Below are 110,174 nucleotides of genomic sequence, written 5' to 3' on the forward strand. Positions count from 1 at the left end.
TTGTTTTTATATTCACTTTATCTAAAGGGGTAAAAATCAATGCCCTATACCAAATAACATATTTTTGAATAAATAATTATTTTTAGCATCTCTATAAATGTTCTATTAGAAGTATTTGAAATTAATAGCACATCATAAAAATTGAGAAGGCCACTGAATTCATTTTGGAATTGCTTAGATTCAGATTATATGTATATTTTAATTTGCAAATTAACAGCATACACCTTAAACAGTTTGCAGATACCTATACACTGTGAAGAGGAAATTGTTTTACAATGAGCTGTAGCCTAATGTGGCAACATGCTTTATTTTTATTTGTTACTTTTTCTTCTTAAAGAAAGAAATCTTAAGAGTCACCTTCAGAAGGCACTTTGACAGCTTGAGATTTCAAAGATCATGTACTGAAAATCATTAACAGACAGATTTCTTTCTATTTTTAAGTTAAAATTAATTATAACTAATGGGTATAGATATGTACAGGTAGCAGAATGTAGATCAGCCTATTCTCACTTGAAAAGCAAAATTAAAAGACTTACCCGAGGCTTTAAAAGCATAAACTGCAATCAAACAAGCTGTTTTCTTTAAATTAAAGCATAAATTTCTGGCCCAAAATATGACAATAGTAAAACTGCCTTTTACTTTGATGGAATTTTTCCTTTGATTGCAAGAAAGTTAAGTATTCTTTCAACTTTCAAATAATTTTGTGTTAGCTCTAGCTATTATATACTTGATGTATACTAGCAAAACATTTTAGAAGAATTTTTTGTTGAAAGAATTCAAAGTTCTCTTCATTATTTCTATTAAACAGAAATAAGTGTTTTAATACTCCAAACAATTTAAGCATCTTTTTTTTTTTAAACTATATTTCAGTTAGCTGATGTGTAGACTAAATTGGAAAAAAATTGTAGTAGACAAGTAATAAAACAAGGTACCCAAACTAATATATTCAGATATGCATGATTCATCTTTAAACTTTACGATATGTGACTTCCCTAAATATATTGAGGTCTTAGCTTTTCTTTAGCTCTGTCTATGTTGCTGCCATGTGAAAAGAGAGATGACATCCACTGGAGCAAAATGACTCCAAGAGAGGTCTCAATAACATCACTTCCATCATTCAAAGAGCTCATTTCTCAGACTGGAACTTAAAAAGAAGCGAAACAACAGAATGACGTGTATATACTTTTGACAGCAGAAATTTTGTTGTCTTTGATAGCTAATCTAGAGAAATTTCATCTATGTCTCTCATTTCAAGAGAGTGTATAAAATTGTCTTACTCACACACATACTCCTGAATAATGTGAATCTATCTATAGGTGGGACCTATCTATCTGTATTTTGTTTGTTTTGTTCCAATGAAGGATAAAAACAAGTTGTAATATCTTGCATTTTCAGAAAAGATAATACTTGTTTTCCCATCAACTCTATTCAAGAGTGTGGGATGTATACTAATTATATTTTTTCTGCATGCCAATAATTTTTTTTGTTTTTCCATATACAAAGTAAAAATTTTTCCAGAGAATGTACTATATTTCAGAGATTAGTCAATTTTTTATAAAATATGAATATGAGAAAGCCACAATTTAAAAAAGTACAAAACAACATGTGTTGGATTTCAACTGTGAAATAATTCTACTGAAATCAGTGGTGATGCACCATGAAGTTAGGATTAAGACATATTTTTTAGATTAGAAAGGCCTACTGTGTTTCTGTGGGCTTTTCTCTCATCCACAGGCAGATCACTAGATCATAGAAGGAGATCAGATTGGTTAAGCAGACATAGTTAAGAAAACAACCCCTCAAAAAATCAAGGAGATGCACTATGTTTTTGGCAACATTAAATTCCTAAGGACTACTCTCAAACAATAAATTCACAAAATGTACACACCTCATTAGATTCCATACAGATTGCAAAGCTAGCTATAATGTAAAAACAGGCAGCCAGTCAGTCTCAATATTATTACAGGAAGGCTTGGTTAAATTAATAGCTTCTCATTGATTAAAAAATCTTGCATTTTACATGTTCTTAAGTTGATTCCCACCATTACCTTTCTATAACAGAATACGAGTCTTTGGAGAAATGTGGTTATATTGAACTATTGTACTGAAGTACAAAGGTAGGCAAAATAAGCTGTTTACATTAGCCTATCATTGTTTCCTGCCATAAAGTTTTGTTCACCTGATAGAAAAAGACAGTACCATCAAGGTGTCCTAAGAATTTGCTGTTTATTAGATTTTTTTGTTAATATTCTTAACTTGCTAAGAATACAGTTAGTTTAGAATAATCACTGAGCATGACTCTACAAAATCCTTTTATGAATGCAAGGGAGAAATCTTTATGTCCATGCATCATTTGCCTTCGCATCCAGTGCTCATCTTTTGCCCATTCTTAATTACTGTACTAAATCTGGCTAAAAACAACAGCAGAATTTCTGATCCACCAAAATGCTTTTGAAAACTTCCTACGGACCTAGGGCTCAGGAGTCTGATTGCACAAGAGCATTTTTGTAATAATCACGTTATGAAGTCTTCATCAAAAGCTGTTCTGACACCTCCTATATAGAAATATTCAAATGTATTTCACTGACATAAAATGTTGAAAGACTTCTCAATGCCACAAGATCACCTAATCTGAATTGTTGTACAAGCCCACAGCATTTTAATTTTTTCTTAAACTTATGTTGTTATGATTATTTCTCCTTGTTCCTTTGCATTTGTGCAAACACAATCTGCACAATTCAACATCTGTGATGACATTGGAACTGATATAATCTACATGGACTTGTGCAAGGCCTTTGACACAGTCCCCCACCACATCCTTATCTCTAAATTGGAGAGATACAGATTTGAGGACTATTCATTGGATAAGGAACTGGTTGGAAGGCTGTAGACAGAGGGTTGTGGTGAATGGCACTGTGTCCAGGTAGAGGCCAGTGACGACCTGAGGGGGTCGACCCCAGGGGTCTGTGTTGGGACTGGTGCTCTTCAACATCTTTATCAATGACATTGATGATGGGCCTGAGTGCACCCTCAGCAAGTTTGCTGATGACACCAAGCTGAATGGTGCAGTTGACAAGTTAGAAGGAAGGGATGCCATCCAGAGGGACCTCAACAAACTCAAAAGTTGGGCCCGTGTGAACTTCATGAAGTTCAACATAGCAAAGTGTAAGGTTTTGCACTTGGATTGGAGTAATCCTGTATACATATACAGACTGAGAGAAGAATTTCTTGAGAGTAGCACTGGAGAAGGACCTCAGCGTCCTTGTGGATGAAAAACTGATCATGAGCCAGTGGTGTGCTCTTGCAGCTCAGAAGGCCAATAGTATCCTAGGCTACATCGGAAGAGGGGTGGCCAGCAGGGAGATGGAGGTGATTGTCCCTCTCTACTCTACCCTTGTGAGGCCCCATCTGGAGTACTGCATCCAGATCTGGGGATTTCCCAATAAAGAAAAGTTGTGGAGCTGTTGGAGAGGGTCCAGAGCAGGGCCGCAAAGATTATTAGAAGGCTGGAGCACTTCCTCTACAAAGACAGGCTGAGAATGCTGGGCTTGTTCAGCTTGGAGATGAGCCCTTGCAGCCTTCCAGTATTTAAAAGGGGATTATAAAAATGAGGGGAATCAACTTTTTACTCAGGTAGACAGCAATAGGACAAGGGAGAATGGTTTAAAGCTCACGGAAGGATGATTTAGACTGAATGTCAGGAGGAAGTTCTATACATAGAGAGAGTGATGAGGTGCTGTAACAGGCTGCCCAGAGAGGTTGTGGGTGCTCTGTCCCTGGAGGTGTTCAAGACTACCTGGGCAACCTGGTCTAGTACCAGATCTGGAGGTTGGTGGCTCTGCCTGTGGCAGGGGGTTTGGAACTTGATGATCCTTGGGGTCCCTTCTGACCCAAGTCATTCTATGATTCTATGAACTGCTATGGCTCAAGTACTCACCATTCAAACAGCAGAGAGATCAGATCTCCAAATACATCATTATGCTGAGATCTGCATTTCAAGATAAATTTTTCTCCCTTGTTTTAGTGCAATGCATTTGCCACCTCTCCTATGAAGAAAGGCTGAGGGAACTGGGCTTGTTTATCTTGGAGAAGGCTTTGAGGAGATCTCATTGTGACCTTCGAGTACTTGAAGGGAGCGTATAAACAAGGGGAAATGACTGTTTACATTGGTTAATAGTGATAGGACAAGAGGGAATGGTTTTAAACTGAGACACGGAAGATTTAGGTTGGATGTTAGCTGGAAGTTTTTCATAGGGAGTGTGGTGACACATTGGTATAGGTTGCCCAAGGAGGTTGTGGATGCCTCATCCCTGAAGGCATTCAAGGCCAGTGTGGATGTGGCTCTGGGCAGCCTGGTCTAGTTGTTGGCGACCCTGCATACAGCAGGGGGGTTGAAACTAGATGATCATTATGGTCCTTTTCAACCCAGGCCATTCTACGATTCTATGATCTTCTATTTTCTCAGTTGTAGCCATGACTCAATCAGTATGTTTGGAAGATGCTTTAACTGCTATGGTATGGTTTAGGTTTGGGATCAGGAATGGATTCTCAGGTTTATGCAACTAGTCCTTGAAAGCATAAACATCACCATTATCTAGACTGACCTGATCTTTTGCCAGTGGAGCCTTGACCATAACAAATTCCAGTAGATGAATTTCTCATTGGACGAAGAAGAATCTTTATGTTAATTGATTTCACTTTATTATCATACAACTGTTCTTTTGATACATCGTAATTTTGGAGAAGTCTTCAGGGAAACTCTAGAGCCGCTATATTATTTCCCTCTGTTGACCACAGTGGTGAGTCGATAGTGTGGAAATTAGATTACAGAGGTCAAGTTGCATGTCCTCTTTTGGTTATTCCCCTCATTGGCTGTGTGCTTGCAGACAACTCTCCTTTCCTTCCTTTGTTTTTAATTCATCAGGGCCCCTGCAGTGAAATGAAAAGACGTTTCTTGTTCTCAATGAATTCTGTGGAAGTACCAAAGGGAAAGAGTAAGTATCTATATTTGGAATAAATACAAACTATTATTAGACAGATTTTTTGGAAGTAGTTGTAATTTATCTGCTATCAGGAGCAATAGAAAACCATATGGATGATAGAAAACATAACCAGGGCAAGGTCCTTCCTGTGTCTGTTAACAACTAATATGCACCAGGAGGGCAGTGCCATATGTTTGCATGTACGTTACCCCAGGGGGTAGTGACATATGTTCACACGTATGTCACCCCTCTGTCCTGCTGTCATAAGGCTGTTTCCCAAGAGGCATTCTTCCTTGAAAAACAGAAACAAAACCTCCAAATCTATATTTTCTTTGTTAAGATACTCTAATTCCAGCACTGTGTTTCCAAGCAATTGGAACAACTTCCTCAAAACAGCAAAGGTTTCTGTAGCCCTCTTTCAAAGCAGTGAGTGAAAAAGAAGAAAAATACAGCCTCTCTGCTAGAACATCACACCTGCTAGAACAGTCATTCCCTCTGACATATTAGAACTGCCAGAAATCTTCAGGATAGTAAAGACCTGCTCCTCCCAAAGTATATCATAGACTCTTCAGTTTATTATGGACTGGAAGCATTTTCATATCACATAACAAGCACTTCTTGGTAGGATTAAAAAGTTTGACTATAAGGGAGTGCTAAAGTGAGAGAATCAAAAAGTGTTGTTCATGATAATTTATCCTGTATTTTTGTGGGTTAGAAATGAACAGTACTATTAGATTATCTTGACCATTCCCCTGTCAGTGCAAAATTATTTCTTGCAATGCAATTTTTAGTGTTTTGTTCATTCCATTTAGTACTAATCCAAGCAGATAGCCTTTCTGTTGTATCTCTTGGGAGGCCATTTATCCCTCAATCCATTTATTCCACTATTAGGTAGATTTTCTGAAATTTGCAGTGTATTTTTCTTTGCTTAATTTCCTTCCTCTCTTTAATTATCCCTTTTGGTGCAAATGTGGCTCATCTTTATAAATTTGTATTCTCTCAGAGGTCACCAAGTCTAGTGCAGAGAATGCAAACTACAGTGTGAAATTTTCTTCTGGGAAAGGGTAACCTATGGGACATATTGGGTGGTCTCATATAACTTGTGACTACTGAGTGTTCTGGATGCTTTTGTGATTATGTAGCTGTTTAACTAAGGTTTATTTGGTCTAAGTCTGTTACATTATTTAGACTTGAATGCTACTAACAATTCCAAGGGCTTTCTATGAAAATTTTAATGGGAGCATACAAAGCTGTTTCCCATTTTCATGAGGGAGACTTCTGAGTGGGAGAAATGGTGAGTCTCAGATGAAAACAAGGTTGTGATCTCTTTTGCTGATCTGTGTACTGAAACTAAGTCTAAAAGCTCAACATCTGATGGTCTTTACTTTCATCTCCATGATGCATAGTTAATGAAAATATGCATGTCCTGCATTTTTGTAAAGATTTGGGTGCTCTGAGTGTCTTGTATGAAAGGGCTCTGATTTTGGCTTGCCTCTTGTTTTTTCTATCCCTTTTCTACCTTGCCTCTATCTCAAGAGTTTTGAAAGCAGAATTATCCTTTTCCTTTTGCCTCCTCCAATGTCTGGAAGCTTCTCTGTGTTTTAGACAGCTGTGTTTACAGCTTCAGCACCACTTAGACAAACTCAGCAGGAAGCTATGAAAGAAGCAGACAGTTCAGGCAGATCCAGGACATTATCAGAACTCGTATTCTGGGAAAAGAAAAGCCAACTGAGTGAGAGCATGCCATGGGGAAGAAAGAAACTATGATTTGTCAGGCAAAGAGATTCCTTCATTCTCAGGGAGTAACAGGGTCCATTTAGGATAGAAACTTCTGGTTTAGAGAATAAGCCAGGCAGGAGAGAGTCACAGAATAGAGCTGGGGCTCTGTATCTCGAGGAGACAGTTGGAGACTGCTGTGAAAGGCAGTGTGATGAAACAGCTTTGGCTTTAGAGATGGCAGAAACAATAAGTTCCCAAAAATCAAAGGCTACTGTGCAGTTTGCTGTAAATCAAAAAGCCACCAAGTTGACTGAAACTAGGCTGCAAAAGACTCTCCATACAGGGACAAAGTAATCAGAGATATTTTGGCAGAGATCTCTTTATGAAGCTTTTTCTGTTTTTGCCTTTCCTAGTCAGCCTGAGTTTTTCACTACTTTTTTATATGTATAAATATAGTTCTCATCTATATTACCAAAAAATCTAGATTTTTTAAAGCTAAAAATGTTTCTAGTCTTCTCTAAAGAGCTCATGTTATGAGAAAATTCTTGAGTTCCAACTCAAATAATTCTAACTCTAGTACCAACACATCCCTGCTTTTGGAGAAGAAAAATCAATCCAATAATAATTTTGGATTATTTTGTGAATTTAGATGCCATTTTTCTCAAGATTTGTTCAGTGTGTAGAGTCTATTCTAACCAAGTAATATTTAGTTTTCACAAACAATAATTCTTTTTACAAAGGGTAGGCAATATAACATTAGTCCCCCAAAATTTTGTACGTTAGCTTAAATGCAGTCTCATTTTATCCCAGCTAATATCACTACAAGATATTTTTGGTTTCAAATCCTGTATTTGTAAAAGTTCACTCATTTGTCTGGATGTAGGTTCTCTGCATCAGACTTACCTCAAGACAGTTACACAGTTCTCATCTGACTTATCTGTCTGTTCTTTATCTGGGTTAAAATTCTTTACACAAAATTCTTCACACTTACAAAAAGAAATAAATTAGACAAGGCTGTAATTAGCTTATGGATAATCTACAACAGAAAAAGTCTGAACTTGTGGAAATAATTTATTCAAAGCAATTTTCTCTATGAAATAAAGTGGTTCAGAAGTAAGGATTCAAAATAGGTAAAAGCTGATGTCGGATAAAAAGGTAAGCCTAAAAAAAGAAGGGTAGCATACCACTGTTCATGGAAATGATCACCTCTCTGTTGGAGAAGAATCGCTCCTTCTTCTATGGTGACTAGAAGACTGGTTACGTACATCATATTCCACTTACTTTATGAGATCTTCACCTTGTCTTACATGCTATTACCGTTTTCAGAGATTTTGATCTTAATTACACACAATCCTGTTACGTTTTTGTTTGGGTGTATGTATTCCAAACAAATTCTAAAAGCTGATATTCCAAAGTATTTGTTTTGTGATAGTGTGCTATGAACAGAATGTTGGCATTTATTATTTTTATAAACTACTCACAGGAATATCACTGCAGTTTCTGCTGTGTTTGGACTTTCTTCTTCTGCTCCTACCATGGACAGAAGACAAAAAAATATACTCTCCAGATCAAGTTCATAGCAATGTCCTATAACTTTGTTGTTCATATCAAATTCTAATGTGAGCTTCTCAGATATCTTTTTTTTTAAGGGGGAGAAGGGAGTGAGAGAGCCACAGCACAAGCTGAATAGTATTTTGCAGTCCACGGAGCAGAAGTAGGTAGATAGGGCAGGAGAGAAGCTGGGACATGAGTCTATGGTGAAGTGAAGGAAAGAATCTTTTCCTGGAGCTGAGCAGAGGCAACAGGAGATATGGCAGCAGACTGTACCCTTGTTAGGGCTGCTCACCTTTCCAGCCAGTAATCAGTGATAACAGAGATTTTTTCTCTCCCCCAAAGATGTCATTGTACCATTCATCTGCATAGAACTTTATCCTCCATTTCTCTCCCTATCCTTTGTCAATTCTTCACAATCTCCTTTATACATACATAGTCATACGAATGTGTTATCTATATACATGATCATCTCATCATCTGTTGTGGTACCTGTGAATACATTAGACAGTATGGATTTTAGCAAAGATCCTTCTAGAAATCCAGAAGTTATCTCTCTCTGATGTGAAAGTGATGCTATATGTTTACAGTCTTTTTCATTTCTTTCCTTTCTTCACTCCTGGAAGACATTTTCCCTACTCTATGTGTCTATACAGAAAGGAAGTACTCATTTTTATTACCACTTCCCAAAGGTTTTGGGATTGTTTGGTGTTTGGCAAGAACTCTGCAAATAGACTGTCACTTGGAAACAGATTCTAGAGATAACACAAAGCGCCGGGGCTATCTCAGATTTCCAAGCATTTTACTAACTGTGCTCTATCTAGATGTTTTGTTCTTACTTCTAGTGTCTCAGAAGCAATAATCCCATGTGAGTCTTGTATTTTTCTTTACAAACTAACTCTCTCTTAACTTGACAGAAGAAAGAAAGTATTTTATCGTACTTTGTTTCATGCATGTAAATATCTCATATGATTCTACCTCGAAGGCGATCTTAATGTAATATATAATCTGAATATTTGTTTGTAAATATTTCTGCAATGCTCTAGAATCTGGGTTATCTAAAATCCTGTATGTTTTCCTAGCACAATTTTTCTGAGTTTGAACTCCTCAAAACCAAACAGAAACAGGTTATGTAAATACTCACTGCTGTTGTATTGTATTGGATTTTTGTAAGAGTTTTTGGTAGAATTGGCAGCTTTTTTTTTTTTTTTTTTACTATTATTATTATTATTAGGGAGCAAAAGATTCCTTTGTCTTGTTGCTGTTTGGTTAGATTGCATCAAGGGATCATGGATCACAGTTTTAATAACAGAAGTGGCAATTAGTGCTGCTGAGCTGCAGTTTCAGATTTTGGACAGAGCTGTTCTTAATAAATTATGGTCAAAGGGAGACAGGGGCAGTAGAGAGGGGAAGGAAGGCATCAGAATCTGCATAAGCAGCATATGAGCTGGTAGTGAAGTGCATTGCATCTTTATTCAATAAATGTCCATTTTAGTCTGGTTTTGCAGTCAAGTGTGAAGAAGAAACATTATCTGTAATTAATAACAGGGAATCCATGTGAATACAAGCCAGCACAAGGAAGGAGGCAGTTTGAAAAAACAGTTGGAAAAGAAAATAAAAAGTGCTTCAAAATAATGGTGGAGACTCAGGCAATCAGCTTGTGAGGTGGACAGAAGTTTCTATTATAAAGCTTTGGGAAGAAACAACTGAGCTAAAGGTCTTTTTAAGATCAAGTCATATTTTATGAAGATTAAATATACCATCACACAGTTTACTCCTTTCTTCTACAAGCCCTGCAGGCTAAGGTGTTAACTGGCTCCTCCATGCATCTGTGCATTTCAGCAGCTGATTCCTGCAGCTGAAAAAATACAGGATCTTGTCTTTCTGTGTGCTCACATGGGTATGTCTTATTTGAAATTATTTATATTCCTGTTGCATACAAAGTGTGGCAGACATTGTGCAAGTGATTAGCAAAAGGAGGCTCTGGAGAACAAAGACTATTGAAAAGAGTGTAGGACCTTACAAGACATCTTATCAGAAACATGCGAAAAATTAAGCATGAGTCAAGAGATATATCTAAGACAAAAAGTACCTAAGACTTTAGGGATCTGAATGTGTCTTTCTCCCTCCATTTACTTGCTTCTCTTTTCTAAGTTTACTACGTTAATAAACTGCACAAAGACAACACCAGTACTTTACTTATCACACTGTTTAACAACTGGCACATTCAGTGGCAGCATATCAGCACAGCATAACTTGTGGAGTAAGACTTCCCAACCAAGGACTCTGATCTCAGCAGCTGGGTCCAAGGAATAAGGAGCAAAGCTAGGTTAGCATCAGTTGTGCCATGCCACATGGCCTCTGGGGAAAATAAACTTTTTTCCACGGCATTTACTTGTACAGGAGTTATCTTTCTGGTCTTCATTTTGGGGATATCTTACAGAATAAAACTGTATCCTTTCTGTAGTCCTCCAGGGAAGGGTGGAGAAATGCACTGTCCTTGGAAATGCATTGTCCTCATGCTAACAGTTGAAAAGGAAGCACAGAGCTACTGTCTTGTAGAAAAAAAAAAAGCATCTCTGCAGGATTAGTGGTGAAGCTGCAGAAGTCTAGATTTTTTAAAGGCTACATAAAAATAGCGTTAGTGCTGGCTAATTAAACAGAATTCAGTTTCAGAAACATATTGGGTTTGGCAGTTCAGCAAAACTCAAAAATCAGACAGAGCCCTTTCGTGCACAAATGACTAACACCATAACCATGATGTTAACATGCTGTATAGGAAACCCAGCTTCAAATTATTTCTCCAGACCAATATTTCATTAGCTACTCTTCCATATACAAACTGGGCTTCCAAGATGCCACAAGGATGGTGGACAAGGGGGATGTAAATCAGCCCCCACTACTAAACATTACATTTGTCTATTAAAAATTCCAGCTTTTGAAAATTTGATACTTAGTGATGAAAAAAGTAAATATTGAAGTTCAAGTTCAGTTTTGTTCATTACAGTGAGACTGATTTAAATTTTATGATTTTTATTGAATGCAAGGATGTGCTAAATCAGTTCACAATTTATCAAAGCTTGAGTGAGCCAGAAAAGTACTTGATCTGGCTTAAAAAGTGCTTTGCTCAGGCTCAGGGTGTCTAGGAAAAGTGAGCTGCTTTGAGTGTCTGTTTTGATGATTTGCTGTCTAAAATGCATCTCAAGAAGTTGCAGTCATTTTGCTTCTAGTCTCTGGTTCAGTATTTTAAGTTATACACATATTAAGTATTTCACAGTGTTATATGAATATTACTTTCTTTACAAGGCTGACATGGTCTCAGTGCATTTGCTCTGGGGACTTTTTTTGCATGACTTCACTAGTAACGTATTATTTCAGGTTGCATTGTAACAGCTAGCTCAGCAAGAATGCTAGTGACTTTCACCTTGTTCCAACTCCCTGTAAACATAATAATTAACCCAATTATATCATCTTTTAATTACCTAACAAACAGTACTTTTGAAAAGAAAGTCAGACATGAGGAAACATAAATGCTAGCAAATCTAGTCAGAAGTCTTTCCATGCTTTCACATGCAGTTTTTGGCATTTTCAAGCTAAAGAGTGAGAAAACCTGGTAGGAGGCAGAGATGACAAAGAGATAACCCAGAGTGCCTGATTTTGCCTGTATGTCCCTTATAAATGTCCTATTCTCATTACTCTAGGCACAGCTCCACCTGTGGATGGTAGTAACATGCACATGCAAAGCACTGGTATTGTTATCCGTCTAATCTCACCAAAGCCTACTAGACAGCTTAGTTGTGGCGGCCCATTTTGCATACAGTTACTCTGATCCTTTTCAGCCAGGAATGAATTGGCACAATGAAAGCAGAGGTTTTTAGTATTGTGGGGAAATTTAATGAGACAGTACGTGTGTTTTCTGTCAAGTGAATATTTGCAGTTTTTACCTCCTGTCTATGAAAACTTATGTCATCATCTTCCTATTATTCTGTATAGGTCTTGGTCTTGCACTCACATTAACATTTCATGTTGTCCAACACATAACTAAATGATTTCAACTCATTCCCTCTGTATGTTCTTTGTAGGTGAAGTTAGTAGGCATTTTTCTTCTGATTCTAAAAGACTTGGGTGGTAACTATCTTTGAGGTGGGGTTTTTATACTTTGCAGCCAAGTATGAGACAATAAAAGTTCTCTGATTCTAAAGCAGTCCTTTTCCCTATATATATATTTTTTTCTTGTTTCTTTATAAGGAAATCTTTCATCTTGTTTTAATAAAAGATTAAATACAATTATTATTTTTAAAGGGCTGTTCTAATATTAGGAGGTAGTAATTTAGTAAGTTAGACTGCTCAAATCTGGGGATCAGAGTCCTTGCTGTCAGAATCTCAAACAATTACAGCTTCCAACCCTTAAATTTCTATATACAGGTTTCCCATTTCCCTCTCTCCTACTGACCACATATTAGCAATTCCTAGCATAATCTGAAATTATTCATCCAGTTCACAGAGAGTTGTTTTATAATGAAAATGCTATGATCTTTTAATGTCTTCACTGTTATAATATGTACTAAATTAACAGAGCCCTGATGCTCTGATCATTTACACCACAATGTGCTATTTAAAACTGGAAGCCCAGCAGGGGATTTTATTTTTATTAATTTAGTATAATTTTAAACATTACAAAAATAGCTGTCTTACAGCTTCCCTGCTGAGCCCTAGATTGTTGCCACAGCCTCTGTAATACTTTATCAGGAGAGTAACATCACTATAAATACTGCATAGTTGATTCTAGTTTCAACAGAATACATAAGGATGTGAAAGGATGAAGACGAGACAAAGAAGAAATAAGGATGGTTCTGTTTTACATTTCATTTGTTTGCTTTTAAAAGTTCTTTCCTCTCAAGATATTGTTTGGACATACCCTAATGGGAGGTGGGAATTTGTAGTCAAAGACTGAAGATTGAGGTTGTACCTCATAGCTAATTTCAGGCATCACACAATGCTCCTGTAGGAAAACAATTTTCAGTGTAACTCCCTTAGACTATTGCATCTTGTCCCGCCTGTGATCTAAACACTACTATGGTGTTACTGTTCAATGCTAATATGCACTGTACAAGCAACCTCCTAGGAACTGCAGAATGGTCTATATCTATTTACAGTTTTCATCTGCCTGAAAAAAAGACAACAATCTGATTCCATTGCTAGTATAGCTAAGAGGCTGGATATAATAACTATTTTAGGTATGCATGATAGCTTTTTTTAATCACACTTTTCCCTTTTTGGAATCAGCTGAGATGATCAGCAGCTTTTAGTAGCTATGTCCTTCTCCACTGGAACATGAGACTCTTTGGTAAGGGAGCAATCTTTGCTATGCAACAGGTCTTTGTGGGAGTACACAATCCATCATTCATAATGAAAAGTTGGGAGAGACTGGAAGAGGGAAGAAGAGACTGTGTCTGAAAGTTACTTAAAGTAAAAAGATGTTGGTAAATTTAAGATTTTTAGGGAACTTTTCTAATGTTTATTAATTTTTCAATACTATATGTTAAAACAAGTTTACAGATTACAGATGTAATTCATTACCTTTTTTATTGGTTACTGGTATTACAGGCAGCGGTGGCGCTTTTCAGTTCTTAAAATAATGTCTGAAAACTGAACAAAACTCAGTCCCAAAAGATAAGGAGTTATCATGTGTCTACATAAGAAGCATATTTCACTGACAGGCCACTAATTCTCTTGTAAAACCCTTGCATATTTCATTAAAAATCATTGATTTCTCAGATCCATTAAGTAAATTTTTTGGCACAGATGTCCCTTTTTTGGATTTGAGAAAGGGTGTATAACCTCCAAAATGTCTTGATACTTTGATGTTACCTGTCATGTAGATATTGACTGAGTGACATGCCAGCAATTCAACAGTATTTCAGACAGTGTGTTGACCTGTCTGGGGCACAGAAGACAGGCAACCTTCCTCCTTGATGACCCATCAAGTAACCCTAATTAAATCACGTGAGTGAGGTAAGTCATTCTAAGGATATTGGAAGAAATGAGACATGAAATAAAAGCTTTTCTTCACTCTCTGCTGATCTTCAGGAATGTAAGGAAACTGTATCACAGAGAAGTGTACGAGCATTAAGTAAGGGATTAGGACAGCGAGGGGTGAGTTCTCTGTGCAACACTCCCCTCTGAACAGATGACATCAGTGTCTTCTGAGCTATCATTTTGTGCTTCTGCAGGTGATACCTACAAGGTATCTCACTTGTTTTTTTTTTCTTTTTAATGCCAGGGACTAAAAATCAGGATTTTGCAGGAGTTAGGAGAGTTTTTCCTTGCATTTTCTTTCTCTTTCTCATTCTCATTCTCTCGTCCTCTCTTTCTCATTCTTGTTCTCTCATTCTCTTTCTCTTCCTCTCTCTCCTTTCCTTCTTTCTCCTTCTCTCTCTTTCTCCTTCTCCTCCTCTTTCTTTTTTTTAATCTTAAAGCTTCTTGAATAGGCTGTAAACTGTGACAGTGTCACAAATAATTCATTAGGTAATTCTCTGTTCATAATATAGTTTTTCATACTAATTATATTAATCAAGTGGATAAATACGAACACTGTTCTAGCTGTTTCATGAACAAAAGCTAAGGATTCTGAAAATTGCTGTAGCTTGTTTTGAACATCTACCTGTAGAAAAAAACAGCATTTTGCTATTTAACATTGGAACTTTCTCTTAATCTGAAGGAATATTATTGTGCATTTGTCACTTATATCAGAAGTAGTTCTGCTATTGGCTCAGTAGCTAACATAGCAAATTGACTTCAAAAACATTGCCACAAATTGCCAGTGGAATAGATTTAGAAGTTGTAGGCTTGGAGGATTAGGAGGTCTACCTTTGCAAACATTACAGTTGCTCAATATGATAACTGACATGGAAGGAAGATTGACATGTTTTTGTCTTTGTTGTGTCTTTCATTAAACTGCAGCAGGAAAGGCAATACTGCAATTTTGATTTTACCAGAATGATTAAATTCAGGTTCAATATCATCTTCCCATCCAACCAGAAATCCTCTTTTTACTTATCCAAACGGTAAAAGTCCCATAAATTTCATTAAGATCTAATATTGTAAATCATTCCAAGATAATAGCAAATATGTATTTTTCAAGTTACCTTTCTTTTCATATCTAGTTTACAGTGTTACTATAAACAAAAGATTTTTGTTTTGTGTTTCCAAGGACAAACTATGGAAAATTTTGTATTCTTTGTGTAGTATTGATGTACCACTTAATTCTTAAAAAAAAAAAAATAAATAAAGGCATACTTAAATTTCATCTTTTTCCAATTTCTTGAAATGTGGATTTCTACACTGGAAAAAATCTGGACAACAGGGTATGAATTCTGATAAATACACTAAACAAGTCTATACAGTTCTGGAATTATATAGTTTCTTAAAAGTTGAAATTAAAGTTGTTGTCTATGACAAACACTAAATTACAACCCTCAGAGTTGTTGTAAACAATTTATGATATTATCATAAAGTGTTTGTATAAGTTAGCTTTAAACAATCATTGTCATAAATAAAATTTTTAATAATTGATACATTGATGATGTATAAGATTAAAAGTCCATAGATTTTGATCAATTCTCTTGAGCTAGAGTTTGCTTAAGCCCCTAGACATTATAAAAATATTCTAGATATACTAAAAATTGCTTGAATCTTTCTCATTGTTTCTTGGTAAGGCACATACAGCTTTTTATTAAATTATTTTCCAAATGTTATTTTGTAAAGAAATTTAATAAAATTTACTACTCTGCAATCCATTGAGCACTTCCTAATTTAATTTTCATATTCTGCATTTCCTGGGATTTACAATTAAAATTGTGATGAGCCAGACATTCAAACCCTTACATGTGTGAGATTATTTTTGTTTAGCTTAACAATAGCAAAAGGATTTTGTACTTATAAACTATTTTTTTGAACAAAAAAGTGCAAGCAAATGAGGTCTTTTTGTATGTAGATTGTAAAGTTTTTACTAACTTTAACAAACATTCAAACATTGTCTTCTCTTTTTTTCACTTCATCCACTTAACTCTTTGGCAAGTTGACTGCTTATGCCAATGCCAGATACAGTTAATAGAAAATAATAGTTCTGACATTTTATACTCTCCAACATTGATCAAATAAAATTTAAAAAGAAAACAACATAACAACAAACAACTAATCTCCAGAACAGACAGTCACTAAAATTCTTGCAGATATATTTACACAAAATTCAGCAAGTGTGTAACCAAGAATAAGCCACTGCTTTCAAGAATTAGTTCATTTACTACGATTTTATTATGCAGAATTCATGAAGATCACTAAAGATAAGTATATTTTTTTCTCTTATAGCACTAGTCATTTTTAATTTATTTTATTTTTAAGAGGCTTCTTGAGCTTTACAATATATTGCAAAGTTTGTATTGATTATTTCATCCTTTTTCTAATAGGTTATTGTGCTTCTCGCTCAGGAAAAAGAACACCCCAAACAAACCTTTTAGATCACCTATATGTTCTTTTGATCATGCTAGATGCATTCAGTTGTCCTGTCCAGAGATGGAGAAGACCTTAATTAGTCCCTTTGTTGTGTCCATGTGTTCTAAAAGCAGTAAATGCAAAAATACTGGTGTTCAGTGACCTGACCAAAATCTATCTGAAATCCTTTCTGCTAGAAAGTTCTTTCAGTCTATGAGGGCTGTTTCAAAATTAATGCCTCCTATTTTATTATATTGGCCCATAACTTTATAGGTGTATAGCAGTGGTATGGCAATAAACATTGAACCATCCTTCCAATATACTGTCACTGTTTTTCTCTCGGTGTGGTTTTCCTCTCCATTCAACAGGAAAGGATCAAGAAGCAAGACCCCTTCCAAGGACTGGGACAAGGGACATCTTGCCTCAAGCAGATACAGTTAGTCACCCCTGATGCAGGACACCTTTCAGAGTAGGCTTGGTTGTATAACCTTCCAATTTCAAGATGTATTATGATATGCAAGGTTTCTGAATAAAATAAAGATAGGGGCAATGCAGATATACATTAAGTCTTATAAGTTAATTTATGATTTCAGTTACAATCTTAGATATGATTGACAGCAAACTGATGCTGCTTTTAACTATTCTTCTGATAAGGAATTATCTTTAAGTGGATCCTAAACTTCACCTAAAACTTACTTTTGATTGCAACATAAAGAGTTGGCAGGCAGTTTGCAGAGAATGCAGGATATGCACTAGATTCCATTAATGAGTAGTTCTGTGAGCTACAAGGAGCTTTCCACCAGGATTTCCCAACACATATACAATACCTACCAGGAGAAAATAATCTGATAAAATAGATGAGCCAGGTGGGCAGAATGGTCACTAGCAAGTACTTCATATTATAATTACAAACTTTTTATCCAGATCTATTTGCTTTCTCAACTACAATATTACTAATAAGAAAAGAACAAAGCTGTTCCTAATATTTTCTGATTTCTTTGGGACATCTTATTTGCCTTTTAAATTGAAAAAAAAAAAAAAAAAAGAGAATAACAAGAGCACTGTCTGTTAGCAAAGTGACGGTTTTTGATCTCTCTCTCAACTTTCCATAAGCTAGCTTGCTCATATATTATCAAGGCATTATACAAGCATGCAATTAAAATGAAATACTAATTGATTAAAAAAAAAAGAAAAAAGAAAGAAAAAAGACAATGTCTGCAGAATGTAAGTTCTAATATATTTCAGAGTACATTTATTCAGTGACAGAAAGCATTCCTCTCGCCAACAAAGTAAATTTACTGATCTCCAAATGGACATTTTATCCTCTGCCAGTCTGAATTTGTGTAGCATCATGAATTTCACAGACAGCTTTGTTAATCAGCAGAGTACTCTAGAAGAGAGCTTTCTTGGTTAAATATAATACTATTTCTCTTTGAATTTCCATGTTCCCTAAAATGTCCCTTTTGATCTAGCATTCCTAAATTATTATTACATTTACAGTTTGTGAGAAACTAAGAGAATAATTATTTCAGATAGTATTATGGTTATCTTCTTACCAGACTAAAACTTATGTGGATTACATAACTATTTTAAAAATATTATATATGTTATTATTCTTTTTTTTTTTTTTTTTCAATCTCAATGCTCTTGTGCCTTTGCAGTCACATTCCTTACGGTTTTGCTAAAATTGTCGATAGTGTTGCTGCAGATTAAAAGAAATGTAACATATTACAGGTTCCAGTGATCTTCAAATTAATAAATATTCTGAAATGCATGTTTTCAGCAAATTATAGAATTCCAACTCAACCCCTTTTTTTTCTTCCTGTAATTTACTGTTGAATGTTAGATTTGTTCTGCTACTAGCTTAGTATAAGCTTTCAAATTAAGCAATTCTAAGATAAGCTTTTCATCTTAGAATGAGAAAAAAATGTTCCTATCCAACTGATGAAAGTTTACCAGCACTTTTTATTTACTTATTTTCTACATTTTAGAATGAAGATAAGAAAATATCCTTTTTTTTAAATCTCTCTCTCAAAAAAAGCTCATTTTCAAAACCTCATCTCTCTTTGTTTACATATTAAACAACACTCTTATTCTTTTGTCAACATTACTGAGTTTATTTCAAGCAATATATCATAACTATGTGCTAAAAAGCATAAACAGTACATTGAAGTCTATGCATTATGTACACACCAGCAATATTTATTTTGCAGATTTGCATTTCATAGTTGACTTTTTTTTTTTTTTTCCCTTTTCTATGAGACTGGAATAAAGAATGAACAATTTAGTTTACAATCTAATTTTGAGGGAAATGAGAAGTGATGAAATATCATGAAAAGAGAAAAAAAAAATCCTGAAATAAAGCAGAACTATTTCACCACATACATAAAATAACTCATTCTCTATAGCTCGTAGAAACACTAATGGCCATTGCCTATTATTCACTTATTTGCTGATAACTGGCATCATGCTTGTGCTTAAAGTCAAGCATGTCTCTAGTGCAGTAGTGTGGGCACCTGTTGCTCCTTTGCCTGTAATTCCTGCACTGTGCAGCCTTGTAAAAGGGATTCTGAGATCCTGACTCTTTTATCCTCCTCATGGCAGCATATTACTGCAAATTGAGAAAGGAGTTTGCTGGGCAGAAACATCAAGGGTAAACACTGAAGAGCATAACTGTCAAAAGAGAAGACACTGGCCCATGTCTCTTGTCCTACCATCTTTATCTGCAGCACAGCTCATGTCTTTCCAGGCACTGTGGTAGTAAGGGGAGCATGGTTTCAAGTGTGCTTAAAGGAAAATAAAAATGTTGCCACTGTTTGGAAAACTGCTGAAACTGTATAAGGGAACTGCTGAATCACGGTTCTGATTAACCACCTGAGGCAAGCAATGAGTCAACCCTGGGAGCACAGGTGAAGATAATTCTCCTGTGCTACTGGAAGGGGTGGAGCCTGACTCTATCTCTGCTAGCCACATTTAAGAGCTGACTACCACTGGGAAGGATCTCTTTTGAAGATTGTTCCTCTTGGAGTCTTCTCAGTGAGCCTAAGACAAGGGTAAGCTTTCCATCTATTCTTCTTTTGTGTGAAAACCTGTTTAGCCTAACTTTCTTGTATATTTCTTAATTATAACATCCATATATTCATTGGTTACACACTTGCAGAGCCAGCAGGCCAAATATACTAAAATTTACAGCATGTCCTTTTCATGGAATTTCTATAAATGGGTCAGGAGGGAGAATGTTACCTCTATATATAAAATGATTCTGGGACAATGATACAAAGACTTTGTGGCATCTCCTTATTATGAACTTTTGGTTATCATTGAAAAATGGGGTCCCCTATGTGTTATGGGAAATATCTACCCATATCGCATGGCAGATTACTTCCAGGGACTTAGCAAAGATATGCTGATCACAAAAGAATGGTGATTAGGTGCCTCCACAGTGGCATGGCCATATTAAATGCTTTAAATCATGCTGAAATGAGGAATGATACTTAAAAAAATGAAAACCAACTTTTGAGGGACCAACTTTTTTTTGAGAAGAGTTAGAGCAAGAACTTGGCATATTAACAGGGAAGAAATCAATTCTGCATCTTCCAATAGGTCGAGTTCATAACATTTCAATAGACAATGACCAGACTCCTGAATCAACGGACTTCATTGATTAGGAAAATAAAAATTCTAAATTAGATCTTGAAGCTCTGATTGCGACAGATCTACTAGAGGTCCATCCTGTTATAACTTAGAAAACAAAGAAAATACAGGATAGACCAGCAGGGGTACCGCCTGATCAGTGGCCTCCTGCGCAGACTCATTTGCATGTAACAGCCTGACCATACACAGCAGCCTGGCCATACACAGCAATGGAATTGATGGATTTAGTACAGTGATTTTTGGCAGAAGCCTAGAGAAAGTGTGCCTGCCTGGTTATTAAGACTGGGATTCTGGAGCAGAAAGTGTTACGATGAATGGCCCAGAAATAGCCAAGTTGGCCACCATGACTGTCCATCGTGCCCTCAAGCAGAAGTTATATGGGTGTTCAATATCTTAATGAAAACCATTCTATAATAGAATGGTTAATGGCGGACTGCTGATATACCTTTACATACAGGGATGTGGTCCTCCATGGAGGACCTTCAAAATTATATCTGTTAACTAGGTGTAAGGGAAGCAATTTATGAAGATACATTTGATGGTCCTGATATGGTCAAATTCTCAGCAGGGATGAGAGACTTGATTCTACAGCAAGCCCCCTCCCTTCTATATGGTACTTTTGGTCTCTATATTAAATCCACTGGTGGCCTCAGAAGCGATAGTCCAGCAGGCTGCCCAGTTAGTGGCTGACCTAGGAGAAACAGACACCTACGGGCTAGGTGTAACATGTGGACACTAGAAGAAGCTGAGGTCCTGCCAGTGATCAAAACCAAGAGCTGGCTACTCAAGCTCCTCAATAGGGACCCATAAGGGTTTCCTGAAAACAAATGTTTAATGATTTAATTCGGGCTGAGGTCCAGTGTGCTAAGATTGACCACTAGTCCTCCTCCAGCTTTGGAAACAACTAAGGGACAATCAAAAATCTCAGAATTACTCTAAGAAACCTAGGGTAAAAGTTATAAATAGGCAGCTAACTACAACATGGAATTTTGAAGACTTTATGGTCCTCAATAGAGGAAAAAAAAGCCTCCTCAGGTGTCTTGGCCCATGATGCCTGAGCCACCGGAGGTAAAAGAATTGGCCATAGCACAATTCATGGTGTGACGAGGAATGTTAGTTCCCTTAGGTCCTTCAGACAGGACTAGAGGCCCTATACAGAACTAACAATTTATTGGTCCTAAAAAAACATTCAGAGAGTTATGGCATTAGTGGACACTGGAGCAGAAACATTAATTATCTACAGAGATACAATCAAAATTTGATGGAGACAGAGTGATGATTGGTGGTTTTGGGACTGGTGGCCAAACATGGTTGAAACTGGGGGTAGGGCGTCTCCTATTCCGGGAGTCTAAGGTATCTATTGCCCCAGTCTGGGAATACATCCAGGGCATAGGTATTCTATGGGGTCTGGCTCTCCAGACAACTGTGGGAGAGCTCAAACTTTGACAGAGATATATTAGTATCTGGGCAATGCAGGCAGTATTAAGAGGCCATGTGAAATACGGGCCTATTTGCTTACCGTAACTGCATTGGAATACTAATGTAAGGCAGTATAGGCTCCTGGGTGGGCAAGATGAAATATCAAGAACGGTGCAGGAATTAAGAAAAAGTGGGCATTAAAGACCTGCACAGAGCCCGTATAATTCCCCCACATGGCCAGTGCAAAAGTTGGATGGCACATGGAGGATGATAGTGGATTACAGAGAATTAAATAAGGTCACACTGTCTATTCGTGGCTGTACCCAATATTGCCTCCCTAATGGACACATAAAGTGGGGAGATAAAAGCATATCATTGTGTCCTAGATTTAACAAATGTGTTCTTCAGTATCCCAACTGATGAAGAATCGCAACATCAGTTTGTGTTTACGTGGGGAGCCAGGCAGTGGACCTTTCAGGTCCTGCTACAGGGGTACATGCATTCACCAACGTATTGTCACAATCTAGTGGCGTGTGACCTGGCTACCTGGAAAAAGCCTGATGATGTTAACTTATATCATTATATTGATGATCTCCTGTTGACATCTGACTCACTGGAGGCGGTAGAGCAGGTGGCAGATTCATTAACTGCCTATTTGCAACAGAGAGGATGGGCTATAAATCCTCAAAAGGGGCGAGGTCCAGGCCTGTCTGTAAAATTCTTGGGGATGGTTTGGTCAGGAAAGACCAAAGTACTACGCAGTGCAGTCATAGATAAGTTTCAGGCATTCCCAGTCCCTACAACATTGAAGCAGCTGCAGGAGTTTCTAGGTATACTGGATTACTGGCATTCCTTTATACCTAGCTTAGCACAACTGCTAAAGCCACTGTACAGACTCACAAAAAAGGGGCAGCTATGGGACTGGGGGAAAACAGTACAGGATGCTTTCCAACAGGTAAAACTGGCAGTAAAACAAGCCCAGGCATTGGGTATATTTGATCCTACCCTCCCAGACAAGTTGGACATTTATGTCCACTCAAGATGGCTTTGGTTGGGGCCTGTTGCAATGCCAGAGTTCTGTTCAGGTCCCCATTGGCTTCTGGTCTCAGGTCTGGCACGGAGCAGAAGAAAGATAAAGTATGACTGAAAAACAGTTATTGGCTGCCTACTCTGCATTACAGGCAGTAGAGCCGATAACTCAAATGACTGAAGTTATAGTCAAGACCACTCTGCTGATTCAGGGATGGGTGAAAGATCTGACCCACCTTCCTAAGACAGGGGTGGGTGGCCCAAGTATGAACAGTGGCACGATGGGTCGCCTACCTCAGCCAAAGGAATAGTCTGTCTTCATCACCCTTGAAAGAAGAACTTCAGAAGATCCTAGGCCCAGTGATGTATCACAGTGATGCACCAAAAGAAACATTGGTTGCCCCACCAGAAAAGAGCCCTGTTCAGGAGGGAAAATATCCTATCCCTGAAGATGCCTGGTACACAGATGAATCCAGCAAGGGCAATCCAAGCAAGAGGAGAGAAATAGCATACCATCCCTCCATCAAGACAATCTGGTTTGACAAGGGGGATGGTCAGAGCAGCCAGTGGGCAGAACTGCAAGCCGTGTGGATGGTTATAACCAAGGAACCCGGTGATGGTATCCTGAATATCTGTACAGATAGTTGGGCTGTGTACAGGGGGCTCACTCTTTGGATTGCACAGTGAGCCACCCAAGAATGGACTATCCATGCCCGACCAATCTGAGGCAAAGACATGTAGTTAGACATATGGAATACAGTCAAATACAGGACTACATGTGTCTACCATGTTTCTGGTCATCAGCCCCTACAGTCACTAGGAAATGATAAAGCTGACACACTGGCCTGAGTTTGATGGATTGAGAATTCACCATCTGAGAACATTGCCTGTTGGTTACATCAGAAGCTATGGTATGTAGGACAGAGGACAATGTGGGCAGCTGCTAAAGCATGGGGGCTGCCCATATGACTATCTGACATCACCCAGGCATGCTGAGATTGTGATGCTTGCTCTAAGATGAGACCGAGATTGTTGCCTGAAACAACAGCCCATCTTGCTAGAGGACACAATCCTCTCCAGCAATGGCAGGTCAATTACATTGGGCCCCTTCATCGGTCTGAGGGGGTGAGGTATGCCCTAGCCTATGTTGACACTGCAAGTGGGCTACTGCAGGCCTATCCAGTACCAAAAGCAAACCAGGCATATAGCATCAAGGCACTCACTAAACTGATGTCTGCCTATGGGACACCTCAAATCGTCGAGAGTGACCAAGGGACTCATTTTACTGGTGCAATGATACAATGCTAGGCAGAAGAAAATAACATCAAATGGCAATTCCACCTTCCGCATAATCCAGTGGGGGCAAGCCTCATTGAATGTTATAATGGTATTCTTAAGATACCTAGTCCCTGCAAGGGTGGATGAAAAGACTCTATGAAACTTTGTGGGACCTGAATGAAAGACCCCAAGACGGCAGACCTAGTGCCCTGAAAATGTTACAGACAATATGGGCCTCCCTGCTTAGGATCCAAATTATGGGCACTGATAATCAGGTAAGACCCCAGATTGGTAATGAAAATAATCTGCTGCTCCCTGCCCCTGAGAATTTAGATCCAGGCACCCATAGAATAAAATGGTCTTGGAAGGTGCAGGTAGGACTTAAGTGGTGTGGCCTATTTGCACCTTGGGGAAGATAATTGGAGGTGGGAGGCTCAGTAGTCCCTCTAGCAATAGGCCTACTGATATTGCGGTCAACACTCCCATCTTCATTTCTAAAGGGACTCCCATCATGTCCCTGTGGCATATCAGGACATCTCCTTTGGTGTCTGATATAGTTATGCAGCTGCAGACATCTGGCCAGAAGGTGTGGTACAGGTGGCAGGAGTATGCCACTGTACAAGCTGAAGTGTTGACCCAGAATAGAAATATGGCCTGTATCTTGCCCTGGAGAGCAGACCTTCCCCTCTTGGTACCTCTGAAACATCTCCCCATGAGTCTTTGAGCCTTCAGGATCACTGGAAGGAATGAAATGCCATCAGAGCGTTCCAGTGTTGCTGTCAGATCACGTGCGGCACCTGGTGATGGTCTACATGGGACTGATGGAGCATAGGCTTCATCTTTCCAATAGGCCCCTTTCAGGTGCTGGAAGACTACTCTTAGGTTTCCTCACTCACTTTTTGGAAAGACTTTGTAAGGCTTTTGTTGTTGTTGTTGTTGTTGTTTTTCCTGCAAAAATTATTTATGCAGTGGTTTCATAATAAGCATGTTTTCATGACAAGATAATACGTACCTTCCTTACTCATTAATACAGAATTAATTTGTTGTCTACTGGAAATTGTGGCACTGCCATATAGGATAACCAATATTTGTAATCTGTCTTATTTACTTGCATAAACCTTTATTTTTAAATCTTCCTCCCCGTGTGCCCCTTCCCCCCCCAAAAAAAAAGTTGTCTATCAGATATATTGTAAGTACTTGTGCCTTTTGGTAAGGTTTGGTTTTGTTTGTAGGGTTTTTTTTTTGGTTGAATGCATAAAAAAATATAGTGGAAATCAGAAAACTTGGCCATTTTTTGGTGTCATGAGTTGACTCTGTAGTTGCATTTAAGAAGTATATGTAACTCAAGATCACCTTTCCTGTGTGATATTTATTTTTGTGAAGTAAAATTTTATAAAGCATTTAGTTATAAAGCAAATTCCTGTCAATAAAACTTTTGCTTAAAGATAGTAATAATAACTCTCTAGTGTCTCAGTCTAATTGATTTTTCTGATGAAAACCTTTAGAAAAGTTATTGTTGTTAATTTTTTTTGTCCATCAAACACTCTCTACATGAGAATAAACCATTTAATGCTAAGATTTTAGTTTATTTTATATCTCTTTTTTATGGCAGTCTGGTTTGTTCATTCCCCAATAAAGAACAATCAGTCAGTCAAAATTTATTAGCTTGTGTTGACCTATCTGGATCTAGTTAAAAACTGTGGTATACTATGTTAGCCTTTTAGTGAATTTTTCTATATAACTGACTGGAAATACTATTAAATTAGAGAATTTGCATCTACTTTAATGTTCCCCTAAATTCAAGGGCTTAAGAATAAGTTTCAGACTTCCTATCTTGCTATTAAAGGACAATGAAAGTCCTGTTTAATTTATTAAAGAAAATGGACTTGCTTTATTATTAGACCAATAGTATTTTATATAAAAGCATAGGAAGGATGTTCATTTATAAGGGCAACTTTTCTCAGAATTTAAATTAGTGGTAACAGTTAATGGACAGTTAAAATGTGGTGTTAGTCATCACTTAACATCATGAGATAAAGCTGAAGCTGTGAATATGTCTGAGTGCACTGTTAGGGTGTTTGTGCAGATGATGGAAGAAACACAACACATTCTGGGAACTACAGAAATCAAAATATATCTAAGTTTAAGATTTAATTTAAAATAATAACACAATCCCACAAGTGGAGGATTAATAAATAATGTGGTTTATATGAAGATTTTAAAAACAACAAGTAGGAGAAACTGAAAACTATCTGGTCTGTTCATCAAGCAACCAAAAAGTCTTTGCATCACCATGGACTTCTAATGACTGACTTGGCACATCTCAAAATCTGCTGATTTTGGACCAGGCTTAGTTTTGATCTTAAAAGTAATTAAGAGTGTTAAAATAGTTGTGCACAAGAAGCCTAAATAAGCAAGCTGTATTAATAAGAGGCAGTAGAGATCTAATCTTGTAATCAGAGATCCCTAGCCAAAAACACTTTTAAACTTTGTCATTACTTGAAACATTCTGTCTATGAGTCTGATAACGGTTATGATTGGTTCTCCCACCCATCAAAATATACTAGAAATATTTACCAGAGAATACAAAGTTTGGATAGTTTGTGCAACAGTTCAATGAGGCTCTTAAAATGTGCTTAATTGTATTAAAACCACCATGATTTGCTCTGTTCCTCCAACCTATTTAATTATTCAACTAGCATTAAGAGTAGAGAATGAGACAAAGAGTACAAAGTACTCATGTTTTGTGCTTGATTGCAGCTCTTATTGACCAAATCAACAGTGTGAAAGTAATTTTGCTTAGGCTAATTTGTTACTAGAAATTTCTGGACAGTTTTTGTATTAAAGATTGGTGAAATCGTGGGAGGAGACCTTAGAACCAAATTTCCAAAAGTGCTCTTGAAATGGCCCATGGAGCACAGCTCTCTTCACTTTTCTAAAAGTCAGTTTTATCGTGTTCTATTGACTCAGAACAAGTATTTCTGATATAGAACAGTATGTACTGAAATGGCCCTAATTTTTATAAATGTTATTTAACTGGGTTCCAATCTAATGTCTGATTTATTAAATATTTTTTCAAGTAAGCATTTCTATAGCTTAGTGTAAAGCCATGTACTGTATACAAACTGCCTTTTATGATATTGGAGTGCTAATTTTCCTTTCTTAAAACATGGAACAAAAGAGTATCACAAAGGTCAAGTCCTCAAAAATATTTCTAGAAGTATTGTGAGTGTGGATGTTGCTCTTTACACACAAACAGGACAGTTCTCAGCTCATGTCAACCTTCAAATCAGGCACTTCAATTCAGTAGTAGCTTAATTTTATCTTCAACAAATAATTATACTGAAGTTTATTTATTGGATTTAAGAAAGAAAAAGATATAAAATTGTAATTATTTTCATGCTGAAATTCTCCCTGAAATGACATAGGACACACTGATTATTTTTTTTTTCAAAAAAGTTACTAAAAGTAAAATAATTTGTAGATTTGCCTTCCATAACTCTCTACTGTTCTCCAGTAGAAGCTTTGTGCTCTCAAGGCTTGCATCCTTATTTTTAAGGATCTTTAGTTCAACTAATGTTTATCAATATCTGAAATAAAGTAGCATGGAATAATATCCCATTGAACTGTCTTGAGCATCTGACTTCCTTCTGTTTGTGCCCCTTTCTCATCATATGCATGGATAGAGCTCCTTGTTATAACAGCTGCTAAATCTGACAAGAATCGTTCTCTCTAGCTATCACAGAATGGCCAGGGTTGGAAGGGACCTCAAGGATCATGAATCTCCAACTCCCCTGCCACATGCAGAGTCACCAACCTCCCCACTTGATACTAGACCAGGCTGTCCAGGCCCCCATCCAATCTGGCCTTGAACACCTCCAGGGGTGGGGCATCCACAACCTCTCTGGGCAGCCTGTTCCAGTACCTTACCACTCTCTCTGTAAAGAATTTTCCCCTGCCATCCAACCTAAATCTCCCTTCCCTCAACTTAAAACCATTTCCCCTTGTCCTGCAAGTATCAACCCTTTTGAAGAGTTGATTCCCCTCCTGTTGTAGGCTCCCTTTAGGTATTGAAAGGCTGCAGTGAGGTCACCTCGCAGCCTTCTTTTCTCCAGGCTGAACAAGCCCAGGTCCCTCAGCCTGTCTTCACAGGGGAGGTGCTCCAGTCCCCTGATCATCTTTGTGACCCTCCTCTGGACCCTCTCCAACAGCTCCCTGTCTTTTTTGTACTGGGAGCTCCAGACTTGGACACAGCACTCCAGATAGGACCTCACAAGAGCAGAGTAGAGGGGGACAATCACCACCCTGTCCCTGCTGGCCACCCCTCTTCTAATGGAGCCCAGGATACCATTTGCCTTCTGAGCCACAAGGACACACTACTGGCTTATGTTAAGTTTTTGATCTATCAAAACCCCCAGGTCTTTCTATGCAGGGCTGCTCTCAAGGACTGCTCCTTCCAGTCTGTATGGATGCCTGGGATTTCTCTGGCCCAAGTGCAAAACTCTGTACTTTGCTTTGTTGAACCTCATCGGGTTCACCTGGGCCCACCTTTCCAGCCTGATGAGGTCCTTCTGAATGGCATCTCTTCCTTCTACTGTGTCAACTGTACCACTCAGCTTGGTGTTGTCAACAAACTTGCGGAGGATGCACTCGATTCCATCATCGATGTCATTGATAAAGATGTTAAAGAGCACTGGTCCCAAGACAGATCCCTGAGGGATGCTGCTCGTTACCGGCCTCCACCTGGACATAGAGCCATTGATGACCACTCTCTGTCTGTGGCCTTTCAACCAGTTTCTTATCCATCGAGTGGTCCACCCATCAAATCCACATCCCTCCAATTTGGAGATAAGGATGTGATGGGGGACCATGTCAAAAGCCTTGCTCAAGACCAGGTAAATGACATCGGTTGCCTTTCCCTTGTCCACGGATGCCGTCACAAAAATGCTACTTAGAAATAAAAAAGATCTAACAACAGGTGTGTATAAAGTTCATCTGCATGAATGCAGAATAATTTATGAACGCTGCTTTAGTTAGTATTATTAAGAAGCATGTCTTTCCATTTAAGTAGATTTACAACACACATACTGTAAATGTGTAATCCACATAGTGAACCTTTAAGTGCAAGGATGGGCTAATAACTATACCTCTTTGTAGATACGTGAAAGCTAAAATTCATCTAATCCTGAAACACAAGCAAAATGAAGATGTTCACATAATGCAGGCCTATGTTTGTATGACGTACTTTCACGTTTCCATTTCATGGCCCAGTAAGATCACCTCAAATGCCCCCAGTGACCTTTATTTTGATTTTATAGTGGATATCTTTTTCATGTAACAGCAGAGGAGCCTCTGAGTCTCTCAGGAAGGAACAGCAAGGTGGCTAGGGCAATCCCTCCACATTTGCTGCTCTTGTTGAAAGTTCTTACAAAGGAGTTTTAGAGCAGGACACTTGAATATACCTAAAAGGATGCAATAGCCAGGGACAGGAACTGTTATGAAAGTACAGCTGGTGTGGTTTGGTTTGATTCTGGTCTGTCAGTAGATTGTGCTTAGTTGGTTAGTTATTTTGGTGGATGGGAAAGTATTTTATTAAGTTTTGGTCCCTAATAATTTGCCTTAAAATATCTCTTCAGTATGAAACATCAGAGGCTATTTGACAAGATGATGTGCATTTACTTAAGACTGCAGCTTTATGCTGGAGCCAGAGAGACCAAGTCATAACTTTAACAATTTTTATGATTTTTATCTTAACAAAATGAGCCTTTTGAACTTCATTTTTGAAAACTGACTAGAGAAAAACTAGGGAAAGGAAGAAAAATGATCAGAAGTAAGCATGTTGCCTAAAAATATGGTTTTTATTTCTGAAAACCGGCAGGATTGTTCATTTTCACACAATGAGGCCTCAGTTCTAAGGACAGTGATACTTTTATAAAGCCAAGATTTGATGTTAGTGGGTGAAACATGCCATACCCAGCTCACTTCTGACCCAGCTGCAGCTGTGAATTGAAGACCCACAGCCTGTTTTCAAGCTTGTTATTTTGCTATTTGTTGATGAATATCCTAGAGTATTTTTACCACTGATTCTACATTGTGTTTTCTTTTTTTTTTTCCCCTCAGTCTATTGAAAATATTTTCATTATTAGTATGACTATTTCTCTCACTCTTTGGAGCCTAGAAACTTCTGGCCTCATCTACACCTCATGGCAGTGGGGTCCAATCCAATTATAGATGAAGAATGTGAAAACTTCCCTTTATAATTTTCAAGAGTCTTGAATTGCAACTTAATCCTAGCTAGTTCTTGCAATAAAACAGTAAATACCAGAAACAATTTTACAATATGAATACCACGTATTATTTTATATATCTCTCCTGCGGTTCTGCTTATATAAATAAATAAATAAATAAATATATATATATATATATATATATATATATATATATATATCACATCTTAAGTAAATTGTGTCGATAATTCTCTGACTGATGTGAAAATTACTAGTTCTTTACAAAATTGTTCTACCTTTTTGTGTATGAATAGATATATGAATCTGTGAAGAAGATATGCTACAGATAATTTGGCAGCCCATTCCAAAATCCACTGACACTAAATTTTTTATACCAGTCATGAAACTTCTTTGGGATAAGATAATAAATAGAGTTTAAGAATATATATATTGTACTATTCCCCCCAGATAAAAGAAAAGTAAAACTGGAATAGAAAGAAAGAAAAAAGTTTTTTGTTTATGTGCATGATACAATTACTGAAACTTTTAAAATGTCCTGAAATAACCATGAAAGAGGGTGACTAAGTTATTCCGGAAGTGTCTCAGAAATGTGAAACTACTGTCTTCTTGACATTCGTCTCTGATAAACACGTTTTGCCCATTAAATCAAAATCAGTATAAAAGTGTGCCACGTGAGAAGGTAACATTTGACAAGTAGGCTGACCTATAATGATAAAGACAATCCTCTTCCTTTCTTTTTTTTTTTTTTTAATTTAAAAAAAAACCTTGACAGCAATAATATGGGTGAAAGGTTCAATAAAATCTGTCAGAATTGATTTCTAGTGACACATAATGTCTGGCAATCTGAAGCTTTATTTTGCCAACTGTTTAATCTGTACTACAAGTAAAAGTGTTCCATATGCATAACTTCTCATTTCAGTGATGATCCTGCTTAAAGATTTGTTCCAGCAGCATTTATTTAATGACCTCTATAAAGAATTTTCTAATTCTTCTGTGAGTTCTACTTAAACTAAAGAATAATAAAAATAATGTGCAGAATGGGAGAAAAAAATCTCCCTCGTTACTTCTTTTTTTATAATATAATTATTTCTTAAGCAGCATTAATGAGGAAGTCTGGGAAAATAGGCATTCCAACGTTAAAAACAATAACAAACCAATGACCATTATTTGTATCCTTGTAATGTCAAATTGTATGATTATTATCTTTTCCTCCACATAATACCTGTAAAGAAATCTCACGTACTATGACAGCCACAGCTATGGCTCCCTTATTCTATTGATTTAAATATCCTTTTGCTTCTCCCTCCTCAAGAGGAAGTATGAAGTCATTGTTATAGCTCAAACACATCTTGATAGAGCACTATTCAAACCAGATATGCATCATAGTTTATATCATACTTTGAATTATTTATCCATCATGGGGAATAACTAGAGAGGAAGGAGTTAGCTGGTGTTTGAAATGAATGTGGCAAAAGCATTAACATGTGGGTCCAGCTGCACAAAATCAGATGTTGAGTCCTGGTAGAAAGGGTCAGAGGCAGTGATGGCAGCAGAACTCTTGGCAATACCAAGAGAGGAAAGAGGCTCGTAAATCTAGCAAAAGGCTATCACATCCTATAAACTAGGTGAAGGTGAAACAGAGTACTAATTTCTAATGGGCAAGAGGGGGCAGCTGCCTGAAATATATGTTTAAAATTGATGTGTACACACAACCCTTCCATTCAAAAACTTCCATATATAGTACTGAAGAAAAGGTTAATCAAGAGTGCAGCACAACTTAAGGAAATGCATAGTATGGCTGACTGATTTGATTCATATGTCCCAGTGACAAAATTCTTTCCTGGAGATCCATAATATCTGAGTTCTTAATTATCTGGTCTTTTGGGGTGTGTGTATGTGTATTAAAAAATGGCCAATAAAATGTCAGCCAAGATACACACTGTTCATTCCTTTCAGGTTTATTTTAAACCTATTGCACTTAAGTTCCAGCTAAATCAATTTTTCATGAATATCTACCCTAGTAGATTATACCTCAAGCCAGTGCAGATCTCCAGAGAATTAAAAAAAAAAAAAAAGAAAAGAAAAGAAAAGAAAAAAAAGAGGTTTATCAAGAAACAAGTAACACCTCAGGAAAAAGAAACAGGGTTTTTAATTGCTTTGTGCGCTTCATAATTGAAGGCAGGCACCTTCTTGAGGCACTCACTGCCAGGAGGAGTGTGACTCCACTTGGCCCTGCCTAATTAATCCTGTGATACAAACCTTCTGGCTTCAATTTTCACATTTCTGTCTCTTTTTAGAGGTGATAATAAAACTAAAAATTTATGTTGGTTACTGTATGACTATAACGGTGCCAGCAGAACACAAATAAAGCCATATGGATGAAAGAGACCTTGTCTTCCCATCCCTGGCTTCTCTATTTCGTGAGGTGTTCAGGGGCACACTTTGTGCTAACAAGAAAAGGTAGAGAGAGATTCAGTAGCAGGAAGGAAGTGCAGGTCAACTGATTCTTGTGATAGTTTGCTCTGCTAAGATGACTCATTGAAGCATATGTCTTATTTGTTTATTGACAAGATCTCAAAATAGAAGTACACACTCTGGAAGCTCAGCGAAGTTGGCTACAAATCACAAAACTGCACAACAGCTCTTAATGAAAGACAAATTGTGCAGCTTAGCCTTTAAAAAGCAGTCAAGGCTGTTTGTGCAGATTCCTTCGATCTTAATAGCTTACATACTGTGACCTATGCACAGTCCTTTCCAGTGTCTACTGAAAGTAACAGACCATCTTTATTTTCCATGGAATGTAAAGATGTAACTATTATTATTGCTACTGTCACTGTGAGGCAAGGATTTAACTCTTGAGCGCCAAGAAATTATATGTATAAACACACATACACACATGTGGCAGTTTTAAGATATAGCAGGGAAAATATAAAATACCGTAAAATTGAGTTCATTTTTACTGTATGATATAAAAAGTAGACCTAGACCTTACTATATTAATGTGTAAGGGCTTTACCTTCTCAACATGAAAAATATTCTTTCAAAAGAGCTGCCATATTTATTTGGAATTTATTAATAGTGAGCACACTGCTGGCCCAGTTCATTACATTCTGCTCTCAGAACCACAAAATACAGTTCCCTGCATTAGAATTCTTCTTTGTAGCTGAACATATTAGGATTTTATCATTAATTTGATTATTTTATTATCTCAGATTTAGAGGGTTTGTAAGAGATTATTTAATTTTCATTGTCTCGAAGTTTGCTGGGGACACAGATGGACTTGTTCAAGCCCTGGACAAGTCCTCGGCAAAGGTTGTGAAATCCTTTGTCTGGAGAACTTTGATGGACAAGGCCATGGGCAAGGAGACAGAGATAAGCTGCAGCTAAATAGCTGTGAAGCAGTCTTTTGTGTGGACTTATCTCCAGGAAGATGGCCATCTCAGGAGGTGCTGCACATGACTCTTAACCAAGCGCCCAGGAATGCCACGTTGGCAGAAGAAGAAGGATAAAAGAGGAATCGAAAACCATGCGGTTGGGGAGGCTTTTCTGGCAACAGATTCCTCATGAAGAAGAGGTTTCTGCCATGAGAAGCCTCGCGACCTGCCTCTCTCCCTCCCGGACTTGCTCTGCGCTCTACCACAATGCTGAAGAAGAACCGTTGTTTCTTTATCTCATGCTGGGTATACTACAGCATGATACTACAAGAACCTCATCTCCCTCCTATAAATTGGAGCGAGACAGGGTTGTACTTTGTTTTACTAATGACAAATTTGAAGCCAAAATGTTGAATTTATCAAATTTTCATGAGTTGGGAAGCTCCGTGGGATTGGAAAAGTAAGAGAATTTGCTGCCAAACCAAGAGATTTCTACTGAGCATCTACAAACTATTTTTCTTGAATGTATTCGGGCAGAAATTCTCTGGATGACAAAATCCATAGCCCTTTGCAATTTCTAAATAATTTCAACTGGTTTTTTTTGTTTGTTTGTTTTGTTTGTTTTTTTTGAAATACGATGATGCTACATTTTCTCATCTAAATACTTTTAAGAAATTTGCCCTTGTCTCTGATAAACCCTATTTTTTGAAATGGTGTTGCTATTACAGCTGAAACTTTCATCCACAAGTAGGCACCCATTACAGAAAGCCCATTTCAAACACCTGTAAGCAAATGTAAGAAGAATCAAGTTCTAAATATATGAGACAGAGCCAAGTGTCTAATAAGAGGATATACAAGGAAAACTGTGCAAGAGTGGTATCACAAGCAGAAAAAGAGACAGCTACTTTGCATTCAGTGGTTATAGGTGAGCATAGCATAAGGAACAACTGCTAAAATATTCCACTTGGATGTTGGAAAAGAGAGAGAGCTTGTTTTGCCATAACGTATAAGGAATGGAGATGAAGAGAGATAGACATTAGGATTTTCAGGGAAAGAAAAAATCCATTATCAGTAAGAGTATGTGGAGAATGGGTTGAATAAATTGGAAAACTTAACACAATTTATATTGTTGATATGACCAAGCAGGTTCGTTATACCCAGGTAGCTTGATTTAGACAAATTTTTCCCACATTACCCAGGACTAGGGTTCTAGGGAAAAGGCTGTTATACATTGATTATCTTATTATCTCAGATTTAGAGGGTTTTACTTGGTTTTACTAATAACATATTTGAAGCCAAAATGATGTATTTATCAAATTTTCATGAAAATCGGACAGCCCACATCACATACACTGAGTTTCATTTCCCCTCCCTTAAAAAAAAAAAAAATTAAAGTATTAAAAGTATTATTTTTATAGCTGACAATAATTCCATGTAGAAATGTACATGCTTTGGACTGACCCCTGTGAATGGATTGCAATGCTTCATAATATCCAGCACTATATCCAACGGAGGGAGATACACTGACTCCTTAAGACACAGCCATCACCTACATTCTTTCCTGGATAGAACCACCTCCGTTTTCACTCCTCTCTTTTTATCCCCACTCCTAGGCCTCAAGACCTCATGTCTCTCTGATATTTATTTCTGAAAATAGAACTGCCACAGTAATTTCTGCAGGATTTTCAGGTCCAGGGAAAAAAATCTGGATTCAGACTATCCATGCTGCTTCAAAAATATGCCAGGTTGTTTCTAATTGGCAGAAACACACAAGTTGGGGAGAGTTGGCCCTTTGTTAATTTATTGAGGTAGCAGCATTAGGCTAATGTAGCTTTCCGAATGGAGAATGATGTTCAGTCTCAAGATTGTTTTTCAAAGCCTTTTCAAGAATAAGGGAATGTAGGCAATGTCCTGCATATAATTCCTAAAAGAGGTAGATTAAATCTGGCTTTCTTGTTCATTGTAATTTCTGGTCCACAACATTGTCAATACTACTCTTTTGAGGGAAAACTTGGAGATTTTTTGAAACCAGAAATTATGTTCTTCAGGCTTTATCTCCCATGAGGACTTGTACTATTTCTAACAAAAATATGTCTGTTTTCAATAGTTCTTTTTGAGAAGTTGACACTTTAACTGGAAAAAAGTCTTTTTCAGATCAATTCTATTTCCAGCCTCTCTAGTTACATAGGCATGCGGGATTTTATCTGGCGCTTGTCAGAAGCAGATTTGCTACCACAAATCCATGAGATGAATATTCAGTCTTCAAAGGCATATCAACTAAGCACTTAGATCTCAGTATGTCCTGCTGTAGGTAGACTCTGATGCATCACACTCGGGTTTGAAGAGAAGAAAGCAGTGTCCAGCTGCTGCTGGGAAGTCCAGTAGCCCACCACCCACAGCAAGAAGGGACAATTTATATCTGTTGGAAGGGAATTGGATTCTTTAAAAAATAATAATTAAAAATGGCCCTCCGGTATGAGTTCTATTAGCTGAACATTGTCTTCAGCAATATTTATGTGAATGCACAAGAGCAAGATACAAAGCAATGATAAAATATGTTTGGTTTACCCCTTTAGTCCTGGATCCAGTTTTCATTTGGATTATGGAAAGCATTTGGACTTTTTCTATTACCACTGTTCGAATGACTGAACTAAAAGCAACATCATATTTTAATTCAAGGCTTTTATCTCATTCCGATTACATTTCTATTTTATATGTTCACATTATCTTTCCTTTCATGCCATTTAAAACTATTCCAAATATTTGGGGATGAGGTGGATATAAAATAATGCCTAGCCTTTACCTTTGTCTAAATGGATATTAGAGCCAAAACAAAAAATATATAGTTTCTGTCTTCTAGTAATCACTTTTTAAATAACTGAACTTTTTCAGAGACAATGTTAGAAGTGCATTTAAATGGCTATAATTATTTCAGTAAAGAATTGAGGATTTTGTCTTATTAATAAAATCAAATGTAGACACTGTTCCAGAGAAAAACTACGCTCATATAAATCTAAAATTCAGGATACATTTAGAAATGTATAGCCAAATTTATCACAGAGAAGCAATTTAAATAACCCCAGATAAAATGTAAACTTTAATGTAATCTCATTACGTTAAACTATGAAATCGTACTCATTATCTCAACCCTGTTAATGTTGCTATGTTGTGACACACATGAAGTAAACATGATTACAAGGACAACCGTTTTAGCGTTTTGGTTCTCCTAAAGGATTAAAAAAATATCTTTTCCACTTCAAACTTCTCCCTGACTGCTCCCAAATAAAATGCTTTCAAGCTTTATGCAGTTCTGGGCATGTCAAAATTATGTAGATTATAAAGTATTGCAGTGGCCCGCAGATATTTTATAAAATATAGTCCCAAATTTTGACCCAGTTTGCATGGCTATGCAGGATAGGAGGGAGAATAAAGGAATAAAACACTCCTTTATTACTAATACCCAGGGGAGATATAAGGGCGAATAAAAAGAATAACCACAACAGGGAATCTTGCACTGCATGACCTAGTTGCACCAGCATGTAAGAGCTCAGGCACTGAAAGGGAAAGCTGGGAAACTCATTGTATCTTTGAGTCACAATTTACCTCTCCATTTACTTTAAGCAATGCAAAAATATGCTTGCTTGGTTTTGTTCAGGGCTCAAGACCAGTTGAAACCTTGCAGCAATTATTTCTGTTGAAAGAGTTTGATTTCTATGAGTATTGTTTGTCTTTTTCTGAAAGACTAAGTTAATACTAGTGTATTATTCTTTATAATTAATATGAAGCTTTTGCTGGCTTTGTGTCTTCAACAATCAAGCACAATATCTAAAATTCATTCTTTTCCATGTAGTAGTCAGAAGAGATTGGTTCCATTTTCTACTATGTCTTTCTATTTAATTGCAAACAGTACCAGTTTCAGCAGAGGCTTAGCTTTGCAAATGTACAAATTACTTCCATCATTTTAAAATGCAACAATCTCAAGCTAAAATGAAGATTTGTGACTGTGTGATATATCAGTTCATGTATAGAGCAGGCTATATTAACAAAAAATAACGATAATAAAAAAGTAGATTAGTAGTCATTATTGGCTAAATAAAGACGCAACAGTATTCCTGATACGTATAATACAACTCTTATTTTAAGCAGAACACTTAGAAGTAAATTTTTGATGCCTTCGAGTTGTGGCATATACCGTAGAAAATAGTGAAAATGAGACCTGTTTCTTGTTCACCAAAAAAAAAAAAAAAAAAAAAAGCAACTTTTTAACCTTTTAACCCTCTAACCATAGCAGAAATGATACCGAGATCATTTTAATGATGATATTTAACCTTTAGGTTTTTTCTGTTATTTTTTCAAAGGTTCATATTCTCTGTGTTCTGCAAACTGTTCCTCTTCTTGAGGAGTGTCCTGTGTCTGTGCTCTTTTCTATGTCACACATGCAGAGATTTAATCAAGAAACATTAACTGTCACTAGTCATACTATTAAAAATCATAAGTAATGCTACGAGTGTTTTTTGGGAATTTGTTTTTAGATGGTGAAAGATCTTTCAGTTTACCTGGAAGTTTCTTTTGTTTCAGTTGCCTGGTTTTCCTAAGAAACACAGTTGTCCCCTACATATTTCTGGTAGTTAATATAGGTGATATTACCAGTTCAGACTATATTTAATTCACTATCTAACAATACACCTAGTGTTTAAAATTCACAGAATTAACTTGCACAAGGACAGGGTTGTACAAATTTGACATCATCCTCCATCCACTGTATTCATTTATTTCAAACAATCATGAATGTCATGTCTTAGCACTAATGTCTTTCACTTGGACTCTTACTAGAAACAGTTTTAAAACCTTCACTTCACTAAAACCTTTTAGTGGGATTTTATATGTTTCAGTGTTTGTAGAAAGTACCCTACGCTTGCAGTGCTCAAGCATATTTTCTCATATAATGTTGCAGTATCATGATTATTGCAATGGTTGTGCCAATCCTCTTGGGACATCTAAATGAACTGTAAGGCATATCGTAATAGTAAATAATAATATAGTGACCATCATAAAATTACTATATTCCTCCAGGCCAAATACTAACTCAATCAAAGCAGAAAATATCTGATCCATATCCAAACTTCAGCTGTGATTCTGAATTTCTGGTTAGAAGATATAATATATTAATGCCCTACAACTTACACTGTACTCGCTTTAAAATTTATATTAAGTAGATTGTTACATTATGGTAATGTACTAAATTACCTAAAGCAAAGTAATACAATGATTAACTGACCATAAACCAATGTTTATGGTCAGTTTATAAAGTATTACAAAGATTAACATTATGCATTTTCATAACAGAAGAAAATTGCAGGATGAAATATCTGTGGATTGTCTTGGTGCTATTAAGAATAATAAAATAGTGGTACAACTCACAACAGTCTCAAGTTACAGCTTGCAAGTAAACTTTGTTTTAAATCATATTTGAAAATGGCAGAGATATTCATCGTTTTAAAAAATGCCCAAAGCTTTCCAAGCATACAATAATAGTTTCCAGTATACATTTTCTAATGTATAATGTATTACCTTTTATTTTCCCTTTGCTTATTCAACACATCATGTCAGATTCTGATCTGGCATGGATGCTCTAATATCAGAGGTATTTTACCACTGTATCTGAGATAAATTTGGGTCTCTTTTAATCATATTTTAATATTTGTCTTAAAGAAAACTGGAAAGAGTCAAAATTCAGTGCCTTTCAACTGTTGTTTTAGAGTTTCATTTGTTCTATCTGAGTTCAATCCTATATACGTTAGATTTTTAGTACAACAGGGACCAAAGCTGGGGAGAGTGAGGGAGAACGGGTTAAGGAATCAGATACAAGATGGGGCTGCAGGGAAGGATCTTATATTCTATTTAAGAAAACATGGCTACTTGGGACTCATCTCAAAATTATGTACATACTAATACACACAGCTCAGGGAACAGCAATGTCTGTATGCAGTTACAGATTTATAGTGTCATAGAAATTACGGAGATGTGGAACACCATAAGTGTCTGCAATGGTTTGATACAGATTCTTCAGGGGAGATGAGGAGCAGCTCTGTGCTCTTCATAACAAATTTCTGTGGTTCTCCACCATTGGGTGGGAGAGGTTGTAGGATCAAGATTAGGAGGGAGGACAGAAAGGGGAATATTGCAGTGAATGTGTGCCACAGAACTCCATCCAGAAGAGATGGGTGAAGTTTTTAAGAAGATGGAAGAAATGCTTTTATTATAGGCTCTTCAGGAGATCAAAATTTGGACTCTCTGGAATCCAAAGATGTGACTCATGGAAGAGGATCAAACTTTGAAGGCATCCTCTTCAAATTACATGAGTTATTCATCCTGACACGAAAAAAAAACAAGCATTAAAGAGAGAGAGACAGTATGCCCATAAAGACAATTCTTGACTGAACTGAAATTAAAAAGAAAAAAACAAAAACGTATGGAGGCATTCTGGAAGATAGCCATTGTCAAGCAGCTTCTAAAATTTTTGAGGGGTATGAAAGATCTCTGTCAGCCAGAAAAATTTGTCACGATTGAAAGAAAATCAGAATCAGCCTCACTTCAATCTCCCAAAGATCATTAGGGAAGGCACGAAGGCTAAGAAGATGATTTGGAGAATTCAGCACTCATTTACAGATGAATAGATAGACATGAACCTCCTTGAAACTCAAAAGACAAAGCCAAACTGATGAGCCTGAGATGCAATATCAATGAAGTCTGAGAGCCAGCTGGCTATAAAAGCCGGTTTGCATAGCAGACCTGGGTGGTTCTAGTAGACGATACCTTGAATACAAATGTGTTGGACACCTTGCAGAATGCAAGGCTCCCCACAGAACGGTCTGTACTGACAAGAGTATTGCCAGCAGCTGAAGGGAAGTGATTATTTCCACTGCTCAGTCCTTATGACACCATGTCCACAGACCAGTTTTGGACTCCCTAATGCAAAAGACTAGAGAGAATCCAGAGGAAGCTGATAAAGATTTGGGAAGGGCTGGAGCCCCTGACATACAAGGAAAAGCCGAGGAAACTGGGTTTGATAAACCTGAATCCTGTGACAACTGTTAGAGCGTACAGTTGCCAAAAGGGGAGTCACAGAAAATAGAGACGATACAAGGGTGCACAGTGAAAGGAAAGGAGCCATAGGCAGAAGAGAAATTGCAACTGGATTTAAGGAAAAAAAAAGAACAACAACAAAAAAGCAACAACAACAACAAAATACCAAAAAAAAAAAAAAAAAAAAAAAAAAACACCAAAAAAAACCAACATTAAGAGCAGTGTAACAAGTTGTCCAAGAAGCTGTGGGAAATGTCCTTGGAGACTTTTCAAAACTTGGTTGGACAAGCCCCTGGGCAACATGATCCAATTTGAGATTAACCCTGATCCAAGCAGAAGGCTGGACCAGATGGCCTCCAAAACTCCCCATAACCTAAATTTTTATGTGATCTTGTGATTTTCCTTCTGTGTTCCTTCAGTCTTAAAAATGCAGTTGGCTAATACTGCATTAAGATTCCAGTATTCTACAGTTTAGAACCAAAAGTAATATTCACAGTACTTCAATATAAAACCCTAACTTCTAGAGAACCTTTCAAAACTCAGAAAATTGACATTAATTCTCCTCTCTTTCTTTTCATTTCTAACTATAGGTTTGCAGTATGCTGAAGTGAATCCAGCTCTCTTTTACAGACTTTTGTATGCAACTAGGAGATCTAGAAATGTACTTCATTTTTTAAATGTAAGCAAAGTACCTCAGGATCTGGGACTTTCAGTAAAGTATCAGCTATCACAATGCAAATGATAAATTTGCTAGAACTGGTAAATGAAATGTGTTATATTTTTGATGGCTTTTATTTTCACTCTTCTTAGTCTTGGTTGTAAAGATAAAAGATTAAATAAATTATACCTGCTATAATATTTACCTTTCACTATAATTATCTTTTCTGCTGTATACTGTTTTCAAATAACTTTGTAATACAGGTATTTGATAATTTTTACAGCAGTTCTGCTTTTTCACAATAAATATGGCATTTTAAACATTGTGTAAGTATCAGAGACATCTAGAATATAATATTTCAAGTCGGAATGTGAAGTTCTTTAGCAGAAAAGATCTTTTTTATTTAAGAGAGTTACTACAGTCATAAAAACAAAGAGTTAAAACAGTAGCATTGCTTCCAACTGTTCTGTGAATAAAGAGATTTTGTGAGAGGATCATCAGAATATTAAAAAAATCTTAATACATAGACGTATGACAAGATGGCAATAAAACAACTCTTGAAAACATTACAGAAGGAATGACATTATGGTCTTGAGAAAATTTATGTATATGGGTTTTGGGGATTGAATTATGACTGTTAACAGTAAGAATTTAAAAAAAAAAAAAAAAGAATTGATTCCTCCTATGTACACAGAAACAGGATTGTACACAGACTAAAAAAGTAATATCACATTTACATAAGTTCTTCCAAAAGAGGGAGTGTTCCTACCCATACATGTGATGTAGTCATTCATGAGACTACACCAAGAAAAAAAAGAGGATCAATACTCAAGTATTTACAAGCTCACCAGTAAAAAGCCATAAAACAGTCACAATTGTGGTTATATAGAACTTTCTGTGTAACAGCCCCTATTTTTCTGTGATAGTTGATCATGAAGGTCATGAAAGTACCTAATAAGCACTCCTTAACTTGTAAGTATAGGGTAAAGGTTGCCCATTTGGTCAAATTTTTGCCTTTTCCTGCCTATTTTCTATTTGGTTTTGATACCACTGAGAAGTCATTCTAAGCAGTTCCTTGATTTTAAACTTCAAGGAAAAAAATGAAGCCCTCAAAATGTGCAAGATACCAAGATGGTACAAATCAGTGGATCAAGCTGTCTGATCCAGAGAAAAAAGCAGTCCCCAGAAGTGTGAGTCATGGTGGTTATTTCAAGCAGAGTTCATTTCATGTAAGTTTACTATCATTTAAAGCAGCTGGTGCAACTCTGGCTATAAGCTAACAGAACAGTAGTGTGCAGATGGTGATTCATCTCCTTCTAGCTGAGGTGCCTTGCATCATTCTTTAAGGTTACTCCTTTTAGGTTGTTCATTACCATTGTAAATCCTCACTTCTAGTGCTGTCATAATTGTTAGTATAGTAATGTTATGAACAGATCAGGCAACTAACCCAGCCTGAAATTATCTTGGTAAATAAAAGACTAACCCAGATTGGTTCCCTGATGAAGCCCACAGTTACATACAGTAACATGAAAGAGAAGATGTCAAAATCTGAAAATAAGCTGGAAAGTGGTAGAAGGTGGGACTGCCCTTCTTAATGATACAAGTTTGAGTGGTTTCATTCTTGTGAAACTATCATCTAAAATAGTGTAAGTAGGTCTCTCTCTGTACGTGATCATTTTCTACTATGACTACAAAAGAACTCTATACAGGTAGCTTAAGAATTACAGAACTAAAACTGAGTTGAACAATCAAAAGGACCTTTAAATACTGAATAAATTCTCACTGAAAAGCTTTGAGACTAAGCTGATGCTTTTATTTGCCCCATGTAAACATGGTAATTTAAAGACATCTTGAAGCTGCTGCATTTATTACTACAGTTGATTCCTAAACATCAAAATATTATACTATATTTATATACACATATGAAAATAGCATATGTGTTATTTATTCATTAGGGACTAATATAGGAACAGCATCACCTGGTGACAACTGTCTAAAAAAATTCGACATGCAGCCTTCTTCTGTCTCAGTAGTTTTGTCTGGCAGCATGACTCTCTTTCCACTTACACTAAAACTAGCAAGAAGGAATAGATGATGTGCTAGGCAGCTGAGGCATTTCAGATATTTTTACCCAAACTTCTCTGTCTAACCATGATTTTCCCAAGAGACACTTGGGAATGCTTATTCATCAATGCAATTAATAGCATTCTCCAGCTCTTCCCAGTAGCAGACTAATTTCCATATCATTCCCTCCAAATGCTCTATTTTGATAAATAATCACTAAAATAAGTGTCACAAATGCTTATGATGAACCATTTAATATTGCATGCTTGATGATTAAGTTGTAGGACAAATTTGTCCCTGAAAGAATAAAAGCAAAATCTGCACATAATGAAAGCAAAGAAACATGGCAGCATTAAGTGAGCACTGAAATACAGAGAGAATAAAGGTAAGGTTTTGAAGACCCTGCTAAGGTCTGAGTTTCACACATTTTCTTAGTGTTCAGAAGAAAAACCTTCTCTAGCTAATACTTGTTTTGCAGAAAGTCTTTAGAAAAGAATATGCTGCATTACAGCCACTTCAGTGGCCACATATAACTGCTTGAAAAATAGCTACAAAGACGACAGAGCTGTAGTCTTCTATCAGATCAACTATCAAGGAACAATGACCACAGAATACAACTTGAAAGATTAAGCTGTGAAAACTATGTACAGGAGGCAATGGAATAGCACATAGTCCAACAGACCTGTATAATCTCTGTCCTAGGTGTTCCCAAACCTCATGCAAACTTTTTGACAGGACATTAGATCAGAATGCTTTCAGAAGTCCCTTTCAATCAGAATAGGATTTTTACAGGCATTGCCTGGGTTTTAGGTTAATATTTTACATTTCATGTTCTTTGTGAGGTAAAACCTCAGCAAGTAGCTTATGGAACCATGGAGTACAATCAGTCACAGCATAAGCAGGCAAAACTCATCTGATGACAATGGCATACCAGCATGAGTTTTGCCTGGAATACTTTAATTTATACAGTAATAACATTTACACAGAATTTATGGGTGGAAGAGTAGTTTTCCAGAGGTACCTTCCTAACACCAGGTTACAAGACTACATTCAATCATTAACAGGTTAATTGTTCATTGCAAATATCCTTGAATTCATATTTTTCACTGGATTATCTCAGATACAGCTTTCCTTATCTAAGTCTCAAAAACCTCCACTCTCATCTCCTTTTCTGAAAAAGGAAATGGATGTTTATCACAGTTGAGATACATTTTACTAGTTTACTACTACAGCAAACTGATGAGATTTCAGTCCAGGAAGAGACCACAGACAGATAGAAGAGAGAAGTTGATGGCATATCTCATCTTTCCATAGCACCATATCCTTGGAAGCAGATTTTTGCCCATGCTGACATGATTACCAAATGAAAACTTCATTCTTGATCCCAATAGTTGAAGGTTGTACCAAAGATTCTCACTCTCTCCCTAAAAATATATATATCTAAATAAACAAACTTTAGCTCCCTTGTTGCATACATGGTAAAGGAGGAAAGTAATTTCTGCAAAGAAAAAAAAAAAAAAAAAGCTGAGAAGGCTGGTGTACAACAGGCAAAAAACTATGCACTGTCTCTTCTCTATTCAGTCAATCCAAAGGAGGAGCATCAATACCCAGCCTTTTCCTGTATCCTCTACACAAACCTGTATACTCTCATATGCCGTGGGATTTTTGTACTGGGACTGGTGTTTTCTCATGATTTTCATGGCAGCCTGATATTCAGTTATTTTCATATCTTTCTGACAAATATTCATCATCAGTGACATTTTGGAGACCTACATGAGAGCAAGTGGACTGGGTGGATGGAGTAAGCCTAATTGCATAGAGTGGAAAAAATACAGTTCAGAGTAGCAAAGTTAAGCCAGTTACTGGAGGCCAGTAGAGAACACGACCTTAGCCTGACAAAAGATTCCACTGGCCCAGCTAACTTGAGATGAAGGGCTGCACATGACTGCATACAGTGGAACAAATTTCATTACAAGCCTTGAGATTAACATTTTTAAAAGAAGGGAGTCAAGTTCACAAAGATAATTTGGTTACCTCAAAAAAACATCCATAATGCCTGACTCTTTCTGTGGTGCCAGTCTTTCTGTCCTTTAAAATTCCAGCCTTTCTATAACATAATTGTCCAGGTTCACTCAAGTGTTTACTGTATTTGACTAGAGCATTTAATTAGACAGATTAATGACTGACTATTCTGACAGTTTCAACATTCAAAAATTTCTTTCTGGGGCTACTAGAAATACTAACAGTATAAGAAAAGACTATATTTTAGATGTACTGAAGGAATCAGTAATGATTTTGAAAGACAAGTCTGCAGTCAGCCACTCCTTGTTGATTTTTGAGAAGAAAAAAATAGGACAGTGAAACTTAAATATGATACATTAATGTAGTTGTATCATTATACTTGGAGTACTTTTGTTGCTCCAACAGTAATGCCTCCTATTTATTTCCTTGGAAACTATAATAGATACAGAGAACAACTCTATCTGATAGAGAAAATTCTCACTACAAAACAGTATTTTTGAACATAGGCACTACCATTAGCTGTACATTTTTGCCAGCAGTGACCTACAGCCTGCATGTCACACTCATAAAAATTTCACCAGCAGAAGTGTCCCACTGTCATTACTGCTGAAACGCACCACCTACTGCCTCACTGTGCTCACATCCACTTTTCAGTGCCCATAAACACTCAGCAAGTTTCAATTAATGTCAATGGGTGCCATTTTTTTCTGCATGGAGGAATTCAATGCCACAGCTTTGCATCATATACACTTCCATGTCAGGTGCCATTTAATCAGATTACCCTCTTGGCATTTTCTGCACAGCAACAAAATGTAATGGAATATTGGTGGAAAGGTTCGGCTTCTACTGCCGTACCACCAACACCTACCTCTAACATCGTGAGCCATCGTAGTAACATAGGAGGTAATACTTTCAGAGTCACCTTCATATTTATACGTGTATTTCATATAAAAGGCTAAGCCAAGTGAAGTTGAAATCTTGATTCAGGTTTCAGATTTTCTTCTTTTATTCTTTTTTTTATTTAACTACAACTACTCTGTAATGTTTCTCTTTCAGAAATTGCCTGAACAAGAGCTCATTTACGGAACATAAAGGAGCTCAGAATAGTTTATCTTACATAGTTCAGTTGATTGGGCTCAAATGATAAAAGAGCTCAAGTGATAAAAAAAAATAAGTTTGAATAAGATTGAATGAGATACAGTTAAAAACAAATAATTATAATAATGCAGGCAATTTCTTTTTTATTTAAAAATCCTTCCTCCAGCCCTTGGCAGGATAGCTTCTGTCCTGGAGTAGAGAACACAAAGCACATTGTCTTGGTGTTATGTAGGATGTGAAGCTTTTTTTCCCCAAATATGTCTTAAACTCATAGCAAACAGAATGATCATATTTCTCTGCAATGAGTTATCTAATCACTTATCATATCACTTCATCTTTCTTAAGTACGGTAGTATACAATTATTTATGTGACCACCTAATGACTGAAAATAAAATACAATCTATCTGCTCAAAGAATATGCAGAAATCGGGTGAAAATATTTTGGCCAGCTGAAGAGAATAAGATTTTGGAACTTACCAGCCTGTAATATGGTATGATTTCTGGGAGATAAAGCAAAGAAATTACCCCATTTTACAGATGAAAAGAGATGAGATACTGGCCTCAGGCTGACAAGTGGTTACTATCATAACTAACTCTATTAAAATCAAGACTAACTTTATTAAAATCAATGATGTTATTTATATATGAAACTGCTCACCAAGCTGAATAAAAGATTTCACAATCTGACTGAAAGAGAAAGTGGTTTGCCCAAGATCTGTAGCTTGGGACTCGGCAAAGCGCTTAAGCATGTCACTAATTTGTAGCACGTGTTATTCTGCAGCAGAAATAAATAAAGAATCATCGATAGAGTTTAAATCTAGATTTCCCAAGTGCAGATTATTTCCTAAATCATAAGGCCACCTTATGTTCTATGTCTGCATATTTGCTCAGATTTTTGTTTTGTTTTGCAAAGCTAACTGCAAAGGGACTAATCCTAAATGCATTTTATGGAAGGACATCATGACTGATCTATGAAAAGAAAGCAGACACAAGCTAGGACATAGAAATCCCTGAGAAATGAGATTTAAAGATTGCTCTTATCCTAAAACTGTAATTCATAACCAGATCTGTCATCTCTGTTAATGTTATGTCATGCGTGTTTCCTACAGGATGATGGTAATGCAGCAGGTATCATTAACTTTGTGAAATACATTCATAACCCACATCTGGAGTTTAGTAGATTTTTTGTATCTCCAGTAATAATATTGGCCAGAATTGCCCTTCTACCTGGAAAACAGTCTTTGAGTATGGAGGATACTCTGTCTCAGGAAAAAAAGTCAAGAACAGTTTCAGAGAAGAGGCACAGCCTGTTTGATGGAAATGAACTAAGAATGGTTTCCTTCTACAAATTTCCTTTTCTACAGATGTCCAGCTCCATACCGATCAGCCTGCATTTTCACCTATATAGAAACTAGCCCTGTATAAAACCAAGGTCCCCAGGAGAATAACTGGAATGGGTTGAGATGCTCTGGAAGAGATAATGAAGAAGGTATACTACACAAATGATAATATCTGAAGGATGGAGCACTGATATGAACACTGAATTTCTGTGTCTGATGGTTAGATTCTGGCTTAGGATTCTCAGAGATGTGTGTTCATTTCATGTCTTAACATTTTACTATTTGTTTTCTTTGTTCTTAATCTGTTTTCTTACATATTTTCCTGATCTTCTATTAAAAGGATTAAAGGAACTCAAAAAATATTTACTTATTCACTGTGAATAGTACCTTGTTCAAGACATCCAGGAGAAGATGAAACACAATACAGTTTTTCCTTGAGAGTTGCTTCTTGCTCTTTGAAGGTGTTTAGGAGACAAAAATGTAAACTGAAAAGCAGCTATTAATGGTAGAAAGCATATGTTGTCAATTGCTGACTCCAGAAAGAAAGCACTGTTAGCAAGTCTAATGTATATACAGATCTGAATCATTCATGCTGAATTGAGGTATCAGTAAAGTAATTGAAGGTACTCTGGCAAAGCTGTTAAATACCACATAGCAAATGAAAGATATGAGATATGCAACAGTAATTAATTAAATAAATAAATAAATAAATAAATAAATAAAAATTTCATATATTCATGTACTTTATTCTCCAAGTCTTTAAGTTCATCCTCACTGCATTATACTTGTACTAGAGAAAGTACATATAAGGCTGAATTCTTTTGGTAGAAAATATGGCCATGACATTATGAACTTTTGATGGCAAAAGACAACTCGTGATAGCTGCACACAAAATATAGTGGACTTTAAGCTAGAGGTGATTAACAAATTGTATCAGCATCACTTTGTGTTCACAGAAATAAGGATGCAAAAGTTGTTCCAAGAAGCACAAGAGAAAAAACTGATACAGGCAATGCTGTGCATCAACCACTGCATCAATCCACAATGCAGTGGATCAACCACTGAAGGATTGACATTTCTTCAGAAAATTGAAATTCACTCCTTGGTCCACTAGTTACTGTTGTGTCAGCTGCGGCAGTCATAGTCAGGAACAAAAGCCACAAAAGACAAGGGTGACTGACTCCCACAGTGAAATGACTTGCTGATATCTTCTTCTATATTACTCAAATAAGAAGCTCACTGAATAATCCACTGATCTATCTCTTTCCAATATTATATGTGAATGATGTCTTCACTCAGTTTGCATACTATGTATAAAACCATTCTTATGGTTCAGTTTAGTACAACCAGGAAATTATCATAACTATTCTCCAAAAAAAAGATCTATGTCCAAAAAACATACTTTTATCCATTCTTCGGGGACACAGGCACTTCAATAATGCATATGCATTGCACAGACTTCTTTCTGTAAATGCAACAGCTGGAATTGAACCATCTTTGCAGGTAAATATGATGTTTCAATTTTTTTTTTTTTTTTACCCTAAAGGACAATATGTAATGTAAATTTTCAGTTTTCATTAAACTAAGCTTTTAGCTATGAATAAAAGTAAAGCAGCAAAATTCCACGGAGAAACATTTCAGCTAAATGCCATCCTTAGTATTTTGCAGCTATGTTAAGCTTGGATAGGACTACAGTAATTATGCCTCTCCCCAGCTGTTCTAATAGTAAATTCACCAGGATGATGTACTTTTTTCCCCTGTTCTCAATCCCATGTCCCTAAGAAGCTAAAATGCTGGTATATCTTAATTGAAAATATAAAAGGATCAAAATTAATAGATTTAAGAAAAAATGGGATGATATTCAGAAATAAAAGCTAAAGCTGAATATAAGGGACAAGAGAACTAGAATTCCCAGCTATGAAATTAGAATAACCTCTAGAGATGTTGGCACTTTTGTGACTTAACATAGGTAGCTCAAATACTAGAAAATAAGAAATTCCTTAGTGAACAGATTAGGAAAGTTGGGCGTATTTCTTTCTATCCCAAACTTTTATATTGGTGCCTTTGTTGAACTGATTTCTAAGCCCCTCTTGCTGTTTATGCTAACAAGAATATAGATGGTCTAGCAAGTAGGATTCTACTTGCTCCCATCGAACAAATAAACCTCAATAACATAATAAATAAGCATAACCCATTCAACATGAGAGATTTATGAAGAGAACCTGTCTTTCTAATGCTGTAAATAACACTAATTTCTTTTTTAGATTTTTTATATACTTATTTGCCTAATATTTTGAGACATCTCTGTGCCGATGGGGAAACTAACCTGCAAGCTTCCATCCGTGGTCAAAATGATACTGACATAAATTGAACATATTTTTAAAACAGAAAGAATGGACATTTCTAATGCTAAAATAAATCTGCAAACAAATTAACTATTGCATACATAAAGATTTTCCTGTGCTTATTTTGAACATATCGTTCAATGGGGATCAATCCTGGTCAAAACACACACCATAATTTTCTGCTTTTTCAGTACTACATCAATCTAATTTACATACTTGCTGACTTGCTATTGCAGGGCTAACGGAGGGCAACTTCTGGAGCAAGTGGAACTCCCATTCAATGTCACAGTGTGCTCCACTGTGCTCTGACACATCAGCTCATCCATGAGAATACTTAGCGCTAATCCCTTCAGCTCACATAAAGGGGAAGGGGGAGACAAATTAATTTAAATCTTTTCTGGATACTGCCCTCCTACTTCTGCCTAAAGGCAAATTCATGTTGGGCCTTCTGTGTTACAGCAGTCCAGAGTCCACTGCCCTCTATGGGTTCCGAGTGAAGATGAAGGCTGGTATCACTATTCAGGCTTGCTGAAGAGTATCTAGCCAGCTTTGATTTACTTCAAGGCTTTCAAAAAGCATGTTAAAATTTGCCTGCTGAATGTTTAGCTTCTTTTCCCGTTGAAAAGCAGAAGCTGTAATCATAAATAATGGTACCTTTATCTATTAGTGGCCTTACTAGCAGTTATACAGAACACTTAATAATAAAATAGCATTTCAAGCTATAAATACTAAATCAAGATGCAAACAGATTATCTTATATTTAATATAAATTGCAGATACAATACCACCTAAAATTCATGCTGAGATTTAAGATGATTCCCAGATACTTAAATTCCAAGATATAATTTAATATGGGTTTAGCTAAAGTACTAATGCTTAATTGCTCCTTAAAAGAGCTCTTTCAACAGAAGACTTGATTATGCCTAAACCAGGCCAGAATGATATTAAAATCATGCTACCGAGTAAAATAAATTCAACCTATCAGTGATGCAGTTCTATAAAGAATGGCACCATTTTCCTGGAGAGCCATTTATTTATATTTTGCACAAACTTCATAGCTATTGAAAGAGTCTGCAAGGACATAAGCTCTTAGAAAAAGCAGCTGATAAACTGAAAGCTTCCAAATTTGTTTAATCAATGTATTTCTTTTGCAATCAGATAATGCAAAATGGAGCTACCTTCACTATCTGTTAATACAGATAGTCCCTCTTAACAAAAACTTCATAACATTCAGCTATACCCTGCTATGTCCAACAAGACAGTCATCACATCCAGCAAAAACAAGAGTCTGAAGGGATCTTGGGAGTTATGTGGGTGCTTCCTGCTCTTTAGGAGTGGGAAGCACTTGTACATCGATCTTTTTCAACTGGAAAGTATTATCTCACTTCCATTGCATCCCCAGGAAAGCTATATGGGCTTTACTGTCCTTGATGGAAACTTAAAAAAAAGCTGTCTAAGCTAAGCTTAGAAAATTAAACCTACCTCTAGTCTATCCTCCCTATTAATAGATTATTTTCTTGAGTTAATGTAAAAGCTTTTATCCTGGTTCCCGTCTATCCAGACTTCCCCAGACTCAGCTGGGTCTAGTTGTTCCTGCTCCAGCAGGGGGATTGGACTAGATGATCTTTTGAGGTCCCTTCCAATCCCTGACATTCAGTGATTCTGTGAACAGCTCAACTTTTTTATCATTTTGCCCCCAGCATTTCAGAAACTGGTTTAGACTCATTTCAACTCCGTCTCATTTGAATCCTCTTATCCAGAACTGTACACGGGTAAAGAAAAAGCTCTGTCAGCTCTAACTACAACAGAATTTGCTTCACATATTCCTTATTTTTGTGGGACAGCTCATCACACGACCTAGTGTAATATTTTCCTTTTTTCAAGAGCATGATACTGCTGGCCAATGTTCAGTTTACTGTTTCCTGATAATTTTCCGAACAGATCCTGAACAAATTCACTAACCTCTGTTTACATAGTTGATTATTTTTGCCTGAGTGCAATACACTGCTTGTATTCCTGATTAATTTCTTCTGTTTTGCTTTCACAAATTTCTTCCTGTCAAGGTAGCTTTACTCCCTAATCCTGTACTTCAGCATAGTTATTGCTAGATATTATGTTGTGATGAGCAAAGGTCAAAAGCAGGTTCTGATCCTTTATCTAGCCCGTTAATAAAAGCACTGACCACAGTAGCACAGTCACAAGCAAGAGACTTTTGAAGAACCAACTCTTTACACATATTTTCACAGCCTTTTACAGCTAACTTTGTCAGTGTACTTTTCACTGTTTTACAACTCTTCTCTACAAATAGAATCATGACCATGCTCTTTTGAGTAAATATAAAATAATGACTAATATAAAAGTGTCAAAAACTTTACCAAAGTTATCTGCTGCTCTTTCTTACTTGCATAGTCCATAATCACAATGGAGAATATATGACTTACATATTAAAAATGTTATATAAGAGTTGCTTATACCACAAGTTGATTAGCCTTTTACAGAGACTCATTCAGTACTTCTTTTTCTTGTATCATACTGAATTCACAGCTTGAGAGAGAAGTCCTTCACAGAAAAGAAATTAAATTCAGTTATTTTCACCACTAAACTGGAGACAGAGTAATGCTTTTGATATTGCCAAAACCTGGCCCAATCATCACTATATTTCATTAGTCATCCAAAATCTATTGATATATCTTTTAGCATGCTGCTGTAGCATTACTTGCAATATTTATTTAGAATTGATGCAACCACTAAATCATCTCATTACTAACCACTGGGAAACCAAGTAAAAAACTGAAATCTTGATCAACTTCCATATGCTAAATAATGGAGTCCAAATAACATAAATAGTCCACAGAGAAACATTTTACTCAGAGTAGGCACTGCAAGGAGCAACCATAAGTTGTTTTCCCAGAATACCCTGAGCCCAAGTGTACCTGAGGTAAGGCCATAAAGATGAACCTCGATGTACTCAATCTGAGAACAAGATCAAAGTCAAGGAAAGAGTTTCTTCTTAAGTAAGGCAGTTTGAGAAAAAAAAAATGAATGGGGAAGTCACATGCCTGTGAAAGCAATTTGGCAGAAGGGCAAGCCCTCTCCTACACTGTACTTCAGATAAAAAAAAGGAAGACGCTACTAGCTGCTTTCTTTGTCATATGTTTGAATTAAAACCATGGTACCACTCATTTAATATTTGTCAGGAGTACTGACTGAGTAATCCTTTGCCTGTAATTTCTTGGACTAAATTTGCCTCTTCTCATGGAATATCCATCAGCAGATCATGATTTTCTAGTTTAAAAGTACTCAACAAATATATCTGAATTTTTACCTTGTATACTGACTGCAAATATTTGAAATTCAAGCTGCATCACTTAGTTGGGATTGGTAAATCAGGTCATGCTCTGACTGAATGAGTGTGAGAAACAATGCTTCTTGTACAAACACTTGTGTGCTCCCTCTCAAAATCATTCTTCTATAAATGCTCACGCAAACAGAATTTACATTATTGCTTTTTGTAAACTTTTCTGCTAAACGTAAAATTCAATTGATTGTTCTGTCATAGAAAAGTGAATATATAAAAGGGCTCTGTGATGATGGGGGAAGATAATTCATTTAAGAGCTTTAATGATTATTTGTGGACATTTTTTGTGTTATTCATGCAGTGTTTGTTTATAGACAAAAATGAATTAGGTAAAAACTGCCTGCAACCCACATCACATTCTTACAATGACAGAAAAGTATCAAACCAAGGAAAACATAAACAATAAATGTATCCAGTGTTCCAAGAGGGGACTGCTGAGTCCTAGCAAATTTGGCAAAAGCGGAAAAATTTTAAAAATTCAGCTCCTCTATTGTGCACCATTTATCAAAAACTGCACTTCAACAAGCCAGGAACAAGCTCCAATCTACAGTTTTTGTTTTCTTTCCACAGAGCAACAGGATTCTGATTAGGGGGGTTCCTTGTGGACTGTAATTGCTATGCTGTTTGCAAATGTTGATATAATTTGGAAGTGTAAAATTATTCTCACATGACAGTTCCATGGATTCTGCTAGTCCACAGTTGAACAGTAAACAAGTAAAAAGAATATTCCCAAATATGGTCATTTATTTTTACAGGGATTTAATTATTCTAAACATAAATGTATATTTTCTTTCTAAGTATTTTGATAATTCAGAGAAACAAATAGATTTTCTGTGAGAGCAATAAGGAAGAAAGGACTGATTATATATAGATAGTAAATAACATCATGGAAAAGCTCATAAATAAATAAAATGAGTATGAACACACACAGGGCAGCTGTCCTAGTTTCCAGCTTCTATATGTTTCTTCCATACAGGCCTCTTTCTCCCTCCTCACTTAGATCAGTTCCTTCCTTTTCCTTTAATCAACTGCCTAACAAATAGGCAATCCTCACCAAGACCACAAGTAAGCACAGGCTAGCCCGTGCCACCCCACTTTTTGGGCTCCATTCAACTGTTTCCCAGGTTACACACTGTGCTTCTTCAGACCTGGTCCCTGCCTACGGACCAGCAATTGCAGTTATTTGGTTAATCTGTATGTGTGTATATAAGGAGGAACCTTACTGCTCTTCCTTATAGACACAGGGGCAGACAGCCACTCCAGTAATTGTACTGGGGACATAAAACTCATATAGGATGTGTACTTTTCAAGATGACAGCTATGAGAAACAGTCAGTTTGCTCTACAGAGTTGCTGGCCTGATAGACTTCAAAGGAAAACATTATAAAACAAGTTGTCAGGCAGATGAACTCGATCTTTTTAGGTCCCTTCCAACTGAACTGAACGATCCTATCCTATCCTATCCTATCCTATCCTATCCTATCCTATCCTATCCTATCCTATCCTATCCTATCCTATCCTATCCTATCCTATCCTATCCTATCCTATCCCTATCCCTATCCCTATCCCTATCCCTATCCCTATCCCTATCTATTCTGCATTGAGGTTACTTATTTTAGCATCTTTCACACTGAATTCCATGGGGAAAAAAATATTCCAGAATAGAATTCCATCTTTTTAACTTTTTTTTTAGGAAAAAAATATGTGTGCCATCCCTTAGAAACACCAGCCATCTCTGATTTGTCAATATCATTCATGCTCTGCATATTTTAAGCTACCTATCTAAACGCAGGCCATTGCACAACCTTCAAAGGTTTTTATTAAGATCCTTGCTACTTAGCTATTGACACCTATTATATTTCAAAACCACTCCATTGTAAATCTTAGTTCCAGAATTGTCATCATAGATATTGAACAAAAGCACCCTTATTCAACATGGAAGCTGTTATTTTAGTTTAAATATTTAATTGAGTGCTTTCCCAAACAAGGCTTCTGAAGAGCATGTAAATTAATGAAAATAATTAATTAAATAATATTTCTGCACACTATCTTAATAGCACAGCTTTACTTTGGGGGTGGGGGGAGGGAGGGAAGGAGAAATCACATATTTCTGTCTATAATGTAAAAAAAAATTATGCATGTAAATGCAAATAAAAACACAAAGTCACAATGGAAACATTTTTTTAAATCTCTGGCTTTCACATGGTTTTGCATAATGATAGGACTAATATAACATAACAAATCTTAAACTGTTTTCACAAGGAGTGGAAAAAAGATGTGTAGAAGTATGCTCTGTCTTGCTTCCTTCTGTTCACAATGTATCTAAATACAACAAATGGTGTTCTTGCTCTTTCTGTCTGTTTCTCAATCTGTTTGGAAAGTAGCCATCATTCTGCAGCCAACCATAATATTTGACACTTCCTGACATCATGAAAGCCACCATCTGTCTATCATTGAAACCCTGTACTTTTTAAAGACTGCTTGGCCTGATCTTTAATGAAGCTTCACTGTGAATGCACAGATCAGTTTAGGTAGAATACTGCGGAAGTCTTATAAAAGGAATCTGCATAAAATCACATTTTAGTTTGATTCAGTTACAAAACAAAAGGAAATATCAAGACCTCCTTGCAGGCAGTGAAGAAAAAGTTTGGTTCCCTTTCAATTAGACTGAGATCCAAATTCATCGTGGAAAGTTTGGAGGATGAAACTGAATTCAGAAAATAAAGAAAAAGAAAGGGGAAAAAAAAAAAAAAAAGAGATGAAACCCAAATTGTGGAAATTATTTTTCTTTCCCTAACTTAACTAGTATTTTGAAAGATAAATATTGATATGCTTCCAATAGCTGTAAGGCAAAAGATAAAATATGCTCTTCATTGGAAATTACTATTAGATCTCATATTTAGAGACTATAACTACCTTAAAATATGCAGAAAAAGCCTCTTTTCTATGTTTTTAACTTGTTACATGCATTTTCAAAACTCTCAAATAGCCTCTTAAAGATGTGGAAATCTTGGTCTATTTTGTTACTATCACCTAGGAAGAAAGCATAAGATTGTTAGTTCAAGTTGTATCTTAGCATGGGAATGTATTCCCTATGATATTTTAAGGCAGGTGTTGTTACTACAATTTTTTGCACAAAGCAGTGACTCAAGATGTAAAAGCTCTGTTTGGTTTGCTTAGAACAAATGTGGTTGCAAACCTTAAGAAACTGACTTGGAAAATCATGACCTTTGATTACCCCATACTCTATTTCATTTATCTACAAATTAATTCAAGTGTCTCCTCACAGCTGCAGAGGCAAAATGCTTCTTGCAGCCTTCGAGTCTGTTACACTCCTACCAAGGTACAACTCCAAGAGACATATAAATTCATGGAGAGAGCCAGGACCTTCATCCCCTTTGGCTACTACCTCTTCTTTCCTCCTCCTTCATCAGGCTGCCCCCTCCACCAGTGCTGAGAATGGAGATGAAGAACTTCCCGTGCTTTTGTCAGCACGGCACTTATGAACATGTCTGGCCCTTCATCAGAAAATTCAGGTCAGGAGAAAGCCCCATGCACCAGCTGTGCTGCCGGCTGTAGAGTCCAAGCATAATATGACTCACAACAAGCTTTTCAGGGTTACAGTGAAGAAGCAGTATTCATCAGTCCAGGAAACTGCTTGAGGTCTCAGAAAGAGCTTCTAGAAAAGAGCTGTGCCTCCCTGCTCACTGCTAATAACTGGAAAATACTGCTGCTGAAGACGCAACTAAGGGATGTGAAGGCATAAAAGAGAAATGTCTGTCTTCCTGACAAGAGATGGCAATATTCATCATCATCATCATCACTTTGGTAATTATCCCAGAGCTAGCGAAAAACATTCCTAAAGCAAAAATTGAAGGTGCATGTCTGCCTTTTGTGGTAAGAACAAATAAAGGGTACCATAGTCTGAATATCTATCCAGTTCCCATACTCAGTCCCATGCCTCCTACTTTGTGCACTGTTCCACCACGCATTGCAGTGCCTAGATGTACCTCTGTTTCCAGTCATATGTATGCAGCCTATCTTTCCTGCTCTCCTGTCATACCTTCCCTAACCACAGCTGCAGTATTCTGTCTGCAGGAGAGCAGCTGTTATATATGCCTTCAGGACAGAAACAGACAACAGGAAATAGGATCTAGGAAATTATTTTTTATCAAAAAAATATAGAAAATATATTTTCAGTATTCAAGGGCCAATTTATTTATGGTATGCTGAAAGTTCTGAGTCCCCTCAGATTCACAGATATGAAGCCATTTGTATCTGGGCCAGGCTTTGCCTGAGATTCTCTGTTGCTTGCCTGTTGCTCTCTGTCCACATTTCTTACTGCATTCTGACAGCAGAGACCCATTAGTTTGTCCAACACCATGCCAACTCCTGGTAGCACAGCAAGGTGCTGCCAAGGCCAGTCTTTCCAAGTCTGATTACCACATCACTATTTCCCACTGAGTCTTCCTCTTAACATGAGTTCTTCCTCTATTGCTTTACTAACATCTTAAAAAAGCATTTGATACTTTTAAGAAACTATCTTCTATGATGACTATTTACAAGCAGTGTGGAGCAGAGATGTCTTCATACTACCAGGACAACACTGATGTAATTGTAATGTAATTACAGCATTCAGCACTATGGAAATCATAGCTTCCAGTCCAAAGCTGTAGCCAAGGAGTCCCCAAAGGTCCTCTTGACACGCAACCCTGAGGACAGGACCATAAATATCACCTTCACCCAAATTCTGTACTTTAGGAACTATCTCCCTATGTGTTATACACTGAACAGTAGACACAGGACAGAAACCAGGTTTTCAGATTTTTCCTGTGAAACACACTGATAGAAAGCATTTCCCTACCACTAAATAGAAGATAAAAAGCAGCAGCCATTTGTACAGTCTCACCACAGTAGAAAAAGAGTGAAGAATATCCACCTTTAGCAGATGTAACAAGGGGTTAATAAGGTGAACTGGATTTGGCACCTCTTCCTTTTTTGAGGTATGTTACCGGGATCCAAATTAGCAGCACCAATCTAGCCTTTGGAGTAGACACCTCATCAATTATATTAAATTCATAACATTTTCATACCTAATCTCATTACTGAGTAAGAGAGAAAAATGTCTACTACAAATATCAGCATCAAACATGTTCACTCTTCATTGCTGTAGACTGGGAGTAGTGAAGTGTAGGAAAAAGAAGAGAGGTAATCCAACAAAAAGAGAGAGGGAAAGAGAAACTAGAAGCAACAAAGAAAACTGGTAGTCTGTAAGAAAGTAAATAAGGCACCTAATCACATACACTGTGAATGTGCCTTATCCTCTAGAAATGCTTCATTCCTATCAGTCAGCAAAACAAAGTTTAGTTGCTTTTAGGTTTTCATGTACAAACCAAAAGTGAGATATGATTTTCTGTAATACTTCCGTTTGCTATGGAATTAAAACTAATGCATTTAAATATTGGTATTACAGCTTTTAGAATGTAAGCTGCATGGAAACAATAGATGTATATTGGCCAAATAAAGAATAAATTATTTGGAAAAGCTGTTCTGCCTTAAAGAATTTTTTTTTTTTTTAATATAGAATAAAACCTCTTAGTTTTATATGCCCAAAACTAAGGCAGACTAATCTGTATCAGCCAAAGACTGTTGCATGTCAAAAATTATGAAGACTAACAAAGTCATTAACAGTTAGGATACCCATAATATATATTTTGGTCATGCTCTTGACTGGTAAGCTATTCAGATTTATTCTCTCATTCAGTTCTACAAAGGAAAAAAAAAAAGAAAAACAAAACGCCTAAGGCCCTAAGCAACTCTTGATGCAAGTAAGAATTCAGAAACTGTTATATTCAGCATTTGAATCTGGAGACTATGAAAAGCTATTGTCAGTCAGACATTCTTTCATTTTTAAGGAATTCTGAAGAAAATTCAGATTATATCTCCACTGAAGTCATACTGTATGCTAGCAGTGAGAGCAAAACTTCTTGCATAAAGGTATACATCCTTAACCTCCTACCAGCATAATATATGACTTCATTGCTGGCACATTTTTCTAATGAAAGGAGCAACTATGGAGATGGATTGCATAGAAAGTCGGAGATGGATTGAATCTTACAGTTGCTACCTATTCCTGCATTGGTCATTTACTAACTGCTCAAAATGTCAGTGCCTTGCATTTGATTCGCTCAGATGGAAATGTTGATATTTCTTTTCCTCTCTCTCTTTCTTTCCTTAGAGCACAAAATCCTGAGGGCGAAGACTGCTTTCCATGTATCAATTCAATACTTGCATCAGATGTGCCAGCCTTAGCAGGATCAGTTACAAAAAGTTTTAAGATAAATAATCATGCTCCAGTTCCTAACTCATCATTACCTGTATCGTAACAACCTACGAAATCTTAGCTATTTTTTGAAATGATTAATTTGAATAGAATGGTTAAAGTGACAGCACAGTGAGTCCTGTTAGTCTCCACTAATTCCTCTAGTTAGTGGTGTTTTGAAATCTGTTACTTCTTTCTCAGTAGACTATGGAAGGACTTGTAGCATGAAAAGATAAATCTGGCACCCTTTCTTGATTTACTCCGAATGTTTTCAGCTCTAGAACTCCTTTCTCAGTACACTGTGCATTATGGAGAAGGAGAGGAAAGAAAGGAAGAAAGAAGGACTTACTGAAGGTTAAATTATTTCATGCTAATGTCTGCGTTCCTTGTGAAGTTCATCCAGTTACCAACTATTGCTGTTCAATTCAGTCCTGCAGTTCTACTTCACTGCGGTTAGATAGTGAATCAATTTCTGTGCTCTTTTTGTCCACTGTCTGATTTTCTTCCTTTCTCTATGAACGTAATTAAACATCTAAAAGACTTTTCTTCTATTAGCTTGGTGACAAGTGATTGACCTAATCCACAAGAGCAGAAAATGTGAGGAAATGCTCCAGATAACACAGCTGTCTTCATTTTTCCCTCACATTCAGAGGGAGGGATCTGGATATGGATTCTGGTTCTTCAAAGAAGAAGTCCATAAAATACAGTGCAGATACCATTGATTTGAAGTATAGGCCACTTGCACAGTCTTTGCTTTGCAGGAAAGCAAAGATGAAGAAAGAGGGGAAAATAAACCCATTCATTATATATAAACCAGACATAACAAATATAACCTTGAAGCTATTTATAAAATTAGCTAAGTATACATGCTTAATGTGCAGATTATTTTCTGTATCTTGATTGTGCTATCACCAAGATGGGCAGTTGAAACAGAAATCAGAAGTAAGCAGTTTCTTTTCAAACTTATTTCTGATTCAGAGGAAATCAGATTCATAAGGTTTGATGGCCAGAAGGGAGCATTAGTCTGACATGCGTAAATCACAGGCCATTATATGTAGTCTGGTAAATTCTGAATTGAGCTCAATAATTTGTGTTAATGTCTGATTACACCAACCAATCCAGAAAGGCAGCTAGTAATACTTTCAAAATTAAAAAATGCGAAGTGTGCAACATGGTCAACGCAGAATTAGAAGAAATTGAAACTTGTTTCTGAAACTTGCTAAGCCACATTAAGATATCAAGAAGATATAAAATCTGTAGATAAGAGAGACACGTTCTACTTTTCCATGTCATGTGTGAAAGACTATCTGGAGTTAAGTGATTGTTCATTCTTTTTGCTAAGGCTGTAACCTGAATACATTTACAGATTAGACATTTGGGGTTCTGCTTTCACTTTTAATGTCATGGGTTTAAGTGATAATTAAATGCTTGGGCTTAAGGCACTGGAATTATCAGGAATACCTCTCCTATGCAAAAAAAGCTGAGGGAGAAGGGCTTGATTAGCCTGAAGAAATGAAGGCTTTGGAGAGACCTCATGCAGCCTTCCAGTAGTTCTTAAAAGGAGGAAGAAGGCCAACTTTCTGTATGGGCAGACAGTGATAGGACAGGGGGGAATGGCTTTAAATCAAAAGAGGGGAGATTTAGGTTAGATGTTAGGAAGAAATTTTTTACTCAGAGAGTGGTCAGGCAGTGGAACAGGTTGCCCAGGAAAACTGTGTATGCCCCATCCCTGGAGGCGCTGAAGGTCAGGTTGGATGGTGGACAGCTTGATCTGGTGGGTAGCAACTCTGCCCATGACAAGGGACTGGAACTAAACAATTTTTAAGAGTCCTTCCAACATAAGCCATACTGTGATTCTACGTCATACTGTTCATGTGCAGTTAAAACTTTTCAATATTTATTCTAAAATCCATAGTAGAAAACAATGAGTGTATAAATGTGCATGGAAACATGTGCTTTTGTCCAAACTAAATCCGAACTTAAAATGCTTAACCTGAATAAATCATAATATTCTTGCATTCAGTGTGAAAATAATAACATACCAAATTGACCAAAATTCATTGCAAAGTACATTTTAAAAGAATAACTTCAGTCAGCTATGTGATACTGAGAAAATGCTCCTTCAGATTTCAGTAATATCAATTTGTGGTATAGACACTGGAAGTAACTCTACATACCCAGAACCAAACACATTGGAAAAAAAAACAACAAACCAAAGCAACAGAACCCCCTTCAAAGTTAACTGACGCTCTATGGAGTGTCACTTTTCCCACAGGAGTGACTGGGATGTCAAACATGCCTGATTCATTCTGAAGGCATAACTATGTTAATATTGAGAAGGCAGTGATCTGGGTGGTGATGAGACACAGACCCAACTCAGCAAAAAAATTTACCTGTATTTGCTTCATCTCACTTTTATCAGTGCTGACTTTTCACTATTTTTCCTCTCCAAATACCCCTAGCATGTGTTAGCAGTGCCATAACCTATGTGATTTCCCATTCCCATCTTTCATGTTTCCCCCAGAATGATGCTTCTAATGTAAATTTATTGGCATCCAGACATCAAATATCAAAGTATGGTACTTATTTTCTTCTAGAAAAGTTCAGAGGATTTTAATGTCCAAAAGACTTCAGCAAACTGAAACTTCCTATCCTTAAAGCTGACTAAGCCAAAAGAAAAAGGTGAAAGGAGTTAAAATATTCTGAGAATTATATTCCTCCCCATTGCAATTCTTTATTTCTCCCAGAGAGGAGCATAGGCATTTGTTTTGGTACACATATAGTATCTTTGCAAATCAAACTGATTGCATATTGAGCTTTGTGTGCAACAACTTTGATTTGAAAGAAACTGCATTTTCCAAAATAAAGCAAGGAGAGCTGAGGAAAGAGAGACACAGCTGTATGAATCTTCATGTTCCAGCAGTGGGTGTGTTTGTTTTTTTTTTCCTCTTTCCATATATTTGATTCTTGGCTTTCATGCCCTCAGCAGTTTTCTAATTGTTTACTTTTAAAAATAAGGGCAACTCTGGGGAGTTTCTATCTTGTGGTTGCTGACTCTGCCTAGAAAAAAATTAAGAACGTTTTTTTGTGTATAGAATTTTGTCTACAAAGTGCTTCTGTAACTGTACTTCTGATGATAATCTCTTTAAGGCAGAATTGACAGAATTTTGCCAGGCACAGGCAATGTTTCAATTAGTTTGTAGCATCATAAGGGACACATACAAAGAATGTGTCACTTTTTGTATTCTCTAAACTATCCTTTTAAATCTATAGGCAATTGGCACCTAGGACTCTTGAGAATGTGTCCCACCTTGGCAGTGGGCATACTGCCATCCTAGCAGATGGGCATGAGTTTTGGCTTGCTGAGAATCAGTATGTGCATCACATTTGAGTACAATAGGTCAGCATCTCATCCAAGTATGTGGGAATGAGAGTGTCTGTGCTGAGCTTCTGTGCCAACGTTAAAGGAATACACTGTCATTAAACTAGCTGAAAGAGAAGACCCTTTTTTTTTTCTTTCCCTTCCTTTTTTTTTTTTTTTTTTTTTTTAATTAAGCCACATTTCCTGTAACTACCTGGGAATGCAACTTCTCCTACAATGCTGTGATTCCTGGATCACTGATAGAAGATAAAATGTGTGCATCTGTACACACGCACATATAGCCCATCCAGGAAGACACCATCTTGTTCAATAAAGATGTGGTTTTGTACTTTGTGGTTTCCCTGCTGAATGGCTCATCTAGGTACAAAAGCCAGATCTGTAGAAGTCAGTGTATAATTTCAGCTGAATAGAGCCCTAAGAGCACTACAGTATTTGGCATGAAATTTGTAATGAAACCCTTGAGTGGGTATTCCTGTTCTGGAACCAACGGAGGCTAATTTTGATTCAGTAACAAAAAAATGCACCTTGCTGACATAACAGAACAGACTTTTTCAAGCTCCCTTTTCCAATCACATGTGGAAAGTTACTAATAATAGTAGGCACCCTATGGATTTCTACACTACCCTCTATCAAAATGGTGAAAATGCTTCTGAAGCAGTATGTGATCTCAGGGCATTTGGACTGACTGGATTATCTTGTCACAACATTTTTCAGTATGAAATGTGGACAGCAAGTAAGATTGACATTGTCAGTCAAGGGCTTCTCTAGCAGAGGGCACATACTAACAGAAAGCCAAGAGCATTTGGTTCTCTAGAAAAATGATGACCACTCAGTCTTACTGATGTTCACCGCCCTTATGCATTTGAAAACATATTACAAGATGTTTTGTAATTTATTAAATTTCTTGCCTATGTTATTGAATATTCTGTAATTTCAAAATGCCATTCCAATTGGAAAAGTAGACAGTTTAGCCCAGACAAAATATAAATTTCCTGCCATCATTCATTTTAAGTAGAGTTATTGAAGACATTTTTTTGAAGGTTTACAAAGACCCTACTTTTTTTTACCTCATATATAACTGCAGCATTAGATTTTTAAAGCAACTTTATAATACAGTCATGAAGAGTAATTCTATTTTTTTCTCACTGTCTTCCTGGTTTTTCTTGAGAAAATGAGAGACAAGCTGTAATGAATCACTGAGTAACTGCCACGGAAGAACTAGACTCACATCTCAGTCTTCTCTTGAAATTATCTGTTTTTGTTTTTTTTTTTTTCTATATAATTTATATCAGGTGAAATCAGATAAATGATGAAGGACTTAAGCCTATGTCTAAAATTTTCACTATGAAATAGCGTAATTGTGATCTTTGCATCTGTTATAGTTTCCATGGAAATAAATAGGAGGTATTATTTCAGAACAACCTATGTAGGTATATAAAAGAACAACAAATCATATTTTTAAAAAATCAATTATTGTTTATACCAATATTCTATTTGATAATATATCCATACAATTTATGACAATATATATTCCTATTATAACACAATAATACAATAATGTAATGCATTCTGCCATAGAAAAATTAATAATTATAATGCTATCTCACATTACATTTTCTGTATTATAACTTGTAAAACTAGCAAAGTAAGTAATTCAAAATCATAATATAACAGTGAAACATCAAATCCTTGCTGAGAAGCTTAGAAGAGAATGTATTTTTCTGTGCTAATTATGCAGTGGGCAGATTAGCAGAATGAAAATTAACAAGCTTTTACTGTATCGTTTACTTAAGTCTTTGTATTTCAAACTATTCAAGTGAAGAGCTCCATCTGGCCCTTACAGTTTTAGTAGTGCTAACCATGCAATAATTTTTTCTTCATTTAATAAAACTGAAAAGTAGAGTTAGAAGTATAGAAGTAGACATACATTACATTGTATGCCATTGGCTTGTTCATAACCCTTCAGAAGACCCCTGAATCTTAATTAAGTTTTAAATTATTATAATTGTTATTATGAAAAATTTTTTAAACTGTCTGCACCAGTTCAATGATCAGTTTGAGCTGTTTTCTTATTAGTTTTGAGCAACTTCCAATGCCCTTGCAAGTAACTATTTTGTTACATATAATAACAAAATAGAATGAGACATGACTAGTTCTACCATGACTGCTAGGAACAGTAAAAAACACGTGTCTATGTGGCCTCCTCTATCTTGAGAAAGGAAGGAAGATGAATATGAGCTTATACGGATAGAACGTCCTCTTACAAGTAATGGCAATAGCAGGAAAAATGATGTAGTTCTGACAAAACTCACTCACCTCTTTAGTGTCTCTGACAGGATGGTGAAGGAAAACAACTCTCTCCTTGACAATGAGGTGGAAAGACTCATCATCTAATTTCTGGTCTCCTGGAGAAAGAGCCAGAGAGGTAATCTGAGAAGTTTTGGATCACAATTCTCTGTTCTTTCCTCAACTACTGTTTTGCTCAATACAGACAAAATTTGAAAACTTTGAAAATTGTTATAATGGTAGATTTTATGCCTAGGAGGGCATCATGGGAATGAACTGTTTCTTTTACAAAAAGTCAGGATGAACCAGCCAGCCACGAAGGTAGCCATGTCAGTGCTACATTGTCCATAAATGAAAAATTAATTCAGCTTTGCAATAGTTTTCTGTTCATCATTTAATTTCTTTTGGAAGAAATTGTAAATTGAGTTAGCCAGGAATTCTTTGCTGTCATAGGTAATCAAAATAAAGATTTTTTTAAAAAACAACATTTTCAAATTTGTTAATATGAAACTTGAAATTTTAGCAGTTAGATGAGTTTATTTTATAGGGAAAACTGTTACTGCAGCCTCATGTGTTAACTTAAATTATAGAACATCTCTTTCATATCTACTTAGAAAGCATATAAATTAGATTCCTATGTTAAGCAGCAATCTGAAAATGAAGTCAACTTCAATTATGCTTAGCTTACTTTTGGAATTATCTTCCCTCCATTCTTCTGAGAGCCGGACACCTTTTCTGCTAGGCAAAGGATATCCAAAGTATTTGAATAGTAGAATGTATTTTTGGAAAACATAATTTGTTTCATGTGTGAACTATTAATAAATTAATTAATATACTTGTGTCCTTGATTGAATTCTCTCTTTTTTTTTTAATTTTTTCAATAAAATGTGTAAGCAGATGATACTGCTACTGTTTTTTGTCATGCTAAATTCTGTAGATGCTAAAATTAATTGCACCCCAGGGCTATTACGTTATGCATGAATAGACACCCAAACAAATGACAGCGTTCAGAGAGAAAGAAAGAAAGAAAGGAGATTTAGATGTATTCCCAGTGATTGCTGCCAGTAACATCATAACTGACATGATACCCAATTATAGGATTTCTAATCAAGTGTATGAGAGTCAGCATCTTTTTTTTCTGTCAAGCTCTTATATTTTTCTGTTCCTGAAAGTTCTTCAGAGGTAAAATAGCTTCTATTTAAAATTATTTATCTTTATAAATGTAGGCCAACATCTCTAAAGGTGATTTGATTTTTTTAAATCAGAAATGTTACTACTAAAAAAGTCATTCATGAGTCTCCTTTTCAGCAGCTTGGTTCTGAATTAAGTTTGTGGAGGATTCTGCAACTGAGTATGTTTTTGCTACAAACTTCAGACTGACACAGAGACACCTTCATGTAACTCAAAGCAATATGGCTTAAACTCCAGGTAAACTGAACGAGGTAAATTAGCCTCAGCCTATTACAGACTGCATGATTTCCAGTGGCAGAATATTGTTCCAAGGTTTAGCTCCTGAAATTTCAGCTGAAATGTAAACATCAGGTTTAACACCAGGCTATACTCAAGACAACAATAATAAATGAAATGTAGGCATGCCAACGGCTAAAAGGATGCCCCTTCACCCTACAAAAGTAAATAAAATTGCATAGGCAGATGTCCAGGTTCCCTGTGTCGTTTCTGAAGACAGGCTAATGGCTTGCAAGGCAGGGGATTATGCTCCTGCAAATTCAGTAGGGAACCAAGACTTAGTTACAAGAGTCCAGCTCAAATTTTCTATTTCTGGTCTTTCAAGATCAAGAGATCAGGTATCACTGTGTTATAGCAGTCCTGATAATTGCCCTTATGGTTAACACAAAATTCCTAAGAAGCTTGTCTCTTTTACACAAGTCCTGCCTATAAAGCACTGAAATTGTGGTTCAGTTCCTCCGGCAATGCTTGGGGAGGAATTCAGATATACGTTTTCATCTCCAGATGAAGGAAGATTCTCAAATGCACTGGGACCTCTTGCAGCATCCACACTGCCTTGTTGGCAACATTCAGGCACTCAGTAACCACATGGTTAAATGAGCATCCTGGCTTTTTGGGGCAGTGGCGGTCCTTGTCGGCCTCTGATGCTAATCTGAGCAGAAGATCAGGGCCTGCTCTCAGGGTCAGGTCTTGTTTATCTGTTTGTTATTTACTTACACCATGGAAGGTAACAAGGCATAAACAGTCCGATGAACATAGATCAAAATCCAGATCTCACATGCACCATGCCAGTGTCCTCAGTCAATAAGCTAAAGATTTGCTGTCCTACTTATCTGTTTTCATTCTGGCCATCAGAGTTAAGCAGTGATGGAAAGCAGACTCTCTGACTCCTTCTTTTGAATGTAGATATCTACATTTTATCAGACTGAGTGGCCTTGTCTGTAAAAATGTCATTAGTTGTCCCTGTTCATCGGGAAGTTATGATTTCCCTATACGCCCTTCTTGAAAATTCAACCCAGGCAGTGGAAGCATTAGACACCAGGTGCAGGGAAAAGCAATTCTAACTTCTAATTCTAACTAATGCAATTCATATGGGAAGGGAAAGAAATGAAAATCCACTGTGATACTGGAGCTAATGTTCATACTTTTGTGATAGCATTCTGGTATTTATTCAAGTAATCGTGTCTATTTTATTTCACATATATATTTTCTCTAAAGGAAAATATTCTTTCACAAGATCTGCTACAGTATTTTATTCATGTCTTCCTCATAAATACATTAACTTCATAATTAAGACTGTAATACAGAGAAGTGCAGGCAGGAAACTGTACTGCCTGCTGTATTATAGGCCTGATTTTGATCTCATCTGATTTGAACATGTCAGAAGCAAATCCTTGCAAGTCCAGGAATTCACACCAGCATAAAATTGATGCAAGGCCTCTGGCTGGAGATTTCCTACACATGAAATTACAGTTTTGGTCCTCTGCCTGGTTACACAAGTACTGCTTATTAAGGAGAGGTCAAAAATTTATGAAGTCAGTGGCTGCCATGTAAAAAGAGTTCAGTTTTCAGGGTAATAACAACTTGAAACCATCTAATAATAAAGCTTAATATCTTAACGTCCTCTTCCCATGCCCTTTAAAAAGAGTCATATTTTATCATATCCAAGATAATTAATAAATCAGGGTGAAGGAAAAGAGCATGACCCAGCACTAGAAACTGTTGCTACTATTTTTGCTAGTGCCAAGCACCTCTAGCCTCTCACATGGATGTCCAAAACTGGACATAGATGCTTAGTCTCTCAATGTCTTTTAGGTGGAAAACTTGGCACCTCTGTAACGCATTCTCCCAGATATTGCTATGGAAAAGGGAAGCTTCCTGAGAGGTTGGGAATTTTCTATTTCAAGCTAATAGGAAATGCCAATCACATCAGCAATATCCCTTTTCTCTTCTGGAATTTCAGTTCCCAGATTGGGGCTGTGAGCAGACAGACACTCCCCTTCTACTGGGGACCACAAGCGTGAAATCCTCTCCTTAAGGAATTGCTCTCGGAGTAGATCTCATTGTTTTATTTCAAAAATAAATCTGAAGGAGGAACCACACGTAATAGCTTAGCGGTTAGAGGCACTCCCCTAGGAGAGCAGAGAGGGACCATGTCCTCCTCAGCCTGAGGGGGCATCAAATTGGCAGCTCCAGGAGCTGCTGCAGCCACCAGGCCCGAGGGGCCACATTTCCTCCCGCTTCACTCATGGCTGTACAGCTGAGCAGCATGAGGCTGAGGGCAAAGCAAACACAGCTTTCAAGACCAGTGTTGAACAGCAGGCTGTGTAGTTTCACTCTAACCAATGAGGTGGTAGCTGGCCACAAGTTGTGCTATCTTCTTGTTCTGACTTCCTCCGAAGGAGAATTTACAATACCACAGTCCTACCTGTTATAGTGCAGAAAGGGGCCCCATACTTATATTCCTTATAGCAAAAATGAAACCTGATTTATTCAGTAACATCACAAAGGAAAATGTGGAAATATAAACATCTCAAAAACTGACAGATAGTATATTAACACTAATGCCTAAATGCTGCTAATTGTTACTGTGTCAGTACAGTCCTTTTTCTAACATTGACCAGTCTTATTAGTTTCCATAATTATTTTACAGCTTTCACCTCCTTAGATTTTGTGAGAGTTCTTTTAATGTGAAATGACACCTGAAATATTTCTCACTTACAATGTTTAATTAGAGAAGCCCAACAATGCTTTGTTACATTATATTGTAAAACACCTGGCATATTGTTCAGCAATAGAAATGAACCAGACTAGTTAGGAAAGCAAGCCTCACTGGTTTGTGAATCTAGTGGTTTACAACTAAATTGATATTGTTTGTTTGTTTAAGGTAGAAAACTCCCAATAAATCCTCATATAATTATTTTTAGATATGTGCTTTATACCTGAGCACTCCAAAGACCAATCTAACTACATTTGATCATATTCTCTATATTCAGTCACTATGTATTATGTCACATCAAAGGTCAGAATAACTTTTATTCCTACTTAAGAACAGTAGATTCTTGTATCAAATATCTGTTCAAAGAAGAAGCAGATAATTAGTGGATAGGATAAGCCAAAGATTTTATCTCGAGAGAATTCAGTCCTCACAGATCTCTAATTAAACCATAAGAAACTGCATGATGTGCATAGGCTGCTAAGTGTTAGCACAAGCAAACCTTGAAGTGGGCTGGTACAAAGATGAAGGATATGTTATTTGCTTGTTTTTCAACACTTCATGCAGACAAGATCTTTGCTTTTACTGTACAACTGCTAATCAACTTGTCTACAAACAGGATGTTTTTTTTTTGTTGGTTTTATTAATAATTATTCATATTTTCTTCTTACTTAGAAGACCTGTTTACAAACTGTAACTGTGCTACTCCTGTCACAAAGATAGTCACAGCTTCAGAGAGCTTACAACTAAAGGACACATCAACACTGTACATAAGATTTCTGCTCATGACCTTACCATTCAATTTACAGTTATTTTAGATATTTTCTCTCTATTCTGCAGCTAGCTTTGTGAACATTATGCATCATATACAGATGTATATGATAAGGGACAACTGATGGATACACATAAATGGGGGTATATCAGGAAAAAAGAAAGAGTAACAATATTGGTCACTAAGACTGATAGGATTTGAAGCACATTCAAACCATAGCTACTCACAGTTGTTTTACTAAGATTTATGCCCTGCTCCCCCCAGAAAGAGGTTTCTAAGGTGGAAGAAAAAGGAGGATGATAAAAAACCTGCATCCAGTTATATGGAGCTTCTCCTTGGTAAGAAAAGCAGAGGTAGAGAAGGAAGAAAGCTATGAAATGTGAATAGTGAAGTTGTCATTATTGGCTACTCAGATGTGAATAGGAAGGATATAGAAGCATAGAGACATGAAAGGTGAAGGCAAGCAGTGCAACCCTCATCAACAGCCATGGGAAATGATGTGGAGGAAAGAGAAATTTGATCAAATAAGTGAGTTAAGAAAATAATCTTAACAGCATTTTTCATGAAGTGAGACCAGAAGGCCTTGTCAAATTTGGGCTAAGATATGCTATCATTAAAGTCTTGCATGACAAGTATGCAAACGGGAGGAACAAGAAACATGCAGAGATATTATCTGTAACTTGTATAGCACAGCTAAACTTTCCCATTCCATGACATCATTTTAGGCTAATAAATATCCAGAGAACTTAAGTACACTGTGGTCTTACATTATGAAGCCAGTGGCCTAATTTGTACTGACAGAAGAGTGAGATTGACAGCTCCGGAGAATAATTAGTCTTCCCATTGAAGAGAGCTGATGTGAATCTGCTTTATACTGCTAGACACAATCAAAATCTTTCTAAGCACATTTTCAAATGACTGTGTGGAGATACTTTTTTTTTTTTTTTTTTTAAATGCACTGTCTCTGATACATCCAGGCTTCCTGTCTCTTCCTGTTCTCTAAAGGTTATGAAGTTAATTTATCGGAGTGGTTTTAAACATGAAATGGTAATGAATATTTACACACGCTATGTCTCTCTTTGATGAGATAAAATGTGAGGATTTATTAAACAATTTTCCAATTAAAGAGTCTGCAAAGAACAAAAAAAAAAAATCATTGGGCAGAGAAGAGCAGGGCACGTGGAGATGTTAAAAGTTTACGAAGTGAGAGAGTATTGACCTACGATAATACGTTATTCCTAAAAAACTCAACACTATTTTTTTCAGATACTATTAACTTATGTTATTGCATGCCTTTTCGGTAAGTCTTGGTGGGTTTTATTTCCTGTGATACAAATTACATAGTTCTGAAAGAACAGAACTCCTGTTAGAACTTGTGTTTGTTTTATCATGCAACTTACACTTTTTTCTGACCTACAAGGTATAGTTTGAAACAGGAGGACAAGCAAAAAAGAGTCTTATTTTACCTTCAAAATGATTCGTGTTTGAGAGGAATAGTGTTGTTGGTGGTGATGTCCAAAGATGCTAACATCCGAAAAAAAGAGTTTAAGTGTAAAATATCATTCACTGGCCACACAAAATATGGGCAACTGTACTTATAAATCTTCTGTTATTTCTGTTTTTCATTTCAGAAAATATTTACATACACAGAAAAATATACAGCTCTTGGGTCATCCCACTTCTTATAAGGCTAACTGAGCAATATCAGTATCCCTGCAAATGAGTGGGCAACTTCATGGAACCATAACCAAGTTGAAGAGTTTGCCCAATTTTTCCTTACTCTATTCCATAAATCTTAAATATGAAAGAGTTGTCATTTCCAGTTTGGTATAGTATTAATCTTGGCTGTTAGAAGGAAGAGGGAAAAAGAGAGGAATGATCCTTCCTTTGAACTCTAAATTATGCTCATGTTCAATAAATTTTCCAGCTTATATATTTGTCAGATTTACCCAGAGCTAAAGGATTTCTATAGCATTTCAACAAATTGTGAAAAAAATATTTCTTGTCCTCTTTCATATCCAACACCATTCAAACTACTAAAGAGCTGAAAATGCTAATTCACATCTCTGAGCCATTAAAATAGTTCAAGCAAGTACAGTGAAAAGGAGGTATTTGTCAAACATCAGTTACAAATGCACATGAAGGCCAAAAGGCATTTATATGCTTTAATTTCTGAAAAAGAAACCCACTTACTATTTAAGTATAATAAGCAGCAAATATTTTCAGACTAGACCCAAAATGTTCAACATAACTGTAGGCAAGAAAGCATGTTACCTTATAAGGTACCCCTTCTTTCTTACCTTGGGCAAGCTACCACCCATGTATGAAGGCATAAAAATATTCAGAGCTGACAAGTAATTAGGCATTGCCAATATATTGCACATTGCTGCTCTATCTCAGCGTTACATTTTTTACATTTTAGCATCAATTTCAAGACATGCTGTATCTTCTGAAAAGATGATATGACAGGTCAGAAAAGAAGTCAAGAACAGAGCAAGAACAGCAAAATGAACACCATCCAATTAGAATTTTTCTAAAATCTGGTGAGTTTTCCTTTCCTTTTTTTCACCTGCTTGTTTTCAGCCAGGAAAGGCAAAATCCCAGTGTCAGCTTTGCACATACTTGTCTGAAGCTGATGCAAATGAAACTAGTTATTAGTGCTGGATAAAGGAAACATAACTTGACAAATAAGGTTTTTTGTCAACTGTGTGTAAAACCTTTGAGTGATATATTCACAACTGTCTTACATCTTCTCTCCTTAAGCACACACAGTAGAGTACAAAATTAGGTTTTATTTTTAAAGGATAATTTGCAGATGAATTAACAATTAATGCAATTTTTCCTTCCAAAATATGAGTATTACATCAGATATTTGACTTAATTTTGTTAGAAGAAGTAACTAACTTTCTGCTCTTCTAGTCATTGAGTAGACGGTTGTCAGCCAGTTGAATTAACGTAGATAAGAGTGCATTGATCTAGCATGTATTTCTGAAATTAGAAATCTCATACTGAACAGGTTTTATCCCAGCAGTAGTTTGAATATAAGGAAATATGTGTTAAACTGTCATTCAGACCAAACCATTCTGATATTTCAGACTGAATACATCCAGCGTGGTAAGTTTAAACCAAAACATATAGGTTGACACGTAGCAACAGAAATTGCTAGCATTTTCTATCACGCAACCCAGTGAAAACTGCTATGCAGCAGGTTTTCAGCTCTGGGATAACTTCAAGTTGCATCTATCACTGCAAGTTTCTGTAGTACATTAGAAAGACAGATGAGCAACGTATATATCAATGATATCTGGGCCTCAGAATGTTTCATTGTCATTTTCTTTAATAAACTGCCTTTAACACAGGAATACGCTTACAAAATAAATATAAACATAGCACTATTAATGAAGTCTTAACTAAGTACAGCAGTAAAAATGTGATTAACACAGAGTATACCTACTGAAAAAAATACTTCAGTTTTTTTATTAATACTAAACAAATTGGAAAAATAGCATTCTAACAATAAAATAAAATAGGAAAATAAGTTTGAGAAGGGATTGCCTACAACTTTGCTTACTTCTGGCATTTTGAAAATTATCTCTACTAACTATGTCACGATCACACAGGTTTTCCATAGAGATCCTAGTTGGCAGAAGAAAGATAAATATGTACCAGATAGTATTAGTCTAAATTAAAACCACTGACATTGTAATCAGAAGAAATGTGAACATAGAAAAATTCAGCTCCCTGAAATTTAGAGCAATCACCTATTCAAGTCAATGAGTCAGCATTAATTTTAATTTAAGCTTGTAATTGCAATGGATAATTTTTTTTTTTTTTTTTTTAAAGAAGAAGAGAAAAAGATTACATGGTTAAAGGTTTAAATCCATCAGATACATACAGCAAGCCCAATGTCACACTATCCCAGTTCTCCCTCCAAACTCTATCCAACTCTTGTAATATGTTCAGGTTCTTCTAGATACATATACTCACATTGTGTTGCCTTTACTGTCAATATCTTGGCAGACTGATGATCTTTGCATATAAACTTCCCAGTCTACAACAATTGCTGACATGACAAAATTCCAGTAGTTCCAGAAGGGAAGCTGATATGTAAAACACCTTGAAAGAGCTGATGGACAATCTCTTTTACCCCTCCAGAACTATTTTGTATACCTACAGACTACTCTTCAGCTACATGCACCCACTATTGCTCTCACTTAAAGATTAAAAAAAAAAAAAAAAAAAAAGCAATAAGTAGTTCAGTCAACTTAAAATTGACTGTCTTTTAGAGTAGTTACTAGTAAATGCTAACAGTCCTAGCAATCACTGTTGTTTAGAATATACTTTTCATACCTGAAAGAGAACAAGCAGGTTTAAACCCAAGCTTTGCTCCAGCAAAGCAGGGTTATCTCATGGCCACAAGAACACTACTTGGGCTAATCTACATGCACGAATGTGTAATTTAGAGAGAGAGAGGATTCAATTTCTTAGCCCAAAACAGAGGGCTTCAGTCACCTTGACAGTGCTGTTTTTACCTGATTTCTGCTATGCCACAGACCTCCAGGGTGAGGATAGTTAAATTCACAGCCCAGACTGCAGAAGCTGTACTTCCTTGCATCTGAAGGATTAAATCTTTTGCAGCCAAGCTATAGCATTAGGAGAGCTGGACTAGTTAAACATCCCTCATTTGCCTTGAGAGCAAAATAAATTAGCCAGCATGCAACTTGAAACAATTGCAGTTGGACCGCTCCTAATTCCTCTTTCAGAAGTAGTTCAGCTTCCTCCTCACCATGCTATATATTCACAGGCCATGCTACATAGGCTAGGAAAAATTATAAGACCTATTCTCCTGCTTATTTGAGATTAGCTGTTTGGTTTTTTTTTCAATCTACTTGGAATTAGACAATGTGGGTCTGACATTTACATTGGTTCAGAGAAAACTGACCCCCCCAGTCAGCAACTGTGCACTCAAACTCATTGAGTTCAATAGAAATATTGCTGCTTAATTCAGTGAATGTAGGGTCAGAATGTTATATTCAGATAAGTAATTAACAAACGAAGAATAAACTGATGCGTGTTCCTGAAGGCCTCAAGGCAAAGAATGGGAGGGAAGCATCTTTTACAGTTCAATTATCTAAGGTTAAAAGCTTAAGATATCTGATTGCAGGACTTCTAAGCCTCATAGATCTAGGACATACCTGCACATTAAGCAATAAGAAATCTTTGGTTTAATTGATCCTAATTAGACATGAAACATAGAGCTGAGCCAGCTAGTCATTGAACTCTGCCCAGACTGAAAATCAGAAGCCACATCTCGTTTATCTGACTTTTCCCTTTTATATTTTCATACTCTGAGTTTATCCCTATCCACAAAGAAGTCCTAGCTCCTCTGCAAACTAACAGTTAGATGTAAACATCAGTCATTCCAAACTCAGACAATGCAAAATCAATTTTGCTTCCTACATTTGCCAAGCCCACAGACTATGTTTGTGTCAGCTTTTTAAATCATCTGACATTTTTTTCTCTGTTGCTCTGTTTCCAACACTGAGGGGCTCAGCAATTTTTTTAGGCAGGAAATTTTTCTTTGTGCAAGCTTTGATCCAGACATCTATATGTGAATGCCAGCTGTATGCATGTAATCTTTCAACACAGTTATATCACTGGAGACAATGGAACAGGTTGTCCAGAGATGCTGTGCATGCCTCATCACTGGAGGTGCTCAAGGCGAGACTGGACGGGACACTTACCAACCTGATCTATGCGTGGCAACCCTACCTACGGCAGAGGGTTGGAACTAGATGATCCTTAATGTTCCTTCCAACCCCACTCATTCTGTGATTCTTTGAAATCATGAAGAAAAATGAATTCATAACTGTAAAATATTTGACAGTATCTGAGTAAAAGATCCTGTATATATGAACTTACTATCATCGTTATCCTTACTCATATATACAAGTGAACTGTAGCACATAGTAACTTTCTCAAGAGTATTCATCAAATTATGAGCACAACTGGGAAAAGTAGAACTTAGCCACGAGACACACCTTATTATTAACAAGGCAGAGTATTTTGAGAGACGGAAGGCATTAGTGAGGGCACTGATACAACACTGTCCAACATGAACTACAAATCTGCTACTTTTTTCCTTCATTTCCTCATTTTTCTTGCAGAAACATTTTTTTCTAAGCTTTTATATTTCTCTTGTAATATAGTGCTTCAAAACAAGTGCGTTGGAAAGTTAAAGTGCAGGAAGATCAATGAAGCTTTTTAAATGGTTTCTAAAAATGTGATAAATCTTTCCTCTAGTTTCTTCTGTAATAAGCACAATGTTTAGCAAAGTAGTTAAAGCAATTTTGGGTTCCTGTAAATCTGACTTAAGCTATTCTAGCATTAACATGGAGTGAAACATTAAAGAATTAGAGACATACATCTTAGTAACTTTGAGAGCTGAATTATTCATGACTGATAAGCATATTGTAAGGCACTCAAAGTATTTATTTTTTTTGTCTTAATTATGGCTAAGAAAATGCATAAGTAAAATAGTTCTAGCCTCTGATATGTAATCAATGTTTGGTAAGGTAGCGTGCAGATTTCTAACTGCAAGCCAGGTACATATGATATTTTCTTAATAGAATGTTAGTGCACATTAAAAAAAAAAAGCAACAGAAAAACAGTTATCAGAAAGGATAGGGATCAGCAAGGGATTCACTGACATTCTGCATTACCTGCACTTCAGTATGTTTGTATCACAGTTTTGCAGTTGTTCCAGCTATCTTTTGGTCACTGTGTGCAGAGACGCTATTAAATACAGTTAAAGTAACACTAGTCTGCAGACTATGTCATATGGTTTCCATAGCATCAAATCACCTAAATAGTATGAATTTCTTAACACATTTTATGACTGAGCTTTGTTAATGAATATTAAACATATTTTAATAAAGTTAAAAAAAAACACCTCAACATGCTAGGCTTAATAGGTAACTGTTGGAAAACTAAAATGCTTTTCTGTGCTTGAAAACAGTCATCTGCCTGTTTGTTACTGTGTGAATATGAATATTCTGATGAAACTGGTGTTGCTTTCTATTGCTCTCTGTTACTCAGTGTTTTCAGAGCCTGGGAACAGATGGCACACCACCTGACTCTGCACACTCTAATGTAAGATTCATTGTGCTTCACAGGAAATCAAAGATCAAGCAACATTGCAGAAGGTGAAGCAGCACCTCAGCAACCAGCAACACAGTATGATACATTCAAGAGGTGGAGTGAGAAAGTAGAGAGAGACGGGGAGAGAAAGAGGGAGAATAGAAGCCAGAATGACTTAGCTTAGTTCCTGTGTTGTTTTTTTTTCCTTTCTTTTCTTCTTCTTTCTTCTTTTCTGTGCTTGTTTGTTTTCTTTCTGAGTAAAGGATTAGTCAAGCTCCAAAGAAGAAACTTAAATCCTTAGGTTGTCAGAGAACTTTAGTACTGAGAATCAAAATTTGAACACTTAGAAGCAAAAGGGTTATTTGATTGGCTTGTTTTCTTCAATTTCAGTATTGAAAAAAAAAAGTCTGATTGTAATATTAACATGGTTAAAAATATTTACAACTTCTTTCAAAATTTTGAATGGTTTTATAGCTGTGAAGAATTACAATTACTGTAACCTATATCTCTCTACTTGTTAGTTATTCATCATATGCTATCCTTCCTTCTCTCATTTTTTCCTCAACTTTCTTTTTGCAGACCTCTTTATACTTAAAATATATGTACCCCCTGCCTCCTTGCATCTAGGTCTGATCTAAATCTAAGTAAAATCAATAGAAATGTTGCTTTACGGTCAATTTTAAGTTTACCGAAGGAAACCAGTGATTATGATAAGCATACCAACAGCACAACTGTCTACACATCCCCCTGTATTTCCAGGTATTTTATAAATCCTGTGGCTTAATCATCCAGTATGTCATTCACTTTGTGCCCAAGCAAATGAACTATATGCCACCTTATTCATATTAAGAAAAAAGATAATTAAATTAATTTCTGACTACACTATTGTAAACCCCTCAGACACAGTCTACTTGCAATGATCTGGTGCTAATGGTTTATCTGTTGTGCTCAGTGCTGTGTTTTCACTGCTGTAGCTGGGGGAAAAACACTACATTATGAGTGTACCTTACCTTTGTTGAATACTGTTATTCAGTTGTGCCTTTCAAATGATCCTTGCCCCTCCTTACTTTCTTTCCAGTGGTACAGGCCTCAGCTATGTGTTAGACTGCAATGTTTATACATTTCAAACAGACAGACCTATGACATTTTACAGCATGGTCTATTTTGGCCTTTGTCTCTATGTGTAGCAGTGATAGTGGAAACTGCAACGACAAACTTTAGTTTGATTATCAAATACTGGAGAAACTCTTCACATACCAAAAAAAAAAAAAACAAAACAAAAAAACCCCAACAAAAATCAGCTCAAAGAGAATGATTATTTCCAGATGGGTTATTGCTTTTTGACATGAAGTAACTAAAGCAATACTTTTCCTGCAAAAAACAGCAGGCTTGTCACTCTGCACATAGAATCAACTTGATGTTACCAGTACATAAGACTTTACTGTGTTTTTGTTTGTTTCACTTCACATATAGTGAAAATTTATCAAGTATATAATGTGTGATTTCAAATGTGTAAATTCAAACCAGCGGATTCACTGATCACTTCACTCTAATTCATTTTTATATTCTTACCATGTTTGCTTACTTACATTAATATCATTTTTTAATTCTGAAGTTACTGCAGTTAGTTCAATTCTTGTAGCTGAGTATGACATGGAATAAGATAATTTTGCTTCAATTGGTTAATAACTTATGAACAAAAATACTTAACTATACTTTCTGATAAAAACCAAAGGGTATTAATCAAAGAAGATAGTACGTTTGGATAGGAAATACCTATCAATACAGTTGTCATCCTTTTTACTTATGTTCTACCTTACTCTGCAATTATAGTAGCCTGTTTTTAATATTCAGTATAAATACTTTATCACAGAATTGTAAGGGTTCAAAGTGACTTCTGGAGATCATCCAACTCCCCTGCTAAAGCAGGATCCCTACAGTAGGTTGCACAGGAAAGCATTCAGACAGGTTTTGAATATCTCCAGAGAAGGAGACTTCAAAACCTCACTGGGCAGCTTGTTTCACGGCTCTTTCACTGTCTTGCACGTTTTTCCTTATGTTTGCATGGAACTACCTATGTTCCAGTTTGTGCCCACTGTCCCTTTATTCTGTTGCTGGGCACCAGTGAAAAGAGCCTAGCCCTATCCACTTGACTCCCACCTGTTAGATATCTGTGAGCATTGATAAGATCCTCCCTCATTCTCCTCTTCTCCGGGCTGTCCGAGTTCTCTTAGCTTTTCATCAAAAGAGAGATGCTTCAGGCTCCTAATAATCTTTGTAATCCTCCACTCATTTCTAGCAGGACAACTCCTAAGCTGCAATGATGCATGCAGTCGTTCTGTCCCAGTGTAGGGCTCTGCACTTGCCCTTGCTGAACTTCGTAAGGTTTCTCTCTGCCCAGCTCCCCAGTGTGTTCAAGTCTAACTGAATGGCAGCACAGCCTTCTGGTGTATTCGCCACTCCTCTTAGCTTCATATAATCAACAAACTTGATGAAGGTGCACTCTATCCCTTCACCCAGGCCACTGATAAAAGAAGTTGAACAGAACTGGATCCAGTGCTGTCCTCAGGAATACCACTAGCTACAGGCCTCCAACTAGATTCTATGCTGCTGCTGATCGTGACACTGAATTCTACCAGTCAGTTCTCAACCCATCTCACCATTCACTTTTCTATTCCACACTTACTTAGAAGGATGTTATGGGAGATAGAGTCAAAAGCCTTTCTGAAGTACCCACTTTTGATAGTGAAGCTGAAGAGTGGGGACAGAAGCAGAGCCCCACTTTTGTAGGTCACCAGGGACCAAGGTGCCTGCTTCTCAGTATTGTCCACTGCTGGTGTATTATTCTTAAACAACCTATCTTTTCCTCACTCAGCACCTCTAATAGCACAAAGCCTTTCAACTGCTTCTTGCAGCCCAGCCTATTGTAAAAGATCACCCACCTCTGTGCACTTTGTTAGCTACAAGGCTTTTGGTACAAATTACTGCCTGAATTGAAGACTTTTCTTACCAGTTCTATCTGGGTGAATGCATCTGGCATCTCTAGGAATTTCCCTGAAGAACACCAGATTTTACCCCCTGGCAAATGCCCATCACCGTACTGGATGAGATCAAGAACACTTCCCCTACTTGTGAACCTGCAAGCAAAAGTACAGCACCCTATCTGTGCAAACAGCTGTGACAGAATGGGAAGAAAACAGACTGCCTTATTCCCTCCCTGAGCACGCTGCTGTGCCAACTGCCAAGCTACACCCTACAGACATGCCCAGACATTTGCCCATCCTGATCACCACATTCCTGGAAGCTGCCTATGTGTGGGGGGCTATGATATCACTCCTAGCAATTCTCCCTCTTATGTCAAAAACATGGCATTGTTAGGTCATACCCAAATCACTGTGCCTTCTCCTCTTTATCACTGCCTTCCTTCTCACCAGTACTGGTGTTTCTGTGACCAAAGAATGAGTTAGATACAGAGCTGAGCCAGCGGAATACCACCTTATTTTAAGGGCTAGGGGAAGGTAGGCAGGTTTGTAAGGCCTAAGAGCACCCTGAGCTACCAAGTAAACACACACCAAAGATTTCAAGCTTACCTGTGAATCTGCAGGAATTCATTCCTCATGTAAGTGTACAGCTTGCTGTTTCAGTAACAGATATGAAGGGAAATAGGAGGAATACTTTCAGAAACTCAAAAGTTAAGTTTAAAATTTTATCTGCTTTGACATTGACCAGTTTTCCAAAAGTGGTATTCATAACACCTTGTTTAATTCTACCAGCATAGCTGAGCTTATGCCTATTAGGATGCCTTATGAATAAGTACATGCTCCTCAACTAGACTCATTAAAAATCTATGGATTCTGAAGGATATCAGTAACTTAAATATTGAGTCAGGATCCCAAGTCACTTTTGCTGTGGTTTAACCTGGCAGGCAGCTTAGCACCACACAGCCATTCACTGTCATAAACACAATCCACCCAAGCAGTGGCCGGCATCCCAGCCAACTCCCTACAGCCTTACAGCCTTTGCATGACGTCACAAGGTATGGAAATCCCCTTAGTCAATCCAGGCCAGCTGTCCTGGTTCCAAACTCTTCCTTCCCCCACCCCAGGTCCCTGTGAGTGCCATAATGACAGCATAAAAAGCTGAAACATCCTCTGCTCTACACAGCACTGCTCAGAAATAACCAAAACATCGGTATGCTATCAACACAGTTTTTCCCAAACCCAAAACACAGCATCATACCAGACAGAATTTGAAAAATCAACTCTACGTCAGCTGAAACCAACACAACCTTCTTAAAAGCAAAAACTTTTAGAAAGCTACTGCAGAAGACTGCACTGTTCATCACCAACTTGAGAAACTTTCAACAGGAAACTCATTTACTTTTTTCTCTTCTTACCAGTATTATATATATTATCACTGCAAAGCAGTTTGCACATACCAGGTTTCAAATGAATACAGAGGACTGGACTTGGCAGGAAGAAGTTGTGTAGTTGTCACAAGCAGGGCTGTGTATTCAGTCCAGAGTGCTCCTTCTGCTTCATCTTTTGTTTGCACACAAAGCAAGGCTAAAGCATAGGATTAACAGATTTCACTTTTTAGAAAACTGAAATAACATTAAAAAACAATAGGGAGAATTGAGAGATTCTTTCACAGGTATATAGTACAATATTGCATCTAATCTTGATGTCAGAGAACTTTGATTATATAGTTCTTTCTTAAAGTACTACTGCATAGGCTGAAGAGATCAAACTAATGAAGAATTTTCAATGAGAGTATTTTAGAAATTTTGATGGGAAATAATAGCTGGTTCTCCTAGTCTGAAGTTACTATTTGATCACCTTTACAATAGCATAGCTAAAGCCAACATAGGAATTCTGAGTAAATAGAAAAAATGAACTTTCTGCATCCAGAAATGCTTTACAGTTCTTCACTATTATCTTTTTGACGCTCCATGGAGTAAAAAAATATTGAAAACTCCAGTATTTAACCCTCATGAATCCTCACATTCCCTCCTCTATAATGACTTCCATTTTCCCGCTTCCCTGCTACTATTATCTTTGCCTTCTCTGTCCTCCTAGCTTTCAGCTGGTAATTTTTCCTGTCCTGCCCAGCTGTCCTGCATGACTTACACAGATTTCCTATCTTCTTTCATATATACCTCATCATCCACACCTTATTTGTCTTTCTCAGACAAATATTATCTCACTCCAAATATTTGTCCTTCACTCAACCAAACCAAACAGCCTTTCTGATACCCTGGCCAAATCCAGACAACAGCAAAAGTACACCACTATTCTCACTCACAGAAGGGTTGTGCACACGTAGGTCTCCACCTACACGTCACCATGCACGTTGACTCTGTAGACCAGATCAGCTCTGCTTCTGTTAGGTTTTATCAGCTCCTTGTAACCATTGCTCCAGAACACCAACCAGGCAAGGATTCAGGACACTAAATCAGTCTCCAAGGAGATTTGCTACCATCTAGGCATTATCAGCAAGTAGCAATCTCTACTTCCTAGGAGGCAGTGAGGAACCTCAGTACTCCTGGTTATAGTATCTTTGTGTTGGCCCTCATGTTGAAATACCAAATGAGGGCTACCTTGCTGCCAGATACGGTGTAGCATATACATCATTCATGACTCATTTTTTATTGCTTGAACCAGAACAGAGGAAGGTGAGGACTTCAGAAGACTATTCTGTGTATTTTTAAAATTTATTAATTTTGAGGATGGTATGATCTCTTTTCTACATTTTTCCTCCCAGAAGAAATTACAGTAAATGAATATGGGGATTGACAAACAGACTAATGTTTCAGGAGCCACTGAAATATACCTAGTGTTGCTTCATACGAGTGCAGATAAATTGAGGCCTCAAAACCAGAAAACAGTAAATATGGAGAAGATGCCTGTTTCTTTGTCTCAAGATTTCTCTACAGACAGCTTAGCAGCACTGCCTTTGTAAAGGAGGGGTGAATTTTATCTATAGAGAACTGATGGAAATCACAATACCAGAAAGAAAAGACCTCACCTCCTTGAGAAAAGAGGAGCTTCTTCAGAATAAATCCAGATGAGAGACTTGCTCCAGCTTCTTCTCATTCAGGCATGTTAACAGCTTTTGTAACTTTCTGCTGTTCAAGTGCACAATTATTCAACAAGGAACTTCTGCTTCATGAACTCCAAGACATAGCAGCACTGCAAGCCTGACTTATGTTCATATTTCAGACAACACTGTTAGAGCTAGAGAGAATGGATATGATAGTGAAAGGTCACAACAACTTGCTGGTGTTGTTGTTATTTTAGAAGTAATTTTCATACTGTCCTTGGAAGTTATAAGCAGAAAATAGCAACCGATAAGTCATTTTTCTGGAAGTATTTACTTTCTGGAAATCAAGATTTGTCTTGAGTTTTCTTGTTATGCTGTCAGTCTGTTCACAGAGAAGAGTGGTTACTTGCCAACTTTGTTTCTTGGAGAATAATGAAGTAAAGCAGCTGAACATCAGAAACAGAGCTCTTGATGAGCTTGTCATTTGAGTTTAACAGCAGGGGCCCTGCACTTGGTAATCATTACTACTGCCTAATCTACTGCATGTTTCCTTAGTCAGTAAGGATTACAGCAATAGTGCTTCAGACATCTATTGGGAATAGAGCTAAAAAGGAATCATGAAAATTATGTGTAAAAATAAGAATGTATAATATTACACGTTAATATTTTTTCGCTGAATGTTGTTGGCCTAGTAAAAATGCTGCTTGCTGGAGTCCAATCTTTGAGATTTAACTGTGGACTTTAACAGCAAAACATAGAGACAGGGCTTTTGAGGCTTCTATAAATTTAGAAACTCATTGAGAACACTTGCCCACATAGAGGGAAGTTTTCTAAGTTACATGCTTGTGATTGGGCTGCATGATTGCCAACAACATTAATGGGAATTATTCTTGTCTCTGAAAATATCAGCCTAACTTTGTAATAAAGTAATTTCTCCACTATTGGCTTAAAAACTTCATGCCATATTTCTGACCTCAGTTACTTATTTGAAATCCAAGGTTGTTTTTTTGGATTGGTTTGTAATGAATCAGAGCCTGCAGGCAAGAGAAACAATTACTCAATACAATTCAGAGACAACCAGTACATCCAGGACTAATATTGTCTGCTTCTAATATATGCTTTTCTATCACTCCATGAATAAACCACCAGTAGGGGACATTATGTGCATTATAAATAGAAAGCCTAGGAAATATCTTCAATGACCAAAAAAAAAAAAAAAAAAAAAAGTATCAACTAAGGAAACTGTGAGAAGTATGAAACCAATAGTTAGTAAAGATTTATTTCCAGCCCTTTTCCATGGAGGTTGGCAGAGCTGTTCAGTCTGACATACAAGGAGGCTAAAATGACAGATGCCAGCTTTGCATTCCAGAAAGACTTGTACCTCTTGAGACACTGTGGCTTACCACCACATTGCAGTGAATCAGACATTGGCCCACCACAACAATCCAAATGGGCTGTGAGAGTCCATTTTGCTGGTTTAGAAAAAAGTTAACTAAGTTTCAATGGCTCTGACAGACCAGGAAAGAAAGGTTTCGAGAGCTCATTAGGAGTGGGGAGAAGCTCTAAAGCCAAGAACCATGTATTAGAACTTATTACAGTTCCAAACGGGTGAAAATTTGAAACAAAACTACTCACACAATATAGTAGAAAATCTTTTTTTTCAGTGGTACTACAAGTGAAGTTATTTGTTTCTGATCACTTAATTTCACTATGATACTGCATTACAACAAGCAAAGGAGAAGTTAGCAAATATTTTTCCTTCTATGGATCTGTATGTCTAGTTTGTTTATGCCTCAGAGCCATGTGATAACCTGCTGGTGTTTTTGGATTTCTGAAGATGCTGTAAGCAGCTGGGATAACTGGAATTCCACTTTCCAACCTGGAAAAAAGAAATGCTCTAAACTGTCTAGGCAATGTGAATTTGAGCTGTTTGAACAATCATTACCATGATACTAAGATAGAATATTTTTTAGTATTAAACTTATCTGAAAATAAGTTTTATTTAATTAAAAAATGATTTTATCATACTATAATGATACATGTAGTTTTGATTTCACCACCACAACCTTCTTGCAAAAATTCATTCTTTGTGTGATAATTGCATTTTTTTCAGCAGAATTATCATGTTAATGAAAAATATCTGAATAGATCTAGTTTAAATCCTATAAGATTTTAAGCCTCCATAGTGCTGAGCATCCTGGCCTTTGTCCAGCAAAACATATACTTAAACATAAATATACTTAAATTTAAACACAAGAACAGTCCAGAATTATACTGCACCTGCATTTTTACAATCACTCTGGACTCCATTTGACCTGATACTTCCCCACCAGTGGTAGTACACTCAGTAGGCTACAACACATCCAGGTCCCCTAATTAACCACAGGAACCTGTTGAAACCACAGATGCTTCCTTATTGCCTATGTATAAATATTTGTCACAAAGAAAGCCAAAGTCCATGTTTGTATCTCATCCCAATGTTGTTGGAAGCATGCAGATTAAGGCACATGCTTGAGAAAGAGGAGCACAGGTTGCACCTCAGGGCACGCTCACAACACGCATAATATGTTTACAACATAATGACATTTCCCAATCATCTTCAGTACACCTTTATGTTAAACTACACTAATGTGTCTTTTTTCTGATTAGGAGAAGCAATGACAAACATTGTCCCTGTTGCAGTTTGGGATGTGTTGAGAAAGGTTGCCCAAGTATTCTTGCAACTGCCAGGAGAAAAACAAAATAAAACAGAAGTCATAACGTCACAACCAAAACCTTCACTTAAGAACAAAGCTGCGAGGGCTGCTCCAAAAGCAGTGCTTCTTATTTCATTATATTGGCCCACAGTACCAGGAGCGGATGTTGGTGGTATGATAGTAGAGGTTGAATGAAGGTTGAACATTCCCACCGGTATTCCCTTGTATTTTGTTCCTATGCAACAGACAGCAGCAGAGGGGCAGTCTGACAAAATGGCATCTGACATGGAAGTGCATATGAAGCAAAGGAGTGGAATTTAATTCCTCCACGCAGAAAAAAATGGCATCCATTGACATTCACTGATATCTGCTGAGCATTTAGGGAGACCAGCCAATGGATGTGAACACAGTGACTTGGTGGGCAGTGTGCTTCAACTGTTGCAACAGCAGGTCACTTCTGATGCTGCAGATTTATTTTATTTTTTTCTTCACACATGCTCTCGTTCATTGCTGGTGAAAACACATAGCTAAAGACGGTGCCTATGTTGAAAAGTAGCATTTTGTAGCCAAGAGTTTTCTCTCTCAAGGAGTGTTATTGTGCTCTTGGTATCCATTTTAGCTTCCGTGGAAATAAATAGGAGGCACTACTTTCAGAGCAATCCACATACATTACAGTGAAAGAAACACAGACAGGTTTTTATCAGATGTACTGCAGACATGGCTAGACCACGAAAAACAGTGAGGCTCAGTTGAGGCTGAGATACACCCAAGAGAACAAACAGTTAAAGGTGTCATAGATTATCGATCAGACAGGAGCAATTGCTGCAGTGCACACAGTTACTTGGAATGGAAAGAACGTCCTGTATTTATTATGCTGTTCAGCAAAACGTCAATTGAGAAAATTAGAGAATTGGCAAGAATTAGAAGTTAGTAGCAAGTTAGCAGTACTAAATTTGTCTGCTGGGAAATTTGCCTTCTGTCAGTTTCCCAACTGAAAAACTGTGAAACTGCAAGTTAACTAGACTGAGCAAAGAAGAACTAGCCTTTCCAAAGGGGGATGTTGCCTTGTATCAGCTGATGAAAGACTAGATCTTTGGTTTTCAGTCTTTCTACAGTATGTTATTTATGGTGTTCTCCCATGTCAGTCCTTTTATCTCATCAGGTTTCACATGAATTATTCACAGAAGCTCTGGCTTTATGATTTGATTGCTCTTCTAGAATGTATGTTAAATTTAGTTATGCTGCACTTTTCTTAGTGAAGTCCTATTACTGAAACTCACAGTTTAGGAGGATTCAGTCCCCTCCTCCCACTTTCCAACTGTACTTTTTTTGTGCTTTTTTTTTTTTTAATAATCAGAATGTTACCAGCATAGTGCTAGACAGATCCTCCATTTATACTCTGAGGATGCATTTTCATCTAGGTTTTCACCTCTCAAAAAGTCTCGAATGTCTTGAACTGTGTTCTATTCAAGTGTATTTCTTGTAGAATGCCAGCTGCTTTCCTGGCATTAGGCATGAACATTGCTGCTAAATTATGCTCTCTAACACAGTTGCTGACTTCTTGAATGCAATCTTTATAACCCTGACCCCTCAGCTGAATTGAGAGGCATGATGTGGATTATTCCTGTTCTGGACTATTCTTTCTCACTTGTATTGTGTTAGGTAACTGAACTAATTGCTGTGACTCAAAAATGTCACAGTTTTACACCTAGGGGTTTGCTATATTCCTTCCAGGCAACTGGCATCATGATTAATGTTATATGAAGAAGGTTTTGAAATAAGAATGAATTTAAAATATTCTTTCTAACAGTGAAACAAGAAGGTTATTTGGAAGATCTCTTTTCAAATGTCTGCCTAATGAAAATTGTATAGTGGCATATAACCATTTTGTATATGTATATAACCCTTTCTGCTCATATTTTCTGGACTATAACCCAAAGACAGAAAAATACGCCCTCTGCAAAAAGAGAAAAGCCTTTTTGCATAATCACCCACTGAAATGAGGGTGGTCAATAAATTCTGTTTGTGAATCTTAAGACTTAACTCAAGTGTCCTCACCTCTGACATTAGTGGTGCTTTACGCAGCTGAATTTTCTACGCAGGCAAATCTTGAAGCTTCTTTTTCTGACCCAAACAGTGTGGAAAACATGGCACTGCACAACACCTTCAGTCAGGAGTGCCTTACAAGAGAACGGATATACAAAGGAAATGAATGATTCATATTAATTACAGTAGTGCTTAAACATTTTGATTATGTTTGAGTTTAAGTGCTTATGTTGTCCAGGATTAGCAAGATGAAGAAACAGTGTTCTTATTGGGAATGCCACCTGTAACTAACTTTCTTTTAAATGATTCAATAAAACTTTCATTTATAATTTCAGTTTGAAATCAAGAACATCTACAACCCCAAGCATCAATGCTCTTCAATATCTAATTTCACAGTTTTCTTAACACATATCTCGTGTTATTTATTATAGTCAGTGTCATCCCAACACCTTTGTCTATTCTTGCTATATTTTAAATGGCTTAGCTGGCAAGCCATCAATCATAAAACTTGAAACATATTTTAACTTCAAGTAAGATCAGTTTAGAAAGAAAACAAGTCTTGTACGGCCTAATTGAGTACATTACTCACATCTCTAGGTGATAAATGCCTGTTCTGGAACAGAAAATTTTATTTTTGGTGTTTTGATATATATATCAATAGACAGAAACATATTTCAGTTTCTTTATGGCCTAGAGCCATGCAAGCTTTTGATAATTCTAGTACTTTTAATACAGGAAAGCCTCTTCAGAACTGAGTTTCTGTGTTCAGAAGCATCTCTATTGCTTAATTAAATGTAAGGGTTTTTTTTGTTGTTGTTGTAGTATTTCAGTCACAAGGTGAATGGAGGAATGATCATAAAAATCATGGAATCATTAAAGTTGGATAAATTAAAGTTGGATAAGACCTCCAAGAGGATCTAGTCCAACTGCCCAACTACCACCAGTATATCCCCACTAACTACAGTCAGTATCACACCTACACATTTCTTGAACACCTCCAGGAACAGCGACTCCCTGGGCAGCCTGTTCCAGTGCCTCACCACTCTTTCAAAAAAGTTTTTCCTAATATTCAACCTGAACCTCCCCTGGCACATCTTGAGATTTACCCTCTTCTAGCGTATGATGTAACTGAAGAAAAACAGAAGTCCTTCTTCTAAGGACATAAAGTCAGAATCAATGGTTTCATTTACTCAGTATGTATTGATGCCTCCCCTCCTATAAGCTATCATACACAAATATTTCTTCACTTGATTTTCTCTGTTTTTGTATAGCATCAGAAGCAAGTTCAAAGTTATTATTAAATTACAAACACATGAATTGATCATGTGGTTCTCACTGCCTGTTATTAAAGAAATAATACATCAATAAAAAAAATTCACCATTGAAAGTCATGAAAAAATAAATGTTCAGCTCTGTAGTGCAAGGCAAGCAAGTATTGGGGAAAATAGCAATCCTTTATAATGCAGTTTTAATTCAAAAGAAAATAGACAATTTCACTTATTCCATCAAGTCAATTGTACTAGCTACATTAACCAGGTGATGCTCATTTCATTTTACAGGTAATTTATTGCAACTGCAACACTAACTCTGAGACTGTTCACAAAAATAATTTATCTTAGGTAAACACCATTTGCCACTAATGATGGGGCAAAGCAAACTTGCAGAGCATTTATGAACAGTAACATCTCTCTCTTTCAGTACACATTTGTGAACCGATCTCTGCTGTTTGCAGATGAATTAAGCATGGCTTGAAGAATCATTAAAGCCATCTGCTTTGATGAGGAAAAAAACTGCTGTGATCTTTTTATTGCACTGACAGAAGCTAGAGACCATTTTGTTATTTTTTAGCATCATTTACCCTAAATTTGACATCCTGTGTGGAAAAAAAAAAAAAAAAAGAGCATTATCAGTTCTCATTGTACTTATTTTGAAGCACATTTTCAGAGCAGGCAGTTTATACAGGTGAGTCAAGGTATTTGTTTTGCTGATCTCCAACAGATGGATGAGCCTGTTTTTCAATCATTAAAATCTGTAGTTACAACAAACTAAATGTTTATGAGTTCTGTGGAAAGCTTAATCTTATTCTGAAATGATAAGTACTAATAAACATAAAAATATCATCAGTGTTTTAGTTACAAATTAGTTCTCATGGTCCATTTAAATATATTCTTCTCCACAGAACGCTCTCCAGTTACACAAAGGGTAACAAATCAGTAGGTTAATATAGCAGGATTTTAATTTCCAGATATATACTTTTAAGACTAAATCAATTTCATTTACCTAGCAGCAGCTTCTAACTAACTTTCAGAATCATAATACTCCCCTTTTATAAAACCCTTTTAAAATTTTAAATCCTATGTTTTCAGTAGATTTTGTATCAGAGAGCATTCAGCGGTGTTCCACTGAATCAGTATTTGACTTATTCCACCAAGACTGACTCACCTGAAAAACTTTACATTATTCATAATAGCAGCATTCCTCCACCATTAACAACACTTTCTTATTCTGTGCTTAGATTTTCTATGATTAAATCTTCTGTATTTATGAAACACTGATGATGATAGAGCCAAATGCCTTCTTACATTAGGAGTCATACGTATTATGACTTTGTCAGTTATACAAGGGGAGTAGTGGATGCACCCCTCAAAAGTGTCACTTCTTCCATTGGGATCCTAAACAAGTAGTGTAGGCCACATAGGAACAGAGTTAGTAACTGAAAAAAAGAGCTTGCAAACCCATTTTAGTTTAGAGATCTTTTTCTTTTTACTTTCCCGAGATATTTATAGGTGCTAATTAGATGGCCTTTTGCTGTAATTGTTTGTTGTGTCTTAACCCTATAGGCAGCTTAACACCATGCAACTACTTGCTCACTTCCCCCAGGTGGAATGGGGGAAGAAAATTGGAAAGGTAAAAGTCCAAAAACTAGTGGGCTGAAATAAAGCCAGCTTACTAGGTAGCCAGCTTTTATTGGTAGTGGTGTTTGTACCCAGGTGCAAGAACTTGCACTTAGATTTACTGAACCTCATGAGGTTCTCTTAGGTCCACTGCTCAAGCCTGGCCAGATCCCTTTGGCCATATCCTTCAGGCACATCAAATACAACCCACAGTTCGGTGTCATCTACAAACTTGCTGCATGCACTTGACCCTACTGTCAATGTCACTGATGAAGGTATTAAAGAGTATCTATCCCAATACTGACCCCTGAAGGACATCACTTGTCACTGATCTCCATCCAGACATTGAACCACTGGCCACCATTCTCTGGATTCAATCCCACAGCCAGTTCTTCATCCATCGAACAACCTACCCATTAAAACCACGCTTCCAATTTGGAGATAAGAATGTTGTGGGGTACTGCGTCAAAGGCCTTACTGAAGTCCAGATAGATGATTCACTGATGCAGTTGTACCATCACAGAAGTCCAAGGAAAATCCACACAGAATTTTCCCTTAGTGGAGCCATGCTGGTTCTCCCATATCACCTCCCTGTTTTCCACATGCCTTAGCATAGCATCCAGGAGGATCTGGTTCATGACTTCTCCCAGCACAAAGGTGAGATGGACAGGTTGCAAGTTCCTTTTTTCTTTCTTAAAGTCATCCAGGGACACAACACAATGGCAAGACTGGTGGTTTTCAGTTTTTCAAAGTGTCAACTTGCTTGTTCCTTTTCATTTCTCATGACATCCCATCTTTCTGCAGTAAGTAAGAATTCCAATTCTGATCTTCCCAGTATATTAGAGAACTTCCTTGTTAATAGGCCTGAAATACATGGTCTTTTGAATTATGTATTAACTTTACACTAACTGAATTCTTATTATTTTGATCAACTTCCATTTTGATAATGTCATCTGATTTTTTGTCAACATCAGAACATATTTTGTCAGAATTTTTTCACTGTTACAGGAAAGTAATGATTGTAAATACAAACAAAATAATCCAAAGGTAATGTATACAGGAATTATACTGATAAATATAGTTGGTCCTACTGTATACACTTTCAACATTCTTGTTGCCATCTCTCCTTTCATCAGTTCTTTACCTGTCTTAAAAACCTGGTAATAATCTTCATTTTCTATGTCTTTGATCATTTTTATTAACAATTCATTTTGTATGTTTTACTGTGTAACTCGTCTGACTTAATGGACTGGACTAGGTTGGGATAGAGTTGATTTTCTTAACATTCATAACACTTGGTAAGGTGCTGTGTTCTGGATTTGTGATGAAAACAGTAATGATAACACAGCAGTGTTGCAGTTGTGGCAGAGCAGTGCCTTTTTTTTTTTTTTTTTTTTTTTTTTTTTTTTGCTTTTCATACTGCCCTGCCAGCTAGAGGAATCAAGGGTGTGCAAGAAGCAAGAACCTGAGAGAGAACAGAACCAGGACAACTGAACAAAAGTGGCTAAATGAATATTCCATACTATATAGTATTTGGCTCTCCTCAGTAACCCTGGGACAAAGAAGGAAAGGGAGACATTCAGAGTCATGGTGACTATCTTTCTAGTTCGTAATCATTAAGATTTTATAATTTTTTTTTCTTCAGAATGAGTTGTAAGAGTTTGAGTGTTGCAGAGATCACTAATAGGAATGCACTTGTCAAAATCTACATTATCTGCCCTTGATCCTATAGATGAATTAAAGATACTTACTACTAGGCCTCTCCTTCTAGAACTTGGGGCCATACCCCTGCTGTACATTAAGATTCTGAATTTTGCTTCCAAATTGTCACAACCATTGTGGTACACTAACATCTTGCTGGAAAGAGAAGAAAAATACTCATTTAGCTTTCATTTCCCATCATCCACTATTCCTTCTCTTTAAAGTGAAGTTCAGTTTTTTTTTTTTCCTTTAAATTTTATATTTATACAGATTTGAGGGTGCTTGGCTTTTGTTGTTGTTTTGTTTCTGTTTTTTATGAAAAAATTCATCTTTGCTTTTCTCAGTCTTCACTTATCCTCACACTTCTTAACATGAAAAAATATAAACATCTTTACTGCCTTACTTATTCTTCCATACTTCATAGGCTTCTGGTCTCATATTAAAGTTCCACTAATCCTAGAATCCTTTCTTATGAGCTCCTCTCATCCTGCCCTACCTGTCTGGACTGTCACAGAAGACAACTTTTAACCTTACATACACATTAGCCTCTCCCTAATGAAATTCTTTACTTCCTCAGGCATTCAGTTTAGTAATATCTTTTCCCTTTAGAAATGAAGAATCTTCACTACAAATCTACTTCAGGTTCTTCTTTCTTTCAATCAAATGACATGAATTTTTGAGGCAAGTTATCTTTTAATTACCAACTGTTCTAAGACATCATTACTTAACAAGTGTAAGAGAACATTAAGAACAAAGAAAAGAGAATCAACATTCGTTATTTAGAACAACTTAACCTTGATTTTTTGCAGCTTTTCCTTCTGCAGCCTCTACTCAAGAACTTAAACCCTTTAGTATTTGGATTTTGGGGGCAAAAAGTATTTCAAGAGGATAAATTACATTTTGGGATGCATTAAGCACAGTATAGCCAGTCAGTCAAAAGAGGTGATTCTCCTGCTATATTCAGTGTTTGTGTGGCCTCATCTTCAATACTATGTGCAGTTCTCAACGCCACAATATAAGAGCAATGTTAAAATATTTGAAAGTGTCCAGAGGAGGCCAGAAAAGCTTGTGAAAGGGCTGAAGTCATGTCCTATGAGGAGAAGCTGAGGACACTTGCTGTTGCAAGGCAACTGCATTTCATTCTACAGCTTCCTGAGGAGGCGGCTCTAAGCTGTCAGGCAGTTGGACTTGATATCTGTAGGTCCCTTCCAGCTGAACTACTCTATTCTGTTCTCTTCAGTTCAGTTCATTGGTCTGTGTAGATTAAAACATTAACCAAGGAATGAAGATTCAAAAATCTATGCAAACTTTGTTTTTAATTTCAAACATGTGCTGTACACTTTCCAGAATGGTATACTAATATATTCAAACAGAGTCAATCTGTCAAAAAGTTCTTATTTCATGAAACCATTTATCATGTAGTAGACTATCCCATAAGCTTTTCCCACAACATTAATCCTTATCTCATTTTCACAGTTTTCAACTTTTCCAAGGGTTGTTAGAACATGACTGATGTTCACTTGAGCACTTCCATTTTTAAATGCTTTGACAACTTCTGATGCAGCTGTAATGTATTCATTCAGGTGACAATTTGTCCCAACACAAAGGACAACTAGTATCCTAAAACATAAGGAATGCAATCTGTATTCCATACAAACTGCTGCAAAGCTAGCGGTTCAGACAGAAATAAGGAGCACCTGCCTCTTATTCACTTACAACACTTACAAGTTTGTTTCCCTGCATTCTTAGTCCTTTCTATATATTCTCCTAATCTTTACTGTTCCTATAACCCCTATACTTCCTTTAGCTCTACTCACAGAACAATCCTCTCATTTTTTCTTTACTGTATTGCCACTCATTCTACTTCTTTTTTCATTTTTTTGCCTCTTCTATATTCTCTAGGACAGTATGCATATTCCTCTACTTGCCAGTTCCCTACTATCCCTTGCGATCAAACACTTGTACAACTTATGGAAATCAAGAAACAGGCTCCAAAGGTCAGTAAGCTGTAAGTTGTAAGTAAGGATGCTTATTGCTCTTCCTTCAACATACACTGGAGCCACTTCTAGAAAACTGTAGTTTCCATAAAAGGCTAAATAATTAGTTCTCATTTTAAAAATAATACTTTTCATTTAGGAATATCAAATCAATGATGACTGACAAGGAACACAGCATTCCACCTATATGGTTAAGAGCTGAGCCCTTGGGCTCATTCATTTCTCATCTTTTCTCAGATGGTTGACCCACAATTTCCATTGCTCTGCCTCCCTGTCAGAGAAATATATTTGCTGATACAAGATACAGATCTTTGCCAGGTCCTACGAACACAATCCTACTGTATTTCTACTGGTACAGAGGGACTAAAAACCGATCACTAGAGATATGCTTGATTCTGTACAAGATTACCTGAAATATTTTATGACTGCATGAGAAAAGATTTTACATTTATCTCAGATATGAAATAGTAGCTGCTAAATTCTATGCAGTGCAACTACAGCTCATTACCTAGTTTTCATTAGTTATTCCATGATAATTCAAAGAATAAAACAACATATTTGTATGAAAATTTTTTCTCAGTTACTCAACAGTATTTTCAAAGACAGAGTTGGAAGTTAAATAGTGACATTTTTAAAAGAGTACAATATTTGTGGTATGAAACAGTCAAATAGCAGAGACCTAGGTGAGATAAACCATATAAATATTTTTATGTCACTAATTCCATAATTCTTATAAACTTCCATGATCAGGCATACGTACTCCTTCAGTTACAGAATTATGCTGTTGATCCCTGAACATCTTAACTTTTAAGATCAACTGTTTCAGTTGAGTCAAGTGCTTTGGATCAAATTTATCCCAAAATGTAGGAGGCTTTCTCACATATCTTTCTTTTAAAAACTTTGCAGCTTGTAGCATATATACACGTAAAACAATACAGGCTCTCAAAATTAATTGAAAGCTCTTACACAAGATTTGCATTACGAACTCATCATGTCTACTATTCTGCTGTTCAGTTAGTCCCTTTCAAAAGAGTTTACCCTACCATTCCCAAAAAGAGCTGCTAAAGAGAAGTTGAATACAGAAATATAATGAAAGCCTTACATCTGTCTTACAATAGAAATTAAGATTCACACATATACAGAAAAGAGTAGCTGATCCCTATGTATAAGTTACAAATATACAATACATAATATACAGTACACAAATAACTTTATGTGCTAGCCAATCTCATAATTTCACCTCATCATCAAAGAATCAGTAAATACAGTTTCTTTTTTATTCTGCTATCTGATGTAATACAAATATTCTATATTCAAACTTATGTTAGATCCAACATTTTCCAGCTGGTTAAGAGTTCAAGATGCACTGCCAATACTTGCTGATTTACTAAGTCATGTTACTCATTCTCTTTCTGTCTGTCTTCCACATTTTCCCTACTGTTACAGTAGATGTTACAGCATGAAAGATTATCATGGTGAAAACAGGAAAAGAAACAAGCAAGGAAGGAATGCTCACCTGTATCTGAAGAACTAGATTTACAGGAAAGGCTCCATGAGGAAGGGATCTCCAGAAAGAGAACATTCTCCCCAGTAGTCAGATCTTAAATGGGGTCTAGGAGGGTCGGAGCCAGGCTCTGGCCACACAGGTGAATCGCCTTCACCTGTACTCCCACAGCTAACTCAGTCCTTGCCTCAGGTGATCAATCAGTGGTTCAGGCCGTGACTCAACAGTTCCCATACACCTACTTCTTTTCTAATTTTTTTAATCAATATTGTACAAAAGCAGCAGTCTTTTCTATATTTGTATATTTGTTCTGGAAAAAGATAGTGTTGATGGTCCTGATAATGACTACAGTATATCTTGAAATACATTACAATTTCAGTAAAATTAAGATACTTTTCTTTCACCTTCACATCTTCAATGTTCTGTACAAACAAGAAACATACTGAAGGTTTATTTGATTTATTTTGAATGGCTGCCATCTTCACTTCAACATTTTTTACTTCAACATGCAACGTTTTTCATCTTTGCATTCCTTCATTCTTCACTTTTTCCAACATTTAAGCAATTGAGTTTTCCTTGAGTTAATATGCTGGGAGAAAAAGCTGCAACTAAAATTAACAATGTAGAAAAAGTTAGAAACTCCAACTATAGGTTCCACAGTAAAACTCAATATTTCCAAAGAATGTTACATCACTGCTATTTTTAGTGCAGCTGTAAAAAACAGATTCCAGACCTCACTTCACAAAATACTGCATGAGTGTAAAAGTAAAATAAAGCTGTTACTTCAGAAATCTTATTAACTCAGGCCAATCTACTACAGACGTCAGTGGAAATAGTCCTAATAATTTTATTTACCTCCATGTTGATTTGCCCTTAATCTGTAATTTGCATTACAACTGCTGCAACTCAACATACTTATCCAGAAAATACAAAAAGCTTTTTGGTAACTGCTAAGACAAAACATAGGATGTTTTCCCTATTTTACATTAGGCAACTAATTTATGGATGTGCCTTGTCGATGCTACATCTATAAGTCAAAGCAGAATAGCAAGGATTTTGGAGAATTGGAGATGTCCATCAGCTGTGGTGACAAAACCTCTGTTTCTCTCGCAGGTCTGTAGTAATACACATGAAGAAAAAAAGGTGGCACTTGCACTTACAAGAGGAATAGAAGAGGATATGATATGTGGACTGCTATGTAGCTGGGGTACTGAGCCTATCTCCTCATGGCATGCACAGTGAGCTGATTCATGATAGAACTGGCTTCTACAGTAGCCAAGCAGATCCAGCTCTCAGTGCTAACTCAGGGAGGAGACATCATCTACTACTGGCATGAGAAATAACAAATGCACCGTGGGCTCTTTAGAGGAGCTACTGGAGAAGACATTTCGCTATAAACCAACAGAACTTGTGCCTGAAGGATGTCGACCTACTTACAAGAAAAAGATTTCATTACCTTGTAGAAAAGCCCAAAGAACAGAATAAAAATTTTATGGCACATCCAATGATAATGACTACAGTTATGCTATTTCTGAAAAATATTTTTTTTCAACATTTATAAATATTTCCTGTTGTGTTACATACCAACATTTCATATTATATTAAAGCTAATAGAAACTTAATTGCTTCAACTCTGCTAAATTCTACAGGGATATTCCATATGGAGAACTACTATTATATTGATCTGTGATAAACTGTATGATTATTGTAGTCATTTGGCCATGCCTACATATATAATCCATAAAAACACACATGGTGCTCAGTGTTTTTCTCTATCCAAATTTGAAAGTTAACCAGTGAGTCATTTCTTCTCTGTGAATGTTTTACTTTGATAAATGAAAGAAAACTAACCTTCTGAGCAAAGACACAGACGACAAAATTCTAGGAACAATTTTCTATCCAGTGACTCAAATGATTGAAATCAACAGCTTTCACATTTTTGTAAGTATAAGGAAGAAGCTGACTATCTTAAGAAATAATCAGAAATTGAGAACTCTATCTTAATCTGTCCCTAAAGATGAGCTAATTTAATTCTGGCATGGTGCTGATTTCTTTGGTATTGCACAACCTTACAACTTATATAAACCTTTTTCAGTTAAAGTGTTTTGGAGTTGTTTTTATACAGCATTAATTGATGCTTATTGGAGGCTAAGGGGCTGATGTTTTTAAGTTGTGGTATCAGATGTGTCTTGCTTGTGGGTCTTTGCAACATGACAGCAAGTACAAAGACTATTAAAATCTCTTTGTGAAAACACAAAGAAATCAATCCTCTTCCACAAGGAGGTGCCCTCCAGCACAATCAATACAAACTGGTACAACAATACCTTATGGCGTTGGTCAGCTTCTTTAAACCTTTTTGCTCAGTAAAACTCACAAAGTGCTGTTGCTTTTCATCTCTGCTGCATTGTGCCAAATGAAGATGTATTTCTAAATGAGTTGCAGGGGCAAATGCTACCATCAGTTACCCTCACCTGCAAATAACTTTAAATTCAGCAACATTTTAGAGGCTTGTACACTGAAGTCAACTTGGATTTAGTCCAGTATAGTTAGAGAAGTTGGATTTGTTTACTGCTTTGAGATTTTTCTTTCCTCCGTTTTATTTGTATTACAGATTGTTGATGGAAAGTTTGATTCTTATATGTTAGAGAAACCAGAACCAAATGAATCTGAATAATGACAGTCAACAGCTTTTCATCTGACCTATATTGTTAATCAATGTTAATAGCTCTAATTACAAACCATTAGAAACAAATTTCTTGAAGAACTGTGTGATTTGATCATGTGCATGTCTACCAACAAATATAATTTTGTTTTGTCTTTTTAGGATGGTTCCATGCATGTAACCAAACCTTTAACTCATGGCTGTGGGAAACTTATGAAGCAACCTCCTGGAAATCAGATATTTCATTAGATCACTATGAAGCCAAGACAGTGTAAGCAGAGCTATTTGGCACCAAATGCTTGCCATCTAGTATAGTTTTATCTTCTAAAAAGCATTCTCTGAAAAGAACCACAAAGACCAGAATGATAAAAAGCTCTAGGTTTATCTGTGCTGCTAGGTGTTACAGAGAGGAAAACACTAGCCTGAGACATTCACATACATTAAAAAAAAAAAAAAAAAAAAAAAAAAAAAAGGCCATTAATAGGCTTGTTAAGTGAAAAATTACAGAGCATTCTCTGTTCTTTTGCTGCTTTTCTTTATGCAATGAAACACCAAACACTACGACTGAAACCAAATCCCATAAAATCTTGTTTAAACAAGACCAGTCAAATGAAAATCTTTTTTATGGAAATTAACCTTCTGTGAGAAGAAAAGAAAACTCAACCAAATAGGCAGCTGCATGACACTGTAAATTAGTACATTAGCCTTTCAGCCTTAGGAGAACAGAGTTTAAGTTCTGGCATTAGGTGCAAAAGCAAACAAATTTTGAGGTCTCATATGAGCTGTGCTCATGCTGCACTTTGTCAAAGAAAGGTCATTGTGATTTGGCTGAATCATATGGTAGATCTCTACCTCCTGTTTTTATTATCTACTTAATTAATTTATTTAAATTAGAGTGAAAATCAATGGGCTGTCCTGAATTTACATCCTTTATGAGTAAGAACTGTGCTAACACAACAGAACCCAATTTGTGATAGGTATTGGTAATAAAAATGTCTCTTATTTGGTATTGTTTCTTCGTTCCTTTGACTCCACAAAATACCTTGGGAAAAGATGGAGTTGCAGGAGGATGGAGCAACCTCATAGTAAATGTAGACTATGTCTCATGTACATGCACACATTCATCTTTTCTCTTTTTAAGTTTATAGGTCCTCCAAAAAACATTAACTTTATTCTTTTCAACTGGTGGGAGTTGTCGTTGAAGGGTCCTGTCCCAACATGTCTGCCCCAACAACAGCTGTGCAGAACTCAGAGAGCAGACAGTACAGCAGGTGCCAGATGATTAGGACTAAAAACAGAGTAACGCACCTGGTTCCCCAAATCCCTTGCCGCCTTTGGCTTCAAACTGCTACTCAGGTAAAGCAATGAACATACTTCCTCCAGGCTTGGCAAGTCAGCTAGGGCTTTAAAAGGTTCTGCTCATATGTTTCAGAAGGAAGGCTACATCTAATCATGCATTATATCCTTGTATAGACTTACAGTGGTCTTCGTGCTCAAATATCTCATATATCAAAACCAAATAATTAATATATTTACTTTTTTGCAATGTTTCTCTGCCACAGTATTTCCTGTAAGATGTGTACATGCATCTGAATAAAATGATGTGTCTACCTTAGCTTCCTGAAAAGGGGAATTTTCACAGTGAAAGAGGATAAAAGACAGAAAAAACAATGCCAAGTGAAAAATATACAATAAACTAGAAAATGAAGTTTTCTAATCTGAAGAAAAGAAATAGCAGATTACAGTGTTCTCTTGATGTTGATAAAGAATAAAAAGAAGCAACAGACTGTTACAGCTCAAATAAAACACAGAGAAAGAAAGATTTGCGTGGAGAAGACAGCAAACATCTAGATGCCAGAGCCTGGTTCTTTACTTTTTACTTTCATTTGCATTTGTGCTGATTGGTTTGACCTTGCTAGATTCAGACCATTCATACAAGTGTAAATGTATAAGGAAAGAGCAGAGCCGGGATGAATCAGTGTCCTCACACAAAGCAAAAAATTAAAAAATAAAAGCATACAAGATTAGCTTCATCCATATGATAATGAGGTAAAGTAGGGATATCTGGGCTCGGTCCTGTTGAATTCATCAGACTTCAGAGTTGTTTTATCTAAACTGCAGAAAAATTCTGAGGCCAGCAGAAGATGACAAAATCTGATGCTTCTGATTTTGTTTGGCCCTTAATGTTCTTTCATTTGCAGTTCAGGTTTCCACCAACCTAGAGAATGTCCACACATTCAGAAAATAATACATCAAAAGACAGAAGGACATAGATTCCATACACTTTAAGGCAGACTCAGAGAAAGCATTTGAACTATGCAGGTTAAAACATTGTGACTAAATATTCACTGCTCTACATTCTTTTGACAGTGGTGATTACATTTGCAATCCTAAAGTCTCCATTTACCTGCCATAACTATTACATTTAACCTTAAACTCGCTGATTATTCTTTTTCTCTAAGTCTCATGGAGATGTTTTATTTTGCAGTTCTCAAAGGAAGCTGAATATTTTTTTCTATTATTATGCAGAAACATGGACTGTCTTATAAGAGTAACAGAAATCTGTTAAATGTTCTTCCCCTCAGAACTGCTTCTCCATCCTTTCCTAATTTCCAAATCCACTTTGAAATTGGACAAAGGAGAAAGAAAAAGTTTCACATGTATTACGCTGAATACATTATGCATTGGTACAGTTCTTCCTCTAGTATTTTCCTAGAGATCTGACTTGTCAGTTTATGTTACATTCTCCTTGATAAACTTCTGATCTTTTCAACCTGCTTCACCAAAACTGAGTCTGTGTACTCCCTTTCTAAGGCAATGAGACTGGTTGTTTCTAAAACAGTGTACAGTTTTATTAGCAGATTTTATGTACTGGCAGGAATTTACTCTTGCTTTTTTTTTGCCTAATACTGTCAGGCCGGAAAAATGTTTTATGAGGATCACGCTAAGTTGTACTTTACAGGTTCAGAATGGCAGGATCATTAATGACATTTCTTAATAGAAGCACTTATATATTAATAATGTATGCATTAATTACATGGCTATTATATAAAGTGCCTATAGAGTCTATGTACATGAATAGTATCCATGTAGTAAATCAAAAAGCTATATGTCAACTGTAATTATCCATGCATTTTCAACTTTCTTTTTTCTGGCTCCATTGGGCAAACTCACACTCCAGCAAAATGGATAACTTAAAAAAAAAAAAAAAAAAAAAAAAGATAAAATTTCCGATTTCCATCGATTTCCCACAATATCTGGAGTTTCCTACCAAGTTACAACTAACTAATGACCAAAATAGACTAATTTGGTTAAAGTTTAAATGCTACCTAGACAGCTTTTCTCAATGAAGAAAACCATTCAGAATGTTAAAATTGACATCTTAGTTCTCTTAGGTCCTGAGATATTCAGATAGGATAAAATACAATTTTAAGTTATTGAAACCTACATTCTCGAGGCATTTTTAAAGCTTTAAAATTTATTCTGATACGTTTCTCAGATGAGTTGGTTATTTCTGAGTTCTTCCACAGAAAATAAATACTGACAGTGCAAAAAAGAAGTCTCCAAATCCCCAAATCCCTCCTTTTTTTGCAGGTATACAGTTTCTTTCTTCCTACTGTCTACATCTTTATATAATACAACTGCTAAGGTTTTGGACTAGCCTCCTCCTGAGGAGTCCCCAGATTTCCTCAGACTCATTGGGTAACCCATGACAAGAGAGATTCAAAATTGTTTCTGTTGTTTTAACGACACTGAGCAAAACAGCTGGAGATAGCTTCAACCACATTAATTCACTCCACACAATTATTAGCTAACACATCTGTAGCTATGCTCCTAAGCCTCTCTTACTTGATCCCACTTCCAAATCCTTTGTCAGGACTTGAAAATTTCTGTCACAGTGATCGACCTCATATGCAGACTATTGATGAAGCCTACACTGTTATTTAAAAATTTATAAATGTTCTAAGTCTAGGGTTTTTTTTTTGCTTGCTTTGCTTTACAGAACTGAGGCAGAGAGAAAATAGCCAGTGTTATGAGAACATCGCTATAAAAGCCTTTTTTATTTTTTGGGGAGCAGCTGTAAATTGTACTTCTTCCTTTGCAACCAAACGTCATGGTAACAGCAAGAAGCTCAGAAATGAGTAATACATCTCCCTCACATCGATGTCAATAAAAACATCGTACCACAGTGGTCCATGATGTGTTCTATCATTATGATGTAACAACAACTGCATTCAGTAAAATTTGAGTCACGGGTTTCAGTTTTAAATCTTAATTCCATCTTTCCAAGAAGAAGAACCAAGAAAAATGTTAGGAAGCTTGATATCTGTTGAATTTTTTAGGGAAAGCTGATTTTTCCCTCATAAAGCAAGGGCATGTGCAAAAAAATAAAAATAAATATATATATATATAAAATCCCATCCCTGCATAAACTTTAAAAAATATATACTTGAGGGACATGGATTGGCTTGTTTTTCCTGCTGTGGTCTTTGCTATATATGTAAACTCTTCTAGCTCCTTTTCCTCAGCAATATCATTGCTGTCTTTGCCATGTTTTCTTTTGTCTTATCAATAAGGATATGTGGTTTTTAACAAAATGAATATGTAATGTATCTGGACAAATGTTCCATATTGGCTTTGTCTCATCAAATTTGAGATCAGTTCATACAGAGCAAAAACTTTTTGGCTTGAGTTACTTATGTTTCCACATAGAATGAAATTTTGGATGTATGGTCCAGCAGAAGTTATGCTCATCTGATATCCCAGAGTTAAAGGCCATTGAGCAAACCATTCTGAGCTGAATTTTACTTCTTGTGAGTTAAAATTTACAGCTTGCACCTGCCAATTTGCAGCAATACTGAGGACTACAATCTTCTTCTCTTATGCTCAGTGCTCTCTTTCTTTGCCCTTCCCTACAAGATACATACATACGCATCACAATGTTCTTTTAATGTATGAAACGGCTGTCTTTTAGGACTTGTATGAGAATGCAGCTCAAACTTGCAGTGATATTTTAGACTGACACCATTTTGGGACAGTGAGTCAGCAGGTCACGCTTCTGTAGCTAGATACTCATATAAATTTTCAGAAATACTTACTTCCCATTACATTTTATGCACAGGGTCACCACTGAGTAATACTTAAATCAGACAAATAAACCTGCCTTTTGTCTTCCATAAATATTACTAACTGAAGACACTATGCTCATAGAATTTCCACGGCTTTTTCTGTAGGGTCTTGCTGTCAGTATTTGTTATAGCCATCCCATCAAAATCCAAACCATCTCATCATGAGAAATCTCTGCATGAATCCGCACCTGCTTTCAAAGAGTCAGATGCACTGGTCTGTTGATAGAATTGATATAAATGCATGAAGTCACCTACGGCTTTAAGTAAGAGTCCAAGTCTGATGAAATTAGGATATGTACTGCTTAATGTTATCTGTTGAGGATGGAACTTAGAGCATTATGGAAAATGCTATTGATAGAGTTAGAGGTAATATGAGAAGGGAAAGACATTCATTAGTGGTTTCTTCTCTCCATATTTTGGGAGGTTATAATTTCTGAGTCCTGCTTCAATCCTATATATTATTAAACAATCTATGATCTATGCAAAAATGCCACAGAGAGAGAACACATCATAGTGAAATGTTAGGTGTTAAGGGGCATGACAGTAAAGTAGACATAATACTCACAAATTGATCTATTTTGTGTGTGTGTGTTTTTTCTTTCTTCTTTTTTGAAAGATGTGAAGTTCCTAGTTAAGCGCAAATGCGGCAGTGTTTCTTTTCGCCTTCTAAGAATAATCCCATCCCAATATCAGCAGCTTAGTGATCACACGCAAATTGACAATAGCCCTTTATAAAGGATGTGCTTGCTAGACAAGGAAAACAAATTCTAGAAACAAAGGATTCCAGGTTCAAATTTATAGATTTTGTGTAGAAATACACAAACTACTGAAGACAGTTTCGTTATACACGTTTTTTTTTTTTTTTTCTCTTTCTTTCAATCACAGGACACAAACAAAATTCAAGATACTGATCACCGCATTGAGCCTACAGAACTTTGTGCCTTTGTCTCAAATAATACTCACTTCCAGGAAATACCAGGTCCTCTTCTTTAGCCAAAGGTCTGTATGTCCCAACATAGACCACAATCAGTGTTTAGAAACAGAGTATGGGAAAAGGATAGTACATCCTTTGAGGGACTGACCCAATCTGTGTTTGAGACTGACTTGGAGAGTTCAACTTCTTCATCACTGTGGAGAGTCCTTGTTAGCCATTTCTTTCATAATTGTTTCTAAGCAGTTTTTCTTAATTCATTTAGGACTTGTGATACCCCAAACCATTTATGAAAATAATGTCACAAATTAGTAACGGTACTGTGTAACAAAATACTTCCTTTATTTTTTTTTAAATGCCCAAATTGCTTTTTCTATTACCCCTCAAATAAATTCTTATTATGAAACTCAGTAAATGATTGATTCTCTGTTTTTCCCCCAGTGATTCATGGTACTGCAGACTGGATTTAAACCTTTATCAGCTATCTGTCCCAAGGTGAATCCTTTTACATTTCCACAAATTCATGAGCCATTGTAATTCTTGCTCATTCTTGTGACCTCTCAGTAAATTTTTAGGTTTCCAATAACCTGAGATGTGGTGATCAGAACTGTAGCAGTAGTCAGAGGGACTGTTTTCCCACCATTTAGCTGACATAAAAAAATAGTAAGCCAAGCTTATTTTTAGGAACTGGTTTTGCCACAGCCAGGCTATGTCACTTACCAATAGCTAAAGATCATATAGAAACTACTCAGTTTAATGGATTGTATAGCTCCAGGAACTGACCTTTCCTTATGGGACAGTGCTTCTTTAATCACTACAGCTAGATTCACACAGAAACATTAGGTACTGTGAAGAAGGAGTGTCTAGCAAACTGTTACTGAGTTGAATTTATGCATTTGGAATCTTATGCATTTGGAAGAGTTAAACACCAAAAAACAGATACATTGAAGATCGAATCTTGAACAAGTACATGCAAGTACTGTGTAAATCTGAGAGCCTTATTCTAAGATTAGGCATGTATTTTGGGCTCCAAGGACTACTTTAACTTCTATGAGTGACCTCCTGCAGTGTCATGCTGAAACTCTTCCTTTAAAATAGTAACACAAAAGTTCTCATTTTATTTCTCTGTAGATACAGATCTAGGTCTTCACTCATTTTGTGTTTCTTTCCCACATTTCATTCCCAGAGGAAGCAGAGAAGCCCTGGTTCATCTGACCAGCATTTGAAAGAGCTTTCGGAGGTCCTTAGATATCCTAATACTTACAGCTGATCTCACAGAGCCTTATAAAATGGAACAGAGCAGTGGCTGAAATTCCTTTGACAGTCTAGCCTTTGTGGCTGCAGTATACCTGAAATTTTCTAGTCCTGAGAATAGCTGGAAGGTTAGTGCAGTCCTTAAGACTTCTGAATGGCCACATCATCTTCACAAAGACCTAGAAAAGCAGCCTAACCTACAGGTTTCTACCACTGTCACAGAGGCCAACATTAAGCGTATGGCAGGAAATCTAGCACATACATTCTGTGAACATTTGTCACAAAAGGCTGTTGTAATATTGGGATGCCTAGAGCTCCGATGCAGAGAGCTTTATATAAAAACGGATTGAGTTTTCTATATCAGTAGAATTCAGAACACATACATTTTTGTTTAATTTCAACTTTTTTTTTTATTGGTCTCATGCTACGCCCTAGGTCTTCATCATTTTCATCTCTCTGAATAATGCAACAAGTGAAAGTGTCCCATGTAGATACCACATCTAGAAAGACATGCACATTACTAATAACAGGCCATGGACTCTGTTAGGGTAAAGCTACTTAGCTAACTTTACTGATTTACACCAGCCCACAATGTGACCCATTACCCTTGAAAGTTATCCTTTTTTTTTGTTTGTTTATTTTTTTTTTCTTTTTTGTTTTCAATATAGTGGGACAATAAAGTCACTACATTTATAGCCCAGAACACTCTCTGCATATTCCAATATCTTGTTTACTCTTTTAACAGCTGCCAAATACTGTGCAGATGGTTTTACTGAATTATCAACAATCACTCCAGAGGCAGTTCTGATATTCCTGTCCTTGGGGCTGAACTAACCGGGGCCAGCGCGCCCTTGGTGCAGCCTTGTTGGCGCAGCACATTTGGCCCACTGACCACATAGTGCACTGCCTGCAATTACCTCCTCTCTCCTCCTCTTATCTCAGTTTACTGACTCTGTACTTATCTTGGTCCCTTACTTCCTTATCTAAAACACTGCAATCTTCCAGGTCCCCTAATGCAGCTCATGATTTGACTCCTGTTGTTCTCATCTAATATTATTGTCCCTTTCTGCATTTTACTTTCTCTCTTCCTTTTCCTGAAGCGCTCCCAAAAGCACTGGGGTCTTAAAAGTCATTGCTGTTTACAGAGTTTATTACTTTCCATCATTTCTTATGATCCTCCTGCAGCTTGTCTTTCCAACAGTTATCTCTGTGATTTATTGTATCGGTCATACAGTCTCCTTCTTCCCGTACCAATCAGCTTCAGCTTAACTATTTGGTAGGGCTAGATTTCTTCCATTTTTGTGCCTCCCAGGGCACACTGGGATCATGCTCCTCTGCCCTTCTACATAAATGTAGACCTCATCAGGTCTCTCAGGGCATGTTCACTGCAGTCTACCAGGCAGCAGCCTTGCCTGTGTGTTTTTGAGCAAACGTCTCAAGCTCTGAGGAGCTGGTACCTCTACAAAACCACTTCCTTCTGCCTCTATTGGATTGTGTAATCTTATGCCTATACACCCCAGGGAAAACTGTCTGGAAGCCACCAAAGCCACTCTTGATGGTGTCTCTAAAACATTCAACCTCAATTCCCATACCTGAGTTTCTATTAATTGCCACTGTACTAACAAAAACAGTATTCACTAAAATCCTAGTATCCTAGAATACCTTCAGCTGGAAAAGGTGTACAAGGATCGTCGAGTCCAATTCCTGCCTCCACACAGGATCACCCAAAATTCAAACCTTATTTTAGAGAGTACTGTCCAAACATTTCATGAACTCCAGCAATTTGAGGCTGTAACCCTGGGGAGCCTGTTCCAGTGCTTGAACACCACCAGGTGAAGACCTTCTCCTAAAACCCAGCCTGACTCTCTCCTGATACAAATTCATGGCATTCCTTTGGGTGAAGAATTGTTTTAAAATATCTTCAAATGGATCAGCTGTGTCATATTAAAGAATAGAGCAGAGAAGAAATCGGTGAAATCACCTCTACTCATTGTTTTTTGGGGGTCTTGCAGCAATGAGCTGGCACAGCCTACACTGCAGATCAAACAGCAAACATTATTTTGGACCTCTGGTTATCTGGAGTAAGAAAAGAGACACATAAAAGCAGTCTTGAAACAAAATGAACCAAGCTACTAGCAAACAGCAAAAATAAAAAGAATATCAATAGCTGTAGTAACCTTACTACTCTGTAGTAAGCAAAAAGCATGGACATGGGCAGAAATGTCCAGAGAGCTTTGCAAAAGCAAAAAGAGATTTCTTAGTGTATTTCATCACGTCTAAACACCTGATTGTGACCTTGCCTCAGAGATACTTTCCTGTAATGTCTATTAACATCAAGATGTTCATTAAAAAAAAAAAAACACCAAAAACAACCCACTTCAGTGTTGGCTGTGTTTTGTGGAGGTCAGTTCAATGACAGCCTGCAGTATAAAGGCATCATACATTTCTAGGATATATAATGCTATAGTCTTGGAGAACAGTATGCTTATCTATCCCTTCTTTTGGTGATATTTTGGGTGTCATTTTCACATATAAAAATAGTTCTTCGGGAAAATGTCAATGAGATTCTTCATGGGAATTTTCAGACTATTACACAACATGGCATAAATATTTCCTTCCCACATAAATTAAATTTGTATTCAATGGGAATATTTCAACGTCCTGAAGTAAGACATGAAGTTTCCTGAACCTACTCTACCTATATGGTCATGAAAGCTGGGTGGCCCTCAGCCTCTTGCAGATACACTTATGATTCTTAGGGATCTAATAGATATTCTCTGGGTAATCTTGTAGTTTTAAAATGCTACTGACCTTATCTCCATTCTGCCCCCTCCACCCCGCAAGAAATTATCACTCCTGTAGAAGAAGCAACAGAAGATGAGGCACTGAAATGCCCTCTCTATAAAAGAGCAAGGAAGACAGTGCAGCCATCTATCACACATGCTCCAGTTCCCAGCTTGATATCTCAGCAAAACGCAGGGGACTTTGAAATGGAATTTCTGAGGTACAGGCACCTGCTTGCAGCTGCTACCTTCCTTCCAAGCTACTCTGCCTCAGGTTAACACAAAATAAAAAAATAAAAATATAAATCTCCTAGACTCTTACAGCTAGATTCAAGTGGGGTATTCCAGTGTGATGATTCTTAAGAATGTAAAATACCACATTAATTAAGACTCCCCAAACATTTTTGAAGTAGATTATTTGGAAAAGCTCTCAGAGCTATTAATTGAACACTGAATAGGGTCATTCATGTGTGCTATTACCTATAATATGTAAACTGAAACTAATAATCTCCAGAGAGGTATAGCTATTAACAACTCAACAATTTCATCATATTACTCTTTGCACACATGGATCTAATAACAAGAAAAATAAAGACGTTTTTTTTTAATATTAAAAAAGGCAAAAAATGTTTACCAGATGATATTGTCCCAAGAAGATGAATTTGCAGTACACTCCAATCCGATGTCCATACAACTCTGAAGTACTAACCCATGGGAAATAGTCCCAGATAT

At 36.7% G+C, this 110,174-nt stretch overlaps 1 long non-coding RNA gene across 1 annotated transcript; it reads right to left on the bottom strand.

Annotated features, from left to right (window-relative positions):
- Nucleotides 1-4,771: 4,771 nt before the first annotated feature.
- On the bottom strand, nt 4,772-82,901 carry LOC146544115 (uncharacterized). The gene is made up of 4 exons (XR_014884135.1): nt 82,242-82,901; nt 81,394-81,438; nt 65,739-65,827; nt 4,772-4,970 (listed from the first exon to the last, which is right to left on the bottom strand). It is a non-coding gene; the product is annotated as an uncharacterized LOC146544115 (long non-coding RNA).
- Between the last annotated feature and the right edge of the window lie 27,273 nt (nt 82,902-110,174).

This window comes from Meleagris gallopavo, chromosome 6, assembly GCF_905368555.1.
Source record: "Meleagris gallopavo chromosome 6, MGAL_WU_HG_1.1, whole genome shotgun sequence".
Lineage (NCBI taxonomy): Eukaryota > Metazoa > Chordata > Aves > Galliformes > Phasianidae > Meleagris > Meleagris gallopavo.